Source organism: Leptodactylus fuscus, chromosome 2 (genome assembly GCF_031893055.1).
Source record: "Leptodactylus fuscus isolate aLepFus1 chromosome 2, aLepFus1.hap2, whole genome shotgun sequence".
In the NCBI taxonomy this organism is placed as follows: domain Eukaryota; kingdom Metazoa; phylum Chordata; class Amphibia; order Anura; family Leptodactylidae; genus Leptodactylus; species Leptodactylus fuscus.
The window spans coordinates 90,369,147-90,499,092 of NC_134266.1; the positions used below are offsets into that span (position 1 = coordinate 90,369,147).

Here is a 129,946-nt window from a genome sequence, read left to right on the forward strand (position 1 = left end):
CCTACAGTAACACACTAAGCACTACATACTCCTAAAGCTGAATATACACAGATATACCGTTAAAGCTGACCCAGTCTGTATAAATCTACACAACTACTGCACAAAGAAGAAACTGCAGGAGTTATTGGTTCTCCCATCCCAAAGTCATGTCCCCCTTTGCCGATGGCTCCAGGGGTGTCTGGATGCCCATCGGATATTGCCTCATTCCCCTCATTCCTCTGCTCAGTCCATATCCCCACAATCATGGTCACTCAGGCCTCTTCCATAAAAAAAGATTGCTCAGAAGGAACTAGACTCTGTTATTGATGCTCTTAAGAACGGTAAAGCAACTGGGCCAGATGGCTTCTCCTCCCAATATTATAAAACATATAAATCCATACTTTCCCCACAAGTCCTTCAAATGTTCAACTAGGTCTTGCTGGGGGTAAATTTCCCCAGGACACGTTTAGACCGGTAATTCCCAAACTTGGTAAGGATAACACTACCCCTGCCAACTACAAGGCTTTATTGCTTCTAAACCTACATATTAAGATTTATTCCTCTATTCTCATCTCCCACTAGAGCAGCTTACACCCATCTCTGGTACACTCGGACCAAGTGGAATTTGTCATAGGGAGACAGGCCACCAATAATGTTAGAAAACTTTGTAATATCATACATTGGGCCGACTACCATCGCAAACCCATCTCATTGCTGGCCCTAGACATCAAAAAGGCTTTTGACAGGCTGTGACTGGTTTCATGCTACGGCTATGATGGAAAACATGTTTGCTTAATCAATTACAAAATCTGATATCACCTATACTTCCCCTGTTCCACAATACTCTTTCCCCCTTTGCCTATCTGCAGAGGTCTTGACATGGTGGTGACATCGAGGTTTATGATTTTTTCTGTGATAAACCTATATTCACAAGGGAATACTTTTCCTGTACTCATTCTGCACCATTCTATAAGAACTTCTGGACCTGTCTTGTTTATCATTTCATAAAATTGCTCACCCCACATAACCCTATAATTTCTGCCACTCCCTTTGAAAGATTGTATCTCTACAAAACTAGGGATAGAGCCTTCCTCTGCTTTATATACAGCGAACTGAATTGACACTGTGGTGTTTGTCATGTAACAGATCCTGCTCCTGATCTGAAGAAGAACTGGTGCGTATAGCACACCAAACATGTTCCTTTGCTTGTGGGAGCACCTGTGACAGACACACACTAAAAATTCAGTGTGTTAGCTTCTGACCAGCTCTTCACTTGTCAGATCATAGATCAGAAACCATTTATTTATTTAGCATGAACTATCTGCTGCTATAGGAGACCCGTTGCCTTAACTCTGGGCCAATGTGTCCCGATTCCGGCCTCTGCTTAGTTCAGGTGGCAGTAGACACCAGGAGTATCAGAACCAGAGCACTCATTAAGGCTAAGGCTCCACGTTGTGGAAACACAGCTTTTTTGTTGCAGATTTTGTTGCAATTTTTTGAGTCAAAGCAAGAAAGGTTACAAAAGGAATGGGAAATATCTATTAAGCTCTTATACTTCTACCTTCTTCACAATCCACTCCTGGCTTTTGCTCAAACAAAATCTGCAACAAAAACGCTACTTTTCTGCAACGTGGGCCTTAGCCTAAAGGAGGAAGTGCTGTCCGACCACCCAAATAAACACCAAATAAACACAAAGCTTTTTTTCCCGTCCTGTAACCCACCTATGGGGTTAAGGTCCACACTATCCCTTAACAGAAGGTCCGAATTATTGGCTTCTAGCTCTTTGTGCAGACCACCACATGACTGAACAAACTTAGAAACCTGAATATTAAGGACTTTACTTGTCCTATATTGCCGTGGGGTAAGTACCTTATCACTAGACCTTGAGCGGAGCAATCTTGGACTATACCACACGAACATCACCCAGCAGGACCTTAAAGCTCGCTAAATCCATTCTGATTGACACAATCAAATCAGCAACTTTAACTTTACCAAGGTCATTGCCCCCTCCATATATGACCAATATTATGGGGGCCTCAAGAAAACTTCAGCCTAATGTACTTTAGGTAGAACTTGGGACCAACGCATGCCCGAAACACAGTTCCAAATATTGGCATATCGGAACCCAGAGACAACTGTGTGGATGAGAACAGGCTCTCCTTTCTGCCCAAAAAATATATGAGTGATCAATTATCCTTAATTGTGGCATAACTGGACCTGGCCACAGAAAAAAGGGGAAATAATTTATACTAGCTGTAACACTCGATTCTCAATCCAAGGTGCAGCAAAAAAAAGGCTATACCGGAAGCGGCTCTGAAAGGAATTGCTTCCTTTGGGCCCACGAAAACAACATCCATGATTGAACAAAGGAGTGAGAGCAATGTAACTTTTTATGTCTAGGCACCAGCTGCACATTAAAGGACACTGACTGGTGACAGCTCATACAATTTTATGTGTAATAAAAATAATGGCTGGACCACTGTATAAGCAATGCCACCCCCTATGCCACTCCTATTACCTCTTGTACCACTCTCTCTACCTTATAGATTGTAAACTGTGGGGATGGCCCTCAGTTCCATTGTGGGAATTGACTATTACTTTGTACTTGAACCCTACAATTTGTAAAGTGCTCTGGAATATGTTGGCGCTATATAAATAAAATGTATTTTTATTATTTCAAGGGAAACTGGACATCACCTGTTGGGGACAACTTCTCCTTTTCGCCAACCTTTTAAAACCTGCCGTACTACAAAATGCTTTGTGATATCCCAAGCCCCTCGTTACTTTAGCATGAAAGATACCCCTATCATATATTTGTGTGAGGAAGACACCAAAACGGAACATTCCCTAATTACCGCCAATATAGTATGTAATAGGTCGCCATTGGGAGCCTGATGAAGTGCAACATGCACGAAACGATCGTTGCTTCTGTTATACCTTGTTTCATCTATATCTAATCCCGTATGTGAGTGACACAATGTGTGTTTTTTTTTTTTAATGGAATGAATTAAAATTTTGTCAAGTTTTATTCACTGGCTGCTTTTTGTCTACGTTGCTGTATAGTATGTAATAGGTCGCCATTGTCCGATAGTAAAACCCTTATGATAAATGCAACCACTCTCTCCATGGTCTAGTGTGGTTAAGGCATGTGGAACGGGAAATCGATGACTTCACCAAATCTACAAGTTGTTCTCCACCACTCTCTACAAGTATTCCAGGCATTTCGCCCCCTTGGCTTCCGCAAATGAGTGAAGGTTTCAAAACTTTTGCATTACACATCTCTTCCTTCTGAAAAAACGATCTCCCATTGAATGTATGAAGAAATGCCACAATAGCAGATCCTCCTTCATGGGTCTCGTTACTCTGAAGAAGTGATGTGGCTGCTTCAGGGGTGAACCTACCCCTTTTGCCGCCCGAGGCGAACTACAGAAAGCCACCCCCCCCCCCGATGGAGGAGGGGATGGAGCTAAGGGGCGTGGTGGCACGAAGGGGGCGGGGCTTAGCGCCGTTCGCAGGCAGAGAGCAGGCACGGAGAAGACCTGCTCTCTGCCTGAGCGTGAGGGGAGGCTGCTGGAGCAGCGCTGCTCCAGTGGCCTCCCCAAACCACCGCTCGGTGCTAAGCCAGTCCAGGACAGCTTGTCCTGGACTGGCTTAGATAATCAAAAATGCCGCCCTCCCTGGGGTCCTGACATAGTGCCGCCTGAAGCGCTCGCTTCAGGTCGCCTCATGGGAGGTGCAGCGCTGGGCTGCTTTATGCCCTTGGTAGACAGCGACAACCTTCAGCAAATTGCCCTGCCCATGGGCATTACATTGCAGGCAAATGTTAACAAGCCAAGTAGCACTTGCATCTAATGCAACGTCACCAGGAACATACAATTAACATAGAATTAGAGATGTACAATTTTAAACGCGCAACCTTTTTATCCAGAAGTTTGAAAACCATTTCTATCCCATCGATCTTGATACCTAGAAATGATAATCTTATGACAGGCCCTCTGTTTTTTTAGCTGACAGCGGTACCCCTAGTCTGCCCATGGAAAGAAGGAACGTCTCCAAGAGGTTGGAGCCCAGCTCTGGATCCCCTAGACCAACAAATAGGAAGTTGTCTAAGTACTGTATGAGGGATTAAGATCCCAACCCCTATCTAACTATCCACTCTAAAAAGTAACTAAACAACTCCAAGTAATAGCAAGAAATCGAACATACCAAACATGGATTGACAAAAAACTGGGCATCTAAACAAACTAACAAGTGAAAACACTTCTGGATGCAAAGGAAGAAGGCGAAAAGCGATTTGAAATGGGACTTAGCCAACAGGGTCCCTAACCCCTCTTTCCTGACCAATACTACTGCCTTTTCAAAAGAAGAGTAAGGTACTGCAACTTCCTCCTTTAATATGCCATCGCTGACTGGGTTCCTGGACCGTATGACAAATGATGAATCAAATAATATGTTCCCGCTTCTTTTTTTGGGAACAGACCCAACGGTGACATTCTCAAGTTCCGAAAAAGGTCGATACACAAAGGATCTTGCCATCCTACCTAAAGAAACTACCTTAGGCTAAGGCACCATGTTGCGGAAACACAGCATTTTTTGTAGCAGATTTTGCTGCGTTTTCTGTGCCAAAGTCAGGAGAGGATTTAACAGAAGGGAAATGTCTCCTTTATATCTTCCATTCCCTTTCAATCCACCCCTGGCTATGGCTCAAAAAAACGCAGCAAAATCTGCAATGAAAAAAAATCTGTGGAAGGAAAAAACATTTAAGAGCATGTCCTTAAGAAGTCTTGTCTGCCTGTCTTCTGAAGTAGAGGCTTAGCTTACCAACGCAGTATATGACGTCTCATTGGCGTTCTCTGTTATGCTGATGTGGCCCACTCCTTTGGCTAACTGCTTAACCTACTTGAAGCAACGCACTGCTGAGTGCGCCCCTCCACATACTGTATGTAGCACTTGTGTCTGTATTTACATGCTGTGTGGAAATGGCAGTGGCCTTCATTAATGAGCCAACATGCACCGGTGGGTTTTCAGGTTGTAGCTGGCAGCGGTGCCCCCTGCCCAGAAAAGGGTGCAACGGTTTCTGACCTAATATAAGTTGAAGACAGACATCCATTGCCTTTGAAGCCCAGAGGACAGCTGGATCCAAAGCCAAGTGATGTCAAAATTCTTCATCATAGCACAACCAAGCTGAGCCTCCATGTAGCTTGTAGGTGCCATAGAAAGTATCTAAATAAATGAAGAGCTCCAAACTTTTTTACGGCTTCTTCTGACACAGTGTATAAGCCATTATTGCATGAACTTGCACCCACTTCCCAGAGGTCCCAACAGGTTTAGCTATTTTTTTCCAGGACTTCTTTCAGAAGACCTTTCTTTATCTACTGTCACGTGGTCTACCAATAACAACGACCATATATCTATTGTGGAGAATTGCTCAGGTAGATGCTCGGTAGCAGTGCAGGAAACAGGGACACAGACTCTGGGTTGCACACAAGTTTAGGCTTTATTCACTTGTAGTGCATTAACTGCTTTTGCAAAGGCACAAATAAACAAAATAAAAGCCTTCTCGGCTGAGAACTAACTAATCATAAGGAAACTTTTCCCTGACTATACAAGAGCCTGGCTTGGCAACAACAACGGGTGGCAAAGTACTCGCTTTGTAGGTTCGGTCTGGATAGGTCAGCTCTGTCAGTGTTTTGCCACACTCCTAGTCTTCACACACAGACTAATATCAGGCCTTAATTACACAGCTGACCTCCCTGGTGTGGGTCTTACCATACACCCTTTAGCTGCCTGGCTGGAATATACCTGTCTTCCCAGACCACACCCTCCATTCTCTCACACTATGTGTTTCTGATGCTCTATTTTGTCCCTCAATTCCACAGAGATGCGCGTGCCCAGAGGGGCAACACCACAAAAAAGGGAGTCCCTAAACTATAAGCTTCTGATAAAACTGCCACGGTCTGGAATGGGCAAAGACTCCTCTTCTCAGTGTAGCAGCTGGATTAACCAATGTAGATCCTCTAACCTAGTGAGGCTTTCAATGCAGAAATTAAATCAGCAGAGACGTGTGATGCAGGGGAGGACACAGATGACCAGGCTGTCAGACCTGTTTATTCACCCTCTCGTGAAGGAGCAGCTAACACCTGAGCTGGGAACGAAGATGAAGCCAAGATGTTCTGCTGCATCTCCTGAGGGGTACATCCGCCATGTGAAGCACTGCCACCAAGTGATGGGGACATAGAAGCCTCTGTGGGTGAAGAACGGCTATGTGACTGATGACGTCCACAACTGTCATCCCCATCACTCCTGGAAGTGTGCCTGTATCTCCTCGTATCACGCTGATGAGAGTGAAATTGACACCTAGAGAAAAGAACTCAGAAGAATAGGAGTTAGTGTTATGTTGGCTGTGATCTTTTCTGGAGCCCTTGGCACTAAAGCTACTATATCTGTGACCACTCACGTACGTTATAGGAGCTATAAACCCCCTGGAAACTGGGACCAATCTGCTGATTGCCCTGTGTTGACACCTTCCATAGTAGTTCCTCCTAGCAGAGTTTCCCTCCACTGCTCTATCAGGCCAGGTGTGCTCAATTGCTCCTCCTGGCACCCTGCCAGCATGACCCCAGCCTACCAAGAGGAGTTAACCTCAGGTTCCCTATTCATGGACTTTGGAAATGCTACTTGAGGGGAGAACTGAATACAGTGGCGTAACCAGGAATGGCGGGGCCCCGTGGCGAACTTTTGACATGGGGCCCCGCCGACACCGAAGATCTCGACCGAGTCCCTCCTACGCATTCCTGCGCACTCTATTATGACCAATAGTGGCCCCTGCACACAGTATTATGTCCCTTAGAGGCCCCTGCACACAGTATTATGCCCCATAGTGGCCCCTGCACACAGTATTATGCCCCATAGTGGCCCCTGCACACAGTATTATCTCCCATAGTGGCCCCTGCACACAGTATTATGTCCCTTAGAGGCCCCTGCACACCGTATTATACCCAATAGTAGCCACTGCACACAGTATTATGTCCCATAATGGCCCCTACACACAGTATTATGTCCCATAGTGGCCCCTGCAGGACTAAATACTGTCACGTCACCCGCTGACCACTATACCAGGACAATTGTGGATAAAAAATCTGGTCATGTGCATTACAATTTAGTAACTCCATGTGCCTAATATTAATAGCAGTTAACCCCATCATGTCCCTCACATTAACCCTTGTGTACCTCACATAAGAGTTACTGATATGTGAGAGACATGGAGGTAATACTAAAGTATCTTCATTACTATTACTCCCATATGTCTCACATATTAGTAACTCTTATGGTGAGGCACACAGGGGTTAATGTGAGGGACATGATAGGGTTAACTGCTATTAATATGAGGCACATGGAGTTACTAAAACAAAAGTAATCACCCCATATGCCTGATATTAATAAGCCTAGTAACCCCAGTATGTACCTGTGTACCTGATATTAATAAGTATAGTAACCCCAGTACCTGTGTATCTTTAGTTTCATTTTCCTTCTTCCTTTCTTCCTCTTCTCCTCTTGAGTGCAGGACGGCTGGAGCTCGGCAGGTTTAAGCCCCGCCTCCTGGGCTCTCCTCAGCCCTCTCATTGGTGGGCAGAGGACAGGCAGAGAAAGGGAGGGGGGGGGAGAGGGGGGGAGCGTCCTGAAGCGCTGAGAGGAGCCAGACCTGCAGCTCCTGTGTGTCAGCCGTTGCTGCAGCTTCGGGGCCCCCTGTTGGTGGAAAGTATTCCACCAACAGGGGGCCCCGATCATTATACTTGGGAGTCCGAAAAGACCTCTGAGAATAATGATAGCAGTGGTAGCCCTGTGGCAGCTGCCTCTGCTGCCTCCGTGGTAGTTACGCCACTGACTGAATACTAGGGCCAGACAGGGAGGAAATCTGTGGAGATGATGGCGGGGCTAGGAGTTCTCCTTACTCTGATATCTGTAGATGGCCCAGTGCTGTGCCAGTGGCACTTGGCATCCTGAAAGCTGTAGGAGGCCATCTTAGATCCCTTCCCTCTGGCCATGAAATAGATGCGGAGCTCCCAAAGGGGGTGCTATGATAAAACCACTGCTAAAATCCCAAAAGTTCCCAGACGGCTCTACTGAGAAGCCAGCCACCCAGATCGAACAGCAGCTACAGCAGGAGCCCTTCTCTTTACAGTTCTCCTAGGAGGCCTGGGGCTGAGGCACACAGATGCCTGCTCCCTTCAGGGAGGCCTACCTCTATTCTGCCCGGCTGCAAGGGAGAGAGAAAACTCGACAGCCTGCCTAGTTCCTTGCTAGTATGTCCCCCAGTCAGTCGTGGCCCTCCTGGGTTGTCCTGGCATCTATTAGTTGCTCCAGGGTCTTCATCACCGGGACCTGGATGTGTTTCTCTCACCTGTGAAAGGAGACGGTGCCTTTGCCTACTTTAAAAGGGTATTCCCATGCACATAATCATATCTATATTTGTAGATAATTAAAAGTTAAACATTTTTGCAAATATAAGTAATTAAAAATTCTGCAAAGTTTTAAAGATTTTCTCTAACTTTCTTAGTGGTGACCGTATGTTGTCTTGATCGGTTGCCAATGGTTACGACCACCAGTGCAGAAACTTTCTATGGTCTGGGACTTGTCAGGAACCCAGCTATGATTTTCTTATTGTAGTTGGGTTATCAGGCAGGGACACTACATGTATCAGAAGATAACCTGGCCACAATAAAGAAATCATGGCTGATTTTCTGACCTTAGAAAGTTTATGTATTCATTGTTGTATCAACGGGCAACTGATCAAGACAACAGACTGTGACCACAAGATATTTAGAGAAAATCTTTAAAACTCAACTTAACTTTTAATTATCTACAAATTTAAAAATAATAATGTACTGTACATGGGAATACCCCTTTAAGATAAATATATAAGTTAACTCTAAACTTCTCCCCAGTCCCCCTTATACCAGTAGTACACGGGTCCCCTACATTCATATGATGCGCCACCATTTTCCCTCCCCCTTGCAGCCCATGGCCACTTTATGGCCCTTCTGGAGTGATGATGTGAATATGGGATCTATACATCTGGCTGTATACATATCCATGTACAGTGTGTTTGGATGTTTGTGTGTATGGATGTTTGTTCTTCAATCACGCAAAAACAGCTGAACGGATTTGATTGAAATTTGGCACATAAATAGTTTGTAACCTTGATTAAAACATTGGCTAATTTTTATCCCGGTAAATGACTTCACATGGCTTCACAATGGTTATGAATTTATGTTCACATACTATAATAAACTGTTTTTTGCAGCACCTTATCTCAGCTTCGGAGAAAGACAGGGCTGTTATCTCTTTGTTTAAACACACGCTATCCCTCAGTGGATTGTGTATATGCATTTGCATATTATTTGAACTATTCCAGGCAGTGCTGACAAACTGACATGGGCAAACACCTTTAATCCAAATTGGCAGTTTGCTAATTTTCAAGATGTCTGGAAAAAGAAAATCTAATTTGTCGCAAACAACAAGAGCTATGAACATAGCCAGAAGTCAACAGAGTTCTCCTCAAGCAGAGCTGAGGGCGGTCATCGACGCCAATAACACACTCATTATATGGCATCCCAGAGAGCTGGCAGTTCAGTGGCAGGCCAGCTTGACCCCTGCCGAAATGCTGGAGCAGGCGGATCATTAACACCAACAACACGTTCATTATATGGTGTCCCAGCGAGCTGCTGAGATGCCGGAACAATCACAGGCATGGTGTGAGGAACAAGTTCAGTAGCAGGACAGCTTGAGAGCTGCCGAAATGCCGGAGCAGGCAAACCATCGACAGCAGCAATTTGCGGATCATCCACTCCAACAACCCGCAGACGAAGTCGTGGGCACAGGCTAGTAAACATATACTGATACCAGCAATGCCAGTGACTCCATAGAAGGTGCTGGGACATATATGAGATAAGCACTGAATGGACAGGACACTGAGCAGGCTAAGACACTGTTTACATGTTACAACTTTCACTGGTAGAAACAATTGTGAAAGACAGCACAAAGCGTTATGTCATGTAAGATGACAGGACATTATAGAGCCTTCATCCTCCTCGTCCTGCACTACATCTGGATGGCATCTGTCCCCTCCTCCTGACCCTGGCACATCCCCCCTGCTGCCCCCAGCCTTCCCCACCAAGGATAGGCAGCAGCCGGGCATGTCACACAGACCTTTCCCAGGGCGGAGCCAGCAGTGACACATCAAGGGCTTGTAAGCAGAGCAGGCAGGAGGAGGCTGGCGTACTGGCTCACATACAGGGCAGCTGCTAGCTCTCTCCTGCTGTCAGGTCCTGGGCAAAGGTGGCCAGGGAGGGCATCCCCCGAAAAGCAGGCACAGCAGTCCTCTCACCGAGCAGCCAAGGTAAGCAGGGTGTGCCAATTAAAGGGGCAGCTGCCCACCGCTTGTCTTTCTACCGATATGGAAATAGTTAAAAACTGCAAGTGAAATATGTGCCATGCAGGGACTTCTCTCCTGTCACTGCAGGGACTTGTCTGCTATTTCAGTAAGTTTAGGAAATGCTGTGGTCCACATGGGTGTAGCACTGGGTTATGTGGGCACCCCGGGTGTAATACATACATATCTGTATAGATGCTGCCTGTATATAGCACTGCACAGTAAGGAAATGCTAACAGCTGACAGTGTATATATCCTGGATAAGGTGCATGTTATATGGTGGCTGGTATGATATGTATAACCTGTACATCATCCATAGCATCTACTGACACTAGGACAAGAGCAACCTGTAGAACACTTCAATGAATGAGGCATATAGATATATTATATAATAATCTGCACATACCTCTAGCAATACAGAGACGTATTTATACATATATTATATAGGACCTTATATCCTGAGATGCAAATATCTATATCTATTATCCAGTCCATGATCATTAATTGTCAGAACTGGAAAGAATTGAAAAGGTTTTTGTCTGTTGCGATCAAATCCCTACCAGGTACGTTGTACAAGTGTATACAAGCACCTGGCAGAAGTTGGTTGCTGGGATCAAATGTCCTTTTGTAAATGCCCCAGTGACTAATGTTTTTGTATTGGTCAGCGACTTTTATAGGGATACTTGTGGTTCCTCCACACATGAAAATGGTTCCTTGTTTATTTTCAACACTTGCTGGTCCATGTCTGGTTGTGTTTACACAGTCAGGTTTTTAGATGCACTTTTTAGAACTAAAACTGGGAGTGAAATGAAAAAAAAAGAGAAGCAGCACTTTTCCTATATGTCTTCACACCCTTTAGGATCCACACTTGGCTTTAAAAACTGCATCTGAAAACCTGAACATGTAAACACACACTGCAGAAATGTTGCTAGTGGTTTCATGTCTTTACAAAACCAATGTGCAGTGATATATTAGTGGAACTATACACTGGGCCCAATATAGTCCATGGCCAAGAATGGCACTGCTTCTTACAAAAGAAGAAGCCAAACCTCTTTTCTAAACCTTGACAACTCCTTTTAACTAGATGGTGTTCACCACTGGTCCTGCTTTACTGATCCCGATATTAGATGGTATACACCACTGGTCTAGCTTTACTGATCCTGATATTAGATGATATACACAACTGGTCCAGCTTTACTGATCCCCATATTATATGGTATACACCCCAGCTTTACTGATCCTGATATTAAATGTTATATACCATTGGTCCAGCATTACTGATGCCCGATATTAGATGGTATACACCATTAGTCCAGCATACTGATCCCGATATTAGATGGTATACACCACTGGTCTAGCTTTACTGATCCCCATAATATATGGTATACACCACTGGTCCAGCTTTACTGATCCTGATATTAGATGATATACACAACTGGTCCAGATTTACTGATCCCCATATTATATGGTATACACCTCTGGTCCAGCTTTACTGATCCTGATATTAGATGGTATACACCATTGGTCCAGCATTACTGATGCCCGATATTAGATGGTATACACCACTGGTCCAGCTTTACTGATCCTGATATTAGATGATATACACCACTGGTCTAGCTTTACTGATCCTGATATTAGATGATATACACAACTGGTCCAGCTTTACTGATCCCCATATTATATGGTATACACCACTGGTCCAGCTTTACTGATCCTGATATTAGATGATATACACAACTGGTCCAGATTTACTGATCCCCATATTATATGGTATACACCACTGGTCCAGCTTTAATGATCCCCATATTATATGGTATGAATCACTGGTCCTGCTTTACTGATCCCGATATTAGATGATATACACAACTGGTCCAGCTTTACTGATCCACAGATTATATGGTATACACCACTGGTCCAGCTTTACTGATCCTGATATTAGATGATATACACAACTGGTCCAGATTTACTGATCCCCATATTATATGGTATACACCTCTGGTCCAGCTTTACTGATCCTGATATTAGATGGTATACACCATTGGTCCAGCATTACTGATGCCCGATATTAGATGGTATACACCTCTGGTCCAGCTTTACTGATCCTGATAGATGGTATACACCATTGGTCCAGCATTACTGATCCCCGATATTAGATGGTATACACCACTGGTCTAACTTCACTGATCCCCAGTAATAATTGGTATTCACCACTGGTCTATCTTCACTGGTCTCCAATACTAGATGGTGTGTGCCACTTGTGCAGCATCACTGGTACCCGGTACTCAGTTGTTATTGTGGTGGAAACTGCGTTGGACCGTTCATGCCTCCTGCTGTACTACCTGCTGGTGAAGTGTAGCGTTATACTGTGGCCATCTATGTAATATATGGGGAAGCCTAGTCCATCAGGACGCCCTCCATTCATACTCAGAGGGAAGTCCCAAATGGGTGCCCCCTATGTAGATGTGTTAAAGTGAAAGGCGTGAAAGATGTGAAAGGCAAAAAAAGTATTATACAACGCTCCAGTTTGTACATGTGACAAGGCCTTTAATATTGTTTAAGGAAGCTGCAGGCAATCTCAGATATTATGTTTACAGATGTCATTGGAGCCTGACATGTTCCAAACATTTCTAATAAACGTCAGGCCTCTCCATTTGGTAGGTCATGCAATAAATATTACATAGAAGAATGACAGGTAAGCTGCCTCAGACATTAGGGTTTTCTTTGATCCAAGATGCATTTTAATAGTAGGGATAGCTATAAGATGCAACATACGGAGAATAGCTAAAACCAGTACAAGAGAAAAATGGAGAATTTGACCGTAGCCAACCAAGCCTTGACACATCTGCCTTATGGATAAAAACTACTGTTTGCACGGCAGGCAGAGGTGGTCACAGAGGCGTCCTGCAGGGCAGAGAGCGCCCGTCTAATGCCAGATAATTTTTTTGTTTAATCTTGGTTAGCCGGAATCTAGAACAAGAAAATTTATTCAGCATCCTATTATAGGCCAGCAGAGGGCAGTTTGATAGAGAATGTTAGAGATGATAATATGGGAAAAGTACAGTGACTACTGGGGCGGGGGTGGAGGGGAGGTGGTCAGGCACTGCTGTCATATGGTGCGACTATTTGGGAAGAAGATACTGCTGAAACTACCAGCAGAAGAGAATATTTCTGTAATAATTAATGGGGGGCAAAATTATTGTACATGGTTTGTGTAACGCCAAGTTCACAAATCGTAGGTGTGACTATTTTTTTTGTATATTTTATAGGTTCTAACATTGTCCTATAACTACTTAGGACATTTCAGCACCTCCTCAGTACAGTATATCTTTGCTGGCTTTAGTATTGTGTAGCTTGCTCCTAAATTTGCCAAATAAGTATCTTTGATCTGTATAGGATTCACTTTCATGAACATTTGCTGAGCACCAGGGTTGTCTCTACATATTAGGACATCTAACAGTCATTGGGTAAGGGAGTAGAAGATTGCTTGAGGCTTCCGACATGCTGGTGCTTTTGGTTAAAAAGAAAAAAAAAAACACAAAAAAACCAGTCTTGCTAGCAATTTTTTGGGTGCCACAGGATAGGTGATAAGTTGCAGATCAGTGGGAGACTGACTGCTCAGACTCCAGCTGATCATGAGAACAGGAGTCATTCTGAATGGAGTAGTTGGTCCAGGCAGCACATGCACTGCTCAATTCATTTCAGTGGCAGTCCCAAAGATACAGCTAAATGTACAAGTTATAGAGGCTAATTTGCTTGGGCCACAAGTTGTGGAAACATAGCGATTTTTGGCTGCTGCAGAAACAAAATGCAGCATTTTACAACTCCATCAATGTGATTGAAATTTTGTTTAACCTTGTTACGCCTGGCACGTGGGGCCCCAAACTTAGGAATTGAGGAAATGTGGAGTTCTTTTTTGCAAATTTTGCTGTGATCTGGCTTGAATAGGAATGGGAAATCTAAAAGAAGCTCTTAGGCTAGATTCACACTAATATTAGGGCTTCCGTTGTTTGGGTATGCTTGCAGGAAACCTCATCTGCTGAAAAGGCAGTTACCTGCGGACCCCATAGATTTTCCATGTGAAGTTGGCAGAGAGAAAAGTCGTATTTTAAGTGAAATGGAGGACGGAGTGCCCAAACAGTCACACAACAGTGTTACCGTAAGCACATAAGTGTAACCATAGCATTAGAGATTTCCATTCTGTTTAATCCAATCCTGTAGCTAAAAAAACAGAGCAAAATGTGCAACAAAGAAATGCTGTGTCCTTATACCATTAAAAACACAGCAAAAATGTAAGAAAAAAAAAAGTTGCAACCAGCCTAAGGGTGCATTTAGTTTAGGCTTACTATGGTTTTTTGGGGGTTTTTTTTATTGAAAACTGTGCAGTTTTTGCATTTTACCTTTATTCTACCAATATCTAAACCAGAGGTTTTCAACCCAATGGGTGGTAGCATTACTGCAGTTAAAGTGCTGTATAAAGCCAGCCTTATACCTTCAAGTTTTTAATGCAGTTTTTGAAGCCAAGGCCAGCAGTGGATTGAGAAAAAAAAGAAAAGGAGAAGCACATGACCATAAAGAGGTTGTCCAGGCAAATTGTTAAATTTTATATAGGCCGGGGAAAGATGAAAAAACCTGAAAATCATACTCACCTGTCCCCGATGCTCTGGTGTCCTCCCATTGTGGCCCAGTCCTGCTGATCTGGGGTCTTCTGAAAGTGAAACTGCTCGCTGTTGTGACATCATGGATCCCTTCCACTGAAGCTGCTGATTGGCCTTAGCAGTTACCACTGAGACCAATCAGCAGCCTCAGGAAGAGACACGTGATGTTAAAGGCAGTGACATCTCAGGACCTTCCTTGAGGCCGGTGTGATTGGCCTCAGCTGTCACGTTTGGCTGGGACTTCTACAACTATGTCAACACTGGACTGAGAAGACCATGATGGGTGGCATCCGAGCATTGAGGAAAGGTCAGTATATTTTTTTTCCACTGCTCCCTGGCCTAGTTAAAGATTAAATGTAATGCCGTGTTTTGCTTGGACAATTCCTTTAATACCTACCCTCCAATTTTGATCCATTCCTGGTTTTGACTCCGAAAACTGCATGCAAAAACCTGAGTCTGTAGAAAAACCATCAAGGGGAGCCAAGCGTCATGGCACAAATCTGAAAGATGGCGAAAATGTTGGTAAATAAAGAAGGAAGACTTATAATGCGTCTTAGAATATCAGGTTCAGAAGTATGGTTACATAATAACTTGGCAGAGCTTTCCAGCCATTATAAGGTCGAAATTACTTCCTTGAACACATTCACGTTCTCTATAATTAACCTTCCACAGTTTGCGGTAATACATCTTACTACTACAGTATTATTATTACTCATTTCTGTACTTTGTAAATCCAGAAATTGCAAGGAACAAAAATAGAATACAAGCAAAGCCAATGACTGATCTCATTTATTTATATGAGGTTCAAGATGATGCCAAGATCTGTCATAAGATAAATCTATCAAATACCCAAGAAGCACAGAGGCTTGCTTTAATTTTTTTTTAATTTCACTGATGGAAACAGATCACAAACCTATTTTTTTTTTTAAACTGTTTGAAGTGTTTTGTCATATAGCGAAGATAATAAACAAGCCAAAAACTGAGATAATAAAAAGAAACAACAAATCCACAAATGTAAAAACAAAATAGAATGAAATAACAACAATAATAATAATAACAACAACATAAGAAAATCAGGCATGTAAATAACATGGTGTGCAAACAAATGGGTCGACAAGGGCCCAGGATAGGCAAATAAGACCAGCAACGAGACAGGGTAAGGCGAGACAGGAGAACAAAAGGGGAAAAAATAGGGGAGGACACCCAGGAAAAGGGAGACAAAAGTTCAACCAGGTAAGAGAGGTTGAGTAGCCCAAAATCTGTCCTGCGGGTTCCAGATTAAATGAAACCTCCATTCCTTATTATTGAGTAAAGCTGTCAGGTACTCCATGGATCGTGCATCCCTAATCCTGGAGTATAACTTGTCAAGGACCGGGGGGTCAGGCTTCCGCTAGTGTTTGGCAATCAGGCATCTAGTGGAGGTGAGGAGCAGGAGACGGGGGGGGGGGGGGGTTGCACAATTTGCTGGAGGGAAGGTGAAGAAAACAAGTTTTAAGGGACAAAGGAAGACTAACATCCAGCACCCGCTCCAGAAGGCCCTGGACGTGGCGCCAGTAGGGTTGGAGAAGGGGGCGGGTCCAGAAAAGATGGAATGTATTTGTAGGATGGGTACCACATTGCCGGCAGCAATCCGTTACAGCCCTGTCAATAGAGTGGAGGAGAGCCAGCATGCGGAACCAGTGCATCAATATCTTAAAGAAAATTTTCTTTATGTACAACACATTCAGAAGTTTTGGGTGCTCTGATTCAGATAAGGGACCATTCAGCACTTGAGATGGGCACCCCTAAATAGTTCTCCCATCGTGACATGTAGGGATACTTAGGTAAGACATCTGAGGTGGAATCTGCGAGGAGACGGTATATGCCAGAGATGAGCCCCTGTGGCCCAACGCCAATTTTAAAGAGTTTTTCAAAAAGAGTAGGAATAGGTGCTACGGGGCACAAAAAATAGGAGGACGATAGAGGAGAAACCTGAACTCACTGGGCCAGGGGAGGCCAAACCTGGATTAACATAAACCTATTTTAAGCTAGTGATTGTTATAGCTGGTGTTGAAAGCCCTCCAAACTTAAAAAAGAACCTGCCATGTTGAACTTGAACATAAGAGTCCTGTAGCTGATCCTATTCTGTTGTTGACAGCTTTCCCCTGTATGACTGTGTATAGAGAGATGACTGTCAGTCACTAAGTAGGACCACCCACTGGACACCTTTGCACATGAAGAGGACACGTTTTTCCAAAACTATTCATTAATTTACTTTCTGCTCGGTAACTTCCAGGCTGCAGATCTGTTTCATAGAGGGCAGTATGTAATATGATTTTATTTCACAAAATCTACAGTATGAGTGCAACATGTGAATAAAAGTCTACGGTGCATTAAAGCTTGGCAGATTTTTGCAGATGAATGGGCAGCAAGTATAGGAATTTCTGCACATTTCAGAGGAATAGCTTGTTTGCAGAAGTTTCTGCATCAAATCTTATAACCATATTATGACTGTATATTACCTATCAGTTAAAGACGACCCATTGAAGTTTCAGGGGACTTTGCTGTAGTTTTATGTGACTGCAAATAATTTTTTTTGTTATTTTACTCATACCATTCGACTAATTTAGACTATGACCCCACATAGAGGCCGCAGCAAAAAAGTGATGTGGGAAAACCTGTAGCAGAATTGCATAGAAGTTTTTCCCGCTGCGCTTTTTAAAAAAAAGTCTACTGAGGTTTCCTCTTGCACTTTCTGTTTCAATTATACCTATGGAAACGCTGGCAGTTTCCATATAGGTATAATTGACATGCTGCGATTTCCTAAAACGCAACGGTCAAACTAAATTTACAATTTATCGCAAAACAGTCCAACATACAGTGAGGCCATTGCTTCAAACACAGGGTTAAAATTCAGAAAGTCGCTTTTCATGATCTTACAATACAAAGTCCCATGCACGCAGCTCTGCCACATCAGGTTTTGTAAGTAATAAGCTGTTCTTCTCCTTCTGGAGTTGAACACCTCTGAACATGCCGCACATGGTGTACACAATTTTGATCTGCAAAACTAATAGAAAATCTGACATCTGAAGCTCCTGTAGGCTTACATATAAAATCAGAGGCCTACAGAGAGGGAGCAGAGACTCCATATACTTGACTGTGAGCCTTGTTACAGCTCCACAATAAATGAATGCAGAAAAGTCATCGCCCACAGCTTTATCACACACATTCTCACGTGCCGCATCACATCTTCTTTCTGGCATGTTAGTACATTACCTCTGGGGTCAGCCACTATCCAGGAGACTGGCAGTGTCTGTGTGTGGCAGTAACTGGCGGAGCTGTCAGTGCAACCCCTTCCCCGCTGTTAGCTGCAGTGCAGTAGTAAATTAACTCCCCATCAGCTGAAGGAAATCTATTTTTTACTCTTTGGTCTTTAATACCATGCTATCTGTCCATAGAGCTAGATGTGCAAAGGAGGAGAAGACAACGGATGATAAACGACAGAAATAACCATAGGGGATGCAACAAGCCACAGAGGATGTAAAAATAGTGTCTCATTGAGAGAATAAGAGCAAGTGCATGCATCAACAACACAGTCAAGATATCCCTCAATGTGTGACATGACTGTGTTGCCATAATGGGGGGAGGCTCCAAGTCCTCTTTCCTAGTAATGAGTGTTTGTTTCCTGTAGATAAATGGTTAAATAATCAAGGGCGATAAAGCACTCAGTACTGTAAGTACTTTCCTTTAACCCCTTGTGCAACAGAGAGCCTCGGTAACCTTGCCTGCCTTCTCTACCTTCGTCTAATGTCTGCTTCATTACTAATTAACAGGAGCAGCTGTATAACTAAGTGGGAATCAAAGCAGCTGCCTGCATCATGGCTGAGGGATAGGGCCAACTTGTGTTCTTGTGCACTTCAGGTGGTCTAACCTAAAGCGGCCATGCACACGATGATATACTGTATTATCTGCAGCTATAGGTAATTGTGGATGATATACGGACACATTCATTTCTATGGCCCCATAAACACACCCAGATGTCTTTCTGGGCTGTAGAAAAGAGTCGTAAAATACAGCGAACAATACACTGCAAAGATGTATTGACAGAGAATTGAGATGGTGAGCTGTATATGGGACAGCGAGTGCCAATGTCTGTAAAGCGCTGTGGTGTATGGTGGCACGATATAAGCAGAATAAATAAGTGCGTTTAAAAAAAAAAAAAAAAAAAAGAGAGAGAGAGAGACAGATACCTATCAATTTTTGTGGCTCTGTTCAGTCATTCAAATGTATGAGGCACAAAACGGGGTCCCAAGTGTTTCGTTTTCACTGACCCCTAACTAGGAATGGTGGAGCCCCGTGGTAAACTTTTACATAGGGGCCACTATGTGGCATAATATGTTCACACGGAGTTTTTTTGCACATGGATTATGACATGGAATATGCCTGAAAAAAAACACCTCCCATTCATTTCAATGGGAGTCACTTGCAGTTTTTTTCAGCTAGTGGAAAAAAAAATGCAACATGACCTATCTTCACGCGGATTCCGCGGCTAAATCAGCCGCAGCATCCACAGCTCGAGACTCCCTCCTCATTCATCCAGGACTAATCAGGAGCGGGATGCCGGGGAAAAGCCAGCAGTGGAAAGGGGAAGTTCCTCTTCACCTTCCGCCTTGTGAACTTACCCTTACAGGTAAAAAATATTTAGTTTCACCCATGAAATGTGTTACACAGCAGCAACATGGTGGGTGAGATTTCTATAGGTAAATTCCACATGTAGAAAAAAAGCAAGCGGCACCCATTTAAATCAAGCGGGCGAGCGGCACCCATTGAAATCAAGCGGGCGAGCGGCACCCATTGAAGTCAAGCAGGCAAGCGGCACCCATTTTCCGCATGGAAAATTCGGCACCCTAAACAGCGCCATTTTGCTCCGGGTGAATGGACCCTCAGAATCCCACCTCCTTAGGATAGGTTATCAGTATCCAAGTCCCAGAGAAGCCATTTAATTGTAGGATTTTTTTTTACAACATTCAATACATAGTATAAATGATATGCTTTTCTCTACAAATTGGTATAATTGTGATAATACCAAATTTACATACATTTTGTGTATTACTATTTTGCACAAAAAAGCACTGTCCCATTGCATTTTTCTGCCATCGCAGGTGTATGAGGACTTACTTCTATGGGATGACTTTCGTTTTAATTGGTATCATTATGGGATATGTACAGCTTTTTATTCCTATAAAATAAGTAAAATAAGCAAAAAAACATCTATTCTGCCATTTTATTTATTTTCTAAAAAATTTTCTGGGATAATCCTTAGAAAACTGTGTGCTGATTCTGTGTCTGGACAGTCCTAAGGAGATGCTTTAGGGGGCATTCACATGTAATGCGACGTTGATTCTGACACATAAACTCGTGTCAGAATCAGCACTACAAAACAGAATCCCATTGACTTCAATGGGTTCCATTTAGTGCGCGTAACACATTGAAATCAATGGGTTAAAAAACCTCCCATTGAGTTAATGGGTTAAAAAGCGCAGTAAATGGAACCCATTAAAGTCAATGGGATTCTGTTTTGCAGCGCTGATTCTGACACGAGTTTACGTGTCAGAATCAACGACGCGTTACATCGTGCGAATGCCCCCTTACCCTACTGCTTCCCCTTCCATGACTCATGTAATGTCATTTATTTTGTAACGACTTTGTTCCAGAGGATGGAGGAGCTCATATGACCTGTATCCAACTGAAATTAGTAATATGTTTTTATAATATGGGTTCTTATAGTATAGTATATGAAGGTTTTTGTTGTTTTTTTTGTGCATTTTTTTTATTTACACTTTGACTTTTGTTTTTTGTTATATATATTTTATCGAGAAGGAAAGGCAATAATTTTGAAATGATGAAGGTAATGGTAATCAGAGGATTTAACCCTTTAACTGGAGATGAGCAAAACAATTAGTAACAAACTGGTTTTGACCTGAATTTTTGAAAAATTATGTTTTTAAACAAAACTTAAACCATTGCAATTTGTCTCAGGCAAATGAAATGGCTGCCTCGAAATGTATTGCACATTTAGGGTCCATTCACACGGAGTAAGCGCGCGCTCATTTTAGCAAATTACACATGTAAAGAATACTCGTGTAAAAATAAGACTCTCATTTACTTCAACGACTTTTTTTACACGTTTTTTGGCGTGTTTTTTACGTTTTTGGCGCGTATAGAAAAGGCCATTGAAGTCAATGACACCAGGACTCCGGCGCTGCAAGGCTGCACTGCTAACCACTGAGCCACCGTGTGGCCCCTTCAGCCTTCCTTACCTTGGTCATGTCCCTGAGTATCGCACACCTTGTGCTTTTTAATACTTCAGTAACGTTGCAGCTCTGAAATATGGCAAAACTTGTGGCAAATGGCATCTTGGCAGCTTCACGCTTGATTTTCCTCAGCAGTCTGTGGGTGATTAAATCACCAGACCCATATAACATGTCCCCACTACCTTCTTAAAATAGTTGCTCCCCAGCAACTACACTTCCCTCCCTAACGAAAATGCATAGATTTCTAATTAAGGCTAAGGCCGCACGGGCCGTAATCGCAGTGCTAAAGCGCTGCGGAGAGAACCGCTGCGTGATCACATTGCGGTTCTTTCCGCAGCGCTTTGAAGAGAAAGTTCACAGAGTTTTCCTACGTGGACTTTCTCTTCCCATTATATCTATGGGAACGCCATCGACGTTTCCGTAGATATAATTGACATGCTGCGATTTGCAAAGTCGCAACGGCTTTGCAAATTGCAACGTGTCTGCACTGCGTTTTTTTCCACAAAGTGGGCATGGGATTCACATGAATCCCTTCCCCGTTGCTTGCACTGTAAAACGCCGCGATTTTTCCCGCAGCATCTCCGCTTTACGTCCCGTGGGGCCCCCGGCCTAAGAGTCCCATAAATGTATATCGTGTATGGTTTAGCGATGCACATTAGCCACAATACTGTGAAGTTAAATATACAATGCAGAGCCCAAGCAATACATGGAACACAGCCAAGATCTTAAAAAGCAAGGTTAGCTAAGGTTTACTTACAGCAACCAGCCCAGCTCAGGGAAAAGATAACAGCCCAGCTCAATGCGTTTCACTTGGTAAATGTCACCAAGTTCATCCGGAGCCATAGACAAAGTTAATTCAGGGATCTATGCCTATCAATATTGTAGTGAAAACTGCAGTTCCCAGAGCTCTGATGGTAGGCCCTAGTACTAGACTAGAAAACGCCGAACAATAACATGGCACCTTCTTATATATTTAGCTGCCACGAGACGCTCCGCCTCATCCACTTCCATTTCTCCAGGGAGCCAATAGAAACACAAGAGTCCTGTGTCCTGTGAGGTTTTGGTAGTTGTATTGAGCTTTGGTAGTACCATTGGTGTCCACATTGTGCTACACCAGACCTGGGCAATGTACAACCCGCGGGCCACATCCGGCCCTCTGACTGTTTGAAGGACCTGTGATGATGGCATCACAGCCTATCACCAGGATAGGCTATGACTCATTAGTGGACGGAGCCACACGGGACTGTGTGCTTTCTGCAAACTGCCGGCAATGGGGGCTGCTGGATGATAAAGAGAGAAGAGACAGCATGTGGGAGCAAGATGGGGGAACTAGGGGCAGATGTAGGGGGGCAGTTAAACTGAATGCAGATGGAGGGGGGATATTAAACTAGGGGGCAGATGGAGGGTGACATTAAACTGGGGCAGCTGGAGGAGAATATTAAACCATGGGGGGTAGCTGGAGGGGGACATGTCTGCTTCTAGTTGCCACCAGTTTAATGTCCCCCTTCCCTTCCCCAGTTTAATGTCCCCTCTAGTTTCTGCTAGTTTATACTGGGGCACCAGGAGAGGGATTTAATACTGTGGGACATTTGGAGGGAAACTTTATAATGTGGGGGTGTATAATGTTAGGGTGACTGTAGGAGGATTTTATTTTGTGGGGCACGTGGAAAAATGATTGAGAATTAGCAGAGTCAGCGGAGAAATGGGTGGAACTAAATTTGCCGCTGTGCGTGTGGCCCTCTAGAACCGTTACAATTTCTCATGTGGCCCCATGTAAAAATTAATTGCCCACCCCTGTGCTACACAATACATACCGTATACTGATCACATTTTCCAGTCTACCGATTGACTGTTGCAGCAGTAGCAGCCTGCTTCTGTCTTAAAAAGGATCAGTTGCATTAATGAGTTCCTTTACCCCGTAATCTTATAATACTTTATGCATGTAGATCAAGTTTTAGAGCAAGCAGTGATATTACATCACATACTGAAATCTGCAAATCCAGATTGTAGGACAAGGAAAATGAGTTAATTTATTGGAATGCAGAAGTCTGATAAATAAATGTTTCTCTTCATGTTGATTCTTCAGACTCTAGAGCCCAAACGTTATTCACACCCCTTTGTAGGAGAAAATAGCAATGTAGCCTCGAGGATTGTTTTCCCCACCCTTATTGAATTGCAGAATTATCTTTTATCTACACAGCACTGATGATACATGCAGGAACTTGTGCGTTTTCTATTATTCTCCCGACTCCCCTGTCTCCTGCACTCAGAACCAGCAGTACCATAGAGTTGGGAAGGGAGCTGGGAGGAGAGTATGTGCACAAAAGCTCCAACATACCACATCAGCGTAAGTAAAAGCTAATTGTACAATTCAGCAGAGCAAACAGTGTTGGTGTGAATGGGAGGGGCTTAAGGTTCACGATTACCTTAATGGGAGGAGACAATTACATGTGGAGGGGGGGCTATTATCCATGTGGAGGGAGGAACTATTATCCAATGTAGGTGTAACTATTACCTGTAGGGGGCATTATTAGTTTTTTGCGGGTGCTTACCTTGTGGGAGCCATAGACTGTATTTCAGAATTTATGTGGCATTACATCATGTATGTCACTTTTGTAGTGTTATGCATATAAGGCAGTTGGTGCCCTAGTGGGCCCTGATAGGATGGCTCATATCATAAAAGTAGAAGGATTATCTCTGACTGCATGGAGTAGCATAGGAAATAGTAATGGTCTAAGTGGCAAGAACTGTGCATAGACCTGAGGGCCCGCCCTTGTGCACCAACTGCCTCATTTGTATAAGACTTCAAAGTTGTTTCTCTCCAAGTCCCAAAAGTGACAGATATAACGTACTGTATATTGTATATTACTGTAATGTGCTCTGTTACGTGGTGGTGATAGTTGAATATGCTTGGGGAAGATGATGGATTCCTTAAATAAAATGTATTATTAAAATTGATTTATTGTAATTTACTTTACTACTATAAACTTTTAGCAAGTTATATATATGTTTCTAATCTCATTAAAAAAAATACTAAAACTTATTTTGAGTTATTTTTCTCAGTACTTTTTCAATTTATTTAGACCCAGGTTTTGATTCCAGGATCACACTTAAAGGGATTCTACCATTAAAAAACTTTTTTTTTCTAGGTAACACGTCGGAATAGCCTTTAGAAAGGCTATTCGTCTCCTACCTTTGGAAGTGATCTCCGCCGCGGCGTTCGTTCGAAATACCGGTTTGTACCGGTATGCTAATTAGTTCTCTCGCAGCGATGGGGGCGTCCCCATTGCTGCTCGAAAACTGACTCCAGCGCCGCCTCTGTCTTCTTCTGCATCCTCCCTTCCTTCTTTGGCTTGACGTCGGACGCCTGAGCAGTACGCTCTGTTCGGCAAGCCAAAGAAGGAAGGGAGGATGCAGAAGAAGACAGAGGCGGCGCTGGAGTCAGTTTTCGAGCAGCAATGGGGACGCCCCCATCGCATCTCCTGTGCTGGGGGACGCCCCCATCGCTGCGAGAGAACTAATTAGCATACCGGTACAAACCGGTATTTCGAACGAACGGCGCGGCGGAGATCACTTCCAAAGGTAGGAGACGAATAGCCTTTCTAAAGGCTATTCCGACGTGTTACCTAGAAAAAAAAGTTTTTTAATGGTAGAATCCCTTTAATGATATATACTTGAGTATAAGCCTAGTTTTTCAGCACAGTTTTTGTGCTGAAAAAGCCCCCTCTGCTTATACTCGAGTCAATAAGTTTTCCCATTTATGTTGTGGTAAAATTAGGGGCCTTGGCTTATATTCGGGTCGGCTTATACTCGAGTATATATGTTAAGTAAGGCCTTGTTCATATCTGCGTTGGTAATCTGTTCAGGGGAGTCCACATGGGCAAGCGGTGTGCAGTGAAAGCACATGGACCCCATAGTCCATGTGCTTTCTGCACGGTCTCCGCATGAGTCATGTGGACAGGAAAGTAGATTGGGGTCCGTGTGCTTTCACTGCACACTGCTTGCCAATGCGTTTGGTAGTCCATTCAGGGGTCCCCATGTGGACTCCCCAGAACAGATTACCGACGCAGATGTGAATGAGGCGTAAGACACACTACTCCTTGAACCACTCCACTGTTCTCAATGGAAGGCTTTCCTCCTATGCACACAACTGAGTATGCTGCTGCTGTGGGGCTGAATTTGAAGCATGACATTCAAGTGCATTACATTATGCAATCACATATATGGGAGCTTCTGATTTATTCTGTTGCAGTGTTTGGATAGGACCTGCTCTATATTCATCCACGTCCTCGTAATGGATCAGAAGCCACCATAGACATAAATGAATAACGAAATACACTCAGTTGACACTCGGTTTTCACTCTGTGTCATCCATGTGAATTCCACTGCAAACTCTGCCTCATATCGTTTACACACGATTATGTGCAAGGGGTCTTATTAATAGCAAGTGTGCCATATTAGTGATGAAAGAACCTGCCATTGTGAATAATGGAGGTAGTGTTGCCAGTAGAGGGACCGCTTTCCAGCTATCATTAAATCTAATTCTGGGTTCAAAACCCTGATTATACCTAATGAAAAAATACATAGAATAAAACTTAATAAATAAAACAGATCTCCCAAAAACCTTAATGTTCACTGCACTGAGGTGACGTCACAGTGCAGTGGATACTAATAAGGCAATAGCCAGGTGAAAGTGACCATTGATCGTGTGAAGGCCCCTTAACACTGGGAAAGAGGATGTGTACAATGTCTGATGTAAGATCAGCTCACCTTAGAGATACACATTTGTGATGTCAGATCACCTGAGAGCTGTTAATCTGCCAGAATACACGTGTGTTGAAACAGTAGCATCATACACTTGTGATTAGTTTACTGGAGTGAAGTCCAATTGTGATGTCACATCAACTAAGTTTATTGAAATTCTGGATCTGAATGAGCAGTAGTATGTCATGGGTATACCATATGACCCTTATAATGTCAGGCAGGGGAAGTGTGTAGTGAAGGGAAAATATGGGTGGTGGTGGGGGGTCAATTCAAACAGTTATATCTCAGGTATTATAAAACAGAAACTTGCTTCTGGGATCATATGAAAGAGGATATTCTCATAATTCATGTTGCACTAATGTTATCAATAGAGAGGTAAAGTAAAGACTAAAAGATACAGGATTTCACAGAAAGGAGCCAAAGTGTTTTCAGTTACACTGTGTGATCTACATACATATAAATACCTTGGCAATGGAAATATTGTCTCCATAGTACAAGTACTGTGCTTTGCTGCTGTAGATATATGCTTTACTTGAGTATGTATACTATATAACCAGATGCAGTTAGACAAACGCATTTATCACAGTTGGTACAAGGCAAGATACTTCATGTTTCATGCATATCCTCTGCCAAAGACTTGTCACATGAGTCTGTTCACTGAGTTGAGGACACTGGGAAGCCAATACTAGAGTGCAGGTGTATTCTACTAGGACTTGAGTATGTATAGCTGGAACACCAGACGGACGTCTTCCCAAACATGCTGTTCTTATAAGTGATGCATTATTTGCATATGACAGAGAAACAGATGGGAGAGGATTTAATTCTCAGTAACTCTCTTAGCCATGTAAATTAGATTTGTGCTACAGAAATGTGATTTAAAAGGTAAACTATATTTATCAGTCCTGACCTGTAGTAAAATGAAGACCAACATAGTAAACCTAGGGGATACACAGATGTCCAATACTATAAACATCACTGTACTTAACGTTCAGACCCATTTAGATGTCATAGCTTTCCTTTCACCCCCTATCTCTGTTGTCTATTGACAATATTTAGCCAATGCTCAAATTCTTCTATTACCTAAAAATGATACCATATAAATACTGTACTCGGTTCTTGTTCTTATAGAGTAATGCTCCTAAAAGTTTATAGAGAAGCAATCTGCTCTGCCTTTTATCTCTGGCAAGGGCGAGTAGCATAAACATGTAAGATTATGATTCATAACTTGCAGTCTTGGTCTTTTCGGCGCCCTCTTGTCAGAGCTTTGTGAGTATATTGTCATCGATGAAGTTGGACTACTAGATACTAATGTATATATACACTGTAGGTCAAGACCTAGGAACCCAGCTCTCCAAGGAAATAGAAAGTGTGAGTGTGTGTGTTCTACATATGACCCTGAAAACCGCTAGGATCTCAAAATGTTACTTTCTATAGTAAGGATCACTTTTGGTTTGAATCTCCTGCCCAGACACAATTCTTTGTTTTGAGATGTATATACAGTATATTAATGTGTATATGGATATATGTTCTAAACACATTGATTTGTTTATAGAGTAGGTAGGAAGGAATAAAGCATTCCCAAATTCTCTTCTGTTATTATTCTTTCTATTATAACATCCTATTATAACTAAATAGATGCGTAATGATCTCTACTAACCAGCATGTCTTGTTATTGTGTCTTCCTTTAAACTATGTGCATGTTTGACCTTTCCCACCTTTTAATAACTAGGCCTGATTTCCATATCTAAGAACCAGATATAAAGAGAAGTCTGTGGGAGAGATCAAAGCATCTTGTAGTACATTGTGAAGTACCCACAGCAAATACTTCAGTAAAGTAGATGACACAGACAATAAGATATACATCAGATAGCAATTATTTCTACCGCCTTAGCATTTGTAGTAGCCTCTGGTTGAATATAAGAAGCAAGCTTTATGAGGTCTATGATTGAGTAAGAATACATGTCTTATGGACATTAAGTAGATTTTCATTGCAGTTTACATCTTATATAGCAATAATTGTATCCATGCAATGGACTGAAAGTGGCATTATTGATATTCAGACCTTAGCTCACTTACATGTGCCTTCTATTAACTGTATATACTGCTACAATTAAGAGATTAAAGTCCCTTGCACAAGACGTCTTCTAGTTCAATGTGCTATCCGGGTTTTTCCCAGATAGTATACTGACCTATTCAGTTTGAGCTGCAAAGATCCTATTCCTGTCTGGTGTTGTGTCCGTGTTACAACCACAAACTTCCTCTACTGTGTACACAGTGATCAAGAAACCAGGGTCGGTTATAAACCATCCAAGCCTTCTCTTTGGAATTTTCATCTGTCACTGACCTGTAGGTGCAGAATGTAGTGCAGCTGCTAACTCTGCAAGGATGTACAGGCAAATCCCTGCAGAGTTAATTGTAGACTGTTCAGAGATATAGTCAGTGGGTAGGGGCCTCATGTCAAATGTTCACCTTGGGGCCCCGCCATTCCTAGTTTCACCACTGGACCTAGCCTAAGAATAGGACATGGCTAAATCCATATTTATGGCTCAAGTATGGTAATGGGAATTTAAGCAATCATGCAAGCAGGGCTGGCTCAAGTTATCATACATATACCACATTTGTAGTCTCAATACAATTTTGAACAAACTCTGTACTAACCCCCCCCCCCCCCAAAAAAAAAAAAAAAAAAAAAATTGCATCTACGTCATGGATTCTATTAAGAATGCAAACCATGCCATAGTGTTGGTTTTGTCTCATGGCAAACACCACCTTTACCCAACAGTTCCTATTGGCTTACAATGTGGTCTGTTGAGGTTTATCAGTTCATGCTTTTATACTTACGCTTTTTTCCTCATTACAACTACAGATATACACATACACTATATACAGATATACACTACAAGTCCCAGGGCAGACCAAATGTACAGGGAACGAATTAATAAACATTATCAAATCAACAGGATTAAAACTTTCACTGCTTATCTATCACTTATCTGCGGTCACTCACATACCAGCTGTTACAGAAGCACTATACATCACATGGAGATGGGGATAATCATACACATTAGGTAGAGTGTGTGCCTACATAGGCGTGTGGAGACTTACAAGTCATTCCTGCTCCGCTAGGGATTCTGGGTTAAAAAATATGCAAATCTATTCTACACGATGTAATTAGGAGAACAGTGCCTCTGTATCCTGCCCTCTAGGGACAGCCCCCTTAACATCATCCATGACTCAGTTAAAAAGCCTACTGACATGATGCGGAGTTTATTGCCAAATTAGTGTTTCTATTCCCTTTAGGGAACACAAGAGGTTGTAGATGGACAACAGCACGTTTATCAAAGGTTTTGCTAATGAAACTGATATTTTCAACTGAGCAGTGGGCACCATTTGTCACGTGCTGAAGCTGGCCTTGTCGCATGTTTGGCCGTGGATTTCAACCTTTGCAATGCAATCCTAATTTCATCATTATGTCAGGTGCACTTAAACCTGGCACTTAGAAAGGGCATGAGACAGGTAAGCAATGAAAGAATACCAAATAAACTTGCACTCAAAACAACTCTTTAACAAATGGAATTCAAGGTCTACACTCTTACTGGTTATCTTAGCAATTGTTCTTATGCAAAACTACCCTCCATCTATAACAGGAGAAAAATAAAAATACCAGCATAAAAATAGAAGTTCCATTAACCTAATTAATAGTCACTGTATTCCCTCTCCTCAACCTTCTCCTGTCCGTTTCAACTGTTCTCTCTGGAACGCCCCTTCATTGTGCAACAAGCTTGAGTTTATTCATAACAGGTTCTTTGCTAATTCTCTTAACCTGCTAGCCTCCACTGAAACCTGGATTCAGCAGTCAGATACAGACTCCCCTGCTGCTTTCATGGTGATCTACATGTCTCTCATTCTGCAAGGCCAGACAACAGGCAGAGTTGAGGGATAGAATTACTTCTATTTCTATAGTGCACTTTACAGGTCATTTTCCCAGTACCCTTACTCACCTTCCCCTCATTTGAGGTACACGCCATCAGACTTTTTTGCCCACTCTCCCTGCGAGTAGCTGTGATCTAGCTGTGATCTCCCCTTGGCTCACCCTAACAATTCCTGGACTGCTTTGATTTTTGGCTTCCCTTCTATATCTCTTGTGAAATTCCTACCCTCATCATGGGTGATGTTAACATCTCCATTAACACCCTTGTATCCCCAGCTGCCTCCCATACTCTTGATCTGATCTTTCTTCAGTCTCTTTCAGTTTCTAAATTTACTTCTCTCCCAATTTCTGACCATAAACTTCTGTCTCTTACTATCAGTATTTTCTCTCCTTCTCTCTCTGAGAATACAATATAAACATATCACCCTCATCCACAAAGCTCTGCATAATGCTGCACCTCCGTACATTTATTCCCTCATCTCTGCCTACCAACCAGTCTGTGCTCACCATTCGGTCAATGATCTAAGACCCACATCCTGTATTATCAGAAACTCCCAACCACATCTACAAAATTTCTCCTGAGTTGCAGCACTTCTCTGGGATACCCTACCATGGACAGTCAGGTTAACTCCCAACTTCTATAGCTTCAAACACATCCTAAAGACACGTCTTCAGACAGGACAATCACATTTCCTAATATAAATCCTTCTCCGTAAAACTAACCCTCTTCTGTTCACACAACTTCCCAACATTATTCCCCAGGACATGATGCCTTTACCGGAATGTAACACTGTAGGACCAGACACTTATGATCTGTTCATAAAAGGACACTGGCTGGTGACGGCTCATATATCTTTATTTATTTGTATAATTATAATTAACATTTTTAATAAATGGCTTGTCCACTGTATTAGCAAAGCTTTGCTACCTCATATGTTGCTCCTGCTACTTCTTATCACACCCCCTCTACTCAATAGATTGTAAGCTCTTCTTGCGAGCAGGGCCCTCACTCCTCTTGTTTGAATTGACGTATTACTCCTGTAATGTCTCATTTTGTCTGTACTTGAGCCCTGCAATTTGCAAAGTGCTGTGGAATATGTTGGCACTATAGAAATAAAATGTATTATTGTTATACTTCACTTATTTTGCTACCTGGTAACCACAAAGAGGCATGTCAACTGCTGGTGACAGATCTTACCATGACTTTATGTTTTTTATATTCATTGACTAATGTTAACCCAAGTTGGAGTCTGTTGAAAAAGTGATTGGTCTCTAAGCTAGAGAATTGCATGACCTTGTCTACCTGCTCACCTGAAAATATTTTTTAAATTTTTGAAAATATTATTCATATTAGAGATATCGAAAATCAGGAGCAGAAACAAGTGTTTTTTTTTAGAGAAAAGGGGTTGTCCTCATATTCCCTATTAAAACATAAGGAAATATATAATGGAGAGTCACCAATATAAAGTTAGCACATATGGCATATTGTTGAACATATTCATTCTACATCTAGAAAACTGGTGTAGGTTGGAATAGTTGTGGCGCATTTTTGGCACATGGGCCTTTTTTGCACCAAAGATGTCCCACATCCCTCTATGTACATCCTGGTCACCACTTTGAAAGGGAATGCACCTGAATTATTAAGCGTTCAGAGCCTTTTCATAATTCAGACGCAGTTAGTGCCCGTCAGGGACTTCATTAAGACAGGCGTAGAGAGCGCCATTCTTAAAGAAGTTGTCCAGGCTGAACTTAATTTTCTAATTAGGCTGGGGGAAGTGAAAAAAACAACACATACTCACCTGTCCCCGGTGCTCTGGTGTCCTCCTTGGGCGGTCCTGTCCTGTGGCTCGGCTGCCTTCTTGCTGCAGAATCCCAGTTCCCTTCCACTGCGGTGGATGCTTCTAATAGAAGGCAGCAACGGAGCTGCAGGGCTGGACCACATAGGGAAGCACTGGAACACTGGGGACACGTATGTATTTTTGTTTTTTTTCACCTCCCCTGGCCTAATTAATAAATAAAATTTTAGCCTGGACAATGCCTTTAATAAATCTTCCTATTATTGTTAGCAGTCTACTAACTGCTTCAACATTATATCTCAATCTGTCCCGAAGACAAGGTAAAATAAAAATCTAATGTTATGTATTTTTCAAAATGAGTGGTGGGACCTGCATCTATCAATCATTTATGGCGTATACTGTGGATTTGTCATAAATCTCTATCACAGAATGTCAACTCGCACTGTTTTGCAGGGAGTCTTCCAGTGTTGAAGACCCCTCACCCAATCACTGTCAGTTGCACCTGGATTTCTGGTATTTCATTACTTAGAATTACTTAGAGGGATGGTCTGTAACACTCTATATTTGTCTATACAGCAGTGACATGTGGTTGGACAGTACAATAATGCTTTTCCTCCAGCATTGCCGGGAGCTGTTTGGAATGGTCCATTAGTCTGAGACTGCATGTGGTGCAAATGCAAAGTTTCCCATCCACAGGTTGCAGAAAATTACACACAGCGGACATGCTTCAGTTTGCAAAACTGTTGCAGTTTTGGAAATCACAGCATGTCAGTTATCCCTATTGAAATGCAGGCGGTTTCCATGTAGGTTTAATAGAAGCAGAAAGTCCACAGGGAAAACCTCTGCAGACTTTCTGTGATAAACGCTACAGCAAAAACTGTGACACGTTGCTGCAGCGGTTATTCCCACAGCAATGTTTTGCTGCCGCTGCTACGTGGGGCCTTAGCCTAAAGCAGTATATTATCTATGTGTGATATCTAAGGGAGCGTTCACACTACCGTCGGTGTCCGACATGTAGTGTCCGCTCCTAGTGTCCGCTCAAAATCTGTCACGGACACTAGGAGCGGACACTAGATGTGTCCGTGACACCTGTCATTCACTTTAATGGGCATCGGGTGCGTTCTTTTGCACTCCGTGCCCGTCCTTCTCTGTCCGCAAGAGAAGATGTCCGACTTCTCAAGCGGACAAAAAAACCCTGCATGCAGGGTTCCTCTGTCCGCTTGAGAAGTCGGACATCTTCTCTTGCGGACAGAGAAGGACGGGCACGGAGTGCAAAAGAACGCACCCGATGCCCATTAAAGTGAATGACAGGTGTCACAGACACATCTAGTGTCCGCTCCTAGTGTCCGTGACAGATTTTGAGCGGACACTAGGAGCGGACACTACATGTCGGACACCGACGGTAGTGTGAACGCCCCCTAAGGGACTGCAGGACTGCAGCCGCAGGAGGAGTGAGGACAAGTATAGACAGTAAGAGATGCAGAGAGAATTTACATACATACATACATACATACATTATTCAGAGGGTTAATAAAATGTATAGGAAGAATTCAATACAGATAGCACAGCCAAGAGTAACATTATGGGGTCAATGCACTGGTATTACTAAAGCTACGGGTTCATAGAAAGTTTTCAATGAAGTTAGAAGTGCCAGGTGTAGTCATGTATAGCAGGTAGAATTGGAAGTTAGTAACATGGGTTAATACAATGCATAGGAATACAAAGAGGTTAATACAATATGTAGGGAAAGTGCAGCAAAGAAATATTTTTCTGAATTTGTGTTGAAATTTATCTAGTTATTTAAAGCGCAATGCCTTTGCCTTTAGCAACATCCTTTTATATTAACCCTTATAAAGACTATTCCCCTCTTTGCTATGATCTACTTCTCTAGTATCCCAAGATGACGTCTTTACTATCATGGTATAACCATTTTAAGGGTGCATTCACACGATTTAACACCTCGCTGATTCTTGCATGATAACTCGTGTAAGGATCAGCGCTGCAAAACAGAATCCCATTGACTTCAATGGGTCCCGTTTAGCGCACGTAACACATTAAAATCAATGAGAGTCTTTTTAACCTACTGATTTCAATGTGTTGCGCGCAATAAACGGAACCCATTGAAGTCAATGGGATTCTGTTTTGCAGCGCTGATCCTTACATGAGTTATCATGCAAGAATCAGCGAGGCGTTGCATCGTGTGAATGCACCCTAAGTCTGAGGACCCACAATACGGAAACACAGATTTTTTTGTTGCAGATTTTGCTGTGGTTATGTGAGCCAGAAGCGTAAGTATTTTCTACCTATTTCCAATCTATTTCACAAAATCTGCAACAAAAAAAGCTACATTTTCGCAACGTGGGGCCTCAGACTAAGATAGTTTCGTAATGTCTACTATATAAGGAATCTACTGCATAGACTACCAACATAAGCGACATTCTTAAATGCCTGTATAAATTACAGGAAACGTAATCTTTCTGTATATCCTCTGTCTCCTAGTCAGTAGTGAAATATATGAGGCAGTATTTACTGTACAAGAAGAATGTTATAATGGAACTTGTGTTTCCAGCAAGAAGCACATTGAGCAGAACTGATAAAATCATTTGCAGGTTAGCTTCTGGAATCTAGATGCTTGATCTCTGCCCCCTCCTACATAAAAAGGCCAATAGTGTAATAATCCATTTGGCTGTATCTGAGGTGTGCAACTGATGTTGCATATATAACGCAGATAATAAGGAGCAGGTACTTAGAGTTTTGCACATCTACAGACACCAGTCTGCTGTGGTTCTCCCCACAGGCGTGTAGGAGGGCAGAGGAGGGGAGAATAGATTTATTTATAGAAGCGAAGGCAGGGAGAGAAATCTCACAGAGGAAGTTTCACTTCCCAGCTTGAGGTGCGATCACAAAACAGTATGATAAATGAAAGATAGTCATTGACATGTGCCCTCTTAACTCTTCTCTGATACACAGGCCATTGGGCCCATTGAGTTTCTGTACCAATAGAAGTTGTGTACAAATGTGATGCCCGTGTGATGGTACACTAAATAACGTTTGGTTTTCTAAGTCTATTGCTTGCAACTTTCTGCAGGCATGCTAGGCGGCATGAACACAATGCGCAGTGATCTGTGAGATTGCCATCAACCCTCCTACTGTATTCTGCTTCTGGCATAACAAGGTCACACAGGGCTAGGCTGCTTGTGACTTCTACTTTATGTCGAAAAGCAAAGAATGCTGCAGAACTTGCAAAGTGATCAGGCAATGTTTCCAGCCAAAAAAAAACAAACAAGAGAGAAAATGATAACAAACAATTAGAATAAAGATAAATTCAAGTAATTCAATGAGACAGATTTATTAAAACTGTCTAAAAGAAAAACCGTCTTTGTTGCCCATGGCAACAGTGCAACATTCAATTTTCCAAAGCGCTAGAAGAAATTAAAGGGAGTCTACCACGTCCCCAAGCAGATTCTACTACCACCACTGTGCTAAAGAGCACATTACAGTGATAAATAATATACCTTTGTTATGTATGTGTCTTTTGTAGATTTGGATAATTCATGCACTGGGATGCATTAGGGACGGGCCTTCAGTTCCCTGGAGCTTGGGGTTGAGGGTTGTTTATGGGGAGTGGGGCGGGCGTAGGGTAGGTGGATGATTGAATGGGTGGGCACTGGGTGGTTTTGGGGTATAACAGTCCTTGGGGTCTCATCTTCCCCTCATTTGTAGGCAGGTGGACAGATGTTGGACTCCACAGTCGACTCCTCTTCTCCCAGTAGGATGTAAAGTTTCCTCTTCTCATAAAATTAAATTAAACAAAGAAAGAAGAAAACATATAGCTTCATATGCTTATTATCCATAATGACACCATGAAATGCATTGTAAGAATACACCTGACATAAACTGGAGTCCATTATAGTCATGAGGACAACGTTCTTCCTGTTCTTGAGCAATAAGCTTCTGCATATATCTGTATACACAGCAGCCTGTCAGCCATTGCAGAGAGGGACAAGTAGAGGAGGAGGAATCACTCTGCTCATGAATACACCGACTATAATATGTATCTGCTGTCTGCTGTATGCCGTCACTGCTCTTATTAGGCAAATTGCACATTTTCTGTTTTGGATACTAGTGTTGCAAACTTGCACTTGTATGCTGCTCTAACATAGGACAGTAATATACCGAAGTACCTCAATTTACAATATTAATTGATTCTGGGATGACCATTGTAAGTTGAAACCATTGTAACCTGTGAGTTTCACCAAAATATGAAAAAAAATGAAGGTAAAAGAAAATCATTGTATATGTAATGTTGATGCAGCAGATTAGTACACATGAAAGTCAAGAAGAGGTGCTGGAAGCTGGAAATCACTTATATAATGGTGATAGTGCTGTGAAGCCTCCATTACAATGGCAATATTATATATGACAATATTATAATTACGTTATATGCTGTGATATCAGAGTATATACAGTGATCTTTTTGTGCGTGTTTTAGACCTGTGCTATGATGTCATAGTACTGTGTCTTCACTGTATAGAAAATCTCTGTATTGTGCATTATCCCTGTATTGTCATATCATTGTGCATTATCCCTGTACTGTCATATCACTGTGTGATTTATCCATGTACTGTCATATCACTGTGTGCATTATCCTTGTACTGTTTAACACTGTGTGCCTTATCCCTGTACTGTCATATCACTGCGTGCATTATCCCTGTACTGTCATATCACTGTGTGCATTATCCCTGTACTGTCATATCACTGTGTGCATTATCCCTGTACTGTCATATCACTGTGTGCATTATCCCTTTACTGTCATATCACTGTGTGCATTATCCCTGTACTGTTATAACACTGTGTGCCTTATCCCTGTACTGTTTGCATAATTCTAGTACTGTGATATCACTGTTTATGATACCTGTATGTGATATCAATGTGTGTGCTATTCTTGTACTGTGACATCGCTGTCTACAGTATATTATCTATTTACTGTAATATCACTGTGTGCATCATTATGTTTGTATTATTCCTATACTGTGAGCATGATCCCTGTACTGTGATACCATTGTGTGCATTATCCCTGTACTGTGACATCACTGTTTGCATAATCCTGGTACTGTGATATCACTGTTCATTATGTTTTTACTGTGATATCAATGTGTGTTATAGGATGACATCGGCGGGCATGCGCAGTACATTCAGTACTGAACTTGCCGAATCCCATATAACAGGCTTTGAACACCAAGGCCCTTTGTAAAGAGCTCTAGGGGTGTTTACTCTACAGCTCATACAGAAGCCCACACCGCAAAGTAAATGGCCCTAAAACCATTCTCAGCTCATTAGATTAATTAGAATACAACACAATTCTCAGGAACGGATCAGCAGACTAATATAACAGACATATTTGGAAACCATTTCAAAAGACCTACAAGGTCCTGTCAGTAGATTAATGTACATTTTTGTGCTGACAGATTCCATTTAAATTTTTAATGGTAGACTTGGGTTCCATTACAAGTTTTGCTGTGGGACTCCATAGTTACTTGGTATTTCTCTGATTGTAAAATTGATTACTTATATCAGCAAAATGTAACATTGTTAAAGAAGTGTGATCACCGTTTAATGCTATTTTGTGTTTTTATGTAGAAACTAAATGGTTAACCTTGTAAATACATTTCATTATCTATCTAAGGCCCGGTTCACATCTGTATTTGAGTTTCTGTTTGGGGAATCCGCTTGGGGCCCCCCTGAACGGAAACATCCGCATAATAAAAGTGGTTATCTAAGGAAACCCGTGGACCCCGTAGACTATAATGGGGCCTGTGTGATTACCGCTCGGTCTCTGCACGAAACATGCAGAGAGAAAAGTGCTCGAAAAGTGCTGCTTGCTGCTTTTCTCTTGCAATGTTTCGAGCGGAAACCACACAGACCCCAGTATAGTCTATGGGGTCTGCTGGTTTCTTTAGGTAACCAATTTTTTTATGCAGATAAGTTTCCATTCGGGGGGTCCCCAAGCAGACGAATGCAGATGTGAACCGGGCAGCTGCATTTACAATTCTGCTGGATTCAGAGCTGAAATCTTGCAGCATTTCTTGATTGCTCAGTTGGGCCATGTTTATAAAACAGTAAAATTACGTAAGTAATGCACACTGTAAACTTATATTCAACTGTGAATATACATTTTCAAGTACATTGCTATGTCATTTTGTAAGGACAGTTTCAGTATAACTTGGAACAGTTAGACAACTGGAGGTTAAAGTGGCTCTATCATTGGGAGAAGTCATTTTTAGATAAGCACATCCTTGCATAAGCTTTAGAAAGGCTATTCCACACATACCTTTTATATGTAAATTACCTCAGTAGATTTTGAATAAGTCCGTTTTTATTCATCTGCTAATGAGCTTAGACCATGCACCGGAAGTGTCTGCGTGCACTGTCTGCTCTATGTGTATATATAGCAGAGGCTGCTGTGCTGATGACTTATCTCTGCTGTCCATACACATAGAGCAGACAGTGCACGCAGACACTTCCGGTGCATGGTCTAAGCTCATTAGCAGATGAATAAAAACGAACTTATTAAAAATCTACTGAGGCAATTTATATACTAAAAGTATGTGTGAAATAGCCTTTCTAAAGGCTATGCAAGGATGTGCTTATCTAAAAATGACTTTTCCCAATGATAGTGCCCCTTTAATGTGTAAGAACGCTATATGGTCCCTTTGCACTCCAATTTCTTGGAGCAAATCATTTTATTCTCAAACAATCTGGTAATTGTAATATATGAAATTCATTAGCACACTTTTGTAAGCGGATTAAGTTTCAGTTCATGGAGTCCCCAAGTGAATCCCACAAACAGAAATCCAAATGTGAGTATGATCCTAGCGTAACTCCCTGATTTTTTAAGATTTAGACTGCCCACTGGACTAAGATAACTGTCAATCTATAAAATGAGAAATATTAATACATTAACATTTAACACAATCCCCAGTTACTTTTTAACATCATTGAGTTGGACTGCACACTAGACTAAGACAGGTCTCAATCATTGAGTTGGCTGTCCACTGGACTCATAAAGCCAGAGGGAGCAGGGGTTTCACCTTAAGACCAAAAATGGGTAGATGGTGAGGGAGACCATTGCCTAGGGTTCAACTGATGATAGCAAGCATTAGATACATACACTATGTGATCAAAAGTATCCGGACACCTGGTCACCTGGCTGAAAATGACTTACAAGTTCGTGGCGCCCTCCATCGGTAATTCTGGAATTCAATATGGTGTTGGCCCACCCTTAGCCTTGATGACAGCTTCCACTCTCGCAGGCATACGTTCAATCAGGTGCTGGAAGGTTTCTTGGGGAATGGCAGCCCATTCTTCACGGAGTGCTGCACTGAGGAGAGGTATCGATGTAGGTCGGTGAGGCCTGGCACGAAGTCGGCATTCCAAAACATCCCAAAGGTGTTCTATAGGATTCCAGTCAGGACTCTGTGCAGGCCAATCCATTACATCGATGTTATTGTCGTGTAACCACTCTGCCACAGGCTGTGCAGTATGAACAGGTGCTCGATCGTGTTGAAAGATACAATCGCCATCCCCAAATTGCTCTTCAACAGTGGTAAGCAAGAAGGTGTTTAACCCCTTAAGGACACAGCCCAAAAGAGCGTTAAGGACCAGGCCTCTTTTTTCAAATCTGACATGTGTCACTTTAAATGGCAATAACTTTGAGACGCTTTAAGTAACACAAGTGATTTTGAGATTGTTTTTTCATAAAACATTATACTTCATGTTAGTAGTAAACAGTAATCAATATTTTTGTATTTACTTAGAAAAAAAATAGGAAATTTGATTGAAATTTGGAAAAAATTGCAATTTTCAAAATGTGAAATTCTCTGCTTTTCAGGCAGATAGTCATACCACCCAAATACATGAATACATATTATCTACAATAGCTCAGCTTTATATCGGCATCATCTTTTGATTGTCTTTTAATTGATTTTGGACGTTGCAAGGCTTATAAGTGTAACAGTGATTTTCCAGATTTACAAGAAAATTCCCCAAACTAATTTTTTAGGGACGATTTCAGTTCTCAAAGGAATTGTAAAGGCCTATGTAATAGAAACCTCTATAAATCACCCCATTTTCAAAACTGCACCCCTCAAATTAGTCAAAACAGCATTTGGGATGTTTGTTAACCCTTTAAGAATTTCATAAGAATAAAAATAATATGGAGGTCAAATTTAGAAATTTCATTTTTTTTCACTAATACATTCATTTAGACCTAAAATTACCACATTCACAAAGGGTTAAAGGAGAAAATTCATCTGACAGTTTATCATGCAATTTCTTCCAAGCACAGAAATCCCCCACATGTGGGTGTAAACTGATTTTTGGGCACACGGCAGTGCATGGAAGGGAAGGAGCGACGCTGGGTGTTTGAACAGCAGATTTTGCTGGAATAATTTTCAGGCACTATGTCTCATTTGCAGAGCCCCTAGAGTACCAAAACAATAGAAACCCCATAAATGTGACCCCATTTTAAAAACTACACCCCTCACAGAATTCATCAAGGGGTGTAGTCAGCATTTTGACCCTACAGCTGTTTCACAGATTTTACTAACATTGGGATGTGTAAATAAAAAATAACTAAAATGTCACTTTATCCGCAAAATTTTCATTTTCACAAGGGGTTAAAGGAGAAAAAGCCCCCACCGTTCGTTAAACAATTTCTCCTGAACACGGCAATATCCCATATGTGGTCATAATCTGCTGTATGGGAACATGGCGGGGCTTGGAATGGAAGGAGCGCTATTTGGCTTTTAAAGGGCAGATTTCTGGCTGGAATAATTTTCAGGTCCCATGTCGCATTTTCAGTGCCCCTAGTGTACCAATAACATGGAAACCCCCTAAAAGTGACCCCATTTTTGAAACTACACCCCTCAAAGAATTTATCTAGGAGTTTGGTGAGCATTTTGACCTCACAGCTGTTTCACAGATTTTATTAACATTGGGACATAAAAATGAAAAATTACTTTTTTTCCAAAAAATTGTCCAATTAACGCCATATTTTTAATTTTTGCAAGTAGTTAGAGAATTAAAAGCCCCCCAGCTTGTTACACAATTTCTCGTGAACACGGCAAGACCTCATATGTGATCATAATCTGCTGTATGGGTACATGGCGGGGCTCAGAATGGAAAGAGGGCTATTTGGCTTTTGAGGGCAGTTTTCTGGTGCCATGTCGCATTTGCAGAGCCCCTAAAGTACCAATACAATGAAAACCCTCAAAAGTGACCCCATTTTAGAAACTACACCCGTCAAGGAATGAATCAAGGGGTATTATCATTTTGAGCCTAAAAATGCTTCCCAAAAATTAATGTACAAAATGAAAATTGAAATTTTTAAAGAAATATGCCATTTTGGTGCCCAATACGTTGCACCCACTTTGTGTTGTCAGAGACCTGCACTCCTAAAACTATTAAGTGGGCCATCCGGAGGATTAAAAAATTATATATGTGGGTGTAAACTGCTGCTTGGGCACACAGCAGGGCTCAGAAGGGAAGGAGCACTGCACTTTTTAGCTTTTGGGGTACAGATTTAGAGGGACTTTCTGGGTGCCATGTTATTTTTGCAGAGCCCTGGAGGTGCCAGTAAACTGGAATTCCCCAAGAAGTGACCCCATTTTGTAAGGGCAATTTTAGGGTCTCTGCAAAAGTGTGATGGCATCCAAAAAAAAATTCCAAACCGTCTAAATCTGTGCTCCAAAAACCAAATAACCCTTCTTCGGCTGTGACCTAATATCAGTTTATACCAACATATGACATTACCCCGGTTACACCAGTGGCATACATGTGGCATAAACTGCAATTTGGGCACACGGCAGGGCGCAGAAGGGAAGGAGCACGATGCGGTTTTTGGAGTGCAGATTTGGATGTTTGGTATCTGGACGTCATTTCATGTTTGTAGAGCCTGTAAAGTACCATAAAAGTGGATTCCACTTTGAAAACTGCACCCCTCAAAGAATTTATCAGGGAGTGTAGTGGAGTATTAGTATGCCAGACGTGAATGCACAGCGGATGGCGAATAGGGAATATATAAGCTGTGCGGAGTACATTGCAAACACCAAATTCCCTACTATGTTCCAGTAGTTCCTATGATTGGGGGAGTCACTCTGGGGTCACTTTGGGGGTCACTTCTGGTGTCTTTTCCCTCATAAGCTGTAAATCTGGGGTGTCCCCTGATATCCGCTCACACAGCTTATATATTCCCTTCCTGCCGAAGCCAGTTATGTTCTAATTAGAGATGAGCGAACACTAAAATGTTCGAGGTTCGAAATTCGAATCGAACAGCCGCTCACTGTTCGTGTGTTCGAACGGGTTTCGAACCCCATTATAGTCTATGGGGAACATATACTCGTTAAGGGGGAAACCCAAATCCGTGTCTGGAGGGTCACCAAGTCCACTATGACACCCCAGGAAATGATGCCAACACCTCTGGAATGACACTGGGACAGCAGGGGAAGCATGTCTGGGGGCATCTAACACACCAAAGACCCTCTATTACCCCAACATCACAGTCTAACAACTACACACTTTCCACATTCCAAAAAACCTCTATCAAAGTGGGAAAATACCTGGAAACCTTCTTTACTCCCCAAAGGGATGAACACAAACCCCAATTTAAGCTCAACAAACAGTAACAACCACCCCTTTAAATCACGTTCCCCATGAAAACCACGGATGGAATAGACAAAGGGAAATGGGAGCCCTCACCCTTAACTGTCATTTTGAGTGTGTGTGTGTGTGTATGTGTGTGTGTGTGTGATGTGGTAAGACCTTCCAAAATTCACTTTTCTAGCCCTTAACATGAGCCCTTCCAAACAAAGTTACAGGACCTTAAGCTGAGCTAAAAGCAGAGATTGAGGCCCTTGGCATGAGTAGAGCCTTGCACCAGCAGTGTTTTTGGCACTTAGGGTGAGTTGAGCCTTGTACCAGCGTGTGTCCCTTAACATCAGGCGAGCCCTAAGTTCTGCACTTTGCACAAAAGTTCAACATTAACCTTAGTAGCCTTAGTAGGCCCGAGAACCAGGAACAGGTCTTGCAATGGCTGTCGGATAACGCTTAAAGCACATTGTCCACCAGCCAGTCAGCCTCTACCTCCTCTTACCCAACAGTCTTGTCCTCCTTCCACCCAAAATTCCCAATCTTCCCAGAACAATAACCCCAACTGTCCCTGCTCCCCAGAGCTGTTCTCCCTTCCTTTGACTGTACCGCAACCTGCCCCTCCATTTCGCGATTCCACGGACCTAACAGACGAGTATCTGTGTCCAGATGCTCAAACACTAGAGTCTCCTCCATCTCCGGTCGATTTGGTGGCGGATGACCAGCAACCCACCCTCATCGACGACGATGAGACGCAGTTGCTGTCAGGGCAGCCAGTTGACATGCGCATTGTGCAGGAGGAGGAGGCGAGACAGGAGTTGGAAGAGGAGGTGGTGGACGACGAGGACACCGACCCCACCTGGACAAGGCGGATGTCAAGCTGGGAAAGTAGTGTGGATGTTGAGGCAGGTGCAGCACCAAAAAGGGTAGCTAGAGGCAGAGACATGTCCAGAGGCAGAGGTCAGCTGCTTTGCCGAAGCTAGGCCAGACCCGGAATGTCCGAAGATGTTCCCTTTTGTACCCAGCCCAGAAAAACTCCCCCATCGAGGGCACGTTTCTCGAAGGTGTAGAGTTTTTTCAAGGAATGCGCCGAGGACAGATATAGTGTCGTCTACACAATTTGCCTCTCGAAATCGAGTAGGGGCCCTGAGAAGAGCAACCTGTCCACCACTTCAATGCACCGTCATTTGGAATCCAAGCACTGGAATCAGTGGCAGGCAGCAACGGCAGGACAAACGTCGCCCGCCGTTCATGCCACTGCCTCTGCTCACAGTGCTGGCGATGCACTCCAGAGGACGAGCCAGGACATCACTTCATTTGCCTCCGCCACTTTGTTGACTTCTCCTTCATCCTCTCCTGTTTCTGTCTTATCTCCTTCTCCTGCACCATCAAAGGCACCATCAGGCGCTTCTTTACAACAACCCACCATCTCTCAGACATTGGAGCGCCGGCAGAAATACACCGCTAACCACCCACCCACGCAAGCCTAGAACGCCAACATCGCTAAACTGCTGGCCCAGGAGATGTTGGCGTTCCGGCTTGTTGAAACTCCCGCCTTCCCGGACCTGATGGCAACTGTGGCACCTCACTATGCCGTCCCTAGCCGTCACAACTTCTCCCGGTGTGGCGTCCCCGCCTTGCACCAGCACGTGTCACTCAACATCAGTTGGGCCCTTAGTTCCGCGCTTTGCTGCAAGGTCCACTTGACCACCGACACTTGGACAAGCGCCTGTGGTCAGGGATGCTGCTTATCTTTAAGGACAGGCAGGGTGAATGTGGTGGAGTCTGGTCCCGGGGTGCAAACTGAGGTACCCTATTTCCTCTCCCAGGCCAAAATTCATGGCAGGAGTAGACTGAAACCCTACGACGCTGCAACCTCCACCCCAGCTACTAGCGGCAAACGCTAAAACACTGGTGTGGGGAGACGTCAGCAGGCAAGTGCTGAAGCTCATCAGCTTGGGGGACAGACAGCACAGTGCCTCCGAGGTCAGGGTTGCCATCCTGGCTGAGATGGCATTTTTTTTTCCCTGCTACACCTGGGGCCTGGCATTTTTACGCCTGTGATAATGGCTGGAACCTGGTAGCGGCTCTGGAGCTTGCCAGCCTCCAACACGTTCCATGTTTGGCCCACGTCTAACCTAGTGGTGCAACGTTTTTTTGAAAACATACCCAAATGTACCGAAGCTACTGTTGAAAATGCGGCGCTTGTGCGCCCACTTTTGCAAGTGTACAGGAGTTGCTGCTAGCCTAAAAACACTCTAGCAAGGCCTACATCTGTCCAAACACAGGCTGTTGTCCGTCATTCACACACGCTGAAACCCTACAATACCATATCTTGAGCAGGGTGTGTGAGCTGCACAGACCTTTGATGGAGTTCCATCTACAAAACCCAAGGGTTCCTCAAAGTCAGCTCCCAAAGTTTCTGCACCATGAGTTTCCAGGGGTGGCAGAGTTATGACTAGGGGAAGAGGCATGGATAGGGATGATGTCTAGGGGCAAAAGCAGTGTGGATGTGGAGGCAAGCTAAGCAGCAAAAACTGGGGGTACAAGCTAAGGCATGGACTGGGGTGATGTCTAGGGGCAAAAGCAGTGTGGATATGGAGGCAAGCTAAGCAGCAAAAACTGGGGGTACAAGCTAAGGCATGGACTGGGGTGATGTCTAGGGGCAAAAGCAGTGTGGATGTGGAGGCAAGCTAAGCAGGGAAAAAGGTGGCTAGAGGCAAAGGGATGTCCAGAGGCAGAAGACAGCTGCATGACCGAAGCTAGACCTGAGCCAGCAAGGCCCAAGATGCCCTCTTTTCTAGCTTCCTTAGAAAAATTCCCCCATCGAGGCCACGTTCCTCGCTGGGGGAGATAATTTCTAAATGTATAGGTCGAGGACAAACTGAGTGTGGTTTACACACTTTGCAATGCGACTCCCCATCTCCCAGGCCTTTCATTCCAGGCTAAAGTACAGCACAACCCACCCACATGCCCAAGGCTTCAACGGCCTCATCTCACAAATTCTGGCCCAGGAGATGTTGGGGTCCCGGCTTGTGGACACTCTGCCCTTTTTGGGCCTGCTGGCTACTGCGCCACCTCACTGTGCCGTCCACACCAGCACTTTTCCCCAAACATGAGGCGGTCCCTAAGTTCAGCGTTTTGCCCAAAAGTTCCACGTGACCAGCTATGAATGGACAAGTGCATGCGGACAGGGACGCTAACTTTTAATCTTGGCACAGTGGTTGAATGTACTTGAGGCATGGACCGGGTCGCAAAATGTGGTAGACTGACTTGTCTCCCCACACAACATTCCTGGGAGGAGGGCTGAAACACCACCCTCCTCCTCCGCTGTTAGATTGACCCCAGCTACGAGCTGGAAACGCAGCAACACTGGTGTGGGGAGACGTCAGCAGGCCGGGCTGAAGCTCATCAGCTTGGGGGACGGACAGCACACTGCCTCTGAGGTCAGGGATGCCATCCTGGATGAGATGGCAATTTGTTTATCCCCGCTGCCCCTGGGGCCAGGCTTTTTTGTCTTGTTGGAGGGCTCTGGAGCTTGCCAGCCTCCAACACGTTCCATGCCTGGCCCACGTGTTCAATCTAGTGGTGCAACGATTTTTAAAAACATACCCCAAATTAGCAGAGATAAGGGTGAAAGTGGGGCACTTGGACACCCACTTTCCCAAGTCTACAGTACCTGGAGCTAGCCGCAATACACTCCAGCAAGGCCTACATCTGCCTGAAGCACCTACTGTTGTGCGAGGTCACCACACACTCAAACCCTAGATACTGTATGTTGAGCAGGGTGTGTGAGCAGCAGAGACCTTTGATGGAGTACCAGCTACAAAACCCAAGGGTTCCTCAGAGTCAGCTCCCTCACTTTCTGCACCATGAGTTTCCATGGGTGGCAGAGTTATGGCTAGAGGCACAGGCATGGATAGGGGTAATGTGTAGGGGCAAAAGCAGTGTGGATGTGGAGGCAAGCTAAGCATAAAAAACTGGGGGTAAAAGCAGAGGCATGGACTGGGGTGATGTCTAGGGGCAAAAGCAGTGTGGATGTGGAGGCAAGCAAAGCAGGGAAAATGGTGGCTAGAGGCAAAGGGATGTCCATAGGCAGCAAGGGCAAAGATGCAAAACTCTCCCCTGTTTCAAGAATTTTCCTGACTTGTCTCCCCACAAAACATTCCTGGGAGGAGGGCTGAAACACCACCCTCCTCCTCCTCCGCTGTTAGATTGACCCCAGCTACGAGCTGGAAACGCTGCAACACTGGTGTGGGGAGACGTCAGCGGGCCGTGCTGAAGCTCATCAGCTTGGGGGCCAGACAGCACACTGCCTACAAAGTGAGTCATGCCATCCTCGATGAGACGGCAATGTGGTTTTTGCCATTGCACCTGGGCCCAGGCATGTTGTCATGTGTGATAATGGCCGTAACCTGGGATCGGCTCTGTAGCTTGGCAGCCTGCAACATATTCCATGCCTGGGCCACGTTTTTAACTCATTGCTGCTAATCTTTTTAAAAAGGTACCCCAATGTTCCTGAGCTACTGGTGAAAGTGTGGCACTTGTGCGGATAGTTTTTAAAGTCTATAGTTGCCGCTGCTAGCCTCTATGCACTCCTACAACGCCTGTACCTGCTGGAACAACGGCTGTTGTGCGACGTCTCCACACTGCTGGCACTAAACATATCATGTGTTGAGCAGAGTGTGTGAGCAGCACAGACCTTTGATGTAGTTCCAACTCCAAAACCCTCAGGTTCGTCAAAGTCAACTCCCTCAGTTGCTCAACCATGAGTGGCCATGGGTGGCAGACTTATGTGAAATCCCATCCCATCCATTGCACTGGACACGAAACATTAGCATGCGCTCAGCACAACTCCGGATATGGCAGCTGCGTTAAGCAGGGTGCAGGGTACAACACAGACCAGGCCCGAGCACCAGGAACAGGTGTTAGAAATACTGCAGCATCCGCCATTTCCTTCCAATTTTGGGGTTTTGGACCCGCCACCGACTTGTCTGGACCTCAGTGGGGATCATGAGACACAGTTGCCATCAGGGCAAGCTGTGGTCATGTGCGGTTTGCAGTAAGGGGGCAGTGCGCAATTGGAAGAGGAGTTGGTGGATGACGAGGCCACCGACCCCACATGGACAGGGGTGATGTCTAGGGGCTAAAGCAGTGTAGATGTGGAGGGAAGCTAATTCAACAAAAAAAAACAGGGTAGAAGCAAAGGCATAAACTGGGGTGATGTTTAGGGGCTAAAGCAGTGCAGATGTGGAGGGAAGCTAATTCAACAAAAAAACAGGGTAGAAGCAAAGGCATGCAAAACAAAAAGACTTATTCCTAGGTCTGGAACACGTTAATGGCCCCCCCCTGGACAAATTACTGCCACTCAGGGGCCTAGTGTCAGCAGGAGGGACAAGTATAGGCGCATGTTGTGGGAATACCTGGCCGACACCAGCTCTGTCCTCTCCGATCCCTCTGTGCTCTACTGCCTACACTTATTTTTTCATCTTTTTTTCTGCACTGCACATCTCTTGCCTACTTCCTTTGGGATCTTAGAAGTGGTGGTCCACTTCCAAAGGTGGTAATTTCAGTGCTGGAGTTGTCAATAGACAGTGTAACGGGAGTAGCTGAGGTATCGCTGTCTTAACCACTTTTTGGCACAAAATTAACTTCCAAAGCCAAGTATGGTGCAAGTATATGATGCAAGGACACCTACACACCTATCTCTGACACATTGGGGAGTTCACCCTCATGCGCCCTTTTGGCCTGCACCATCATGCGCCTCTTCCCAGCCACTCCACATCTCCCAAGCTTTTCATTGCAGGCAGAAGTACAACACAACCCACCCCCATGCCCAAGCCTTTAACAGCCTCATCGATAAACTGCTGGCCCTGGAGATGTTGGTGTTTGTTTATGCTTCTGGATACCCAGGCCTTCCGTCAGCAGATGGCAGCTGGGGCACCTCCCTATGCTGGGCCTAGCCGTTACTACTTCTCTTGGTGTGCTGCCCCTGCCTTGTGCCTGCATGTGTCCCATAACATCAGTCGGGCCCAGAGCTCTGCGCTTTGCTGCAAGGTCCACTTGACCACCGACACATGGACAAGTGCCTGTGGTCAGGGATGCTGCAGTGCTTATCTTTAATGACAGGCAGGGTGAATGTGGTGGAGTCTGGTCTCCGGGTGCAAACTGGGGTGGCCTATCTCCTCTCCCAGGCCAAAATTCATGGCAGGAGTAGACTGAAACCCTACGATGCTGCAACCTCCACCCCAGCTACTAGCGGCAAACACTGTAACACTGGCGTGGGGAGATGTCAGCAGGCCGTGCTGAAACTGATCAGCTTGGGGGACAGACAGCACAGTGCCTCCGAGGTCAGGGATGCCATCCTGGCTGAGATGGCATTTTTTTTTCCCTGCTACACCTGGGGCCTGGCATTTTTGCGCCTGTGATAATGGCTGGAACCTGGTAGCAGATCTGGAGCTTGCCAGACTCAAACACGGTCCACGCATGGCCCACGTTTTTCAACTTGTTGGTGCCATGTTTCTTTGAAACCTACACCATTGTGCCTGATATACAGGTCAAAGTGGGGCCATTTTCGTAAGTGAGAACTAGCCTCTGCTAGGCAGAAAACATTCAGAGCACACTCCTCTCATCTTCGCACTGTTGGCTGGTGGAGGAAGACGAGGGGGTTGGAGTGGCATCTGATGTCCCTGTCCCACACGAGGCTAGAGGGTGCACTTCAGTGCATCCCATTGCTTCACCACAAATGGTGTGAAGGGGAGTGGAAAATGGAGGAAATGGAGAGTGACCCTTACAGTTGGGGCCAGCAAAGGCATGCCAAGTAACACACTGGCACACATGGCTGACTTCATCTTGGGTTGCTTTTAAACACATATTTCACATCATGAAGAACAAATAATACTGGATTTTTACAAGCCTCGAACCCCGGTCTAGGTCTAATGTCTGTTCCTTTCTTATATTAGGGGAGAGGGAAAAAAAATTACTTCAGTGATACGTTTAGCGTACATAGACTGACTATTAATGTGTATCCCACTTAGTGTTGTTAGGGTTACACACCGTCACAACCTGGCTAAAGCTTCTATAGCTGTTAATAAAGTCAACATAACTTTACGGTATCCAAAAAGACAGCTGGTACCGACAGAGAGCAAGACAAATGTCAACCTAAGCTGTGAGCTCTGAACACCCACAGTGACTTTGGCGTCATCATCATTATAAGGGAGCGGGTGGTAATAAATAACTTGGCAGTGCCTAAAACCCAAAAAGCTTTTACAACTATATTTACATTAAGATACACAAATGACACTTTTTAGTAGCATGTCATGAGACAAGCTGATAAGATCTTCCTTTGTGCAGTGCTATTTCAAAGTTAAACGCTGCCTTTATTTTAATTCTGGAGAAGGTGCAGACATTAGATTTAGAACATGTTGTCTTCATTGTCCAAATCCTCTATATAGGTAATGTGTTTTTCGGGCCGAGCTGTCTGGGAACGAGCTGGTGCAGCACTGACAACCTGGGTGAATATGGCAAGAGCCTGAGATGTAGGGTGAATGAATCCCCAAATTATTTGGGGAATTTTCACTCAGAAACTGGCACTATATACCAGTAGCAAAAATTGTGGGTGCACGTAACCCCAATATATTCTTTGAATTCCCAGTCAGACAATGGCACTATATACCAGTAGCAAAAATTGTGGGTGCACGTAACCCCAATATATTCTTTGAATTACCAGTCAGAAACTGGCACTATATACCAGTAGCAAAAATTGTGGGTGCACGTAACCCCAATATATTCTTTGAATTACCAGTCAGAAACTGGCACTATATACCAGTAGCAAAAATTGTGGGTGCACGTAACCCCAATATATTCTTTGAATTCCCAGTCAGACAATGGCACTATATAGCAGTAGCAAAAATTGTGGGTGCACGTAACCCCAATATATTCTTTGAATTCCCAGTCAGAAACTGGCACTATATACCAGTAGCAAAAATTGTGGGTGCACGTAACCCCAATATATTCTTTGAATTCCCAGTCAGACAATGGCACTATATACCAGTAGCAAAAATTGTGGGTGCACGTAACCCCAATATATTCTTTGAATTCCCAGTTAGACAATGGCACTATATACCAGTAGCAAAAATTGTGGGTGCACGTAACCCCAATATATTCTTTGAATTCCCAGTCAGACAATGGCACTATATACCAGTAGCAAAAATTGTGGGTGCACATAACCCCAATATATTCTTTGAATTCCCAGTCAGACAATGGCACTATATACCAGTAGCAAAAATTGTGGGTGCACGTAACCCCAATATATTCTTTGAATTCCCAGTCAGACAATGGCACTATATACCAGTAGCAAAAATTGTGGGTGCACGTAACCCCAATATATTCTTTGAATTACCAGTCAGAAACTGGCACTATATACCAGTAGCAAAAATTGTGGGTGCACGTAACCCCAATATATTCTTTGAATTCCCAGTCAGACAATGGCACTATATACCAGTAGCAAAAATTGTGGGTGCACGTAACCCCAATATATTCTTTGAATTCCCAGTCAGAAACTGGCACTATGTACCAGTAGCAAAAATTGTGGGTGCACGTAACCCCAATATATTCTTTGAATTCCCAGTCAGACAATGGCACTATATACCAGTAGCAAAAATTGTGGGTGCACATAACCCCAATATATTCTTTGAATTCCCAGTCAGACAATGGCACTATATACCAGTAGCAAAAATTGTGGGTGCACGTAACCCCAATATATTCTTTGAATTCCCAGTCAGACAATGGCACTATATAGCAGTAGCAAAAATTGTGGGTGCACGTAACCCCAATATATTCTTTGAATTCCCAGTCAGAAACTGGCACTATATACCAGTAGCAAAAATTGTGGGTGCACGTAACCCCAATATATTCTTTGAATTCCCAGTCAGACAATGGCACTATATAGCAGTAGCAAAAATTGTGGGTGCACGTAACCCAAATATATTCTTTGAATTCCCAGTCAGACAATGGCACTATATACCAGTAGCAAAAATTGTGGGTGCACGTAACCCCAATATATTCTTTGAATTCCCAGTCAGACAATGGCACTATATAGCAGTAGCAAAAATTGTGGGTGCACGTAACCCCAATATATTCTTTGAATTCCCAGTCAGAAACTGGCACTATATACCAGTAGCAAAAATTGTGGGTGCACGTAACCCCAATATATTCTTTGAATTCCCAGTCAGACAATGGCACTATATAGCAGTAGCAAAAATTGTGGGTGCACGTAACCCCAATATATTCTTTGAATTCCCAGTCAGACAATGGCACTATATACCAGTAGCAAAAATTGTGGGTGTGTATAGCCCCAATTCTATTGCTAGGGGACTTGCAGGGTATTTCTGAGGTGAAGGTGGGGGGGCACACCGTTGGAACGGGGATTTGGGGTGTATATATGGGGTATACGGGAATACACTGACAGTGTATTCCATTCAGGATCCTGGGAAAGCTGGGTTGCGGCGATTGAGCCCGTCAGTGCCACGTTACACTTACAAGCTTCTCCCTGGAATTGAAGTTATATGTAACCCCAATATATTCTTTGAATTCCCAGTCAGACAATGGCACCATATGGCAGTAGCAAAAATAGTGGGTGTATATAGCCCCAATCCTATTGCTAGGGGACTTGCAGGGTATTTCTGAGGTGAAGGTGGGGGGGGGGGGGGCACACCGTTGGAACGGGGATTTGGGGTGTATATATGGGGTATACGGGAATACACTGTCAGTGTATTCCATTCAGGATCCTGGGAAAGCTGGGTTGCGGCGATTGAGCCCGTCAGTGCCACGTTACACTGACAAGCTTCTCCCTGGAATTTAGCTCTTACAAGAGCTGTTGGTTGTCTTCTCCTTCCTATCCTAGCCTGTCCCTGCCTACCCAGAATCTAAGCCCTAGCTAACTGGACGGAAACCTCCGTCCCCGGTGAATTGCAAGCTCAGAATGACGCAAACCTGGGCGGCGCTGTTCTTTTAAATTAGAGGTCACATGTTTTCGGCAGCCAATGGGTTTTTCCTACTTTTTTCAACGTCACCGGTGTCGTAGTTCCTGTCCCACCTACCCTGCGCTGTTATTGGAGCAAAAAAGGCGCCAGGGAAGGTGGGAGGGGAATCGAGTAATGGCGCACTTTACCACGCGGTGTTCGATTCGATTCGAACATGCCGAACAGCCTAATATCCGATCGAACATGAGTTCGATAGAACACTGTTCGCTCATCTCTAGTTCTAATAATTTGGCGATTTTTTATTTTTTTTTTGTCTTCACGTTATGCAGGCTATGTTTTCTTTATTTTTCTGGTGACGTGGCCATATAAGGGCTTGTTGTTTACAGGATGAGATGCATTTTGTAATTACACCATTTTTGGGTGCCTACACCTTATTAAATACTTTTTATTAACTCTTTTTTGCTGGATTAAAAAAAAAAAATCTATTCTGATATTGCATTTTACCTTTTAAATTTTTCGCCATGCAAAGTACAGTATAAGTAACATGTGACCTTTATTCTGCGGGTCGGTACGGTTACGGCGATACCTCATTTATGTTATTTTTTTATGTGATACTAATTCTGCAGAACAAAAACACATTTGGGGATGTAAATAATTGATTTTTTTCATCTTCTGAGAGGCGTAAAAATTTTATTTTTCGGTTGACAGTGATGGTTGAGGGCTTATTTTTTGAGGGACAACCTGTGCTTTTTATTGGTACTATTGTGGTGTACGTATGACTTTTTGATCACTTTTTATAATATATTTTGTAAGATAAGATGGCAAAAAATCATTACTTCCGGTGTGTTTTTTCCGGTTTCTTTTTCCGCCGTTCACCGTGTACATTAAATATTGTTTCAGTTTTGTTGTACAGATTGTTACGGACGCGACGATACCAAATATGTATTGTTTTTATTGATTTTTAGTTTTTTTTAAATATAATTCATTTTCTATAGAAAAAGGGAATTTTGAGGTTTTTATAACTTTATTAATTTTTTTCAAACACTTTAGCTAGGAAGACAGGGAAGGGGTGTTGGAGAGGGGGGAGTGAGATAGTGTGAGAGCCTACAACTACCAGAATGCATTGCAGAAGGAAGATGCAAAAGTAAACAAATGTAGAAGATGCTTGGCGCTCCCACAGACACCCAGAAATCACTCAAAACGCTGCTAAAATTATATGGGTCACCGTATTAACCCATTAATAACACTAACAGACCTTTTTTAGAAAAATATTTCTGTCCGGAAAACCCCCTTAACTCCTGGAATAGTCAGAGATTAGAGTAAATGAAATGAATTACAGCAATTTTGTTGACTATCTTGGACTGACACATTGGGGTGGGGTACATTCTTATACCAGTGCCTTAAGCAGCTTTTTTTGCCTCTGCTTGTTTCTCTTATTCCACACCATGCCAGTATTGGCAAGTGTAGGCCATGTGACACACTGTCATGTATGAAACATGTAGATACTGTCTGATTTTTTTAAAGCTTCCGAAAGAATTAAAATACTGAAGTTGATGTCCTTTCATCTTCTCAGTCATTCATTGTACAGGTGTTATAACACTCCTTATAATACATATTTGATAACCTTCGCAATGTGTGTATTCAGTGCGATTGGCCGACCTCTAACAAGTTAAAGTCCTTGAGCAGAACTATGTCATAAAAGTGACAAGAATTTCACATGATCCTTTCAGCTTTAGTATTCTTTAGTAAACTATGTAATACTTATTGGATCGCTTGTCTTGATCCATAAGAGAATTTCCACAGTTGATGGACATTTACTGCCTGAAGATGCTGTAAAATTCTGCTGCTTATTTACTTGACATGTCCAGTCTTTTAAGCACTGAAAATAGTAGATGTATTCAGACATTGTGATCAATAATCCCATTAGAAACACCACACAAAGACCAGAACAATGGACAAGTACATGCTCCTGTAGTTCTATGGAGTACAGAGCATACTGCGCATGCTCGCATAAGCGGCCACAAAAAAATGGCCGCTGGCATGTGCACTCGGCTCTGCCTGCGGCCCAATGGAAGAGACGACTGCGCAGTCATGCAAGTGTGACCCCCCAGCACCGGAAGAAAATGATGAAGAGGCCAGTGCTGACGAAGATGGAGGCGGCGCTGGAGAGAGTTCTCTCGCAGCATGAGGGTGCCCCCAGTGCTGTTTGAGCGCTGGGGCCCGCCACCAGTGCTGCGAGAGAACTCATTTGCATACCGACGGAAAACTAATTTTTAACCGAACGGCGGTGTGAAAAAGATATCTAAAGGTAGGAGAACAATAGCCTTTCTTAAAGAGGACCTTTCACCATGTCCGGGCACAGGCAGTTCTATATACTGCCAGAAAGCTGACAGTGCGCTGAATTCAGCGCACTGTCGGCTTTCCCGATCTGTGCCCGGTGTGAAGAGCTTACGGCCCGGTACCGTAGCTCTTCTATGGTCAGAAGGGCATTTCTGACCATTGGCCAGAGACGTCCTTCTGCCTCGCGCCGCCAATCGCGCTGTGCTGTGGAGCGGGGAGGAACGCCCCCTCCCTCTGCTCACACAGCTTGTCCGTAGACTAGCATTATCAGGAGAGGGAGGGGGCGTTCCTCCCGGCTCCACAGCACAGCGCGATTGGCGCCGCGAGGCAGAAGGACGTCTCTGGCTAATGGTCAGAAACGCCCTTCTGACTGTAAAGCGCTACGGTACCGGGACCGATAGCGCTTTACACCGGGCATGGATCGGGAAAGCCGACAGTGCGCTGAATTCAGCGCACTGTCAGCTTTCTGGCAGTATATAACACTGCCTGTGCCCGGATATGGTGAAAGGTCCTCTTTAAGAAATAGCCTTAAGGCTATTCTGACGTGTCAACTAGAAAAAAAAAAGTATTAAATGGTAGAATCCTTTTAAATATGCTGTGTATTATACACCAGAGACCCTGTACTAATGAGTGATCAGTGCCCGCTTGAACGCTGCCATTTCGAGGAGGATCATTGGTCCCTGGAATGAGTTCTGAATCCAGCATTCCGTTGCCATGAAAGCTGGGAGCCCAGAGCCCTTTGGAGGTTCCCACGCTTGTCTTGCAATAACTTCTATTACAGTGTGCTGTACTTGTAGTTTGAAATGCATTGGCATTGTGATTGTGATGCATTGCATTAGTGATCAGACCCCTTGGGCTTCAGGACCCCTTGGGGTTCTAATAATTACAGTTAAGAAATATAAAAACATAAAAAGAATAAAATAAAAATTTTAATTACTCCCCCATTTCCCGAGAACACATATAAAATAAAAAATAAAAATACTGTGAAACATATACAAATTAGGTATCCCTGTTTCAGTAAACACACAGTCTTCAGACTTCTAAAAATATTTTTCCTGTTTCCTTGAATGCTGCAGCGGCAAAACAAAAAAAATCAAAAGAGCCAAACCTCAGTTAATTTGCTGTTTGGAGGCTAAGGCTCCACATAGCAAACTGCAAGAAAAAAGCGTTGCGGGAAAAACGGTGGCAACGCAGGTCCAACAGGTCTCTTCTGCGGACTTTCTGCTTCAATTATACCTATAGGGAAACTGCCAGCGTTTCCATAAGTATAATATAGACATACTGCAATTTCCAAAACCGGGATCGTGGGGATGAGATTTGCCAGATTATGCACCACGGGGATTACGCCACATGGGGCCCCAGTCTGATAAAAATTTTAATAGAAAGTGGTCAAAGCAATAAACATTCCCCAAAATGATATAAATAAAAGGTACAAACAAGATGCCCTATTCATCCCTGTACAAGAAATATATAAAAAGTTACAGGTATCACAATATGGCGACTCTAAGAAAAAAAACATTTTTTCCAAACTTTTGTATTTTTTTAAAGCTTTAAAACTATATAACTATGGTATCCCCGGGATCTGACAGATCATGGAATATCGGTAACATGTCACCTTGACTATACAGTGAATGAAAAAGTCACACAAATGCACTTTTTCTCCAATCCTATTCTGATTTTTTTTCCCCCAGTTTCCTAGTACATTGTATAGAATAATATATGGTACCATTGTGAAGAACAATTTGTCCTGCAAACATTGTTCCCTCATATGACTCTGTGGGTGGAAAAATAAAAAAGTGTAAATAGAGCCATACTTACGGTGTGCTGATATAAAGAACATAAAGTTTACGCCATAATCTAGACTGAGATTTCATCTGGCTTTTCCTGGTACTAGGCTTCAGTGGATTATGGGAGCTCAGATAAGAGTAAGAGCTGTGTATGTTAGAGCTGACACCATAATGTCATGCCCATGCTTTAATAGGACGTCACCGTGTGCTAGTTCAACAAGTTTCATGCCACACTGTTATGGTGTAGAGCACCAAGGGGTTATTATTTGGTTTATTTTGTTAGTACCTTATGATGCTAATATTTAATCACTATAGAAACTCTGGCAATTTTTATTACTCATTAGCCCTGTAGTACAGGACAGGCATACTGAAGTGTGTTGAGTGACGCACTCATTCACCTGGTACATGTTTCCCTCTATTCAGATTCTGGCCTGCGCTTCCCGATAAATATATTTTAGATTATTTACTTGTTTACATGATGTTCATAAATCATGATAGTAACATGTTCTGTGCATATCAAGAGGAAATGCAGTCAAAATATTTCAACACATGATAAATACTTCTCCGCTCCCATTTAATTTCCATAAGCTCAGGTTACCAAAGGCACTGAGGCAACATAACAAGCAATACAGCAAATTTCAATTGCCTAAAATGTTGGTTTAGGAAGGGTATATGTTTGTAGACATGTGTTAAAAGGACTTTCTAGTCGCTTAAAATAAAAAAAATACATAGTACGCTAAAAAAAATACATTCCAATAGTAGTAGTCATCTTACCGATTCCCCTCGCTGCATGCATATATGTGACTTCTGCAGCCAATCACTTACCGGGGTGGCAAAAGAACCCAACAGTGCAAGTTTGCGTCCAATAAATGAAACTTATTGCAAGTCAGAAAAAAACATTTATAAGAAAAATCTCGCTACAAGCTGTTTTATATCCGACTCTCTACACCCTCACTGATCTGCTGTTATAGCGGTGGGCAGCCAGGTCTGGAGACTGCAGGGAAATATAGTATTATCTACAGACCATTGATAATGTAATTTTCTGTATGGACATCCCAGATCTGTCAGAGCAAGAGTTGTCTTTGGTAAATGGCTCTCTGTGCTCTGGCTGACAGAGGTAACTTCCAAGTGAGAGATTCCTTTCAGTTGCGTTCCTCTATCGTAACAGTACATATATTAAGTGGTTGTCATCATAAGAGAACCCCCTTAAAGAGAACCTATCACAAAATCTGAAGAACCCAGACATACCTGAACTATGTCATCCTGAGCGTTTTGGTCTTTTGCTTATCCAAATCCATTCAGCCATTCCTAAGATAAAAGACCTCTTAGTGTTGACGCCAGTTATGGTGTACTAGCCAAGCGGGTGGTAACACAGTGGTTTCTCTGGGAGTGCAGCTTTACCACCCACTTGCCTAGTATACTCTAATTTGCATCAATAGTAAAAGGGCTTATATCTTTGGAATGTCTGAGTGGATTTGAATTAGCAAAACATCCAAATATCCAGGTGACAGCATCTGATGATGTATCTCATTGGGCTTTATAGAGCTAGTGACAGGTACTTTTTAAGGAAAATTAATATGGAGATCCCATAGTTACCAAAATTTTATAGTAACCCCCAGTACATATTACTGGAAGGTTATGCCTGTTATATTCAGTATTGCATTCATTTGGTCTGATGGACCTAATAATGATGCTAAAGGGTTGGACATAAGGATGACATACCAGTGCATCTCAATAAATTAGAATATCATCAAAAAGTTATGGAGTGTTGCTCAGTGGTCAAAGGTGTTTTCAGATGAAAGTAAATTTAGCATTTTATTTGTAAATCGCAGTCCCAGAGTCTAGAGGAATAGTGGAGAGGCCGCTGTACACAATCCAAGCTGCTTGAGGTCTAGTGTGAAGTTTCCACAATCACTGATGGTTTGGGGAGCCATGTCATCTGCTGGTGTAGGTCCAATGTGTTTTATCAAGACCAAAGTCAGCGCAGTCGTCTACCAGGAAGTTCTAGAGCACTTTATGCTTCCCTCTGCACACAAGATTTTTGGAGATGGAATTTCCATTTTCTAATAGGACTTGGCACCTGCCCAAACTGCCGAAAGTACCAATAGCTGGTTTAATAACCACAGTATCACTGTGCTAGGTCAGCAAACTCGCCTGATCTTAATCCCATAGAGAATCTATGGAGTATTGTCAAGAGGAAGATGAGACACAATGCAGATGAGCTGAAGGCTACTATAATACAACCTGGGCTTCCATAACCCCTCTGCAGTGCCACAGGCTGATCCCTCCATGCAACTTTGCTGCATTGATGCCGTCATTCATGTAAAAGGAGCCCCCACCAAGTATTGAGGGCATGTACTGGACAGACTTCTCATTTTGCCAACATTTCTGTATTAAATAATCTTTTTTTACAGTTGGTCTTATATAATATTCTAATTTTTTGAGATAATGACTTTTGGGTTTTCCTTGGCTGTAAGTCATAATCCTCAACATTAACAGAAATAAACACTTAGAAAAGTTCACTCTGTTTGTAATGACTCAATATAATATATGGGGTTCACTTTTTCAATTTCATTACTAAAAAAAAATTTACTTTTTGATAATTTTCTAATTTATTGACATGCACTAGTAAGTTAGTTATTTATACATATAGTCCATAGTTCCAACAAGTGCACTCAGACTTTGATCTGCAGAGCAGGAGGAACTTTCCTGGTTTCTTTTTTGTTCCATATAGAAAAATAGGACATTTCCAGGGAAACAGAAAGTTTCAGGCAGAGAGCGGCCCCAAGAAATTAGTTGTATTCCACAAATTGGTATTTAACTGCTGGAATCTCTGCACAAGAGAACATACTGTACATTGCTAAACCTGTTTCCACAAACTCTGCTGACCTGGCAGCCGTAAGGTTCCCATTGCTTATGTAAGGGTAACATTGGTTATAATGGGCTATTTATAGAGGTGAACAAGACCTATGATACCGATGACTTTTTGTTTACCTAGGCAGGGTGGGAATGCCTGGGAACAAATTTACAGTTAAAAAAGCAGAAGTAGCTGTATATCAAAGCAAGAGAATTATTAATACCTCCACTGAGTATTACAAGCTGAACTCAACAACCTGGTATCCGTTTTGCACAGGTGCAGGGTCAAGTCTATAAAAGCTGGCACATGAGCCAGGTCTGTCTATTCTGCTATAATGTGATTAAGCGTACAGACAAATGAGAGTAGAAATGAAGAAGTTGAGCGGTATTATTGCCTCATAAAACCATTGTATCAGGAATACCAGCCCTATTACTTTGCAGAGGGCAGTTCAAGGGCAGGGTTAAGTTATGTTTTCTGGTAGAACGGCTTGTAGCATATCCATTCTACTAATAGGAAGGCTTTGTTTTTCAGAGGAGAATGTGTGAGCTCCTTTATCTTTTTTATAAGACGGAGATAAGAGATGCAGCAGATGTAGACTCCCACATGCATGCATTCTCTTACCCAGGCAGCCTGCACTTGTCTCTACCGTGACAGTGATTTATGGTCATCCATCCTTTACCCTCTTCTGAGCAATGTCTTTTCATTTGCTGTTTCTCATACTAACCTAACTCTTTGCTCCTTAAAATAATCCCCTTTGACCATGAACCTTCTTGGTCGTGGTCATCTGCCTGAAAATGCTATGTCAGTTCTTACTTTGGGACTATTCCATTCCACTAGTCAATGATTTCAGTTCCAGTCGTCTCTCTCAATGTTTCCATCTCTTGTTGCTTTCCTCTCCCTCTCTGCTACATTCACTCCCATCCTTCTCTTACATGCTCTGTGTAGCTTCCTCTTTCCTTCTATGAAATCTTTCTCATAGCCAGTCTTATCTCTCGCAGGTCTACATCATGAACAAGATGAAAAATTTCACTCGACGGTTCTCCCTCTCTGTTCCTCGAACTGAGACTATAGAAGAATCTATCACAGAATTCACAGAGCAGTACAACCAGAAAAACAGTCGACACAGTGAAGGTGAGTGACTTTGTCTTAAATGGATTGAATCCTGCAAGACGACTGCTGAATTTGTGGCCGCACCACGCTTGGGTCGTTAGGTTGAAGTACCTTGGCATACAGTATCAAGTTCTTTGTGTTGTTCATGATAACTTACTATATTTATTCATGTCAAACACTATTGTATTCATGCTATGTCTTCATTTTACTATAGGCCAAGCAGGGGCTAACCTTATACTACATGCTGGACTGAATAAAAACAGTATTATCTAGTAACATATAGCAATATAGCACTCACTCTGGGCAAAGGACTTCAGTGAGTTCACATAACCAAAGATAACTGTGTTAAGTCAATAGATTTTATACTGTATTTCTTCGGGTTAGTATAACGCTGAATATGCTTATTGCTGTGCAGATAATCCCTAATATATCGATTATAAGCACCATATGTTCTTGAAATGTACATCATAAAATAACATAATAGTGCACATAATACTATATACAAGACATTACAGGGAAACACTACAATAGCGGCTTATATACATGTACTATCACCCTTATTTTCCATGTTGTGCCCTCAAGCATCTGTATTTATCATCTAAGCCAGTGTTTCTTAATAGTATTTTGTATGTTTAAGTAAAAGAAGAAATGGTAACACATAGACATTGTCCAGGATTCAGGTATTAACCTCTTACCGACATGCGCCGTAATAGTACGGCGCATGTCGGGTCTGTAACTATGGCGACCGCCCGGGAGCCGGGAGGCCGCCATAGCCGCCGGGTGTCTACTGCTTTAAGCAGTAGACAACCGGCTCTAATGCCTCCGATCGGTCCCCGGACCGATCGGAGGCATTAACCCCTACGGCGCCGCGGTCAAAGGCCATTTTGTCCGGGATCGCCGGCTCCTGGAGCATGCTCCAGGGCCGACGTCATGTTGCCATGACAGCCGGGAGCCTGTACAAGGCTCCCAGGCTTGTCTGCAAATTGTCTCTTTTGCAGGCTGGTCTATGCAGCCTGCAAAAGAGAGCATGATTTTTTGCAATGCATTAGCATTGTAATGCATTGCATTAGTGATCAGACCCCCTGGGGTTCAACACACCTAGGGGGTCTAATAAATGCAAAAAAAAATTAAAAAAAGTAAAAAAAAATATATAAAAAAGTATAAAAAGTATTAAAAGTTCAAATCACCCCCCTTTCCCTAGAACACATATAAAAGTAGTTAAAAACTGTGAAACATATACATGTTAGGTATCCCCGCATCCGAAATCGCCCGCTCTACAAATCTATAAAAATATTTTTCCTGTTCGGTAAATGCCGTCGCGGGAAAAATAGTCAAAAGTGCCAAACCGCCATTTTTTAACTGTTTTGATTCTGATAAAAATTTGAATAAAAAGTGATCAAAGCAATAACATTTCCCGAAAATGGTAGAACTAAAAAGTACACCCAGCCCTGCAAAAAAAGACGCCCTATGCATCCCCGTACACTTACGTATAAAAAAGTTACGGCCGTCGGAATATGGCGACTTTTAGAAAAAAAATTTTTTAACACAGTTTTGGAATTTTTTTAAGGGGTCAAAATGTAAATAAAACCATATAAATTTGGTATCCCTGGAACCGTACAAAAACCCAGAATATAGGGGACATGTCATTTTGGCCGCACAGTGAATGCCGTTAAACCAAAGCCCGTAAGAAAGTCGCAGAAATGCATTTTTTCTTCAAATCCACCCCATTCTGAATTTTTTTCCTGCTTCCCAGTACATTATATAGAATAATTAATGGTGGCATCATGAAGAAAAATTTGTCCCACAAAAATTAAGACCTCATATGGCTCTGGGTGCGGAGAAATAAAAAAGTTATGGGGTTTAGAAGGAGGGGAGTCAAAAACGAAAAACCAAAAATCAAATCAAAAAATGCCATCGGCGGGAAGGGGTTAATTACCATTGTTGTTAATGACTTTGATATAATGGAAGTTATGTAAATAATACACCTTATGTGTGCATATGTTCATTAGGAAGCAAATAAGGTTGCATTAAGTAAAGTGCATGTTCATTATAACAACTAAATATACTATTAAGGATGGTTATTATAGAATTATTACAAGAAATGTTTCCAGGGATATCTAGTTAGATTTAATAGTTATTGTGATTATAGATATTATATTTTATATTATATTATATTTTATATTATATTATATTTTATGCTGTGGTATAGAAAACATTTTATCTGAAGCTCTTTTATAATAAATTTTTTTTACAGTTCTTAAAGGGAGACCACCCAAATTACTTACAAGCCACTTGGCTGAAGGGGCTGTTAGTGAGATTGCAATTTGACACAAGAAAAGTATTTGAATAGGTTTTTAAAAGTGACCGCTGGTGTCCGCCTGCGGCATCTCCGCGGAGAAACCGTTTTTTTTCGACAAAATCAGACATGCAGGACACTGTGTCCGGCGAAAAAAAACGGTTTCCCTGAAGAGAGGCTGCTGGCGGACACCAGTGGTCAGCTTTAAAAACCCATTCAATTAAATGGGTTTTAAAGCTGACCGCCAGGAACTCATCCCCGGTCCTTTTTCTTGGGGCTGAGGACAGAAACCTGGCAGAGTGGCATAGGGCAGACACCGGGTGCAACTGTGAACACCCCCTTAGTGCCATGTAGGACATATATAGAGAAGTACTTATATGTACTCATATGGGTAAAGCCCTTTTGTTGTGTAAAAATGTTTATTTTCATTTCCAGCATAAACTGAGTTTGTATTTCCTCCTGCTATCTTTCTCCGTCTGCTCACTCTTCTCCCCTCCTATTTCTTTAAACTTATATAGAGACTAGCCTCTGACCGCGACTTCGTCTGTGTGTTGTTGTCGTCGATGATCCACTTATATTCAGCAAATTGCTGCCATCAATGGTTTGCCTGCTCTGGCGTTTCGGCAGCTTTCAAGCTGTCTTGCTGCTGAACTTGTTCCTCATGCCGTGCCTGTGATTGTTCCAGCATCTCAGCACCTCGCTGGGATGCCTAATGAGTGTGTTATTGGCTTTAATGATCCCCCTCAGCTCCGCTTGAGGCGAACTCTCTTGACTTCTGGCTACGTTCATAGCTCTCCTTGTGTTAGAATTTTGCAACAAATTAGATTTTCTTTTTCCCAACATGTTTAAAATTAGTAAAACTGCCAATTTAGATTAAAGGTGTTTTCCCATCCAGTGTGTCAGCAGTGCCTGGAGCATTTCAGATAATATGCAAATGCAAGTACACAATGGACTTAGGGTTAGCTGTGTGTTTAGATAGAGAGATAACAGACCTGGCTTTATCAGCCTGCTGCCAAGAGCAGTTTAATATAGTATAGTTAATATAGTTTAAACCACTCCAAAAACCGCCTAAATGTCAAAAACTGCTTCCTAATTCCTCAAGCGGGTTTTTTCCGGATCATATTCCGCCACACCCTATTCAGTAGTCCTTAGTAGGATAGGATGAGGAATTTGAGCCAAGTGACCTGCAGTCTGTCCTGAGACAGACATAGCTGTAATTTTCACAGTGAAAGTCAGTTTAGCATAGGGAAGGGGAGCAAAGATACAGCCTAATAAGAGCAGAAAGAGCTATTTCTCTTCTGAAGGAAGGTATTTGTTATAATCACTTCTACTATTTATGCAAAGTTTGGTGAAAAAAATAGGGAAAGTAGCGTTATAAAATCCTACTGAATCTACTGAATGTTTTAGGTACATCACACACTTCTAGTTTATGAGCTGTGATAAAACTACAACTTTAAGCCTCTCTTGACAGCCACAGGCTCAGAGTTTGACCATGGCTGGAGAGCTGAAAGTCCACTGAATTACATTGATGCAAAACATCTGCAAGAAATACAGTACTGTGCAAAAGTTTTAGACAAGTGTGTAAAAATGATGCAAAGTAATAATGCTTTTGAAGATGGTAGTGTTAATAGTTTATTTCTGTCAATTGACAAAAAAGAATAAATCACACCAATATTTGGTGTGACCACCCTTTGCCTTCTAAAGAACATCAGTTATTCTAGGCACATTTGCAGGCAGTTTTTGAAGGAATTCAGCAAGGAGTTTGTTCCAAACATTCTGGAGAACTAACCATAGATCCTCTGTGGATGTAGGCTTGTTCACACCTTTCTATCTCATCTTTATTTCATGTAATCCCAGACAAACGCAATGATGTTTACATCAGGGCTCTATGGGGGCTTTCATCACTTCCAGGACTTCTCCTCCAAAGGGTGGTTGCACCAAATATTGATTTAACCCCTTCCCAACATCTGCTGTAATAGGATGGCGGATATTTAAATAGGGCAGTCACTCAAGCTAAGCAGCCATCACAGCTGCAGGATCTGTTGTATTATATACTGCAGTACAGTATACTATACATTGCACTGATTATGGGCATTAACGTCCCTGTCCCCACAGTCAAAAATGACCGAGGCGCCATATTGCTGGTGGCATGTGACGCTGTCATTTTGCAGGGTTCAAGACCCCTAGGGGTCTAATAAGTGCAGTAAAAAAAATTTCAAAAGTAAAAAATATAAAAAATTAAAATCACCCCCCTTTCGCTAGAAACATATAAAACTAGCAGAAGGACCCGGCTTCGCACGGGTATATTACATTTTTTGTTTGTGTAGTGGCCCCATAAGAATTGTCCAATTTTGCACTGGTATTTTGTATGTTGTTTATGTGTGTCCATAAGCATCATGTGATCATGTGTATCTCATTTTGGATATCAGTGAAAAACCTGTGATCAGTTGTTATGGATATCTGGAGTAAAGCTGTGTAAATGTGACCTTGTGTAACAGTGTCATCCACAGTGCCCTGCTTCTATAAAGCTGACATACAGCAGTGAAGAAAAATGGCGGGGTTGCTATGGAAACCTGGAGTAAAACTCTAATGTGTGGTACTCTGTGCAGAGCCGTCTATCTAATGTGTAGACGCGCATATCTAATACTACGGCATGTGGTACTATGTGCAGACACATATATCTAATCCTCTGGCATGTAGAACTGTGTGCAGACGCACATATCTAATCCTCTGGCATGTGGTACTGTGTGCAGACGCGCGTATCTAATCCTTCTCTGTGTTGTACTGTGTGCTGACAGAAATAAATTTCCTGCACTCAAATTAATGCTTCCAAAATATTGTGAACTTTTATTTACATCCGACAAAAACGTTTCGGTCATATACAGACCTTATTCAGTTTGTCTTAAAAATACAAAAGAAATAACATAATATAAGTGATTCCATCTCATAAATACAGTATACAAACAATATACAAATAACATACAGACAATAGTACACAACAAGGCAATCAATGGTGTTAGATATATAGCCCAAGAGGTATAGGGTATATAAGACATGAGCAAATATGGGCAACACCATAAAATGAGCAAACAATAGTAGAGCATGCATAAACAGATAAAGTAGGTATATTCAACAAGATGATATACTGCCAAACCGTATAGGATATGTCGTCGTGCTTCTACTGAGGAATGGTGCCCAGCTTACTAGACAAAATGTTATGTCCTATGAATACATTGGTATCACAAATCCTGTACAATCTTACCGGTGGGGTATAGTGGAAAGTGGAAGCTTTGAAGGTGTCCAGGTCAGAAGGAGCAGTAGAGATGTGGAAGTATGGGGTTAAAAGGAATAATTTTTGGCGCCAAGAGCCGTCAGACCGGGAGCCCCGCCCCTAAAGGGGGCGTGGCCCCAAGTCCAAGGAGTCTCGGCGCCCCCCCGCAATACCAAATAACTAGTAGGGAGAAGGAGGATAGCGTTGGTGGTATAGAGTGCAGACACAGGTTTCCCCGTGTCTGCAGCGCTGTTAGCCGCCCAGTAGTAAGTGAAAGACGGGCACTTCCGGTTCGCGTGTGCCGCGACCGGAAGTCATGCGTTCCACAGTGGAACACATAGGGAAGACGGGCACTTCCGGCTCGCGTGTGCCGCGACCGGAAGTCATGCGTTCCACAGTGGAACACATAGGGAAGACGGGCACTTCCGGCTCGCGTGTGCCGCGGCCGGAAGTTATGCGTTCCACAGTGGAACGCATCGGGAAAAGTGTGTTGCTCAGCTTGAGTTTGGCAAACTCAAGCCGAGCAACACACTTTTCCCGATGCGTTCCACTGTGGAACGCATAACTTCCGGCCGCGGCACACGCGAGCCGGAAGTGCCCGTCTTCCCTATGCGTTCCACTGTGGAACACATGACTTCCAGTCGCGGCACACGCGAACCGGAAGTGCCCGTCTTTCACTTACTACTGGGCGGCTAACAGCGCTGCAGACACGGGGAAACCTGTGTCTGCACTCTATACCACCAACGCTATCCTCCTTCTCCCTACTAGTTATTTGGTATTGCGGGGGGGCGCCGAGACTCCTTGGACTTGGGGCCACGCCCCCTTTAGGGGCGGGGCTCCCGGTCTGACGGCTCTTGGCGCCAAAAATTATTCCTTTTAACCCCATACTTCCACATCTCTACTGCTCCTTCTGACCTGGACACCTTCAAAGCTTCCACTTTCCACTATACCCCACCGGTAAGATTGTACAGGATTTGTGATACCAATGTATTCATAGGACATAACATTTTGTCTAGTAAGCTGGGCACCATTCCTCAGTAGAAGCACGACGACATATCCTATACGGTTTGGCAGTATATCATCTTGTTGAATATACCTACTTTATCTGTTTATGCATGCTCTACTATTGTTTGCTCATTTTATGGTGTTGCCCAGATTTGCTCATGTCTTATATACCCTATACCTCTTGGGCTATATATCTAACACCATTGATTGCCTTGTTGTGTACTATTGTCTGTATGTTATTTGTATATTGTTTGTATACTGTATTTATGAGATGGAATCACTTATATTATGTTATTTCTTTTGTATTTTTAAGACAAACTGAAGAAGGTCTGTATATGACCGAAACGTTTTTTGTCGGATGTAAATAAAAGTTCACAATATTTTGGAAGCATTAATTTGAGTGCAGGAAATTTATTTCTGTTTGCTATGGCTATGAGAAGCCTTTTCCTGGCACCAAACTTCTTGACCGAGTGACGGTACATTAAGATTTTAAAGTACTGTGTGCTGAGACACGTATCTAATTCTCCGGCGTGTGGTACTGTGTGCAGAGGCATGTATCTAATCCTCCAAAGTGTGGTACTGTATGCAGACGCGCGTATCTAATCCTACGGCATGTGGTACTGTGTGCAGACATGCGTATCTATTCCTCTGGTGTGTGGAACTGTGTGCAGATGCGTGTATCCAATCCTCTGGTATGTGGTACTGTGTGCAGACGCACGTATCTAACCCTCCCCTGTGTGGTATTGTGTGAAGAGGCAAGTATCTAATCCTACAGCATGTGGTACTGTGTGCAGATGCGTGTATCTAATCCTATAGCGTGTACAACTGTGTGCAGACGCGCGATGTATCTAATCCCCCGGTGTGTGGAAATGTGTGCAGACGCGCATATCTAATTCTACGGCATGTGGTACTGTGTGCAGACGTGCATATCTAATCCTCTGGTGTGTGGAACTGTGTGCAGATGCGCGTATCCAATCCTCTGGCATGTGGTACTGTGTGCAGACGCATGTATCCAATCCCCCGGCGTGTGGTACTGTGTGCAGACATGTGTATCTAATCCTTCGGCATGGGGAACTGTGTGCTGACGCATGTATCTAATCCTTCAGTGTGTGGAACTGTGTGCAGAAGCACGTATTTAATCCTCTGGTGTGTGGGACTGTATGCAGATGCGTGTATCTAATGCTCTAGTGTGTGATACTGTGTGCTGATCTGTGTATCTAATCCTCTGGCGTATGATACTGTGTGCTGATCTGTGTATCTAATCCTCTGGCGTATGATACTGTGTGCTGATCTGTGTATCTAATCCTCTGATGCGTGTATCTCAGTTTGAATATCAGTGTAGTATTGCGCATGTGTAGTGACCGTGTGTATTGCAGTTGGAATATGAGTGAAAGACTTGCAGGTTTGTATTGGCTAAGGGGAGGGGGGGGGGGAATGCTGTATCTCACCAACAGTATGTCTGAGCGATTTGGAGTCTCATTTTAAACCTTCACGGATACCTCAAGTGTCTCTGTACCAAATTTGGTGAAGATCGGTCCAGTCGTTTGGTCGCGCATAGAGAACACACAGACAAGAATTCATTTTTATAATATAGAGAGATTACTTCAATACTGTGAAACATATACACATTAGGTATCCCTGTGCCTGAAACTGCCTGGCCTACAAACATATAAACATTACTTTCCCCATACGGTGAATGCCATAGTGGGCTGTGGCCTGCTATGTGAAGCTTTAGCCAAATGCAGACTTTCAGAGAATCCAGTAAATTTATGGTTCAGGAGGCAAAGGGGAGGAGGAAAGAAACCCGATGAGTGAAGAAAGTAGTAAAGTTCTGCAATAAAATATATTGTTTCTTATCTTTACATGTACTATTGATTTATGGTGGGCTATTTGTAATAGGAAGTTCAGTTTAAAGCCTTACATGGTTTCATATGGCCTATAAGGGATATACAAAGTCTAAAGGATATACAGTCCTATGAAAAAGTTTGGGCACCCCTATTAATCTTAATCATTTTTAGTTCTAAATATTTTGGTGTTTGCAACAGCCATTTCAGTTTGATATATCTAATAACTGATGGACACAGTAATATTTCAGGATTGAAATGAGGTTTATTGTACTAACAGAAAATGTGCAATATGCATTAAACCAAAATTTGACCGGTGCAAAAGTATGGGCACCTCAACAGAAAAGTGACATTAATATTTAGTAGATCCTCCTTTTGCAAAGATAACAGCCTCTAGTCGCTTCCTGTAGCTTTTAATCAGTTCCTGGATCCTGGATGAAGGTATTTTGGACCATTCCTCTTTACAAAACAATTCAAGTTTAGTGGTCAAACAATTAAGTTTGATGGTCGCTGAGCATGGACAGCCCGCTCTCAAATCATCCCACAGATGTTCAATGACATTCAGGTCTGGGGACTGGGATGGCCATTCCAGAACATTGTAATTGTTCCTCTGCATGAATGCCTGAGGATTTGGAGCGGTGTTTTGGATCATTGTCTTGCTGAAATATCCATCCCCAGTGTAACTTCAACTTCGTCACTGATTCTTGAACATTATTCTCAAGAATCTGCTGATACTGAGTGGAATCCATGCGACCCAAACTTTTTCATAGGACTGTACACTTTACATCAGGCCCACTAATTTGGACTGGATGACTATCTATGCATATGAGGTCCTTCAGACTCCCCCTTATGACAGATGTTGGGAAAAAGAAAGATCAGGCATTTTAAAGGTCTTTCACCAGGATGAAGCATATCCATACCTCCCAACAGTCCTGATTTTGGCGGGACAGTCATGCTTTTGTAGTCCTGTCCCGCTGTCCCGGACAGCTTAGAGCTTGTCCCGCTCTGCCCCTGAGTGTTTTCACTTTTCCCTTATCCCTCGACTCTCTGCTGCGTCTCATCCCCCCACTGCTCACTCCCTGCTGAGCCAGCAGAGGAGAGTGAGTTTGTGACCTATGAGCCCTCTCCCTCCTCCCTCTAGGGACCTAATACTGTGGGCAAGTAGGAAGGGAACATTATAATGTGGGGACTTATAATGTACGGGTGACTGTAGGAGAATTATACTGTGTAGGGGCACATGAAAAATGAATGAAAATGGGCGGAGTCAACATAAAAGTGAGAGGAGTTAAATTTGCCGTGGCGCTCATTTTGTCCCTATTTCTGTTCTTCAAAAGTTGGGAAGTATGTTAATCCAATACCACAGTTGGCTAGGTCAGGCTCACACCCTTTTCCCTTGAAATTACACAATTCCATTGCTGATAAACTAATTTATTTCACAAAATGTAAATGAGCAGTCTGAAGCAACAAGGGTAGCGATGTTACTCTAAACTGTATGTTTTCCCTGTGTTTGCATTTGTAACCTTCGTCTATTCCAGTTGCCCACCACCACCACAAAAGATATACTGAGAGGGAATTTAGATTGTGAGCCCTATATGGCAAAGTGATTGACTAATGCCAGTAAGTCTTTGTGGAATATGTTGGTGCTATTAAAGTAAGAGAAATAATAATAATTATATTACATTACATTTAGAACCAACGTAATCTCAAGGAGCCTGTACAACTACAACAGCTGTCGGATGAGCAATAGCTATTTCTGCCAACTTCCCCATAAAGAGGGGGGGACCATCTTCACAAAATTGCATGTCATGGCTCTAATATTCTCTCCTTTGCCCCTCTATTCTTTCAATGACAGGCAGGGACGACATCTAGCATAAGCATCAGGGGGCACCTCCAAGTATAAACTTAGGGGTAATATTATGTGTATAGTATACTGTGTGGAAGCCAATAAATGGGGCGTTATACTGTGTGAGGGCCAGTAACAGGGGTAGTATACTGTGGGGGCCAGTAAAGGAGGTGTTATACTGTGTGTAAGCCAAATATGGAAATTATTTTATCTAAAAATGGAGGTGTGGCCTAAAATTTTAATTAGGGGGTCCACGTCACGCTGATCAAAGATCAAGTTGCCCTGTAACTGCTTTACTAATGTTGGTTAAAAGAGTCACATTGCGACCGCTAGCGTGCCCCGACTGCTACTTATAGTCACAAAAATGTCGAACAGTGTTTGACTCAAAGTCATGTTTAGGTTTTTATAGTTTATTGTGTTTACTTATTGTGTGACGCTAGTAATGTGTAAACTCTTTTTGAGTGGAGGATCGGCTTTTTATAGTTTGCTTTCTATAGGCTCACCTTTGCTGAATTGAATCCCTGTATTTATATAGTGCCAACATATTCTGCAGCACTTCACAAATCACAGGGTACATGATCTGACAGTATTTCACAATACAATGTGTCAAATAAAAATACCATATCAAACAATAGGAGTGAGGGCCCTGCTCAAGTGAGTTTACAATCTATGAGGATTGGCCCTGTCACTCAAGGGAGGTGGGAAATAGCTTATTAGAGTAGTGTGGGAGTGTCAGCTTACAGCAATGGCGCCGCCTTTGGTACTCTACATTGCTTGTATGCATATTGTGCAGTAAATGAATATCTCTGGAGGCATGAATTTCATGGGGAAAGATTGGTACAATCACGTGAGCTTGACCTATCTATCTGTGTAGCTTCACCCTGGTAACTCCCTTTAAGTTTAACCACTTGTGAAACAATTGTCAAGCAATTCTGCAATGGCATTTTGAAGTATAATTGCAAAGTCTGCAGCTCTGGTCCTGGCGATCATGTGACCACTGGGCAGTTTGTAGTATCTTCTGGGTCATAGCAAACCCACACCAGCTCTGCATCTGTATTACATTATCCCCAGTTACAGAGGTATCAGCTCCATTTAGAGGGGAAAATGGCAATAAAAAAATAATAATGTAATTTTGTAATGTCATCCAAAGATCTTTCATAGCCTTATGCGGTGAAGAATGCATAAAATTAAAACAAATACAATGAAAAATTATAAAAAAGAATGCCACCCATAATGGACACCACAGCTTCTAGTCTTACAACCCAAAACTATACATCCTATATGCTGTATAATAACCCCATGTACTACAAAGAAACCCCAAAATGTCTCCGGGTATTACCTAAGACACTGGCCTGGTCTTCTCCAATCCTTAATTCTCAAAATTAAAAAATAAGTCATGGCTAGAAGTGTCTGTCTGTTGCGTTCTCTACTTTCCCTATTTAGAAAACACGCTTGACTGACTATAGAAGCGGGCGAAACAAGTCTTCAGATGTAAGGTACTTGAATTGTTTGGCCAGTTTAAGATACCAACCAGTTTGTGCCTACAGGTTCCTAAGTAAAACTCCAAAGCAATATTTCTTAACTCCTTGAGGTTAAGAAGCTTTCAGATTATGATAAGTCACCATTCTGAATATAATGGTTCTGCAGACAACATATACGCTATACATTTTAATGCTGTGCTGCTTCTATTTGCTGTATGTGAGGTAGCATGAAGTGCATGTGTAGCTACACACCATTACTTCTAGTATGTGCATTGTATTCAACTTCTAGAGATAGGAAATAACAAAAGAACATATGTGATTAGGAATAATTTGCATACAGATGACTAAAGAGAATTATAAATTACACAAAAAACTGTTCTGTCAATGAAATCAACGCAATAGAACAATAGACAATAGGAATACTAAAAACATCTAAGAACCAAAAGCACAGAATACACAGGAGTGACATTGCCACAATCCAGACCTTTGATGTCACTTTTAGTGACCACACTATATCTGACTGATATAATATGTTTATGTATTATTTCTTATTGCTTGTGTGCTCACTATTTTTACTCTCTGTGTTGTTTTTCTACTGTGATATGAGGCTGTATTTAAGAGTTCTGGGTTATGACAACTTATGTATTCTTGTGCACCTTTTTAGGTATGAATTTTAATAAAAGAAAATGTTACTTTTATGTAATTTCTATTTCTTTTGAGTCCTGTTCATGTCAAACCGGTTGTCAATCAAACCGGCTGTTTCGTTCTTTTTTTTTTTTTTTTTTTTTTTTGCTGTAAAATGTTGTACGTGTGCCATCTTTAGTATTATGAAATGTTAAAATTGAGAGTCCTTAGTAGCTGATACATTTTTTAATGGCTAGCAAAAAATGATGACAGATCGCAAGCTTTTCAGACTACTCAGGTCTCTTCATCAGGGTGGTATAACATAATATCTGAAGGCAAGCACATTTATACAGGAATGGAGTGTTTGATGCACAAGTGATGGAAAGCAGTACAAGCAAATAAACAGATAAGGGTTCGTTCATGGGACTCCGTTCTGCAGGTTTCCGTTTCCTGCACAAAACAGGGGCAGGAGACGGAAACCTGCTGGCATTTGAATGGGTTTGAAAAGTGTCCGTCTGTGAGCACCGTTGAGCGTTTTATGCTCTCCGCGGCGAAACTGTTTTTTTTTAACCGGACACAGAGTCGGACATGCAGTACTCTGTGTCCGGTTTTAAAAAGAACGGTTTCGCCGCGGAGAGCTCAAAACGCTCACCGGCGCTCACGGCCGGACTTGGCATGACAGGTTTCCGTCTTCTGCATGCAGAAGACGGAAACCTAATACGGAGTGCCGAACACTGGTGTGAACCCAGCATCAGTTAAAAAAAAATGTGTCAGTTCACACTCTATTCCTGTATAAATGCGCTTCCCTTCAGATATTGTGTTATACCAGCCTGATGAAGAGACCTGTTTTTGGTTATGGATAAATTATTCTACATCTTTATTAGGCTGCAGTATATAACAGAGACTGAATGGTGTGGTGGATCTGCATAAAACTCCAAACTGCACCCCCAGTGAGTTATGCAGAAAATAAGTCAGGGTACGTTCACATTTATGTCGGAGTCTCCACTGGAGACTTTATTGCTTTGTATTCCTTAAATCGGTGGATGAAAAAGCCTGTCACGCAAAGCTTTTTCATCCATCGTTTTCAGTTTACAACAACAACAATGGACCTCATTATAGTAAGTGAGGTGCATCGGCTACATGTGTAACTAATATTTAGCAGTCCGTCTGTCTGTTGTTCTGGTCCTCTGAACAACAGAGAGCCAAGGCTATTGTGAACCTACTGTTATAATTAGAGATGAGCGAGTACTGTTCGGATCAGCCGATCCGAACAGCACGCTCCATAGAAATGAATGGAAGCACCTGGTACTTCCGCTTTGACGGTGGCCGGCTGCTTAACCCCCCGCGTGCCGGCTACGTCCATTCATTTCTATGCGAGCGTGCTGTTCGGATCGGCTGATCCGAACAGTACTCGCTCATCTCTAGTTATAATCCATTGCCTGAACAGATGCAAGCATGCCCTATGGCATAGGACTACGTAGTCACATAGGTATCTCATATGACCGTTATGCTTAATATATCATATTACATATGGAGTCTGCAAGGCTGATCTTGGCAGTTTAATGGTAAGTTAACACTACTGTTTTGAAATGTCCATTGCTATCATCTATCATAGGATATGATCAAAAGACATTAAGCAACTGATAGAGACAGAGAACCCTTTGTCTAGGGTCGGTCTGCATTCACACTCATGACAAAAAAACCCACGAAGGATTCTTATTCCAGCCATGCAGAGAGTGCTCGGTCTATATCTGTTACTCTAATATTGTTAATGTCTGTTGCTCTTATCCTGTACACTGCATTTCAGCCTACCATTGAGTGTAAACAGTCAGGGCATGCATATCTGAAGGAGGTTTAAGACAAATGCCATCCAACAACATCCATTACCCTTGGTTCACATTCACATGAGGACCCCCCAAACGGACTACCGAACACACTGGCAAGAGGTGTGCAGTGAAAGCACATAGACCCCTTAGACTATAATGGGGTCCGTTTGCTTTCCATGCGCTGCTCGCACAAATCAAACAGACATGAAAGTAGATCACAAAGTACTTTGAAACATTTAATACTGTTTGGGAGGGGGAACTACTGTGGAGCATTTAATACTGTGTGGGGAGGGGAGCTACTGTGGAGTATATCATCCTTTGTGGGGGCTACTGCAGGGAAGATTGTACTATGTGGGGGCCACTGTGGGGCAGATTGCATTGTGTGGGGGCCACTATAGGGCAGATTGCACTGTGTGGAGGCCACTGTGGGGCAGATAGTATTGTGTGGGGGCCACTATGGGGAATATTGTACTGTGTGGGGGCCACTGTGGGGCAGATTGTACTGTGTGGGGTCCCGTCACTATTTATATCACACAGTATCTGTTATATAGCAGACATGATATTAGTACAGGCTGTAATAACATTGTATGGTCACTATAAAACAGATTCTGTGCGATGTAAGTAGTGAACATTAATTGTTCAAAAGTACCAAATGCAGAGACCTTTACCTTTCAGCACAAGCTCTGTAAAGCCCCAGTCACACGACTGTAATTTGTGGGTCCACAATTGTGGATCCACAGAGTTTTAAAGGGGTTGCCCCATAACAAGGATCCTATTTATACTGCTTGTTAATGTGGATTTAAGACTTTTCCTAAATACACTGCTTCAGCAAAACTGCTTTGTTTGTCCACTATCTTAATTTATTCACTTCATTGTTGACACTGAGTTTCTATGGCCCTTGGAATTATCTGCTCAAATGTCAAGTGACATAGCTGCCTGCTCTCAGGGGGGAGGAGGGAGGGGCTAAGTGCACGGGAGCGAGCCTGTGTCTGTAGCTGTTCCTGTGTCTTCACCACACATGTGACCTAGCTTCCTGCTCTCAGATAAAGGAGGGGGGAAATGAGTGCTGCTTTCTTATATAAAACAGTTTAAATCCTAGTGGGCTAAAGGACCTGGTCCCTTAGCCCTCTAGGATTTAGCCAGTTCTATATAGAACAAGCTAAATTCAAGTGTTATAGGACCTTTGATGACATCACAGGCCCTTCAGCCGTCCCATAGGATCATGTCATGTGGTGGGCGGAGCTACACGTTAATTTGGGGGTGGAGCTAAACTGGAAGTAGTCGGACAGTATGGCATTGCATATGAAACTCCGCCCACCAATTGACGTCGAAAACCAGGTAGAAAGAAGTCTTTGCAGCAACGAAGACTGGTGAGCAAGGGACATGGGAATACCCCTTTAAGGTTAAATTGCCGTGTTGGCACTCCGTGATATAATTTATTGGGGTTTGAGTTGCAGTTTGGGCACTTGGTCTCAAAAAAGTTCACTATCACTGAACTATAAGGTCTGCAAGTAACCGCTATGTATGGCGGACTGGTCGTTCGTTCCAGGCAATGCAGAGTTTGGTTCGTGTGAACCTAGCCTCACGCTGTAAATAAGAATTTTATCTGTAACTCCATTTATAAACCAGTGTATACAGAAACATTAACATGGAGGTCACCGTAAGCAAAACTATAATACATACAAAGATGAAGCACAAAACATCATAAAAAAGGGGAAAATCTTTTGCATTGGTAAAGATATGAACACCATATACTAAACACAGGGCTATCCTATTAATATTATAAATGTGAAAGTTTGTGAGTTTGTGGGTTTGTGTGTTTGGATGTTTGCATGTTCGGATGTTTGTTCCTCAATCACGCAAAAACCGCTCAACCGATTTGGCTGAAATTTTCCACAAACATAGTTAATACACCCGATTAAACAATAGGCTACTTTTCGTCACAATAGCGCGCATACGTTTTTCCCAGGACCCCCACAAACCCCAAACTCACATCACTATCTCTGCAATCTTACACACTTTGGACCATAGCAAGCCCCAAAATTCATATTGCCCTCTACAGCCTCGCCCCTAACCCCACACAATCTCATATACATATACTTTACCACTTTGCCCCTCACCTTAACGATACTCCAGGAGGCGCTCTTTAACGCTCCGGAGCAGCCATGTTTGACGACCCCCACCGCTCTGACAATCCGTGACACCGCCCACCCATGTCAATACCCCTAGCCGGTCTAATAAATGCAAAAAAAAAAGTTTAAAAAAAAGTAAAAACAAATATAAAAAAAAAATAAAAAGGATTAAAAATTCAAATCACCCCCCTTTCCCTAGAACACATATAAAAGTAGTTAAAAACTGTGAAACCCATACATGTTAGGTATCCCCGTGTCCGAAATCGCCCGCTCTACAAAGCTATACAAATATTTTTCCTGTTTGGTAAACGCCGTAGCGGGAAAAATGGTCACAAGTGCCAAACTGCCGTTTTTTCACTGTTTTAATTCTGATAAAAATTTGAAAAAAAAGTGATCAAACCAATAACATTTCCCGAAAATGGTAGAACTACAAAGTACACCCGGTCTCGCAAAAAAAGATGCCCTATACATCCCCGTACACGCACGTATAAAAAAGTTACGGCTGTCGGAATATGGCGACTTTTCAAAAAAAATTTTTTCAACACAGTTTTGGATTTTTTTTAAGGGGTCAAAATGTAAATAAAACCATATAAATTTGGTATCCCCGGAATCGTAACGAAACACAGAATACAGGGGATATGTCATTTTGGTTGCACAGTGAACGCCGTAAAACCAAAGCCCGTAAGAAAGTCGCAGATATGCATTTTTTCTTCAAATCCACCCCATTCTGAATTTTTTCCCTGCTTCCCAGTACATTATATAGAATAAATAATGGTGGCCTCATGAAGAAAAATTTGTCCCAGGAAAAATTAAGACCTCATATGGCTCTGGGAGCTGAGAAATAAAAAAAAGTTATGGGGTTTAGAAGGAGGGGAGTCAAAAACGAAAATCAAAAAATGCCATCGGCGGGAAAGGGTTAACTTCAAATCCCTCTGTCCCAAAGTCACTATGTAAAGTTTCTCACAACACCGTATAGCAGCTGAAATACAAATTACTTCCAACACAAAAGTCTCACGTATTCTCTGAATTACAACAAAAACAAGATACACAGTTACATTTTATATCCCATACCTTATACACAGTACGAAAACCTTACCCGCGCCTGTATATACCCACTGCTACAATCACCGCAGACGAAGTCGCGGGTACCAGCTAGTATTTATATAAAATCACGTGAATCACATTTATAGTTACAATTCTTTGGAAGTGAACGTCAGATCCAAGATCTTACGTATTTTTCTCATGCACTGTTCTGAATCAGTGTTTACTGAAAAAACAAACACAAGAACACTTAAAGAAGAGGAGCTTTTTCCCTGTTACCACTCACCGAGAGTCTTTGTAGGCTTTATTTCACCCTAGTAAAACAGAAATTGCTATTTTAACTGAGAATGACGTTTCCTGGTATTAACTAACTTTCACTGAAAAATGTGGTCCACAAATACTGAAAAAGCACCAGCATCCTTCCATTTATGATTCTGATGAAAACTGCTTCTTTTACAATAACTTTTACACATTGAACCTCAACTATTTAAGTCAACATATGACCCCGTACCAAAATGACGGACTGTAAAAGAATTGTCACATTGTCACTCACAGGTTGCTGCGACTACAACATTGCAGTTGCATAGAATCTAACAGGGTTGTATTCTTGCATCTATACTGTAACAGATAGATTGTCATAGACTGTAAGCTCATTGTGTGAAGTGACTATTTCTTTGTATTGTGTCTGTCTTGTCTGTACTTGAACCCTACAAATTGTACAGTGCTGCGGAATATGTTGGTGCTATATAAATAAAATGTACTCTTATTTATTATTATTAGATGTGCAATCTGGGAATCACAATGCGACTGCGCTCACTTTAATTATGCTGCATATCATATTGAAAGTACAATCTTCAGCTGTGCAATGGCTGTCATGGTCAAAGTGACATTAGAGGGATTTTCTCTGATAAAAAATATTGCTAACTTATCCTTAAGGCCTTATTAGGTAAGACAATTGTCGGGAACTAACGCTTGCTTTTCGAGTGATTGTCTGTTTTCAGTAGAGCTAAAAAAAATATCAGCTGATGGCAGTGCCTCTAATGAGGCCTGATGACAATGATAGACAATGAAAGTATATACCGGGGGAAACAATCTCTTTAGCAATAGTTCACTTGCATGTCTTCTGCATCGGCCTGTGTATTTAAGTAGATGCAAATTGAGTGATAATCCTCACACTTTGTAGCTGATCAGTGCTCATTCAGATATATCTTGAGGCCTGGTTCACATCTGTGTCGGTAATCCATTCGGGGAAGAATACATGGGGACCCCCCGAATGCACTACCAAATGCATTGGAAAGGGGTGTGCAGTGAAAGCAAACGGAATCCCATAGACTATAACGCAAGGAACAGGCAGACAGAAAAGTGGTTCACGATCTACTTTCCTGTCCGCATGACTCGTGCGGAAAGCACACGGACCCCATGATAGTCTATGGGGTCCGTGTGCTTTCACTGCACACCACTTGCAAATGTGTTTGGATTATTGACGATGTGAACCAGGTCTTAGGTCTAAGGCCCCACATTGCAGAAATGCAGCTTTTTTTGCTGTAGTTTTTTGAGCCAAAACCAAGAATGGCTACAAAGGGAATGGACAATATATCCTATCCATACATTGCAGAAAAAATCTGCAGCAGAAAAGCTCAATTTTCAAAAATGTTTGAGTTTTTGCAAATCACAGCATGTCAATTAGACCTACGGAAATGCTGACATTTTCTATATAGATATAATAGGGACAAAAATTCCACAGAGTAAAACTCTGCAGACTTTCTGTGAGAAACAATTCAGAAAAAAAGTGATGTGTTTCCACTGCATTTTTTCTGCAGCTTTTTGTTTGCAGCGAGTCACTAAGTGGGGCCTTAGCCTAGAGGGATTTTCTCATGAACATGAACATAACCATATATAAATTTGTTAACTTTGTAATAGTACTGTACCCAGTAATGTACACTGAAAAAAAAATCTTGAATGGAGTGGAATTGGAAAAAAAACTATGTTTGTGTGACTTTCTTATGGGCTTCTTTTTACATTTCCTGTGCAGCCAAAATAACATGTATTCTATGGGTTTGTAGGAATCTGAGGATGCCAAATTCATATACAGACATGGACAAAATTGTTGGTAACCCTCGTTTAATGAAAGAAAAACCTACAATGGTCACAGAAATAACTTGAATCTGACAAAAGTAATAACAACCAAACGATATGGTGACAAGTCACAAAGCTTCTAGGAGAATGTCCTTTGGACAGATGACAGAAAAATTTACTTTTTGGCAAGGCACATCAGCTGTATGTTCACAGAAGGAAAAATGAAGCATATCATGAAAAGAACACTGTCCCTACTGTGAAACATGGAGGAGGCTCTGTTATGTTCTGGGGCTGCTTTGCTGCATATGGCACAGGGTGTCTTGAATCTGTGCACAATGAAATCTCAAGACTATCAAGGGATTCTAGAGAGAAATGTGCTGCCCAATGTCAGAAAGCTTGGTTTCAGTCGCAGCTAAAAACACCCAAGAATAGCTAAGAGGAAAACATTGGACTATTCTGAAGTAAATTCTGACCTAAATCCTATTGAGCATCTTTGGAAGGAGCTGAAACATGCCGTCTGGAAAAGGTCCCCTTCATACCCAAGACAACTGGAGTAGTTTGCTCATGAGAAGTGGCCAAAATCCGTGCTGAGAGTTGCAGAAGTCTCATTGACAGTTACAGGAATCGTCTGATCGCAGCGATTGCCTCAAAAGGTTGTGCAACAAAATATTAAGTTAAGGGAACCATCATTTCTGTCCAGGCCTGGTTCATGAGGTTTTTTTGTTTTTTTTTTTAATTCTGTTGAAGCGAAAAGCAATGTCCAACTTTCATTTTCATAGAATTTTTATTTATTATTACTTTTGTCAGATTCAAGTTATTTCTGTGACCATTGTGGGTTTTCTTTCATTAAACGAAGGGGTATCAACAATTTTGTCCACATGTGTGTAGCTTTAACCCCTTAGAAAAAATCGAAAAACTTTTCAGAATTTTTTTTTAAATTTGCTTTATTCTGTCTGGCTACAATACAGACAACAGAGTTGTCAACTTCCTGACCCATCCTCTTTATAACAGCTTATTGATGTGATTAATGGTTGTTGGAGAGGTCATTAATATCTTTAGCCCAGAAGAAAATCTTTAAGGGACAGTGGATTTATAGGTAACTTTGATATTACACAATGGAAGAAAAAAAAGCAAAAAAAAGATTTGCATAGTCATTGAAGTTTTCTAATGACAAAGTCATTAGATAAAGCAAACTTATAATTACTTTTAACTGTTCAGGATAATGACATGTGTATACATGGGGAGTAACAATATTTTTGGCCATTATATGACTTATATTTTGCAGTTTTTATCAGTTTCCTTCTCTAAATGTCGTGTCTGGATGCTGCGGTCTTCTTGGAACTGGTGGGTAATACTATACACTAAGCACAGTGGGCAGATTTATTAAAACAGTTTAAAAGCAAAACTTGTTTTAGGGCGGGTTCACATCTGCGCCCGGTCTCCGGTTTAGCCAATCTGGAAGGTTTTCGTCTTCTGCCCCGAGAAACTGGACAGGAGACGGAAACCCGGTAGTCAGTTTTCAAACCCATTCACTTCTGCTTGTCCGCGGTGAAACTGTTTTTTTAAGCCAGACACTAAGTCAAACATGCAGCACTTTGTGTCCAGTTAAAAAAAACGGTTTTGTCGCAGACAGAAGAAGGCGCACACGGGCAGTCACTATGCAAACCCATTCATGTGAATTGATTTGAAAACAGACTGCCAGGTTTCCGTCTCCTGTCCCGTTTCTTGGGGCAGAAGACGGAAACCCGACGGATTGTGCAAAACGGACACCGGGTGCAAATGTGAACCCGCCCTTAGTTGCTATTGGCAAATATATGTCCGACCTCCTACACAACATCCTTCAATCAATAAGGGCCTGACTACAAAGGGGGAGAGTGACTAGCTGATGTAGCTGGCCCTCCCAGGTGACTAGGTCAGGTCATTTGTATATAGACTAAGTCCGGGACCCCTCGATCTGGCTACGTGGGGCCTTAAAGCTATTTTTTAGCATTACATCTTTGCAAGGTTTTAGACTTACCCATGTTGGTAAACCACTCATGCCGAACTAGAGACTGGTGTAAGGGTTTTTACACCTAAAATTATGTGAAATGTTCCCTTTAAGTCCCTTTCCCTTTAATTTATATTTTTATCTGGGCAACAAGGTTCAGCATTGAATTTATTAACACTTCCTGGCATTCCTAGGTTAGTCTCTTACCCGGACTATATAAACTTAGTACTTTAGTCATTTGCCCACTTATAGGATCAGTGTTGTGACAGATGTTGGTGTCAGTAGGTTCTGCTTAGAATATTACTAGATTTTTATTTCTAGTAACATGACGATCAAAGTATGACAATATGCAGAAGCCATCACTGTCATTAGCAAAAGCTCAGTTTAAGTGAAGTAACCTTTAACCTTGTTATTGGGTCACTTGCACAGGCAGAGTGATCTATATTCCATTAGACATATTTAATTCACTAGTATTTTGTACCATATGTTACTGGAGCTTATAATGCAGAAAAGTCACCACCGTGATTAAGGATTTTTCTGTGGTTGTTGATGCTGCTCATATTAACCCATTGTGAATTATACAGTGATTTGCTGTCCACATGAAATGCAGACCTTTTAAGACAAAATAACATCTTGCGGTATTGCGTCGTAGTATTGGTCTGAACGTTGCAATTTAAGTCTTCTTCCTGCTGTTCATACCTCCAGCAGTTTTCCTCCTGTTTGGCGGTCTTAGATCAAACAGGATATAGAGGTCAGAATGGTAGAAGCTGGCAGTGCCCATGTATGATAAATTGGCTTTCAGAATATAGAGCGGGGGAGAGGACAGAGAGTTGGATCTTTAATTAGAGAGGGATTTTACAGGGGGCAGAGCAGGGTGTGTGGGCGCAAGGATAACAAGAGAGAGGGAGCATCAAACAGACGGGGAGCTGCAAACCGGAGGCTCTCATTTAGAAATGCTCATTATCTGCAACACACAGTATGGAAGTCCGAAAACGTATTTCCCTTCTAATCAAGCGTTCTCTAGGATACACACAATATCATGTTTCCTAATCTTCTTTGCATACTTCTCTAGCCCTATTTCTTTAGTGTTTCACTCATATCTTGTATTAGACATTTTTAAAATCTGCCAAAATGTAAAGTCCGTGTTTTACAGCACATCTAAATATTTGCCCACTTACCTTATCACATATGTACTACTGTACTGTGAGTGAGGGTTAGTACACTGTCAGCAGAATAAAACTATTGTTGGGGCCGGAGAAGTCTTTTCTGCAATTTTCGGAAACATAAACGTTTCCACCCTACTTTACCTTTCTCGAATGTGGATTTAGACTCCAGGCTCTCATTAAACTAACTCATTACAATATAACAACATGCTGGAAAACCCTTTGACAGACTGCACTACACAACTGGATGGCCGTACATAGTCACATATAGGATAGATATCTTGTTACAGAGTATCCTCCCTTATTCTCCTTCGCTTGATAACTCCACCTACTACACCCTCTGATGCCTTCATGTCCCTCCACATAGCCAGGGACAATAGATGAAAAGCATTGGGTGAGAGTACAAAGATGGCGCTACTGAGTGCTATGAGTGGGATAATGAGGCATGAAATGAAAATAGAGCACCAAGGATTATGGGAAGGATTCTGGAAGGTTTGAAATGGATAGGGGATAACATGCTTTTGTGGGTTAACCCCTTTAAAAATATGAGGAGGCAGCTGTTGAGCAGTTTTGCTATGTACTGTACTATTAGGGCTAATGAGTGAAAACACCTCTCACTCTCTGTAATGTACACTCAATGACCTAAAAAAAATAACACATCCAAATAGAAATGTCAGATTGCCGCAAAACTCGAAATAATGTTATATCTCAGGCAAATATGTAAATTAATTATGTGTGGTTTGATTAGACACTGGGTCTTACCATAAGATGGTATAAAATTGCATCCCCTGCTGCCCTATAAAAAGGTTCTCAGAGGCTACTTTTAGGTAGTGTACCTTGTGGTGAGAGATTGTTGACTGCTAGACATACTTCTATGACGCACTTGGAGACATTTTGCCAAGGTGAAAGACTTTGAAAGACGGCGCATCATTGGATTTAGAGAAGCAGGATGGTCATTTCGACGAACTGCCTGCCATCTAGGCTATTCTGACCTACTTGTTCTAAGTTGTTGGGAGCAATGGTTGCATCAGGCACGCATGGTGAACAAGCTCTGGAAGGTCCAATATCTAACTTTATTACACACCCCTGTCTGTTTAGACCATTTTGTGGCTTCAAAATTACGCACGTTATACGCCCGTAACGACACATTGAAATGAATGTGATCTGTTTTGAGCGCTCACTTTCTGACACGTGTATACTTGCCAGAATGCGCGCGCGTTAACTCCGTGTGAACTAGCAAAGAATAAAACTAGCTACTGCCTGACATGGGTTTCACCTTCTGGATTACCATTGCAGGAAAATAGGCTGAACTAGAAGGACTTCCCTGTCTAGCAGTCAGAGGACACTCTGTTCCTATTAACATAAACAGATTTGGACAATCAAGTTGTGATGCAAATTTTATGCACAGATACTGATATTTATTGAAATATTTGTGGTAAATGTGAATAGAAACTTAACCTTGTCCATTCCTGTACTGATGCCTAATCCTCTTGATCTGCTATGTCACAGACCCATAGGAATTTAGGCAATCCTGCGCTTGTGTTCATTTTTTGTGTGTTGTTATTATGAAGTTCTGCCTTTTTCTTTTGCACTGCTTATTCCCTCTATTTCCAAATCCTTATAAGTATGTATCTACTGGAATATTTCACATGATAGCATCTTCATCTTCTCTCACTTTTTCTTAAGGTCTTGGACACTCTCACTTACAACTCTCCCACTTGAGCCCAGGGAATCCAGCTCTATCCCCATCAGATGGAGAAGGTTTGTCTCCCAACGAGTTGCGCTACAGAAATGCAGGACCCCGCCGCCTGTCCATGGACGTGAGTATTGTAGCTCTTGTACCTTTTTACAAACCAAGCATTACAAATAATATTATGTATTGTCTGCCATTGCATGATTAGTAGTATGTCTCGTATAACACTATTAATTTCCAGAATCCAGTAAATATAAAATACAGTGGAGTTAAATATATAACATATATAAACTGTACGAACAAGCAAGTACAATAAACATGAGCTTAGTAAGTGACAAATTTGTAAAATGTAAATGACTCCCCACCTGGGTTCCTTTTATGATATTTGTTGCTTCGAAAAAGGCTTTTCCAACATCGCAGACATCATCACAGCATTCATAGACAGCATCAACAATGGGCGCAGACACAAACTTGTACCAGAACACCAAAGCCGACAATTCACAACCATGTGTGTTTGACTCAGATAAATAGGGAGGACGCCATAAGCCACTGTTAGGCACTTTGGGCATTGTGTTATCTACTTTGGAGGCAAAGGATTGAGCATGTTGATATGCAACATGGGAACCCGGCCTTAAAATGTTTATTCCATATATATTAGGAAAGTACCACAGTGTAAATTGTGCTGATGGTCATCATCTTAGTAGAGTCAATATTTGTGTGTTATCATCTTTGTTCTAGTCCTTAGCAGTGTCATGTGACCCGCAATAAGACTCTCCTGGCACTGCAGAAGTCAGAAAATCCGTTTTTTGTTCGGTTCTGGGAAGACCTTGATGCGAGTTTCCTAGGAATGATTAGTCAGAGAATCACAATGCTGATCTGATAACAAAGCTGAGGACAACTCGCAAACCTTCACTACAGTTTACATCATGTACTGTTCTAATTTGCCACACAATACTTTTCTTTTTTTTTTATTTGCTACTTTGATGAATGTGTTGAATGCAGTTAGCCGTGGTTCTTCAGATAAACTCCTATAGTATTTTAAAGAAATAAAATGGAGCTGCCTTCATATAGTATCCAAACAGCCCATGTGAGAGAGCAGCACTGGATATGTAATACCGCACTGTGCTGTGGAAAGAATCTGCTTATCAGCCATTCAGTCCTAAGATTAATAGCAAGTAAAAATCAGCTGCAAATCCTTCATAAGCAGGTTATTGGTATTCTATGTGTATAATCTGACGACAATAAATTGTACACATGGAATGTCGCCATTCAACCTGAATGAACATAAAATGCGACTTGTACTAGTGACTGTAGTTGCGACACAGCATGCGTTATTGCCTCCTGATATTGTAACGTAATTCTAAGGTCCTATTTACACAAATGTTAAAACCAGCCATGTGATGGCTGTTTTGGGCCTATTCACATTTCCATTTTTTTGGGAACTACGACCATAGCTTGGGTGCAGGTGTTATCTGTCTTATGACAGATCTACTTTTACTTTTTTTAATTTTAGAAATGTTCATAACAAGGATGTGAACAGAGCCTTAAGCTTGGAGGTAAATTGATATTTTATTCTTAAAGGGGTTATCTAAGAGTACATATTGATGGCCTAACCATAGTCATTAATGTGAGTTTGTGGAGCACAAAATACAGTAACTCACCACTCATTTGATACCTATACAGTGTACATAGCTGGAAGCAGACAACTCCATACACTGTTTAGTGGCTGTTTCACTATTGCAGTTCACTGACCATTCACATGAATGTCAACCAGTCACTTGGTTGTTCTGTGTCTCAGACACACAATGTACTGCACTGTGCCTGGTATGCATGAGCACTGCGGCACCTTCAGTTGGGAAATTACTTGAGGCTAAGGAAACATATTGCAGAAAAATGGAAGAAAACACGGAATCATACCAAAAGGTAGCATGCAGAGGACTGGAAATGCTGCGGTTTTCTGTCTGTGAGGTTCTAACATGGGGGCACAAGAAGTGTCTGTGAGGTTCTAACATGGGGGCACAAGAACCGCATTGGAAAAGCAGCTTTCTGCAGACATAATTGACCTGCTAACACCACGGTGCATTTTCTGTAGCTTTTTTTTCCTGTAGTATGGATGAGATTAAATAAAATCTCATTTCTGCAATCGTGAAATGCTGTGTTTTAACATTTGTGTTTCTGTAGCAATCAAAAACACTGCATTTCGGCGACGTGTGACTATAGCTCTATTATAATACATTTTAAAAGATGAAAATGACTATACACTATATTGTAGATAGAATCTAAAGTAATGTGAGATAACGGTAGAAATGTACCGTAGCTTGATTGGTATCTTCCATTTTGTTCCCTAAAGCTGACACTTTATTGCAGAACGACTTCTTTGTAGGATTGGGATACACAGGAGACCATAGCTCTGTCTAACATTACTTTATTTTGCAATTATTACCATGAGATGACATGGTACCTACAGCCGTTCTCCAATATGGCAGAGGGCAGATCTTTGCCTTCCTGTCATCTCTTCTTGTGCGTTCCGCTGCTAATTAGCCACAGCTCACGGCGCTCGCAACCACAGGGAATTCCTTTAAAGTATTGCATCACATGAAAGTCCATGGATTTTAATAGGTGTCATCTCATGCGTTATTCTTGCTATGAAGCACAAGGCGCTTTACCGTGCATTATTTTTTGCGTTTTGAAACTCTACATATGTATTATATCCCTTTTGTTCTATATTATGCTAAACATGAATGGTCTCCGTGTACATTATAAAACGTACAAACTTGCTTTTGGTGTCATATGAAAGAGGAGATTTTCTACTTTCATATGACATTATGGTTAAACAGATTTGTACGTTTCGTAATGTCTGAGATATAACTGTTTGAAGTGACCCTCCCCTCATTTTCTCTACATGTTACACAAACCCATACTCCAAGCGCCTACTCACAGTAACATTCAGTGAGAAGCAGAAACAGCTCTCAATTCAGAAGCAAGGGAAAGAGTGAAAAAATATAGGATTTCACAGAAAGGATCCAAATTACAAAATTTATTTAGGCGCAAATATTGCCAGAAAATCAAACGTTGTCCGAAAGTTTAGTTATGCTTTAAGATAACCTGTCATTTATCCATTGAAATCTCAGCTCCATTCAAAGTAATCAACTGAGATGTCAAGAAGGCGGTCCTAACAGTGATTAACAGCTATCTCTGTATGCACAGTCATAGAAGGTAGGACCGCCTCCTTGACCTCTCAATGACAGCTTATACTGAATCTTTTCTATATAAAATATATCGATCTGCTGAGCTCCCCCTGCTCTATGACATGCTTCCAACAAATTAGACTTAATTAATTTTTCATGCTTCATGTTTCCTTCAAGACATTATTTAGTGTTCAGGCACAAAAAAAATCGGAGCGAATTTTAGGACTTGAAAACCATGCCTTTTGCCTAGACACTTGTGACAAATCTCCAGTAGTTAACAATTTTCCGTTATTTGGCATAAATCTATGATACATTTATCTAAACTAATTTGCTCCAGAACGAAGATGTAACTTACAGCAGAATACTGAGGCAAAAGCTCTCGTAACTCGGGCCTATGTTTCCACCATCACTACCAGTTCATGGATCTGAATTGACTGCAGTTAATACACAAATGACTGAGCTCTGAATGAAGATTACAGGATTGAAATAAAATCCTGCTAGCTAGGTATATGTCATTACAACAGTGAGCAAGGATTTTCAGTAAAGACAGCAACTTAAATACCGGTAATAAAGCGATAAGACAGATGCATATCCTGTACATTATCATATGGGATAATACCATGATGTTGTCATAGCAACGCCTAGAAGTACGTTGAAATAAATGAGCTTTTTGTTATTATAACATGTCAGTTTCAGATGCAAGAAAAATCAGTAATTTGCCAAGAAGTAACCATATCATTGTGTTTACTATGCCTGAAAAATATAATTATTAGTTCCAATTGTACTGGCTGCAGAGGTTAAAACAGTTTAGCTATTGACTCTCAGTAAAACATGTTCCCTGAGTAGAAACTTCAGACATTTTATAGGGTAGTGTAAGAAGGTGACAGGCAGGGTGCTGGAATCTCGCTATATATCCATCAGGTTTCTGACATATGTGTGGTTAAGGGCAGGTCCTGAGTAGGCCTCAGCTCTAGGTGTAGATCCTTGGCTCATTACTGGGCCAAAAGGCTGAAGATTCTGTATTCCAAAGCAGATCCTTGGAATGAAAGGAGGTGGCTGGGTCTGACCTATAACCCTGAGTCCAGTGAGACAAAGTTATGCTTGTTTTGTTGGTGTGGCTGGTAGTGAGCAACATGTATAGTTAGATTAGCCTACTGTTTAGTCACTCAGACGAGCAGGTTTTTATTTTGTTTTTGCCCAAAGATATGGCTGTATTCTATTTGGCTCATTCTGTGCCTGAAGTCAAGGTTTATTTATTTTCCTGGGGGTTTTTTTTGTAAATAAACCAGTTTGCTGTACATTTTGTGTCCCTGTCTTGACTGTTTAGGTAATACCATCTTCCATCAGTCTGTGCACCTAGAGTGAAATCCATGCCAGTTCTTGGCTGGTATAAATTTCAGTTATCATTTTGGACCACATGGTGCACATGTTGATAAATCTGCTGGATGCTGATCACGATGTCATGACCTTGCCACACACCCCTTTTTTAAGTAGTGGCAAAAAAGCCATAAAAACGTTATTTGCATTAAAGCATTCTCAAATAGCGCACCCTTGACTGAGAATGGATGGGGAGCTGTTTCCACCATGCATAGGTGTCCAGGCATTCTTACCAACCCTGCTACAATGTATACTGCTAGCAGAAAGTAAGTTTATACAGCCTTGTGGATTTGCTATTTAATACAGTATGGTCCTCAAAACGCTCGCTGGTTGTAGCTTGTCATTGAAGCATTTTTGCACTTACTAGGTCTTCTAGTGCTGTTTCTGTGAATTTAGTAATAAGTTACCATGGTCTTTCTTATATTTACCTTGTCCATATTCTATGTAAGTGACATACTGCCTGTGCTTTCTCAGCAGCATGTGGGTAAGCCATTTTCGCTACCTGTGGACCTCCGCTTACCACCAGAGCTCCTGGATAAACTACAGATGAATAGTCCAGATGACTTTCCAAAGCAAGAAAGTCGGATGTCAAGAAGAGCATCCTTGGTTAGTGCAAACAAAGTTGATAAATTATACATTGCATAACTAGATTTTATTTTACTATATATATCACACTGGTATACTCATATATGCCATAGTAGTATTAGGCTTAAAAGAAAAGGAAAAAAAAATGTTCATGTAAATGGAGTTTGTTTTGTATTTGCAGTATTTTCTTCTAGATTTGTTCTTTAGAAGTATCCACTTACTACAGCCTGAAAGGGTATGCTTCCCTACATAAGGGGAGGGGGCTTCAGCCTAAGATTGCCAGAAAGGTTTTCATAAAGTTTACTGCTTCAGTGTTTTTAGATCTCTTACGTTAAGTTCATATTGGCATCAACACTCTGTTGTTCTGGTCTAGCAGAGAAACAAAACAATGGAGAGATGGACCACTAGCATAGCGGTTACATATGGAGCCTCATTAATAGCATTGACTATATTGCGGTACATTGGCTGTCTGTCATTTTAATACTGAAAGCGGAAGACAAAAAAACTGTGTGTGCTCGATTATTTTCATCTGCCAATTTCAGATGGTTATTGCGACGTAGACTTTGTTTCATATTTAAACATAGCTTTAGTCAGATGGTTTTCATGGTATATTGAAGTACAATTGGAAGCATTTCATAAGTTTTTTTACTTTTTTTGAGAAACTGTGTAAAACTACTGTCTAGTTATGAATTCTGTGCTCAGCGTTGTATTTAGGCGTTTGCTTCAATGTGGTAGTACGTCTGGCTGAGTTGAGTGCGGCCGCTGTCTAGGTTAGCCCCATTTACAATCTACAGCTCAGAGTTCATGTGTACAGTTAAGCCAGGTAATTGAAATGAAAAAATTCGACAACAGTTTACATACCAAGACACCATTATGGCTCTTGGGTGTGTGTGTGTCTTGTGAACCCAGTATTACAGATAACTTGGCAGTCTGGAAGCATAGCTGGCAAAAACTGTGTAACAAAACAAAGGACAACATAGAAATATGAAATTAAAAACATGTATGTAAGAATTCATATTTTATGACCATCTATAAAAAATGGCTGGGAAACCATTCAATGGTGTCAAAAGTGTGGACATTGAATGTTAATAGGCGCCCGCATTATGTACCCGTGGAAGGGGGTATAATTTAATCTTCATGTTCTTTAATCTTGGTCTGGCAAAAACAGTTGACATCACTTGCTGGGCATATCTTACTTATATATGGCATATTTCCAAAATATATCATATCTCTGTGAACTTGGCAAATGCCAGTATTCCACTCAGTCACAGGTGGGACGTTCCAGGAAGGGGGCTGGGGTTAGGGATCCTTGAAAAAGGTATGATATATATAAACTCACTGTGAGATTCTGGGAGATACAGCCCAGCCTAATTCAGTCCATATTCTTCCACCACTCTTGAACGCCCAGGCATAAAACAAATCTGTTCTTTATGTTATTTTGTTCTCTCTGTATTTTATAGTCTTTGCTTGTATATGTCTTTTTATTACATCTTTTCTTGTTAAGCATTGTAGTTTTTGTGTGTTAAATCTAAACTTTGTCCTTGGCTCTAAACATGCACACAATTATCAAAAAATATCACTTAGATTTGATACCTTTTTGTTTGCTATTTTTTGCCCAAAGGTGTAGTGCCCCACTATGGTCACTTCCAGAATCCCATTTGCAAGTGTGGTGAGTAGGGGAACGGCATCCCTAACACTTTTATTGGCAAATACATCAAGTACAAATGCTCAATATTTACAGGGTTGTCCCTTATTTTTCAAGACATCAGCAATTTACCCGGGTATGCTAGATATCCGCTTCTGGGTCAAACCCTTTCTTGCCTAATCAGTAATTGTTTGTGCCCCCATTTTTTGAGGATTGACTATAAGTTATCATTGGGAATGAGGTCCTTGGATTTTTCTGGCCATGAACCCAAAATTTCAATGTTTTGTTCATGGAGCCACTTAGTTATCATTTTTGCCTTGAGACACAGTGCTCCATCCTAGTGGAGAAAAAGTGTTGTTCACCACCAAATTGCTCCTGGATCGTTGGGAGAAGTTGCTCTTAGAAGATATTTAGATATGATTCTTTATTCATTGCAGTGTTCTTAGGTGAAAATATGAGTTAGCCCAGTCCCTAGGTTGAAAAGCAACCCGGCGCCTGAATGGTCTCATGGTGCTTTGCTGTTGGCTTGACATAGGATTCATGGTGGCACTCACCTTTTATTCTAGGCACATTCATTCTCCCAGAATCCACTTCTCTCTAAAAGAAAAATCAAGGAAAGACTGAAATTCTGCAGGAGATACAGGGATTGGACTGGAGTAAAGTTATTGGTGAATCCCCTTCAGAATGTTTGACTATCTGGAAGAATGTGGTCAATCCTCAAAAACGATATGGACAAACAAAAGCATAGAAAGGGTTAGTCAGGATTTGGCTCAGAAGCTGATATCCAGCGTATCAGGGCCAATTGTAGAAGTGATAAATAAGGATCAACACAGTAAATATTCAGTCTTTGCATAGACTTGGTGTGTTTGTCAGTAAAAGTGTAAAAATGTATGTGATGCTTATAATTCAGTATACCACAGAAACATCTGGCTAAGGTCTGGTTCACATCTGTGTTCGGTATTCTGTTCGGGAAGTCCGCTTAGGGACCCCCAAACAGAATACCGAACACATTAAAAAGCGGTGAGCGATGAAAGCACACAGAGCCCGTAGTCTATAATGGGGTCCGTGTGTTTTCTGCATGAATCATGCAGAGAGGAAAGTAGTTCTTGAAGTAGTTTTCTTTCCACATGACTCGCGCGGAAAACACACCAACACCATTATAGTCTATGGGGTCCGTGTGCTTTCATTGCTGACCGCTTTTTAATGCATTCGGTATTCCATACAGGGGATCCCCAAGCGGACTTCCTGAACGGAATACCGAACGCAGATGTAAACCAGGCCTGAAGCTAGGTTCACATCTATGCTCTGGTCTCCACCATTCAGGTCTGTCGAGGGAACCAAACATTGTAGATCCAGACTGCTAAAATAGTGGTTACATACACACCCCATAGACTTTAATGTGATCTGTCGGGTTTCCGTCATTTTTTTAACATTAAGAATTTGATTGAAATTTTTGTTACAAAACAAATAACAAATCAAACAAGAGATTAACAGTAATGGGTTACAAGGCAGTGGGGAGAACGGCAGGAAGGGCAGGAAAAACAAGAAATGGCAGAGAAGGAACAGGAAGGGAACATAGGGGGAGGAGGGAAACAAAAGCTCTGTCACAGCAAAGTCAAATAATGAAATCAAAAACCATGGTAAACAAATCTAATATTATGTAGGAAGGGGAGGCAGAATAATGAGAAAGGAAGGGGGGAAAGGAGAAATCAGGAGGACACAGAGGGAAAGGCAGACTGAAATCCAGCGGAATAATAGAAATGGTTCCATTTGCTGGTGAGCTGGTTTACGTCATTTTTATATTAAAACCATTGGAGAGTAAAGTCCATACACGACTTCTGTATCTGTCAATTTTCGGCGGTGCAGATGTGAACCTAGCCTAAGATCTAAAAACGCTGAAGCAGCAAAATGTATAAAAATCAATATTTCTATCAGTCTTAAGACTTATGGCCACAACTATACAGTCCATAAAGTGTGGATGTGGAGATATTTAGCGATACCCGCCGTCTTTCTTATACAGCCCAGACTTCTCCCTCTGTTCCTGCCAGCTGTCTAACCCCCTTGCTATGGTCTGTGTGAATGCTGCTTATCTTGGTCCAGCGCACAATATAACTGTCATTCTGCCTTTAAGCCTTACCTTTTAGAGATAATAAGGTGATAACATTCAATTTTATTGCAGGATGAGATAATTGGATGTTTTTTCACCTGCCTATTATGTAGCCTGTTTGACTATTAGATTTCAGGATATGTGAAGTAGTAGGCCATAAATTGTTTTTTTTATTATGTTTGAGTATTTATACTCAACTAACCTGCTTTCCATGATACAAGACAAGATGTATACTAAACTGCATGTTGCTTACAGTCAGATATTGGATTTGGAAAACTGGAAACATATGTGAAGTTGGATAAACTAGGAGAGGTAAGAACAAATCCCTATATTTTATTCACTTATGTATGTTAAGTTTTCCATTTGTCACCTTTTTAGCACATCTTTATGGAGTTTGCATAAAAGCCATGCCAATTCTGTATGCTCTTAAGGCAGAAATAAATGAGCTCTGTGTAGATATACAACACAAGTAGATATAGACTTGCTTTGTCTTGTCTTGCTGGCATTGTACTGGATGAAACATTGTGCAACATCAATTTTTTTGTGGTAGCATAGAAGGAAAACAAGATTGAAACAAGCTAGCTATGGTAAGAACTGTCCCTATTTCTTCATTCTTAGTAAAGATGTGATTATGTCTTATATTGCATTGACGATAATGCAGCTGGGGCTCACATACCCATGTGCAGTAAACTGGAAGGTGATCGCTTTACAGTAATATGGAAAAACCTTTCAATGTTCTAAAGAAAAACCCTCCAGTGTAGAGATACTATCACAAGGGTTTGTTTCTATTATAGCAGTGCTCCAGACTAAAAAGCCATTGGGTCCTAAACTGAAAAATGTAGGGGCCACAACTAAATTTTAGCTACTAAATTGTAATACATATGAAATACATATGAAATTAATTATAATATAGATGAAATCAAACCATTCATTCTCTATATGCTCTAAATGTGGCCATTTTGTGGTCTAAAGAATGGATGGTATCAAAGTAGTTATGCAGAGGCAAATCTTAACGGTACATTCCATGGACTGGATAAGTTATATTACTGATATATAACCAGGTCTAACACACAGCCATGATATTTACCTTTACAGAACGCACTGGGGTGCTGGAAGACTGCGCGCACTGCCTCCCCTGCTGTCACTGTAACTCTCTGTGACATTGCCGACTCCGCTCTGTTCCAGCTGCAGGTCTATGGAGAAGAGTAGAGTTGGTCATGTGACTGAGAGTAGAATTGTCAGCAGAGAAGGCAGAGTAACGGGAGCTCCAGCCTCTTTGCTGTAATTATTGGGGCTTTGGAGGACCTAGTTATATATTATTGATAAAGCTTATCCACTGTAGAAAATACATTTTTAAGCTGAGTTCCCCTAGGTAACCCCTTTAATTTGATAAAACTCAGAGTTTCTAGTTAACTTCTGCATAGTAACCTGAAAAATTATGATGATATGTAATCCTTATAATCCTTAATATAATCCTCCACATATGCATAGTATTAAGGAGCCCCTTCGTATGATATATGCAGTGCATTATCTTAGTATACATCCAGAACTAAATCCTCATCACAGTAATTACATTCCAGCTTTCCATCATCTCTTCCATCCTCCCATAAAAGTCTCAAGCCTATTCCTTATGAACTCCTTCCCCACAGCACTCACATTTAGGTTCAAAAACTCACAAAAAACTGTGCTACTCATCGTTCTCCAACCCCCCAGAGTAGTCAGAAAGCTTGTTTCCCATAGTCCCCAACCCCTAGAGCAATCACGATGTTCATTCCACATGGCCCTCCGCCCCCAAAGTAATCACAAAACCTGCTTATCATGGTCCTCCCCACCCTCACAGTAGTCACAATGTTCATTCCTTATGGCCTCTCCACCCCCAAATTAATTACATAGCTTGTTTCCCATGTTCCCCCCAAAGTAGTCACAAAGCTGGATCTTCATCGCCATTCCCATACAGTTCAAGATCTCTAGGACCTTGTCCTTACCCATGGGCTTTGCACCAATGTGGAGGCAGAGGTACCATTCTGAAGATCCTGTGGTTCTGTCCACTATTGTCGATCCTGTGAACCTCCATATTTGATCTAATATACTGAATGACAGATGATAACACCTTCACCAGCTACAAGTTACAACCCTTTTATGTATGGACCTACGGCCGCTCAAGCTAGATCATTGGCATTACATATTCTGTTAGCCACCAAGATATCAGTCCCAATTGACCAAGCGAATCTAAGTCTCAGAAATTTCCTGTATTATGTACAATTAACATGTAACCTATGTTATGGTTTACTTATATCATGGTTATTTGCTTTGTGATTCCATGTTATTTGTTTTTACTGGTATATTCACTTAATTCTGAAAATCTAATACTTCATTAAAAAGTTATTGAAAAGTAGGGCTTCACCACCCAAGAGAACTTGTGTCCACTGCTCTAGAGTCCATTGATGACATGCTTTACACTACCTCAGCAATGCTAATGGAGATCTTAAGCTTGTATATAGATTCCTAACCCTAAACCTCTATTTCATGAAGCTCCTGACATACTGTTGTTCTTTTAAATGCCAAATTCAGATAGATAAGCTGGGGTCACCTAAATCAAACGGTCTTATATACTTGCGTTTTGGCGCTTCTGTTGCTGAGATATTGGTGCTTCTTTTAAATATGCACACAATCTGTTTGGAGCAATAATAGCATGTCTACTTACCTCTTTGGAGCAATAGCAGTGTCCTTACTTCTCCCAAAAACCTATCTGAATATTGACAAAAACAGCAAGGGTTTCCACAATTGTACTCATATCACAAATATATGAACATCTCGCTATTGTCAACTCTGTCTTAGGGTACATATGCCACTGTCTTCAAAGGACGAAGCAAACTTACAGAGAATTTAGTGGCCCTAAAGGAAATCAGGCTGGAGCATGAAGAAGGAGCGCCATGCACAGCAATCAGAGAAGGTATATGAGAATGTTGGAATAGATACGGATACTTCTGGAACACCGGGAATGTGTATTTTATTGTGCCTGTTGAAATGATTTTTAACAATTTAAAAATGTCACAGTTATGTATTACAATAAATCATACTGTGTTAGTTAAAGTATAAGGGCTAGTTCACACGAGGCAATAGAGTTCTATGTAGACCGCTAACGTTCTTTTTTCCGCTAGCGGTTTGTTCCCGCTCACGGAAAAAAAAGCAAGCTGCTCTATCTGGAGGCAGACGCCACATCCATGTCAAGACAATCCCTGCGGACTTGGCCCATTCATTTGGGCCTACTCCGGAGCGGGAAGCCGCGACTGTCAGAAGCTGCAACAGTCGTGGCTAGCCGTGGCAGGCGCCTCTTGGTCCTGATTCTGACGCAGCTTCCCACGTCAAAATCAGGACCAAAATACATGGTCACTAGCCCGTGTGAACTAGGCCTTAGTTCACAGTTAAGCTTAGTTTTATAACATACATATAAATATTACTTACAACTGTCTGCATTTACAATTCTGCTGACTACTGAGATGAAATCTTCCAGCATACCCTGCTTGTTCATCGTCTTTACTGAGATTCTTCTGGTCATTTGGATTATTGTCTAGATATATTACAATGACCAGGCGTTGAAAGAAATCTCCTCAATGTTGTAGAAATGATCGCCCTGAAGGAGCCTAGCTAAGCTAATGAATCTATTGATAAGTCTGTCATCTGGTTGTAATAATGTCCAGCTTTGGCCATATCATACTAATTATAGTTAGAATACAAATGCAATAATAAAATGTATTTAGAATTTTAGTTATTTTTACTTTTAAGTTGAATTTAAAATATATTGTAAAATTATCCTTTCAGGAGGAACACAACCTTTAGGTCGGGGCCCCATGTTGCAAAAACGGAGCATTTTGCCTGCGGCGGAAACATGACAAAAAAAAGCTGCACTTTACATTACCTCGAAAGTGGATAGGATTCTGGCTAATCCCATCCACACAGTGCAGAGAATAGTCTGCAGCGGTAATGCTGCAATTTCAAAAACCCAAGTGGCAAATATACCTACAAAAACATGGGCAGTTTCCATATAGGTATAATAGGGGCAGAAAGTCTGCAGAGGAAAATTCTGAGGACTTTCTGTGAAAAACACTGTGGAAAAAAAACGTGATGCATTTCCTCTGTGGTCCTTTTCGCGTTTTCAGGCTGTGGCTCACTATGTGCCAGTCAAAATTTTAAAAAAGTTAAATTATCCCATTTCCTATCCCTTAAAAATATTCTTTCTTGGGGTCCTTTTAATTATTTCCAGTGAATGAGGGTCCCCTGACACCTGTAATTCTGTGAATGGCAAACACATACATGAGGAATCCAAATAAAGAGGTGGCCTTTTTCTATTGAAGTCTATGGGTGCTGCAGAAACAGGTTGGTGAACCTGCTAGATTTCATATGGAGAGAGAGTCACACACGCGTGACCACTTCAACACTGGTCCCCTCTGGCGTATTTTCCTCATTGTGAAAAGAAGAAATCTTCATAAATGGACTACTACTGAGAAACTACTTGTATCATAGTCATAAGATTATAGGTAGAGTCGGACTCTAATGTACTGTATATGGGAAGCTTTACTTTTATTAGATTTGATCTATTTTAATGTTAACCCCTTATCATTTCTGTCTTGTAGTATCCCTTCTAAAAAATCTGAAGCATGCTAATATTGTAACACTACATGATATCATCCACACGGAATATTCTCTAACGTTGGTCTTTGAGTACCTGGTAAGTAAAAAATACTGAAGCTATACTCATACAGATTAAGCATGTAAATAATACTATCCAATGCAGTCTATAAGAAGGTATAGAAAACAGGAGCCAGCGCTGCATTTAAATGTGGGTATAACAGGACCCCCATTCTCACTGGAGGTCCTGGCAGTGTAACCGCTAGTCATCAGGTTCTAATAAGGAACTATAAATTGTCTTTGCAGAGAAGTCCATTAAGGTTATGGCATATTGATGTCAGATTGGGGGGGACAAAGGGAAAGAGATTTCTTAATTTCACCTGCACAGCAGTTTATTACTCCTGATACTGCAGCATACCCCTAGTCAAATGAATTGGACTGTGTAATACTTCTGTGGACAGCGGGGTGGCAAGTAGCTGTGTTGTGAATGGAAAAAAATCAACGACGTTCCTGGTCCCAGTATTTCATCAGCTTGCAAGAGTTCTTCAATGATCCATGTATGTTGAAAGCTCATTTATACATTTTGCCTTTACTGACCTCTGATTTTTCTTTTTTGTGCTATTAATAGGATAGTGACCTAAAACAATACTTGGACAACTGCGGCAATCTGATGTGTATGCACAATGTCAAGGTGAGGGAATGAAATAGGTTTCTAGATAATGTTTATGGTCTGTGGTATTGTCTATGACATTTATAGTCCGAGCTGGAAATCATAGCATGCCATTTATAACCTATAGAAATGCCAGCGGTTTCCCTATAGGTATAATGAAAGCAGAAAGTCCAAAGAATTAACCTCTGTGGAGATTCCCTGAAAAGCGGTGTGGGAAAAATCACGATAGATTGCCTCTGCATTTTCCTGCAGCGCTTTTTTGCTGTGAGATGCTACGTGGGGCCTTAGCCTTAAAGCTTATTGTAAAGTGGATAGCTCACAACATTAACTGATTTGCAGTAACCTGGTTTGACCACTACATAGAGAATGGAGCTGTCTTCTTCACGCACCACTATCTGGTGGGATGGGTGAGTGTCAGACACCCACCTATCTAATGTTGAGGATATATCCTTAGGCTGGGGCCCCACAGGCCGGAAACGCCGCACCACTGGAAGAATCATGGCGTTATATAGTAACTGCAAAGTGGATAGGATTCATGCGAACACGCTGCGATTTCCAAAACCGACGTGGCAGCATGTCAATTATATCTACAGAAATGCCAACGGCTTTCCTGTAGATATAATGGTAACAGAAACTCCACGGAGGAAAACTTTCTGTTCAAAGAGTTGCGGGAAGAATCGCGATGCGTTCCCACCGCGTTTTTTCCCGCAGCACTTTAGCACTGTGTTTCATCCCGTGAGTTCTTAGCCTTAGGATAGTTCATCAGTTTCAGCCTAGAAACTCATTTAACTGTCCAACAGATGGTTTTATCCAAGCACTAGTAGATGTAAAATAAATGTGTATTTTTTCTCCTATGAGGCACTCGCAGAGATGACATGACACAAATACAGATATCAGCCCCATAAGCAAACAGATTACAGTAGTTACAAATCTGAGAGTGATGATCTCTTGCTTCATTCTGTTGGCAAGGTGACTTGTTTTCTATAACATAGATAAGATATAGCATGCTGTGGATTGTGCCCAAAGCTTCTGTCATGAAAGGTCACCCTGTATCACAGTGTTCACACTGGTAGCTGAGTAATTATAGAATGGATTGTCATCATTGTCCTCTCATGGTCAAAACAAAAAAACGAGCTTAAGGCTAAGGAACCACCAGTGGGCCACGGCATAAAAGCGTTGGGGGGGGGGGGGGGGACACGGTTTTCTCTGTGGACTTTCAGCTTCCATTATACCTATAGGATTCCGTATGTATAATTGACATGCTGCGATTTCCAAAACGCAGTGGTTTTGGAAATTGCAACGTTTACTGAACTTATTTAGGCAAAGGCCCCCAGTTCTCCTCTGCAGTCTTTCTGCGCCTGTTAAACCTATATGGAAATCACCTATTATACCTATATAGTCTGTAAAATGCTGCGTTTCTCTCCCACTGCTTTTCAGCCAAACCACTTACGTAATGTGGACCCCCAGCCTAAGGATGGATTTACACACAGGTTGTTCCAAGGCTTTGTGCATTCACAAGTGATGCTCATTAAACCTGCTATAACTATAGCAAATGATAGTAAAGCTGAAGCCCCACATTGCAAAAACGTACCTGCAAAGTGTTTGAATATCACAGGATGTCAATTCTACCTGCGGAAACACTGGCGATTTCCATACAGGCATAATAAAGGCAAAAAGTCTGCAGAGAACTCTGGGCCTTCGCCTAAAATCAGTTTTGGTTGTGCCTCCGAGGCTGAGATATTATTCTAAGCAAACAGTACATGAGGGGATATTCCTTTTTTCTTTTTTATTTGGGGAGGGGGTAGAGGACTTGTGACTTGTTTATTTATTTACAATCTCCTTAAATAAAGCCTTTTATTCCAATAAGGATTATTTGGCGTCATAGTATATAGAGTAACAGCGCCATCTGCTGGCCTTTGTATTATGGTGCATAAAGGAAGCTGATCCATTCAATATTGGAACATTCACAGTGAATCATTTGTAGCACATAACAGATCATGTATCATTTTTCATAAACTGCAGATGTTTTCCTTTCCAGTTTGATTCTTTGGTGATTTGGGTTCTGTTCCTCTAAATAAATAGTTAGCATAATCTAATAATATTTTGCTGACTGTAGTAGAGCAGTTTTCTGCATGTTGTAGGCTATCATGTATTCTGTCTCTTACCAAAGCCTTCTCTATGTCTTTAGATTTTCATGTTTCAGCTTCTTCGAGGCCTGTCTTATTGTCATCGTAGAAAGATTCTACATAGAGACCTCAAGCCACAGAATCTGCTAATAAATGAGAAGGGAGAGCTGAAGCTGGCAGACTTTGGTGCGTACATTTTGCTTATAGTTATGATTCTTGAAATATCATATACATATATATATATATATATATATATATATATATATATATATATACTGTATCTCTATCACTGTAACTTATACAGTAAGCTGGTGGCTATACAGCAGGGGTCAGCAAACTTCGGCACTCCAGATGCTGTGAAACTACAACTCCCAGCATGCTCCATTCACTTCCGTGGGAGTTCCAACAACAGCAAAGCAAGTATGCATGCTGGGAGTTGTAGTTTTACAATAGCTAGATTGCTCCTGCTCTACAGTCACATAAATGAACTACAGATCATCACCAAGCGCTGTTGTGGAGCATGGGGGGAAAATGGCACAGAATTAAAAGTGTGGCAACATCCTGTGAGCTTTACAGGTAGTGTAGGGGAATCATACTTTTTTTTAATGGTATGCCGATTTTCTATAAAAAGTCAAAGATGAGGTAAAGTGTGCCATGCAATAATAGTAAAGATGTCAACCTGTACATGAAGGTCATATAATAGAAACCATAACCAAATAACTTGTTGATTAAACATCCATTTCAATGTGATCATTGTCCCTGACTTTTTTGCAAAGGTGACCCCTCTATATAAAATACAACTTTTGGTTGAACACGGGGCTTAGAGTGGTCTGTAGTCCCTCACATGGCTCAGTCTTTTTCTTGAATAAATCCAAACAAATCTGTCCAGCCTAGTTGAAATGAACAAACACCCACTTTAGCGCATTCAGCTGCCATATTATAGGTTTACGCTCGCTTCAAGGTGGTAATATAAATTGCACGGGCGAGTAATGCCTTCTGACTAATTTAGCTCACAACCCAGACATTAGGGCATAATGCCTCTTACTTTACCCCCTACTAAACACAAGAGAGAGCCCTGTTCCTGGTAAATGTGCCTGAGGCTGCTGGCCTGTGCTATAGTCAGCACACGTATAGTCTGGGCAGATGTATAGTCAGCGTAGGTGTAATCTGGGCAGATGTATAGTCAGCGTAGGTGTAATCTGGGCAGATGTATAGTCAGCGTAGGTGTAATCTGGGCAGATGTATAGTCAGCGTAGGTGTAATCTGGGCAGATGTATAGTCAGCGTAGGTGTAATCTGGGCAGATGTATAGTCAGCGTAGGTGTAATCTGGGCAGACGTATAGTCAGCGCAAATGTAGTCTGGGTAGATGTATAGTCAGTGCAGGTATAGTCTGGGCAGATGTATAGTCATTGCAGGTATAATCTGGGCAGATGTATAGTCATTGCAGGTATAATCTGGGCAGATGTATAGTCATTGCAGGTATAAAGTCTGGGCAGATGTATAGTCATTGCAGGTATAGTCTGGGCAGATGTATAGTCAGTGCAGGTATAGTCTGGGCAGATGTATAGTCAGTGCAGATATAGTCTGGGCAGATGTATTGTCAGTGCAGGTATAATCTGGGCAGATGTATAGTCAGTGCAGGTATAGTCTGGGCAGATGTATAGTCATTGCAGGTATAGTCTGGGCAGATGTATAATCATTGCAGGTATAATCTGGGCAGATGTATAGTCACTGCAGGTATAATCTAGGCAGATGTATAGTCATTGCAGGTATAGTCTGGGCAGATGTATAGTCAGTGCAGGTATAGTCTGGGCAGATGTATAGTCATTGCAGGTATAATCTGGGCAGATGTATAGTCAGTGCAGGTATAGTCTGGGCAGATGTATAGTCAGTGCAGATGTAGTCTGGGTAGATGTATAGTCAGTGCAGGTATTCCAGATGTATAGTCAGCGTAGGTGTAATCTGGGCAGATGTATAGTCATTGCAGGTATAGTCTGGGCAGATGTATAGTCAGTGCAGGTATAATCTGGGCAGATGTATAGTCATTGCAGGTATAGTCTGGGCAGATGTATAGTCATTGCAGGTATAATCTGGGCAGATGTATAGTCATTGCAGGTATAGTCTGGGCAGATGTATAGTCATTGCAGGTATAGTCTGGGCAGATGTATAGTCAGTGCAGGTATAGTCTGGGCAGATGTATAGTCAGTGCAGGTATAATCTGGGCAGATGTATAGTCAGTGCAGGTATAGTCTGGGCAGATGTATAGTCATTGCAGGTATAATCTGGGCAGATGTATAGTCAGTGCAGGTATAGTCTGGGCAGATGTATAGTCAGTGCAGGTATAATCTGGGCAGATGTATAGTCAGTGCAGGTATAGTCTGGGCAGATGTATAGTCAGTGCTGGTATAGTCTGGGCACATGTATAGTAAGTGCAGGTATAGTCTGGGCACATGTATAGTCAGTGCTGGTATAGTCTGGGCACATGTATAGTCAGTGCAGGTATAATCTGGGCACATGTATAGTCAGTGCAGGTATAATCTGGGCAGATGTATAGTCAGTGCTGGTATAGTCTGGGCAGATGTATAGTCAGTGCTGGTATAGTCTGGGCAGATGTATAGTCAGTGCAGGTATAGTCTGGGCACATGTATAGTCAGCGCATGTGTAGTCTGGGCAGATGTATAGTCAGCGCATGTGTAGTCTGGGCAGATGTATAGTCAGTGCAGGTATAGTCTGGGCAGATGTATAGTCAGTGCAGGTATAGTCTGGGCAGATGTATAGTCAGTGCAGGTATAATCTGGGCAGATGTATAGTCAGTGCAGGTATAGTCTGGGCAGATGTATAGTCAGCGCATGTGTAGTCTGGGCAGATGTATAGTCAGTGCAGGTGTAGTTTAGCCGGATGTGGCAATACAATGATAAGGATTTAAAAAGTACATGTTTTTCATCTGGAAAAACATTCCTGGTCGCTTAGGGGGCTCATGTCTTTCTAATTTGTTGTTCACTCACTTATATACAGTCCTTACCTGCTCATTCCTCCTCTCCCCTTATGTTTGTGCTAGAGCTGTACACAGTTGACCAGCCGTCTACATATTATCATTGGCACATCATCTTTCTTGTACATAGAGTAAACTCCTTCTCTCTCAGGTTCCCTTACAGATTTAGTATGACTTGTCTGACTGTCCATGGGGTAAAATGGATTGTTTTATGACTACTAGTCAAGCCGGATTGTGCTGATATCCATCTCTAGCTTACAAAAGCTGGCAGTGAACCAGAGATATCAGCACAATGAGGATTGACTGCTGGTCAGTTCTGACTACGATTTCCAGTTTTACATTTTCAATTTATCACATGGCATATCATGAGAATAGGTATTACAGGAATAGGTTTTAGAAATTGTTATATTCTATACTAGTACTGTATAATATTGAAAAGTATATAGTGTATATAATGAAAGATTAACAAAAGACACATTGAATCAATAAGCAAAATTGCAAGTGACATTTACAGCATAAATTATTAATATTTCAGCTGTGGTGAAGACTAGCTGTTATGATGTCTTTAGAGATGGCATGGAATTGTAAAGAAAAATGGAATAGTTAATGTCTGGTTACTAATATTTCACTCTGCAGTGCTGTATAATATACATTACCTAACTTGCCTAATGGAAACACATCACGGTTTTTCCCACATCGTTTTTCATAGAAAGTCCACAGGGGTTTCCTATGTTTATTTAAGATTTTTTCATTATTTTAGTGTCCCTCGGGATGCAGTACTCCAGTGTATTGTTCATTGATCAGCAGTCTATTACACCCTGCCTGAGGCAGTGTGTAATAGGTGCACTGAGATAATGGGTCTGGGGGTCTTGACCTGCATGAAAACCTTACAGCGGACACACTTCACATAAGCTCTGTTCATGAGCTGCCTCCATACACCTGATCCTACATTATGATGTATGTCTATATTAAATATTGTAAAGGGGTTAAATACTTGTGATGGCTTTAAATAAAGATGTCTTCAGGTCTTCATTAGCAGCCTACAATACAACATCTACATGTTCATGCCCTACATTATGTTTTACTCCTATCACCAGTAAACATGGCATATATGAATAATGTGATTTTAAAAATTATAAATATTTTTGTATATTAAGGTCTCGCCAGAGCCAAATCTGTACCCACCAAAACTTATTCCAATGAAGTAGTGACACTATGGTATCGACCACCAGATGTTCTGCTGGGATCCACGGAGTATAGCACGCCTATAGACATGTGGTAAGAGAAGAGGATATGGACCTTAATTGTGCTCTTTATACTATACTAGCTATAACTGCGACTTCGTCTGCGGCACCCTCACCCTTGCGCAAACCACCTGCAGCACGGCCCGTGGTCCCCCACGCCCCTTTCCTTGCGACCTCCGCGGGCCCCTCCCACACCATCGTGGACCGGGACCCCATGGCCCCGCTGCTGCACCTCCGCCCCCCCCTCTTTCCTCCCCCACTTTAGAGATTACAGTCACCGCCTACATCTCCCCCTTCCCCCCACCACCACCCACCCGTGACCCCGGTCACCCTCCCCCCTCTTTCACATGTGCAATCCGCCTCCCCCCTACTCACCCTCGGTCCTCTGGTTCTAAATCCCGGCCCCCTCCCTAACCCCCACCACCAGCACCTCCCGCAAATCAGTGTATGAAACAGTGTATGATACATGGGGATGTATCTTTTCAGATCAGCATGATAAAGCAGCCTGTTCAGTACATCAGTGAGGTAGCTGCTTTAGTATTGCAGATTTTGCTGCAGTTTCTTCAGCCAAAGCCAGGAGTGGATTTTCTACAATGAGCGGCCTTAGTATAAAACACATGCATATTACAACCGCTTATTAAATGCAAGGCAACTACTGTATAGTTCATTGAGGTGTTGAGAATATTGTATATACCGTAATACATGAGGCCAAAGAAATCAAATGTGTGAATGAAAGATTTTTCTGTGTAATGCTTCCAAATAATTATTTTATACCTTCTATAGGGGAGTTGGCTGTATACTGTATGAAATGTCCACTGGACGACCCATGTTTCCTGGTTCTACAGTTAAGGAAGAATTGCATTTAATCTTTAGGCTTCTTGGTGAGTGTGCAGCATCCTATTCTTTCTTATTTTATAGAACTTGCAGGATGAAACTTGCTAGTTCTTCAATTTAGAATTTTGTGACATGTAGAGATGAGCGAACACTGTTCGGATCAGCCGATCCGAACAGCACGCACCCATAGAAATGAATGGAAGCACCTGTGACGCTGACTTTGCCGGCGGCCGGCCGGCGTCACAGGTGCTTCCATTCATTTCTATGGGTGCGTGCTGTTCGGATCGGCTGATCCGAACAGTGTTCGCTCATCTCTAGTGACATGTCAAGAAGATGAGCCTGAGAACTGTTTTAGGCCAAGGCCCACGTTGCGGAAACGCAGCTTTTTTTGTTGCAGATTTTGCTGTCTTTTTTTAGCCATAGCCAATAATGGCTACCAAAGTAATGGAAAATACATAGGAAGTATTTATATTTCTACATTCTGCTAAAAAAAATATAGCAAAATCTGTTATGAAGTAAGCCATGTTTCCAGTAACATAGGGCCTCAGCGTCGCTCTCCATTGAAATGTAGTGAATATGGGGATATAGAAATCACTACTTTACTGATGGTCAGGAATAAAACCAGCCAATGATCCTTTATTTGTAGAGATCCTTGTATCTTTCCCCATACCAATTAGTTTATATGGTGAGTCCTATTAACATCATTTGGTGAATATTTCCTTCTTGTGCCAGGTGTTAAAGCTGGGATTACTGTTTTTGACAACATGCCATCCACAATTCTAGTAGATTCTGTGCCACTTGTATACTTTGTCATATTAAATATCCTTTTTTCTTTCCTATCCATCAGGAACACCCACTGAGGAAACGTGGCCTGGTATATCTTCCAATAAAGAGTTTAAGGCTTATGGCTTTCCACAGTACCGCGCACAACCGCTGAAAAGTCACACACCTAGGTAATGTGTTAATATTGGGCCTAGAGAGTTACGCTCCATATAGCATACTCAGGCTTATTATATTCCTCAACATTTTCTTTAATGTTAAGACATTTGGGACTTTCTTGATCAAAACTAGCCGAGTACATTTGTCTTTCATAAATCTAAAGCCATTTAGAATCTGGATTTGTGTCTGGTTGCTTCTGATCACTGGTAACGGTGGCATCCTCTTTTTTTTCAGATTGGATTCTGATGGTATTGAACTATTGTATAGCCTCCTGTTGGTAAGTAAGCCGTGTAATATAATGAGATGTAGCATATTGCAACTGACATTTTTCTTTTGGGTTTTTAACAAAGGGTAGTAGATTGGCAAGATTACCATTTGTGAAAATAAATGTACAACTGATATTAGGCAAAGGCCCCTCGTAGCAAGCCATAGTGGCGGAAACGAATCACAGTTTTTCCCGCATCGCTTTTTATAAATGTCCTCTGCGGACTTTCTGCTTCTATTATACTGATATGGAAACACCACTGTTTTTTAAATCGTAGAATATCCTCTACAGATTTCTTTCTGCAGTGTGTGGATGGGATTAGCCAAATTCCCATCCACATTGAAGGTAATGTAAAATGCATGTTTATGATACGTGAGGCACCAGCCTCAAAGTGGTTTTTCCATCTTATAAAGTAAATGCATTTTGCTGGGACATGATCGGTGGGGGGCTGAACTATCCCTTGGGGAATGAAAGGGTGTTTTGCTAGTTTAGCAATGCACCCACTTCCAAGATTTCCCTGCACAGCAGCATGGCCCCATTCACTTCACTTAAACATGCAGAGAAAACTAAACAAGGAATGATGGAGTGTTTTTCTCTCCCCCATGTGAAATAAAGTAAAGGGGTTGTTTGAAATGAGAAGAAAGGGTTTCCTTTTTTCCAGGACTGTGCTGGGTAATGGAGTTCATGTCCATTCATTTTATTGAAAAACCAACCTTTGTGGCAGCCTTATGACATCTGTTGTATCCAGGGAATGTATAATGTTTTCTTCATCACTTTCAGTATGAAGATAAGAAGAGGATATCAGCAGATGCCGCTCTACGACACCCCTACTTTAAAACCCTTGGAGAGAGAGCGATTACACTGCCAGACAGTAAGTGACTATGTGCTGAATATGGGTTTGCAGTAGCATGGGATTTTGCAGAGATTTAGTTTTTATGCTGTATGAAGTTTTCTGTATAAAGGTATATATTTTGTCAAATTAAACAATGTTTGTTCCCCTATCTATAGATACCTCAATTTTTTCCTTGAAGGAAATCCAGCTCCAAAAAGACCCTGGTCACCGCGGCTCCATCTTCCACCAGACAGGTATAAATGTAGCAATTTTGTGGATGATTGATTTCTTTACTGTACAGTGTATAGGAATACCTACCCCAAATTAACAGCATGGTGATAGTAAAAGCATTGGAGTTGTACAGAGTCTGCGTAGCAATTCATCGCTTTACAACAGCTTTGAAAACTCAATGGCCACTTTATTAGACACCGAGAAAAACAGCCAACTTGTTAGAGTTTTTTGTCGAGGATTTTGGCGCTGAACCTGTCAGAATCCATGTGGAAAAAACGCCTCCCCATAGAGTTCTATGGGTTCCGCTAGCTTTTTTTTCTGCTAGCGGAACCCATAGCTTAAGAACGGCTTGTTATGGTAGTCTTAATCCATTCCTCTGCTGCCGTGAACTATAAAATGCACCACTTTTGCACTAAAGTGAACATTTTGAACTTGTGTGAACATTTTAATAAATTTCCTCCAGTTTATTCAAAGAAATTAGTTGTTTGTGCAATGTAAGAAAGAACAGATCCTTCTGAGTGAAAGACATTCTTTATAGCCGCCCTTATTTCGGGCCAAGAGCTGAGGATCATCCAATAACTAATAGTTTTTTACTGTGACATCTTTTAAATCTGAACTTTTCTTGCAGGTCGTGGAAAGACCAGAAGGCAGAGTATATTTTAAAGCAAGTATTGCACATTGGATGAACTCCATTCTCCACTGCCAGAGACTCCTGCAGTTATTAAAAGCTATGCGAGATATAAGTATTAACATTAACTTACTAGTCTGCAGTGAGTCTTGTGCCAAACATACTATTATGTGGGTATCATTGCTGGGTACAAGGACATGTAAAATATTAGTGATTACTGTTATGGATCCCACCAGCGCCTTATTGTCCCCTAAACACAAGGAATGATTAACTGAAATGTTTCCAAAAAAAAGTCCATTGGATTTGCTTCTGTTATTTTTTACCACAAGAGTAATGTCACAGGTCCAGGGTGACCTGTGGGGGTAGGATGCCAAGTATTCTGAGCTTCAGATTACATGGGGGCAAAAATGTGCATATAATACATTCCAGGATTCACTTGTCAGGATTCCTTGTCCTAGGATCACTCCCTACAACAGTAAGGCCTTATTCATACAACCGTGCTGTTTTTGACAGACCTGATGGCCTTTTTGCATTCATTCCATTTTAGACGGCCAAGTGTCATCCATTTTGCATCTGTTTTCATTGGTCTTTCCTTTTTGACCCAAACCATTGCTTTGTTTTTAAAGGATATTAAAAAGACATCAATCCATTTTACATCTTTTAAAAACAGATCTATTGATTTCTGTTGGGTCAATGTGTCAGACAAAGGTAGAGCACATCAGTTTTTTGAGGGCCATGAAAAATGGTCATCCAAAAAATGGATATGTGAATAAACGTATTGAAATCAATGTGTTCTCAAAACAGATGTGGGACGGCCATTATAAAAACCACACAGCCGTGTTTTTCTCTGTCATGCGAATGAGGCCTAATGTCCTACTATTATCACAGCATACCTTCATACACTCACCGGCCACTTTATTAGGTACCCCATGCTAGTAACGGGTTGGACCCCCTTTTGCCTTCAGAACTGCCTCAATTCTTCGTGGCATAGATTCAACAAGGTGCTGGAAGCATTCCTCAGAGATTTTGGTCCATATTGACATGATGGCATCACACAGTTGCCGCAGATTTGTCGGCTGCACATCCATGATGCGAATCTCCCGTTCCACCACATCCCAAAGATGCTCTATTGGATTGAGATCTGGTGACTGTGGAGGCCATTGGAGTACAGTGAACTCATTGTCATGTTCAAGAAACCAGTCTGAGATGATTCCAGCTTTATGACATGGCGCATTATCCTGCTGAAAGTAGCCATCAGATGTTGGGTACATTGTGGTCATAAAGGGATGGACATGGTCAGCAACAATACTCAGGTAGGCTTTGGCGTTGCAACGATGCTCAATTGGTACCAAGGGGCCCAAAGAGTGCCAAGAAAATATTCCCCACACCATGACACCACCACCACCAGCCTGAACCGTTGATACAAGGCAGGATGGATCCATGCTTTCATGTTGTTGACGCCAAATTCTGACCCTACCATCCGAATGTCGCAGCAGAAATCGAGACTCATCAGACCAGGCAACGTTTTTCCAATCTTCAATTGTCCAATTTCGATGAGCTTGTGCAAATTGTAGCCTCAGTTTCCTGTTCTTAGCTGAAAGGAGTGGCACCCGGTGTGGTCTTCTGCTGCTGTAGCCCATCTGCCTCAAAGTTCGACGTACTGTGCGTTCAGAGATGCTCTTCTGGCTACCTTGGTTGTAACGGGTGGCTACTTGAGTCACTGTTGCCTTTCTATCAGCTCGAACCAGTCTGGCCATTCTCCTCTGACCTCTGGCATCAACAACGCATTTCCGCCCACAGAACTGCCGCTCACTGGATGTTTTTTCTTTTTCGGACCATTCTCTGTAAACCCTAGAGATGGTTGTGCGTGAAAATCCCAGTAGATCAGCAGTTTCTGAAATACTCAGACCAGCCCTTCTGGCACCAACAACCATGCCACGTTCAAAGGCACTCAAATCACCTTTCTTCCCCATACTGATGCTCGGTTTGAACTGCAGGAGATTGTCTTGACCATGTCTACATGCCTAAATGCACTGAGTTGCCGCCATGTGATTGGCTGATTAGAAATTAAGTGTTAACGAGCAGTTGGACAGGTGTACCTAATAAAGTGGCCGGTGAGTGTATAGTGGCCATTGAAAAATGTCACCTGTCTCTCATCCTGGTATATAAAAGTTGACCTCCTGCTTGCTGTATAGCTCATATGTAGGCATAAAACTTAAACATATAACATATATACAAACATAAGCAAAAACTTCTGCGTCCACATGTGAATGTCAAATATAAAACTCCTTGCAGATGTTGTAGTATTGCACTTGTTTAAGTCCTGGATCCTAGTGCTGCAGTGCTAACCATTGTGCCACACTAGGTATTCCAGAAATGGTGTATTTGTGGTATGGCCAAGTCTAATGGTATAACAAATTACTGCCCAAAAAACATGTGTATGGCAGAGATTGTGGGCACACGTGTTAGCCCAGGAGAACGTTTCAGTTTCATTAAAATGTCCTCTTCTACCTAAATTGGCCAGTAGCAGTTCAGCAATGTCCTATAGTCCCACATTACTAGTTATGCCCATAGAAATATGAGTGCTGTGAGTAGTATAAAGCAATGTATTGACTGCTAGCCCTTCATATTGGGGGAAGAATGTACACACACTTGTAGACATTCGTATCATACAAGTGTGTATCTTTACACATTCCAGTTTCATTGCCTGCAATAGACATGACTCCTTTTAACACACCCATGATGTAATCTATAGTATGGACACTTTACATCTCTTCTACATGTTGAATACCTACATATTCCAGTTTTTACACAAATTTTCATAATCTCTTGAAAGTACAAGCTGCACCTCCAATGTAATGTTTTCCTTATCATAGGTTATTAATATTAGCAGATATGCTTAAAGGGACTCTACCTCATAGACCCCTTTATATGTGTAATAAGGGTAAAGTGCAATTTAACCCTGTAATGTTCCCTAAGGTGCTTATCAGAGACGCTGGACTAAAGCATACACTGACGGGTCCATGTGGTGATCACCTCATGTGACTGTATAGAAGCAGGTTTGTACATAAAATCACACTGTGTCATATGATCCCTTTCACCATTACAAGGCATCTTGAGACGTGCCTATCAGCATATGTAAGGATCTTTATTCCGGCTACCTCTCAACAGTATGGGCGATTCAGTGTCTACTGTTGTGTCCACCACTGTAGCTATACGAGGCATCTTTCACTGTGTCCATAGAAGCCATGACAATTATGATGTAACAGATTCTGATGAATCCTATTGACTTATAATGGGTTGGTCAGAGTTTTTTTCTTTACAAAACAGAATACCCCTCAGATTATGAAGCCCCAACCTCAACAAGGGACCATAATAGTATGAACAGAGCCTAATGGTCACTTTTTATATAATAGATCTGATGAGATTCAGAGATATTCTGAATGTTCAAGGTGTAAGATACTTACAGTTGCTTGTCGGTTATCTTGCACTTAGCATACACATACCGGTACTATCCTTTATACCGCAGCTATCCTTTCATTACAGAGGTCCATCATTTCATTTGCATCAATGTTCAGGGAATCCCTTCTTCATTACGCTTCCCGCCTGAGCTTTGCACTTTCCAGAAACACTTGTACGTGTTGTAGACTCCTTGCTCTGCTGGTCTCCATACTGAGCAAACTGTTGTAAAACGGGTGATGAGCATTGTACAGAAATGCTGTTTTGTGTTATTTTTCCCAAAAAAAAAAAGTTAATAAAATTTCATATACCAGTGGTAGGCAACATATTTGCTTTCCCAGGGCTTCCACCAAAACTACTTTTATGCTGTTGTAGGGCACTGAACTGCTATAGAATTGCCACTTAAAGCGTAACTAATCTTTTGGACAACTTTTAATTTGCTTGCAGTATTTGTGTCATTAATAGATTTTGTAATATACTTTATTAACAAATTTTGAATCCTTTTTATGAAATCCTGCATCTCTTTATTCTCTTCTTTGCTTCTGTATTGAGAGCTGTTCCTGCCTCTTGCTAAAAGTTTAGTTACACTTTAAGCAATTACCAAAAGGTAATGGAATTGCTATTTAAGCAAGTACATAAGCTACCAATATTCCAACATTGTTCTGGTTTGCAGAGTCTCAGGTCACTCTGAGGAATTCACCTCAGAGAATTGGTACTTTTGCAGGCTAAGGACCAAACCTGAAACGATTTAGTGGACAGATTGAGAGTTAAACTGAAGCTGAGGTTATAAAACAGGAGAGTACAGAAATAGCCAGAACAATAGTAACAGAAAGAATACCGGTGTTCCAGGACAAAGATAAAGCCAACTCAGCAAGAGAAGGGAGAACCAGAAGAGAATGCCAAAAAATAGTAAATCAGGGAAACAGCAGAAAACAGGGAAAGGTGCTGGAAATGGGTTCAGGAACACTAGGAGCTTAGATACATGAGATGGGCAGTGAATAAGTGCCAACACTAGGTCTAGATACCCCACATCAGCTCTGAACAGGAAACGGGCATTCTGATTGATTCAATGTGTCAAGACTCTAACTAGCTGAGTAGACCCAGACAGAGTTTGACTGATAGGTATGGCAACCTTAAAGTGAGACTGTGAGCTGCACTGCACTAAAAGCAACAATGCATGCAAGGTGAAGGAGCAGGAGAACAGACAAAGGCAGTTTCTTTTGGCAAAGTGCCATCTTGTTGCAGATATTGAACTTTTATTCCATGTACAATTGAGTTGTTCATTGCACTCAGGGCGGGTCACATCTGCTGGAGTATCACCTTTTGTGGTCACTGCAAGTCACCTACCAGTCTTTATGTTTTGTGGTACTGGGTACTGCAGCATATGTAGTCCTGCTCTGAATACAGCAAATAGTTAATTTACACAAAGAATAAAAGTTGAATTTCTCAGCAGCGAGATTGCACTTTGGCTGTCTCTACAACACCGTAACAGTGGTTTTGGTGCTTAAATTTCCTCTAATTGAGTCCCAATTATTATTCATTATGAAGGTGTTGGGTTGGTAAAGTGGTTCATAAAGTGGGACCCCCTATTTCCATTCCCAACAGAGTCCCTGTTTTAGTGTATAGGTAAAAGCAGATCACTCGCCATTGAAATTATTGCCGAAACCTATGATTGAGCGCTCTCGTGAGTATCTCTAATTCATTTCAATGACAAGTGACTGCAATTCGGCCTTGAAAAGGGGACAATTCTCTGGAATTTGGATAATGGAGACTTTTTGGCCATTGAAGCTACTGAGAATTAGGAATGATACATATTATGTGCCGTTTGTTGACCACTTGTTAGACTCCACTGGTCTCAGGTAAAGTTCTTTAATAAAGGAGTAGAGAATACAGGGGGTCCTCTGATATTTCTATAACCCATCCCCAGATTGGTGCCTGAGAGACAGAAATGCTGCCTAGTGTGATATATAAAATGTATTTATCCAAGCTGAGGTTTGTGTGTGTGTGTTTGTCTGGATGTGAGTATTTCAATTCTCTATACAAATATACACCAAACTCTGTGCTGCAAGTGATTTTACCCATTTTATTGTCTAGTTGTAAAATATATATATATATATATATATATTTAAAGTTTTATTATTAGAGTTGAATATTTTATGATTCTAAAGTCGGGACACTGATCTAGATTTCTTAAAAACAAATATCAGTCATTATTATATAAGGCCAATTCATCATTGTGTATAATATTTCTGTTATACATGAAAGAAGAAGTAACTGGAGCAACAGTCGTAAATATAGAATTGCACTGAATATTAAGTAGATTTGTTCTTCCTTTGCAAATAAATATACCAATAAATCTTCAGAGAATGAGGACAAGTGGGATATAATGTCTCCCAGCAGTAAAGAGCTAACAATAGCAAAAATGAAGCTGAGCATCAATAAAACCAAAAGATTGCAAGGGTTACAAAATGAGCCTGATAGGTCCAGACAAAGGTTATCATATAGGGCTGTTACTACTTATGTTGTGGCGAACCTATAAGGCCTTATTCACACGTCAGCATATCACGTACGTGTGGTATCATGTTCACTGACACCATATGTACCCAACCCAATGTGTTTATTCAGACGTCAGTGGGTTTTTTGTGAAGCTACAACCTCTTTTAAGTGTGGCTGGTAAAAGTGTACGGGTCCGTGAGAATAAATGGATGACATTCTTTTTTCATGGAGCTGAAACATAAAAAATATGGAAAAAAAATAAAACAGTTTTCTTTCCACAGATCAAGCACGGACAGCAGACCACCCTCAAATGAGCAGGGAGGGTGCTGTTTGTGAATAGCATGGATCTCACGTGCCTGTGGATGAGGACATGTGAATGAGGCCTAAGTGGGTCACAGTTATTAAAGAGGATGTGGTACCACTCCTGACATATCTGTTTGAGGTATCAGTGTGATTTCCTATTATACCTACATGGAATACGCCACCGTTTCCATAGGGCTAGCTCACACGGGGGTAGGGACCGCGTATCTTGGTCCTGATTTTGACGTGGAAAGCCGCATCAGAATAGGACCAAAATGCACCTGCCACAACTGTCACGGCTTCCCGCTCCAGAGTATGGGCCTAGTCCGGAGGGTGCTGTCGCGAGGCAGACGCCGTTGCTGAATCAGCCTGAAGAAAGGGCAGCTCACTACTTTTTTCCGTGAGCGGCAGGTCCACATACACCTCTATTGTGAGGGGGCAGATTTTGAGGTGGATTCGGCGTCAAAATCCACCCCTTCTTGCCCCATGTGAACGAACCCATAGGTATAATTGATATGCTGCATGTCCACTGCAGATATTTTTCTGCAATGTGTGGATGGGATTAGCTACAGCCCCATCCACTTTGCAGGGACTGTAAAACGCCACTGGTTTTTGCAATGTATGGCCACAGCCTCAGTATTTGTATTTTACATAAAGTAACAATTGTGAGGTTTTTTCTTAGATGTCTACATTGTACTGTTGCCCTGTTATTCTTCTTAGAAATAGGGTTGTGTACCTACTGAGAAGAGAAATGGCAATGCCGACTTGTATATGTATTCATACATTTCTCAGAGGAATAATAGAGGAACGAGTTAGGGTGTGTTCACGAGGTGGAAAATGAAAAGGAATTTTTATTCATTTTTCGCTGTGGTCTAGCCGCGACGGGATGCCAATGCAGTGCATCAGCATCAGGGCATCCCACTCCTGATTAGGTCCGGATGAATGGGCCTAATCAGGAGGAAGTCTCGAGCCGAGGACCCCGCGGCTGAATCATCTGTAGAATCCGTAGAATGATCGAGCTTCTTTTTTCCACGTCCTGCTGCAATCTCTGCCTCCAATTGAAAACAATGGGAGGTGGATTTCGGGAGGAATCTGCTCCGGATTCAGGGGCGAAATCTGCGGCAAATTCCTCCGTGTGATCAGACCCTTAAAAGGAATGTGTAACCTTTTTTTTTTTTAATTTTCTGATTATATATATTTTCATTTTATTTTCTGTACATGATTTTAGGGGCTGCCATCTTGCCTGAGCTTCTCAGCATTTACCTATATAATTTACAGTATAGTCATGCCCACAGGTAGCAATAGACTGGTGCCAATTCATTGAGGTCTATGGGAGAATTTTCTAGGCATGCTTTTTAGAGGGAGGGGAGTAGAATAACTGTGACATCATCTATTGCCAGTAGTGGATGCAATGATTTGTCACTATAGGTGTTATCTATATTGGTGTGATCTTCTTTTGTGCTTCTGTCTTGTTTGTGATGTACGTTACCTTCTGCAATGAAAATCCCTTTATGGTTCTCCCAGAGAATTGGCAAGTGTTAGTCTATTATTAGGTAACTGGCTACAGTAAAAATTGCAGGATATTGAACATTTTTTAACATAAAAACTTGGTTAATAAAATAGGCCATTTTTGGTGACACATTCCCTCTATGTTGGGAGGAATATAAACGTTAGTATATACTAAAACAGAACTAATGAGTGGTGACCGTTTATTTTTAATTTGCGTTATATCACACCAGGCTCTATGCATAACACACTATATTCCTTTACATTTATTGGAGATCACTGGACCAACTTTACATGTTAAATAAGGGATTTGCATTATCAACAATTTTCCAACATACCGTATATCTGTTAAGCTAAATTTACATCTGTGCCAGAGTCTCTGTTGGAAACTGCCAGAAATCGGAAGAGAGAAAAGTCCTGCACGGTGGTTTTAGTAAGAAAACAGTAGACACCCAACGAAAACCCAATGGACCCCATTATAGTCTATGGGGTATGCTAGTGTCCACGGTTAACTGCTGTTTTGGCAGTCAGGCTTTCTGTCATTGGGTCCCCCGGCAGACAAGAATGATGGAGAGCTCAGCACAGATAGGAACCTTAGCCTTAGGTTAAAGACACATGATCTGGCACTGGCTGCATGCCGGACCACAAAACCATGCTCTCAGTAACAAATGCTAAGTAAAAATCAATACATTTTTTACATTGTTAGGCTGTGGCCCCAGGTTGTGGAAACGCAGCTTTTTTTATTGCAGATTTTGTTGTGGTTTTTTGACCAAAGCGAATAATGGCTATAAAAAGAATGGGTAATATATAGGAAGTTCTTATACTTCTACCTTCTGCTCAATCCTCTCCTGGCTTTGGTCAAATAACCACAACAAAATATGCTTTAAAAAACCCAAACAAAACTGCATTTCCGCAACTTGGGGCCTTAATGAGGATGTTTCACCAACTCCAGTTCTTAGCTGCAACACTGATTCCAGCAGAATTGAAATTTTTTTCTCTTGCCACCACCATTCCTGAGCAATCAGTGCAGTTAGTTTTGGTGCCTGATATGTTATCTAGGCTCTGTACTATTAGGTGGACAGTGTCAGGCAATAGCAGGAAATGGGGTGCGATTCAGAGGTCCAATGGACAATGTCAGAGCTCAGAATGACAGCCTTTGCTTTACTAGAGAAAATGATTCCATCTGTGTTGGAGTCAGTGAAGCAGCATCTATTAAATGATGCAAAGAACTGGACTTGGCAGAGGTGGTGAAAGGTTCTCTTTAAGTGAAAGCTCCAGTGGCCCAGCTGGTGCTGGAATATGTGTCTTTATTATTACCAAAGTCATTACATTCATGAGCAAGAACAGTGCTTCTTCTTAAGGGGGCATTCACACGGAGTAACGTGGCACTGATTCTGGCACAATAACCTGTGTAAAAATCAGCGCTGCAAAACAGAATCCCATTGACTTCAATGGGTTTCATAATATGTGTAACACATTGAAATCAAAGAGAGGCTTTTTTATTCCATTGATTTCAATGGAACCCATTGAACTCAATGGGATTCTATTTTGCAGCGCTGATTTTTACGCGCGTTATTGTGCCAGAATCAGCGCCGTGTTACTCCATGTGAATGCCCCCTTACTCCGCTCAGAGAACATAGCACGTTAATGGTACTGGTATATGGCAGAAAGCCAGGTCGTTTAAATTCCTATTGCCTGCCCTACGCCATTACCTGAATTGTATTCAACTGTAATGGCAGTGATTCCAATAATAGTTATATGTTAGAGAATTGTTCATGATATAATTTCCTGATATAAAGTGACTTGTGAGCCTATATCTAAGGTTCCTTTACTTGTAACAGCTAAGGTCACATGTTTACTACTAGATTTTGGAAAGGTTTATAGAATATTGGTTTAGAGATGCTGAAACAATAAAGGTTTATGTAAATTTATATTGGATTATGTTGTGTGTTTAACATTTTGTGTTTTGGAAACCTGATATATAATCTCCTTATGACACATACTACTTTGTCACCAAATAAGGATTACATTATGCATTGCCTCATTATAATAGAAGCAGGCATCTGAGAGCTCAGCAGATACTATGTATACGTATGAGTGATTTGTATACATATTCTGATCAATGCCTGAACTGCAGGGTAAAGCTTTCACTCTCAGATGGATTTACATGTAGCATCTTTGGCTCCTGTGGATTTTTATATCGGGGTTAATTTGTAGCATGTCATCTTGCATGTCCCCCATTCTGCCGGACTTCAGAGCTCTATCTAAAACACTTATTCTGAAGCTCAATTTCATAAATGTAGTCTTGTTTTTAACCCTTGCGATATTGACGTATAGATCTCCTTGTGGGTGTGTTATTGTTATACCTTTAAGACATATGAGAAATTACTGCTTAAAGTCATTTCCCATCTTGGCAAATGTTTGGTATATAAAATACCTGCTTGAAATATTCGGTTCCAAAGATTAATGGAAAGTTGGAGAGTTTTTTTAGAGAGTATTTTTTGACAATTGTTCATTGTAGGCCTTTGTATTTCAGATTAATGGTTGTATTGATAAAGAACGACAGAGATTGTATTCTGGAAATGCCGCTCTGAATGTTTTCTAAAAAATAAAAATTTAGATTTTTTTTGTATGTGAACTGCTGTGATAACTTAAATGATGTTGCTGACAAATTATATGTGAACTGTGAATGTTATATAATAAAATTAAAATAAAGTTTATTGAAAGAAAATTTGGAGTGGCGTTGCTATAAACTTTATTTGCAGGTGCTAATTTTGTATACAGTAAATTGAATTCCAGGATTAGGAAAAAAAAACTCTGTTTTTTTGCATTCTTCTTACTTCTCCAGAAGGTCCAGTCAGCAGGGAGTTTTGAGTCGCAGAATCCATGCCTGAATCTGCAAGTGGTTATGCAGGAGGGTTAATTTATGATTAGAGATTTTGTCTATTAAATGAATGAACCCCTGCATAAATATGACCAGCATACTGATTAATACATATAGACATGGATTACTTAAGCATGAAGACTACTTCCTTACGGTGTGACTGTCACTCTAGATGACTGTTACAGTCCTATTAAAAAGTTTGGGCACCCCTATTAATCTTAATCATTTTTTGTTCTAAACATTTTGGTGTTTGCAACAGCCATTTCTGTTTGATATATCTAATAACTGATGGACACAGTAATATTTCAGGATTGAAATGAGGTTTATTGTACTAACAGAAAATGTGCAATATACATTAAACCAAAATTTGACCGGTGCAAAAGTATGGGCACCCTTATCATTTTATTGATTTGAATTCCCCTAACTACTTTTTACTGACTTACTGAAGCACAAAATTGGTTTTGTAACCTCAGTGAGCTTTGAACTTCATAGCCAGATGTATCCAATCATAAGAAAAGGTATTTAAGGTGGCCAATTGCAAGTTGATCTCCTATTTGAATCTCCTCTGAAGAGTGGCATCATGGGCTACTCAAAACAACTCTCAAATGATCTGAAAACAAAGATTGTTCAACATAGTTGTTCAGGGGAAGGATACAAAAAGTTGTCTCAGAGATTTAACCTGTCAGTTTCCACTGTGAGGAACATAGTAAGGAAATGGAAGACCACAGGGACAGTTCTTGTTAAGCCCAGAAGTGGCAGGCCAAGAAAAATATCAGAAAGGCAGAGAAGAAGAATGGTGAGAACAGTCAAGGACAATCCACAGACCACCTCCAAAGAGCTGCAGCATCATCTTGCTGCAGATGGTGTCACTGTGCATCGGTCAACTATACAGCGCACTTTGCACAAATAGAAGCTGTATGGGAGAGTGATGAGAAAGAAGCCGTTTCTGCACGTACGCCACAAATAGAGTTGCCTGAGGTATGAAAAAGCACATTTGGACAAGGCAGCTTCATTTTGGAAACAAAAATTGAGTTGTTTGGTTATAAAAAAAGGCGTTATGCATGGCGTCCAAAAAGAAACAGCATTCCAAGAAAAACACATGCTACCCACTGTAAAATTTGGTGGAGGTTCCATCATGCTTTGGGGCTGTGTGGCCAATGCCGGCATCGGGAATCTTGTTAAAGTTGAGAGTCGCATGGATTCCACTCAGTATCAGCAGATTCTTGAGAATAATGTTCAAGAATCAGTGACGAAGTTGAAGTTACGCCGGGGATGGATATTTCAGCAAGACAATGATCCAAAACACCGCTCCAAATCCTCAGGTATTCATGCAGAGGAACAATTACAATGTTCTGGAATGGCCATCCCAGTCCCCAGACCTGAATATCATTGAACATCTGTGGGATGATTTGAAGCGGGCTGTCCATGCTCAGCGACCATCTAACTTAACTGAACTTGAATTGTTTGTCCAAAATACCTTTATCCAGGATCCAGGAACTGATTAAAAGCTACAAGAAGCGACTAGAGGCTGTTATCTTTGCAAAAGGAGGATCTACTAAATATTAATGTCACTTTTCTGTTGAGGTGCCCATACTTTTGCACCGGTCAAATTTTGGTTTAATGCATATTGCACATTTTCTGTTAGTACAATAAACCTCATTTCAATCCTGAAATATTACTGTGTCCATCAGTTATTAGATATATCAAACTGAAATGGCTGTTATAAACACCAAAATATTTAGAACTAAAAATGATTAAGATTAATAGGGGTGCCCAAACTTTTTCATAGGACTGTATGTGGGTATACATGAGAAATGGCACTGTTTCTGGCCATTACTCTACTTAGACTAGGTTCACATAGGAGGTTCACGTAGCAGAATCAGCGGCAGATTCCATCTAAAATTGGTGGATTAAAAAAGTCCTGCACATAGTTTGCGGGGTCCACATAGCGTAAATACTGGGGCAGTAGCCACTGTAGCCACAATAGTATGTTCAGGGACCACTATGGGGCACAATACTGTGTGTGCAAGAACTACTATGTGGCATAATACTGCGTGTGCAGGGGCCACGGTTGGGGCATTGTACTGTGTGAAAGGGCCACTACAGGATAGTATACTGTTTGGAGTGGCCGCTATAGGATATTATACTGTCTGGAGGCCACTGGGACACTATAGCGTGTGTAAATGAGGTGTTATACTATGTGGGGGCCAGAAAAGGGCGCGTATGCCTTGGAGGGGCCAAGTCAAAATTTTGCTGGGAGGCCCAGTCTTTGCTAGTTATGGTGCTGCCCACAGTGGCCCCATCACACAGTATAATGTCCCACAGTATCTTCTATACAGTATAATTTCCCATATTAGCCCCTCCACACAATATAATGCCCTGCAGTAGCCCTCACCAAGTACAGTATCCTATAGTCGCTTCTCCACATAATACAGTGTCACTATTGGCACCTACAGAGTTCATTATGCATTTTTCAAAAAGGTCGGGTTCAGCAGAAGCAGAAATTTTTGGTGTTGACCTCTGACTAGCTATGATTATACTCTGTGTATAATGAACAGAGGCCCAGAGGATGTGAGGAAGCATAAATAATGACAGTGTTACTCACCTCTCCTGTACTCTGACACAAGTCTTTCGGGCCTGCACCAGAGTCCAAGAAAAGTGAGTAACACTGATAGTTATTTTACTCACTTCTTTTGGGCCTTCACCATGCTGAATAGCGTCAGTATTGTAGGACGCAGAGGGTCCCCTGGAGGGCTGAAGGGGAAGTGGAGACTGCTGTGGGCATCATCAGTAACTATAACTGTCTATCACCTATCTTGCATCTGAGTACAATAACAGTACTACAACCACTTCAGTCTGTAGGTTCATTGTACACGCACTAAGAAATCAAAATAACCTACAGTACCGGCACACTGAAGGTTGCTAAAGACCACAGTAAATATTCACACAAATTCTTCCCTTAACTGTGTTGGCCATGGTACAACAGACTAGTAGTTACATGGATCTTTGGCAGTCTATGACTTCCATGTAGCCAAATGCTTTTTCAATCACTTAAACAAACACTATCCTTGGACTTTACATGGCTGCTTGACCTTGAAAATTGAGTGTTGAATTGTACACACAAAATTGTAGTAGTTTACAGCCTATGACTATATATTGCTTGCATGTGTTGATATGTTTGAATCAGGCATGATACGGTATGAAGCAGGATTCATTATCCGTGTGTAGCGACAGATTTATTTATAGCTTAAAGGGATTTACAGAATTTTAAAATTGACTGCTTTTTTTCCAAAACATTGCCACACATCTCCACAGGTTGTCTGAGGTATGGCAAGTTAGCACCATTAAGGATACATCTGTACAGATTGTCAGTCACTATCTTAGAAAAGGCTCACAAACTAAATTCCTATGGGAAGAATATGCAAATCTGTCTTCCATGATGTAATTAGGAGGTCAGAATCTCAGTGAAAATAGCCCAATAAAGGCCTTTGTTTCGCAGTGATGCTGGGATTATTACCAGGTATAGTCTCTCAACCGAGGACGGCCATTTCGATGTTATTGCATCTCATCAGCCTGACATTAAAGCTTTGTCCCATTCAAGTGCACAGCTGTTACTATAATAATGGAACTGTGCTATATGGAGTAATGCAAGCAATGAATGGGACAGGGCAGTCACAGAAACTCTGGGCCCTTTTTAAACAGCTGATCTGTAGGAGTGCCACGACTATCTAATATTATTGGCTTATCCTAAACATATTCCATTAGTCATAATAGCACATCATGGAATGTTATGACAATATCATGAGCAGATATGGCGCCACAGGCAGCAGGTGTCAGCTGTAATGTGGACCTTCACCCTGAGTCTGTCTCCAGTGAGCGCTGTTAAGACACTACCTCCAGTAGGAGTGATTGGTCAGTCTGCCAGCTTATGCCTTCATGACAATTCACAATAGATAAGTAATGCAGTATATAACAGATGATCACTGGAAAAAAAAAAGTACATATTTGGCAAGGTTGCATCTGTAACAACCAGGAGAATAAAACAAAAGCATTATTTAACCCATAGAGTGAACGTCTGACAAAAAAAAAAAAAACTTCAGTAATAATGATTTTTCACCATCTTGTCTCACAGAACATGGAATAAGAAGTGATCAAAAAGTTCCATGTTTCCCTAAAATGTATCAATAAAAAGATCAACTTGTCCCACAAAAAAGTTCTCAATCAGCAACGTCTACAGAAAAATAAAAATGCTATTGTAGAAACGTATATCCATTGCTGCACCGAATGTGCTCTGCACAACTGACATATTCACTTTTCACCATCCAGTGCACATTCACTTCTGGAAGAGTTGAACACTCTTGTTACAAACTCTCTCATTCCTTGCCATCACAGATTTGGTCCTCGCCTGGATCTCTTCAAACTTCACCACCTGTACATTCAGCGTCTCCCACTCACACACCAACTCCTCTCCGTGCCTTCTATCTGCAGGTCTTCCCCAAAGCTCTGTCTTAGGATCCCTCCTATTCTCCATCTACACCCTCGGCCTTTGCCAACGCTCACGGTTTTCAATATCATTGTTATGCTGATGACATTCAAATATATCTCTCTGGACCAGATATGACCGCTCTTTTGTACAGCATTCTAGAGTTTCTAGCAGCCATAGCCTCCTTCTCCTCCAACTTTCTTAAATTCAACACCAAGAAAACAGAGTTCATCCTCTTTGCTCCACCTCGCATGGCTTCCCCTACCTGATCCATCTATCAAAATGAACAGGGCCACTATTACCCGGTCCCACAGGCTGGCTACCTGGGGATAACTTTTGACTCAGACCTATCCTTCCAGCAACACATCCAAACCGTCAACACTAATGTTCCCTCTAAGCCCTGGAAGCTGCTGAGTGGAACAGCTAATGAGCTGGGCAAGGCTCCGTCAATGATGGCCGACCTGATGGCCAAACAGTACCACCAGTAGTAATGACATGCAGATTAGGTTGTGGTGATGAGTCAATCACGCTGTATGTTACTTCACACTCAGTGTAACATACAGCGTGATTGATGCTGAGGAAAGTGATGGGCCGACTCGGGAGCCACTAGCCGGAATGCAGTGGCAAAGCAAGGAGCTGAGTTCTAGTCGCGTATGTATTCAACTCAGATCTGTGTCCTCCGGACGCAGATCTGAGTTGAAATCGGGACATACTTCCCTCCAACCGGGACCGCGGGACATGTCACCGAAATCGTGAATGTCCTGCGGAAATCGGGATGGTTGGGAGGTATGCTCAGGGCTCAGGAGGACAGACAGCAATCCGTTGGTTGCTGCCTGCCCTCCTGAGTGCGCGGGCATTAATTCTGGCTGAGCGGGGCGGCTGCAATAGGTGAGAACAGTTATCAACACCTCCTGCCACCTCCAACTCAAGAAGATCCTACGAGTCTACTCCTTTCTGACCACTGAAAGTACAAAAATACTACTTCATGCCCTCATAATCCCACTTATACTTTTGTAACATCCTTCATGGCCTCCCAGCAAATGCTCTTGCCCCCTTTAGTCTACCTTAAACTGTGCCGCTCACTTAATCCTTCTCTCCCCCCATCCTTCATCTGCCCCGCCCCTCTGCCAATCCCTTTACTGGCTACCTGTCGCCCAGTGAATAAAGTTCAAAATGTTAATGCTGACATAAACATCCATCCACAACTTGTCCCCTCTATACATCTCCAACCTAATCTCCTGCTACTTGCTCACACGTAACCTCCAATCCTCTCAAGACCACCTACTACGTACTGTTCTTACAACCATCTCCAAGACTTCTCCCATGCATTCCCCATACTCTGGATCTCACTACTACGACACATAAGACTGTTCCCCACAATCACCTTGAAGTCATTAAAGGGGTTGTCCCATCACAAGGATGCTATCTATACCGCTTGTTAATGTGAATGTAAGACTTTTCCTAAATACATTGCTTCAGCAAAACTGCTTTGTTTGTCCACTATATCACTTTATTCATTTCTTTGTTAACACAGCCCTGACTTAGCTGGTCAAAAGTCAAGTGATGTATCTGCCTGCTCTCAGGGGGGAGGGAGGAGGGGCTAAGTGCACGGGAGCAAGCCTGGAGGGGGGGGGTAGTTTACACTTTGGGGGAAGGGGCCGCCAATACAGACCCGACATCCGCTGTAATAGAGAGGCGGATGCCGGGGAGGGTTAGACGCCGGCACAGGTGCCTGCGACATCGCTACGCTCCTGCCCTGCATGAAGCCAGCAGCAGCAGGAGCGATGCTGCTATTCCCGAGGGGGGTGGGGGGTGGAGGAGCAGAATAGCAGCATCGCTCCTGCCACTGCTGGCTTCATGCAGGGCACGAGCGTAGCTAATGCTAATATAGAACCGGCATCCGCTGTAATAGAAAGGCGGATGCCGGGTCTGTATTAGCATTGTGAAGGCTGGAGAACTGACTGCTCTCACCATCTATGAGCGCGCACGCAGGGCCAGCGGCATAGAAGTGATGTCATCTTGCCGCTGGCTTTGCATATGTAACCCCACCCACCAATGACGCAACAAAGTAGGAAGAAAGAAGATTTTACAGCAGCAAAGACTGGTGAGTATGCGACGTGGAAATACCCCTTTAACAGTTTGTCATCCAGCTCCTTGCCTGTACTGGTGCTTCTTCAGGGACTGGTGCTTCGTTGATTAAACTATAATATTTGATTTAGAGTTAAGCACATTACAACGGTCAAGAATTCAATGGTTGATGGCTTGTCCCAGTTTTTCATCTTCAGGAGGCTGCACGCTAAAGCAGTGATGTAGGGGAATTCTTGTCTGGATTATCGGTGGGACAAAGTCATGAACAATTTATGACTTTGGTCCAGCGCTCTGTGGTTCCTGCAACCTGGCAAAGTCATTGTAAAGCATGAGAGGATTGGATTGATGGAGGCCTGAGATAGGATACCTAATACAGATGCTGGGAGACTGGGGGTTACTTTGGATTTTGTGTTAGGGATACCTGAAAAGGGTGTGTCAGTATCAGTGTCAGAATGTCTGCATTAAGATGCATGGCCTGTGTGATGTTACTACACATTTTGTTTTGTAACAGGCTTTAAAAGGTTGAAAAGAGATGGATTGGACATCCAATATCTTTTACAGTCTTGCAGGATTTGGTTTGGTTTGCATCGATAAGTTTTGTTCAAAACAGCTTTTGCACTAGCAAGCAGAGAAGTGCTCCGACCCCGGTGGAGATCCAAGGGACATGCATTAAGATAGTCAGGACCTATAAGTATCTGGATGTGCTCCTCAATAATAAATTAGACTGGGCTGATCACCTGGAGGCGCTGCACAGAAAGGGTCACAGCAGGCTCTACCTGCTCAGGAGGCTGAGGGCCTTTGGAGTTCAGGGGCCACTTCTTAGGGCCTTTTTCAACTCTGTGGTTGCTTCTGCCATCTTTTTTGGTGTGGCCTGCTGGGGGAGCAGTTTATCAACCAGGTACAGAAATAGACTTGACAGGCTGATCAGGAGGGCCAGCTCTGTCCTGGGGAGCCCCCTGGACCCAGTACAGGTGATGGGTGACAGAAGGACACTGTCTGTGGTGAGCTCCATACGGGAGAACAAATCCCACCCCATGTATGAGACCTTGGCAGCACTTGGCAGCACTGTCAATGACTGACTGCTTCACCCCAAGTGTGAGAAGGAGCGCTATTGGAGGTCCTTCCTCCCAAACACGATCAGGCTGTATAATCTACATCAGACCAAGCGAAGAGAGAGAGCTAAATGATCCTGAAGTGTTCCTTCTTTCTTTCCCTTATCTGCTATTGATTCCTAGTATTTTTTTCAGCCTATGTGTGTCTCCTTCTGTAATATATTACTATTTATTATCTTGTATCTGTAGTATCATGCTGCTGTAACACTGAAACTGCTAACTGCTGAAATTTCCCCGCAGTGGGACTATTAAAGGATTATTTTATACTCTGTAGCACTTTTACAGAAATTGCCAATTACTGTCCCATATAAGGCTCAAAAGCTACATTCCCTATTCCCTACAATGATAGCCACTGAGCCTCTGGTCTACTTTTAACACACTATCAGTTTGAGAGTGTCAAAAAGTCCTTCCGGTTGTTGGGGATGGATCCAGTTAACTTCAATACACACTTTTTTATATTGTGCCACAAAGGCCGATACAAAGTCCACTGAGAGGATTAACGGAGTAACGCGCCGCTCATTTAGACACGTAAACACGTGTCAGAGTGAGGCGCTTCAAAACAGATCCCATTGACTTCAATGGGTGCCGGCTTACGCGCGCTACACAATGAAATCAATGGGAGGCTTTATAACCCATTTATTTCAATGTGTAGTGCGCATATGCCGGCACCCATTGAAGTCAATGGAATCTGTTTTGAAGTTCCTCACTCTCACACGTGTTTACATGTCTAAATGAGCGGCATGTTACTCCGCGGGAACGGAGCCTTAAGTGTTTGGAAATGGCGCTCAGGCAGCTACTGTTTCTTTATTTGTCCAGACCTGTTGAGCTGATTCCGTTTTTTATTTGTCTGTTGGTCCAGGGCACACACAGTTATAGAACTCACACCATTCCTTTGTTTACTGGCCTGGTAACACCTCTCTTGGATTTTAGTCAGCTGAGATCCATTGGAATGGGATCAGGGGATTTAGGTGGATACAGACTCTATCTGAGGTGGTTGGGGCTAGCTGGCAATCCCAAGGTTTGTGGTCCTTGTTATTCATTCTGGATAAACAATATGTATAAGAACAAGAGAGTTTCAAAACACGTGCATTCTCTAGGTGGTGTGGCTGTTGGAGGGGATAACGGAGATATGTTGTTGACAGATGGTAGTTATGTGAATCCCATTGGAACATTTTTTTGTCCAGCTTGCAGGACAGAATTTAGAAGGTCTTGGATGGTTTAGGCGGCGGGGGGGGAGAATTGGGTGTTGCAGGGTTGCAGCCACTGCTCTGTGTAATTGGCATTGCTGGCGTCCATGTTAAGAATCAAGTAAGGGCAAGTTTACAAGGTATGTATGTTAATGTTGTTATAATACAAACTGTGGCCATCTCCACATACACAGCCATTCTTCTCTTGTGTTATTTAACCCCTTCCCGGCAGTGACTTTTTTTTTTTTTTTTAATCGCCATATTCATAACACATACATAACTTTTTTTTTTTTAGATTTCCTTGTACGAGAATGCATACTGTGTCCTTTATTGTGGGTCCAGATGCACTTTTTAGTTATAACATTTTGGGAAAGGTCTATTACTTTAATCACTTTTTATTCATATTTTATCAGAAGCAAAACATCGAAAAAAAAAAGTGGTTCGGCACTTTTAATTTATTTTTTTTCCCTCTGCTATGGCGTTCACCGTATGGGAAAAATAATTTTATAGCTTTGTAGACTGGGCTTTTTGGGATATAGGGATACTTAATGTGTAAGTGTTTCACAGTAGTTAAGTACTTTTCAAGTCAGCAGCCGGCATACCTGTGCACACGGAACATCGCGCACAGTGTTCAGCCGGCTGCAATGTTTTTCTTCATACAATCTTTGTGCAGAAAGATTATTATTGGGGCAAGTCTTACTTTCAAGGGGTGCCTTTTATTAGGCAATTCAACAAAACCTGTGCTATGTCTTACTTTCAGGGGATGACTTATTTTTGGGGAAACAGGGTAATACAGTACAGACCTGCGGCGCCATATTTAAATACCAGAAAGATGTCAGGAAGGCTTAAGAGTTAAGGCACCTATATTGGAAGGATGGTCCCTGCAGTATAGGTGGAACTAAAGAGAATAGCGAAAGGTAGTTTACCTTATGGCACCACATGCCCAATGTCATTATCTGGTTGGCATTGTGGGCGTAAAAGTTAAGAGTCACACCTGTGTTCGGGTTTCCGTTTGAGAACTCCCTTAACAGAAACCTAATCCGCTTAAAGAAACAGTTACCCGTAGAAACCCATGACCCCCATAAACTATAATATGGTCCACCCAGTTTATTTGCGAAAAAGGGGGGAAATGCAGAGCGAAAAGCGCTGCAATGTTTTTCTCTCCACATTTTTTAAGTTGGTTCGGGGACAGAAACCCTGAATGGACTTGAAGCGCTGTAAAGATTGTTTTAATAAAAAGCTGTCGCTCTCTACATACACCATCAATCTGCTCTTGTGCTGT

At 42.0% G+C, this 129,946-nt stretch overlaps 1 protein-coding gene across 1 annotated transcript; it reads left to right on the forward strand.

Annotated features, from left to right (window-relative positions):
- Nucleotides 1-10,274: 10,274 nt before the first annotated feature.
- Nucleotides 10,275-109,542, forward strand: CDK18 (cyclin dependent kinase 18). Its single transcript, XM_075264173.1, has 16 exons — nt 10,275-10,378; nt 60,463-60,595; nt 84,850-84,983; nt 89,899-90,027; nt 94,014-94,070; nt 96,597-96,711; nt 98,393-98,487; nt 99,016-99,078; nt 101,246-101,369; nt 105,334-105,454; nt 106,204-106,301; nt 107,102-107,207; nt 107,428-107,470; nt 108,239-108,329; nt 108,467-108,544; nt 109,150-109,542. Exons 2-16 carry the CDS (start codon nt 60,472-60,474, stop codon nt 109,182-109,184), a joined length of 1,413 nt encoding a protein of 470 aa, XP_075120274.1. The 5' UTR covers nt 10,275-10,378; nt 60,463-60,471; the 3' UTR covers nt 109,185-109,542.
- Nucleotides 109,543-129,946: the final 20,404 nt, after the last annotated feature.

Excerpts from the sequence above, each read along its gene's own strand:
- CDK18 (XM_075264173.1), top strand. The coding sequence starts at position 60,472 with ATGAACAAGATGAAAAATTTCACTCGACGGTTCTCCCTCTCTGTTCCT. Across the intron at positions 90,028-94,013 it reads TGTCAAGAAGAGCATCCTTG|TCAGATATTGGATTTGGAAA; the intron begins GTTAGTGCAAAC and ends TGTTGCTTACAG. Across the intron at positions 107,471-108,238 it reads TATTGTATAGCCTCCTGTTG|TATGAAGATAAGAAGAGGAT; the intron begins GTAAGTAAGCCG and ends CATCACTTTCAG.